Genomic DNA, 121,896 nt, shown 5'->3' with positions numbered 1-121,896 from the left:
TATGCGCATATATTTATATAATAAACATCATATCTTAGCTAACTTGGAGACGCGACGATATGTTGTGTGGTCCTCCCACTACGACTTGGGAACCCATGTAGTTTATTAGGCTACAGATGAAATAAGTTATGAACTTCACAGGGCGGTGAAACTGCATGTGATGAGCTTGATGCTTCCTTCCAAAACATTTTGATGGTCTTTTTCTGGTGACGTTTGGTACCATTTGACAAATAAAATAATATCGCTCTTATCCATAATAATAATAATCTCATGTAGGTAGCCTACCCGCACTGTATCTGTGAGCTGTTGGCTACAATGCACCGGACAAGAGGACGTTTTCTATTTCACACAACAGTTTTAAAAACCATTAGTAGAGTTGAAAATGCGATTGAAACCATTTTAACTTGTATTTTTCATTCGGTACATGGGAATTTAACAGCAAACGTTTATTTTTTTGTACACTACGTCAAAACGCAAAGCCTTTAATCCGCAATAAATCTGTTTGATGGAAACATTTCTGGTGGGAAAATGCGTATATAGTTTTATGCAGATTTTAGAATATTCACATAAAAATCTGTCGCAAATTGCATGGAAACGTAGGACGAAAAAAAACCTGATGTTCATTTTACAAATCCAATCAGTTTTCAACATTAATCAAACATTATCACGTTGATTTGTTTTGTTGAAATGACGTGGAAACAAAGTTTATTCAACCAGTGGGAGGCTTGTAAATGCCCCCAGGAAAGTAAAACAAAGAACTCTTCATTGAGACAATGATAAACAGCAATCCGTGGGAGAGTTGTGGTGGATATTATAAAATAAGGATCTGCTGGAGTCCAAGTCAAACCAAGATTCTTTATTTCTGAGCTCAGAGAGAATAACAGAGTTACACAGCGCAGTGTAGACAGTCTGAATTCTTGAAGCATTGGGTGATGAGCACATATCTTTATAGTTTCCTGTTCCTGGGAGGGACTTTATTCATACACAGGTGCAGCTGGTTTACAACACATAATGATTCTCCCAAGAACAGATTATAATAGGGCAGTTTCACAAGGTTAGTCACATGCTCAGTTATGTGGACACATACAATTAACATTTTCCATTACAGAGTCTGTGAACATTTTCATTTCATTAAATCATCAGTGGGCCAACAACGCAAATGTAAACAATGGAGCAAATCACATCCAAATATCACTTGATTATCTGTAGTGCTGGAGGAATGACACATGCATATAAACACACACATAGTCACAGTTTAAAAAAGGACCATTTAAACACATGGAATCTGATCGACTTTCTATTCAAACTGACATACTCCATATTCAATTCTTAATTTCTAATAAAAGCACACGAATATGTTTGAGTATACTTTGTACAATTCAATTTCATTTGGTAATAAGAAGTAAACACATTCTCAGTCAACAATATAAGACAACGGGAACACTGTGTATGTTCTCTGATGAATTTTAAGTCAATGTGATGTGAAATATCAATTTACACACTAAGAGAAGTAATGAAGTCAATGTGATGTGAAATATCAATTTACCCACTAGGAGAAGTAATGAAGTCAATGTGATGTGAAATATCAATTTACCCACTAGGAGAAGTAATGAAGTCAATGTGATGTGAAATATCAATTTACACACTAGAAGTAATTCTTCTCTCCTGTGTGGACTCTCACATGACATTTAAGTGACTGTGATAAGTAATATGTCTTCCCACAGTCTGAGCATTTGTAAGGCTTCTCCCCTGTGTGCAGTCTCATGTGTTCTTTCAGCATTCCTGACCCGTTAAAACTCTTTCCACACTGGGAGCAGTGGTAAGTCTTCTCCCCGTGTGTATTCGCTCATGAGCTTTCAAGTGTCCTAGCTGGCTAAAACGCTTTCCACAATGGGAGCATTGGTAAGGCTTCTCCCCTGTGTGTATTCGCTCATGAGCTTTCAGGTGTACTAAGTGGGCAAAACTCTTTCCACACTGGGAGCAGTGGTAAGGCTTCTCCCCTGTGTGTATTCGCTCATGAGCTTTCAGGTGTCCTAACTGGCTAAATCTCTTTCCACAATGGGAGCAGTGGTAAGGCTTCTCCCCTGTGTGGATTCGCTCATGAGCTTTCAGGTGTCCTATGTGGCTAAAACTCTTTCCACACTTGACGCAGTGGTAAGGCTTCTCCCCTGTGTGGATTCTCACATGACTTTTAAGTGACTGTGATGAGTAATATGTCTTCCCACAGTCTGAGCATTTGTAAGGATTCTCCCCTGTGTGCAGTCTCATGTGTTGTTTCAGCATTCCTGACCGGTTAAAACACTTTCCACACTGGGAGCAGTGGTAAGGCTTCTCCCCTGTGTGTATTCGCTCGTGAACTTTCAGGCTTCCTATCTGGCTAAAACTCGTTCCACACTGGGAGCAATGGTATGGCTTCTCCCCTGTGTGTATCCTCTCATGTCTTTTCAGGCTTCCTAACTGGTTAAAACTCTTTCCACACTGGCAGCAGAGGTGTCTTATTGCTGGTTTGGATGTCTTTGGTTCCTTCAAGTTTGGTTTTCCTCCTGCCAAAAACAGTGTTTATTTAAAGAGAGACCAGAATTCAATCTCCACAAAACTGCCTTGCTATGAGGTTTAATCCAAATCAGATCCCTCAATAACCTGAGGCCAGTTTTCAAACATTTTATAATTTTAAACAATCTTCGTGTGATTTAAATAAAAAAACTGTAGAGCATCCTGGTAATTACTGATATGTTTACATTACTTATTCATTCTGTTTTATAAGTCAGAACACAATACACAAGACAGTTCTACGACACTCAAGACACAGACATCACTGGATTGCTATCAAGCAGGTGGTTGTAAATATATAACCTTCATAGCTGTATGATACAGAATGGGACCTACACACTTCCTTAAAACCTAAAATAAGTAAAGAAGTCATTTTGTGTGGAAGTCCAAAACTTAGAGACAGACACAAAGCACAGTAGGATCTCCCCGTTGTCGATTTGGGTAGATGTTCCAAAAAATATAAATACAACATGTAAAGTGTTGGTCCCATGTTTCATGAGCTGAAATAAAAAATCCCAGAATTCTTCACTTGCGCACAAAATTTGGTGCACAAATTTGTTTACATCCCTGTTAGTGAACATTTCTCCTTTGCCAAGATAATCCATCCACTTGACAGGTGTGGCATATCAAGAAGCCGATTAAACAGCATGATCATTACACCTTGTGCTGGGGAGAATAAAAGGTCACTCTAAAATGTGTAGTTTTGTCACACAACACCACAGATGTCTCAAGTTGAGGGAGCGTGCAATTGGCATGCTGACTGCAGGTATATCCACTGGAGCTGTTGCCAGAAAATTGAATGTTAATTTCTCTACCATAAGCCGCCTCCAACATCGTTTTAGAGAATTTGGCAGTACATCCAACCGGCCTCACAACCACAGACCACATATAACAACGCCAGCCCAGGAGGTCCACATCGTCTGAGACCAGCCACCTGGACAGATGATGAAACTGAGGAGTATTTTTCTCTGTAATAAAGCTCTTTTGTGAGGAAAACTCATTCTCATTGGCTGGGCCTGGCTGCTCAGTGGGTGGGCTTATGCCCTCCCAAACCCACCCATGGCTGTGCCCCTGCCCAGTCATGTGAGGTACATAGATTAGGGCCTAATTAATTTATTTACATTGACTGATTTCCTTATATGAACTGTAAATCGTTGAAATTGTTGCGTTTATATTTTTGTTGTGTATATGATCGAGGCCCTTGTGTTTTTTGGGACCTGCAATGCTGCAGAAATGTTTTGGTACACTTCCCCCAATCTGTGCTGTCACTCAACCCTCTCTCAAGGACAACACCTCAGGGCTTGGTTTTTGCTCTGACATGCACTGTCGACTGTGGGACCTTATATAGACAGGTGTGTGCCTTTCCAAATCATGTCCAATCAATTCAATTTACCACAGGTGGACAGCAGTCAAGTTGTAGAAACAACATCTCAAGGATGATCAATGGAAACAGGATGCACCTCAGCTCAATTTTTCATTCACATGTCATGAATTCACTATGACATATTTGTATATATTTTAGCAGCAGAGTGAGGCCCGCATCCAGCAACATCACAAGTCACGTATTTGCAGCTGTTTCAGTACAGCACTACATGGAGAGAGAGGGGGAGAGGGGGCAAACTCCACTGGACTAGTTTCAATGTATGGAATCACTTAGGAGTTTCTGGATGTTGGGTAAACTTCTCCTTTAAAGCATCATCGAGAAATAATGAATTGAAGTTGGACATTTGTAGACTTGAGGTTAAGAATGTTGGGCTAGTAACCGAAAGGTCGCTGGTTCGAATCCGCAAGGTGTAAAAAGCTGCCGTTCTGCTCGAGCAAGGCAGTTAACCCCCAACAACTGCTCCCCGGGCGCCGATGACGTGGACGTCGATTAAGGCAGCCCCCACACCACTCTGATTCAGAGGGGTTGGGTTCAATGCGGAAGGTACATTTCAGTTGAATGCATTCAGTTGTGACTGACTAGGTATCCCCTTTCCTTTCCATCCCAGTCCTCCTTTAAGACTCCATTGTGTTTAATCATTAGATGCTACAGTCCTCCAACAATGGGTGTCATATGAATCTTTACCACTTGCTCTGTAATAGGAGTAGTATTTTTCCTTGACTAACCTGTACCGGTACCCCCTGTATACAGCCTCCACATTGACTCTGTACCGGTACATCCTGTATACAGCCTCCACATTGACTCTGTACCGGTACATCCTGTATACAGCCTCCACATTGACTCTGTACCAGTAATACCTGTATACAGCCTCGCTACTGTTATTTTACTGCTGCTCTTTAATTATTCTTTACTTCTCTTTTTTTCTTAAAACTGCAGTATTGGTTAAGGGCTTGTAAGTAAGCATTTCACAGTAAGGTCTACACCTGTTCTATTCAGCATTTCACAGTAAGGTTGTATTCATCGCATGTGACAAATGAAATACAATTTCATTTGTATTTTGATTTCGTTCAAACATTTCTTACAACAATTTATGAATATTGACAAATATATAGATTTTGTTTAACATAATATACTGTAATGCCAAGTCTAGACAGGATCATCCCTCTGAGGTCTGCCATAGAGCTCATATACTCTCCGAGGCCAAGTCTAGACAGGATCATCCCTCAGAGGTCCCCACTCTACTCACAGTATGTGTAGTGATGTCCAGTCAGTAGAACCTCATGAAGGTACATCACCACAACATGCTGCATTACAGATCTCTTGAACAGAGGTGCCTTCAAACAATGCCTATGATGTAGCCATACCTCTGGTGGATTGAGCCATCAAGCCCTCCGGAGGTGTCAGATCCTTGCTACTATAGAACCTCATGGAGGTATGGGGGTGGAACTCATTATAAGGATGTAATGGATAAAGTAAAGCGGTTTTAAACGAGAGAAATTTAATTTCTACTCTTTCCAGCCGCTCCAGCAGTGGAAATGGCCTGAAGCACAATAGAAAATTCCCAAAATGGGACGAGCTGTTTGGGTACTGGGCGTAGGTGACCCTTCATAAAACAACAGATCAGGGGGTGTTCCTCCATTGTATTGTTGTTGCAGCCTAAATGGCAGCTGTTGGGGAAAAATCCAGTTCTTTGGTAATTTTCCAGTACTCATGTTGGAGAGTCTCCAGTCACCTGGTGATTTTCCAGTACCTATACTATTTCCTTTGGAAGTAGGAAGAAGAAGCAATATAAGGTTTAACATTAGACATGTGTAAGCAGAATAAGGGTGGAAACCATGTGGATGTACAGGAATGGTCCAACATAGACTTATAACCACTAGACATGAAGAAACAGAACTAAGAGGTATCTATGTGAATAAGCTAAGCTAAGCCAACAAAGACCAGACTGTCTGGGGCAACAGAGTTATAACCACTAGACGTGAAGAAACAGAACTAAGAGGTATCTACCGTAATTTCCGGACTATTAAGCGCACCTGAATATAAGCCGCACCCACTGAATTTAAAAAAAAATATTATTTTGAACATAAATAAGTCGCACGTCTAAGCCGCAGGTGCCTACCGGTACATTGAAACAAATGAACTTTACACAGGTTTTAACGAAACACGGCTTGTAACAAAAATAAATAGGCTTTAACGAAACACGGCTTGTAACAAAAATAAATAGGCTTTAATGAAACACGGCTTGTAACAAAAAATTTGCAGTAAGCTTTAGTTGTTTTTTTGCACTGAGTCAATTCCTCACGCTGCTGTTTCCAACGTCTTATCATCGCCTCATTAAGACCAAGCTCCCGTGCAGCAGCTCTATTTCCTTTTCCAACACCCAGATCAATCGCCTTCAACTTGAAAGCTGCATCATATGCATTTCTCTGTGTCTTTGCCATGATGAGGGTGACAAAATGACTACTGTAATCAGAATGATGGGAAGTTTGAGAGCGCTCGATTTAATCTAAACAGCAAACAAAAAAGTTGTTTGACCTTAACCCATTCGGCAATTTCATTGGTCTAATGAAAGCTTCATGCCGCCAAAAAACTGAGCACGTCACAGAATGTGTTTTTTGGGAGAAAAAATTTTTGAAAGCGGGTAAAATCCATATACACTGCTCAAAAAAATAAAGGGAACACAAACAACACATCCTAGATCTGAATGAATGAAATAATCTTATTAAATACTTTTTTCTTTACATAGTTGAATGTGCCGACAACAAAATCACACAAAAATAATCAATGGAAATCCAATTTATCAACCCATGGAGGTCTGGATTTGGAGTCACACTCAAAATTAAAGTGGAAAACCACACTACAGGCTGATCCAACTTTGATGTAATGTAATGATGTAAAACAAGTCAAAATGAGGCTCAGTAGTGTGTGTGGCCTCCACGTGCCTGTATGGCCTCCCTACAACGCCTCGGCATGCTCCTGATGAGGTGGCGGATGGTCTCCTGAGGGATCTCCTCCCAGACCTGGACTAAAGCATCCGCCAACTCCTGGACAGTCTGTGGTGCAACGTGGCATTGGTGGATGGAGCGAGACATGATGTCCCAGATGTGCTCAATTGGATTCAGGTCTGGGGAACGGGCGGGCCAGTCCATAGCATCAATGCCTTCGTCTTGCAGGAACTGCTGACACACTCCAGCCACATGAGGTCTAGCATTGTCTTGCATTAGGAGGAACCCAGGGCCAACCGCACCAGCATATGGTCTCACAAGGGGTCTGAGGTACCTAATGGCAGTCAGGCTACCTCTGGCGAGCACATGGAGGGCTGTGCGGCCCCCCAAAGAAATGCCACCCCACACCATGACTGACCCACCGCCAAACCGGTCATGCTGGAGGATGTTGCAGGCAGCAGAACGTTCTCCACGGCGTCTCCAGACTCTGTCACGTCTGTCACGTGCTCAGTGTGAACCTGCTTTCATCTGTGAAGAGCACAGGGCACCAGTGGCGAATTTGCCAATCTTGGTGTTCTCTGGCAAATGCCAAACGTCCTGCACGGTGTTGGGCTGTAAGCACAACCCCCACCTGTGGACGTCGGGCCCTCATACCACCCTCATGGAGTCTGTTTCTGACCGTTTGAGCAAACACATGCACATTTGTGGCCTGCTGGAGGTCATTTTGCAGGGCTCTGGCAGTGCTCCTCCTGCTCCTCCTTGCACAAAGGCGGAGGTAGCGGTCCTGCTGCTGGGTTGTTGCCCTCCTACGGCCTCCTCCACGTCTCCTGATGTACTGGCCTGTCTCCTGGTAGCGCCTCCATGCTCTGGACACTACGCTGACAGACACAGCAAACCTTCTTGCCACAGCTCGCATTGATGTGCCATCCTGGATGAGCTGCACTACCTGAGCCACTTGTGTGGGTTGTAGACTCCGTCTCATGCTACCACTAGAGTGAAAGCACCGCCAGCATTCAAAAGTGACCAAAACATCAGCCAGGAAGCATAGGAACTGAGAAGTGGTCTGTGGTCCCCACCTGTAGAACCACTCCTTTATTGGGGGTGTCTTGCTAATTGCCTATAATTTCCACCTGTTGTCTCTTCCATTTGCACAACAGCATGTGAAATGTATTGTGAATCAGTGTTGCTTCCTAAGTGGACAGTTTGATTTCACAGAAGTGTGATTGACTTGGAGTTACATTGTGTTGTTTAAGTGTCCCCTTTATTTTTTTGAGCAGGGTATTAGCTGCGTCATTGTTTAAGCCGCGAGGTTCAAAGCCTGGGAAAAAAGTTGCGGCTTATAGTCCGGAATTTACAGTATGTGAATAAGCTAAGCCAACAAAGACCAGACTGTCTGGGGCAACAGAGTTATAACCACTAGACATGAAGAAACAGAACTAAGAGGTATATATGTGAATAAGCTGAGCCAACAAAGACCAGACTGTTCGGGGCCACATCGAATCTAGTCAAGGTTACTAGACAGGCACAAGGGTTAATCATTTCCAAGTGACACAGACCTGAACTGGTGTGGGACAATGACTATGCATTTTTACCAACCAATACAGGGGCCAAAAGCTATGTATATGTATTGGGAAGACATGGTTGTATTAATTGGAAATGGACTTATACTGGGAACATACATGTCATAAATGTATTATTTTTTATAGTGAACCTGTGGTTGCGCCACCAATATAATCTAAACTGAGTCAGATGTGGGCGTAAACAAGTCAGAATTAAAACAGAAAGATAATGGTGGCGCAAGGCCAAGGGGAGTTAATAATTTACATAGAAAGGAGGGAACATGTCTAGTGGAAATGTATAAATACTGATGTTTTGAACAAGACAAGTCAATCGTTCCATGGAATTGCTCGGCTTCTGTTACTTTTGTAATAAAGTCTATTTGAATTCACAAGCTCCGGTATCTGAGAAATATTGGATTCAATATTTCCACGACACAGACAAATACACCTTTATAGTTGAAAAGGCTTTCCCTTGTCAGAAAGCAGAGTAGCTCTGAAACAGAGCAAACAAAGGGACTGATTTGTTTCTGATCTCACCATCTGTTAAATACACACCACTTATTGTGCTATAGTGAGTGTGTGGCTCTAGCACTCTGAATAGAGTTAATTGTCAAGGAGAGTGGTGACGTGTGTTGAGAAGCAGAGGATCACTAGTTTGAGTCCAGTATGGGGACAGTGGAGGAAACTAAACTGTTAGCAGCACACTGGGGTCAGTTACATATTAAATCAATAAAGTTAGTCATTTCCAAATGAAACCATGTTCTTTAAGGTCTATATGTTGGAGTTCAGGCTTTATTTGACCTGTTAAAGTAGGAAATTAAATGAATTTTGTCCATTACAGAGACGGAGGCCAAGACCAAAAAAAAGAAGCTTTTCATTCAATCACATGTCATGGCTTTTAGAAAAAGCTTACGGAGCTTGTTATAAAAAATTATATTTGACATTTTTAACAAGTTGTGTAGATCAGATGTTAATGAAGCAATACAGACCACATTGAAGTGTCTGGAGTTTAGTTCTAGAGTCTTGAAAAGACAGGGGGTTGACTGGGACAGGCAATGTAACATACATCATTTGCTACCTGCCAACTTTAAGGTTTTTATTTTTTAATTACCGTTTATATTTTTAGTTTTCCCCCTCGCTCAACTTTTTTCATTCAACTTTTTGACCCCGGATGCTTTATCTGGACGTGGTTCGTCAGGACCTCCACCAGCCGAAGCTAAGTAGTAACATTAACATTAAGCCTTCTAATTACAGTCGCTGTACTCATAATATACAGGAGAACGACCGCCTTATGGCGAGGATAGCCGTGTTGCAAGTCCAGCTTCAGACGGAGCCGTTAGGCAAGGGTCATTTCAGTGTAGGAAAGGATGAAACAGCGTCTGTGCCAGCAGTAAGTACAGATAGTAGTATAAATCCCCTCACATGGTCCCCGCAGCCGGACAACTTTCTCATGGCTTCTGGAGGGAAATGCTGTAGGAATGCTCAACCGGTGTCGCTCATTCAGCCGACAGAAACTTTCAACTGGTTCTCCCCATTAAGCGAGTCGGAGTCGGAGGCCGAAACTTCTCTGGTCTCTGCTCCTCCCGTTATGGGGTCTGAGATGCCGAAGCCTCCCACCATTAGCTCTGACAAATTGAAAACCCTAGTCATTGGTGACTTCATTACCCGCAGTATTTGACTTAAAACGAATCATCCAGCTATCATACACTGTTTACCAGGGGGCAGGGCTACCGACGTAAAGGTTAATCTAAAGACGGTGCTGGCTAAAGCTAAAACTGGCGAGTGTAGAGAGTATAGAGATATTGTTATCCATGTCGGCACCAACGAGGTTAAGATGAAACAGTCAGAGGTCACCAAGCGCAACATAGCTTCAGCGCGTAAATCAGCTAGAAAGATGTGTCGGCATCGAGTAATTGTCTCTGGCCCCCTCCCAGTTAGGGGGAGTGATGAGCTCTACAGCAGAGTCTCACAACTCAATCGCTGGTTGAAAACTGTTTTCTGCCCCTCCCAAAAGATAGAATTTGTAGATAATTGGCCCTCTTTCTGGGACTCACCCACAAACAGGACCAAGCCTGGCCTGTTGAGGAGTGACGGACTCCATCCTAGCTGGAGGGGTGCTCTCATCTTATCTACGAACATAGACAGGGCTCTAACTCCTCTAGCTCCACAATGAGATAGGGTGAAGGCCAGGCAGCAGGCTGTTAGCCAGCCTGCCATCTTAGTGGAGTCTGCCACTAGCACAGTCAGTGTAGTCAGCTCAGCTATCCCCATTGAGACCGTGTCTGTGCCTTTACCTAGGTTGGGGAAAACTAAACATGGCGGTGTTCGCCTTAGCAATCTCACTGGAATAAAGACCTCCTCCATTCCTGCCATTATTGAAAGAGATTGTGATACCTCACATCTCAAAATAGGGCTACTTAATGTTAGATCCCTCACTTCCAAGGCAGTTATAGTCAATGAACTAATCACTGATCATAATCTTGATGTGATTGGCCTGACTGAAACATGGCTTAAGCCTGATGAATTTACTGTGTTAAATGGGGCCTCACCTCCTGGTTACACTAGTGACCATATCCCCCGCGCATCCCGCAAAGGCGGAGGTGTTGCTAAAATTTATGATAGCAAATTTCAATTTACCCCAAAAAATATGTTTTCGTCTTTTGAGCTTCTAGTCATGAAATCTATGCAGCCGACTCAATCACTTTTTATAGCTACTATTTACAGGCCTCCTGGGCCATATACAGCGTTCCTCACTGAGTTCCCTGAATTCCTAATCGGACCTTGTAGTCATGGCAGATAATATTAACATTTTTGGTGACTTTAACATTCACATGGAAAAGTCCACAGACCCCCTCCAAAAGGCTTTCGGAGCCATCATCGACTCAGTGGGTTTTGTCAAACATATCTCCGGACCTACTCACTGCCACAGTCATACTCTGGACCTAGTTTTGTCCCGTGGAATAAATGTTGTGGATCTTAATGTTTTTCCTCATAATCCTGGGCTATCGGACCACCATTTTATTACATTTGCAATCGCAACAAATAATCTGCTCAGACCCCAACCAAGGATCATCAAAAGTCGTGCAATAAATTCTCAGACAACCCAAAGATTCCTAGATGCCCTTCTAGACTCCCTCCGCCTACCCAAGGATGTCAGAGTACAAAAATCAATTAACCACCTAACTGAGGAACTCAATTTAACCTTGCGCAATACTCTAGATGCAGTCGCACCCCTAAAAACAAAAAACATTTGTCATAAGAAACTAGCTCCCTGGTATACAGAAAATACACGAGCTTTGAAGCAAGCTTCCAGAAAATTGTAACGGAAATGGCGCCACACCAAACTGGAAGTCTTCTCCGACTAGCTTGGAAAGACAGTACCGTGCAGTATCGAAGAGCCCTCACTGCTGCTCGATCATCCTATTTTTCCAACTTAATTTAGGAAAATAAGAACAATCCAAAATGTATTTTTGATACTGTCGCAAAGCTAACTAAAAAGCAGCATTCCCCAAGAGAGGATGGCTTTCACCTCAGCAGTGATAAATTCATGAACTTCTTCGAGGAAAAGATCATGATCATTAGAAAGCAAATTACGGACTCCTCTTTAAATCTGCGTATTCCTCCAAAGCTCAGTTGTCCTGAGTCTGCACAACCCTGCCAGGACCTAGGATCAAGGGAGACACTAAAGTGTTTTAGTACTATATCTCTTGACACATTGATTAAAATAATCATGGTCTCTAAACCTTCAAGCTGCATACTGGACCATATTCCAACTAAACTACTGAAAGAGCTGCTTCCTGTGCTTGGCCCTCCTATGTTGAACATAATAAACGGCTCTCTATCCACCGGATGTGTACCAAACTCACTAAAAGTGGGAGTAATAAAGCCTCTCTTGAAAAAGCCAAACCCTGACGCAGAAAAAATTCAAAACTATCGGCCTATATAGAATCTCCCACTCCTCTCAAAAAAAATTGAAAAAGCTGTTGCGCAGAAATTCACTGCCTTCCTGAAGACAAACAATGTATACGAAATGCTTCAGTCTGGTTTTAGACCCCATCATAGCACTGAGACCGCACTTGTGAAGGTGGTAAATGACCTTTTAATGGCGTCAGACTGAGGCTCTGCATCTGTCCTCGTGCTCCTAGACCTTAGTGCTGCTTTTGATACCATCAATCACCACATTCTTTTGGAGAGATTGGAAACCCAAATTGGTCTACACGGACAAGTTCTGGCCTGGTTTAGATCTTATCTGTCGGAAAGATATCCGTTTGTCTCTGTGGATGGTTTGTCCTCTGACAAATGAACTGTAAATTCCGGTGTTCCTCAAGGTTCCGTTTTAGGACCACTATTGTTTTCACTATACATTTTACCTCTTGGAGATGTCATTCGGAAACATAATGTTAAATTTCACTGCTATGCGGATGACACACAGCTGTACATTTCGATGAAACATGGTGAAGCCCCAAAATTGCCCTCCCTGGAAGCCTGTGTTTCAAACATAAGGAAGTGGATGGCTGCAAATGTTCTACTTTTAAACTCGGACAAAACAGAGATGCTTGTTCTAGGTCCCAAGAAACAAAGAGATCTTCTGTTGAATCCGACAATTAATCTTGATGGTTGTACAGTCGTCTCAAGTAAAACTGTGAAGGACCTCGGCGTTACTCTAGACCCTGATCTCTCTTTTGCCGAACATATCAAGACTGTTTCAAGGACAGCTTTTTTCCATCTACGTAACATTGCAAAAATCTGAAACTTTGTCAAAAATGATGCAGAAATATTAATCCATGCATTTGTCACTTCTAGGTTAGACTACTACAATGCTCTACTTTCCGGCTACCCGGATAAAGCACTAAATAAACTTCAGTTAGTGCTAAACACGGCTGCTAGAATCTTGACTAGAACCAAAACATTTGATCATATTACTCCAGTGCTAGCCTCTCCACACTGGCTTCCTGTTAAGGCAAGGTCTGATTTCAAGGTTTTACTGCTAACCTACAAAGCATTACATGGGCTTGCTCCTACCTATCTTTTCGATTTGGTCCTGCTGTACATACCTACACGTACGCTACGGTCACAAGACACAGGCCTCCTTACTGTCCCTAAAATTTCTAAGCAAACAGCTGGAGGCAGGGCTTTCTCCTATAGAGCTCCATTTTTATGGAATCGTCTGCCTACCCATGTGAGAGACACAGACTCGGTCTCAACATTTAAGTCTTTATTGAAGACTCATCTCTTCAGTAGGTCCTATGATTGAGCGTAGTCTGGCCCAGGAGTGTGAAAGTGAACGGAAAGGCACTGGAGCAACGCTCTTGCTGTCTTCTGCCTGGCCGGGTTCCCCTCTCTCCACTTGGATTCTCTGCCTCTAACCCTATTACAGGGACTGAGTCACTGGCTTACTGGTGCTCTTCCATGCCGTCCCTAGGAGGGGTGCGTCACTTGAGTGGGTTGAGTCACTGACGTGATCTTCCTGTCCGGGTTGGCGCCCCCCCTTGGGTTGTGCCGTGGCGGAGATCTTTGTGGGCTATACTCGGCCTTGTCTCAGGATGGTAAGTTGGTGGTTGGAGATATCCCTCTAGTGGTGTGGGGGCTGTGCTTTGGCAAAGTGGTTGGGGTTATATCCTGCCTGTTTGGACCTGTCAGGGGGTATCGTCGGATGAGGCCACAGTGTCTCCCGATCCCTCCTGTCTCTGCCTCCAGTATTTATGCTGCGGAAGTTTGTGTCGGGGGACTAGGGTCAGTCTGTTATATCTGCCGTATTTCTCCTGTCTTATCCGGTGTCCTGTGTGAATTTATGCTCTCTCTAATTCTCTCTCTCTCGGAGGACCTGAGCCCTAGGACCATGCCTCAGGACTACCTTGCCTGATGACTCCTTGCTGTCCCCCAGTCCACCTGGCCGTGCTGCTGCTCCAGTTTCAACTGTTCTGCCTGCGGCTATGGAACCCTGACCTGTTCACGGACGTGCTCCCTGTCCCAGACCTGCTGTTTTCAACTCTCTAGAGACAGCAGGAGCGGTAGAGATACTCTGAATGATCGGCAATGAAAAGCCAACTGCCATTTACTCCTGAAGTGCTGACCTGTTGAACCCTCGACAACCACTGTGATTATTATTATTTGACCCTGCTGGTCATCTATGAACATTTCAACATCTTGGCCATGTTCTGTTATAATCTCCACCCAGCACAGCCAGAAGACTGGCCACCCCTCATAGCCTGGTTCCTCTCTAGGTTTCTTCCTAGGTTCTGGCCTTTCTAGGGAGTTTTTCCTAGCCACTGTGCTTCTACACCTGCATTGCTTGCTGTTTGGGGTTTTAGGCTGGGTTTCTGTACAGTCGTAGCCAAAAGTTTTGAGAATGACACACATTTTAATTTCCACAAAGTTTGCTGCTTCAGTGTCTTTGGTTATTTTTGTCAGATGTTACTATGGAATACAGAAGTATAATTACAAGCATTTCATAAGTGTCAAAGGATTTTATTGACAATTACATGAAGTTGATGCAAAGAGTCAATATTTGCATTGTTGACCCTTTTTCAAAACCTACGCAATCCACCCTGGCATGCTGTCAATTAACTTCTGGGCCTCATCCTGTCTGATGGCAGCCCATTCTTGCATAACCAATGCTTGGAGTTTGTCAGAATTTCTGGGTTTTCGTTTGTCCACCCGCCTCTTGAGGATTGACCACAAGTTCTCAATGGTATTAAGGTCTGGGGAGTTTCCTGGCCATGGACCCAAAATATCGATGTTTTGTTCCCCGAGCGACTTAGTTATAACTTTTGACTTATGGCAAGTTGTTCCATCATGCTGGAAAAGGCATTGTTCGTCACCAAACTGTTCCTGGATGGTTGGGAGAAGTTGCTCTCGAAGGATGTGTTGGTACCATTCTTTATTCATGGCTGTGTTCTTAGGCAAAACTGTAAGTGAGCCCACTCCCTTGGCTGAGAAGCAACCCCTCACATGAATGGTCTCGGGATGCTTTACTGTTGGCATGACACAGGACTGATGGTAGCGCTCATCTTGTCTTCTCCGGACAAGCTTTTTTCCCGATGCCCGAAACAATCGGAAAGGGGATTCATCAGAGAAAATGACTTTACCCCAGTCCTCAGTAGTCCAATCCCTGTACCTTTTGCAGAATATCAGTCTGTCCCTGATGTTTTTCCTGGAGAGAAATGGCTTCTTTGCTGCCCTACTGAACACCAGGCCATCCTCCAAAAGTCTTCGCCTCACTGTGCGTGCAGATGCACTCACACCTGCCTGCTGCCATTCCTGAGCAAGCTCTGTACTGGTGGTGCCCCAATCCCGCAGCTGAATCAACTTTAGGAGACTTTCCTGGCGCTTGCTGGACTTTCTTGGGCGCCCTGAAGCCTTTTTCACAACAATTGAACCGCTCTCCTTTAAGTTCTTGATGATCCGATAAATTGTTGGTTTAGGTGCAATCTTACTGGCAGCAATATCCTTGCCTGTGAAGGGATTCAGTTCATTTGCATGGTAAAGAGGGACTTTGCAATTAATTGCAATTCATCTGATCACTCTTCATAACATTCTGGAGTATATGCAAATTGCCATCATACAAACTGAGGCAGCAAACTTTGTGAAAATTAATATTTGTGTCATTCTCAAAACTTTTGGCCACGACTGTACAGCACTTTGAGATATCAGCTGATGTAAGAAGGGCATTATAAATACATTTGATTGATTGATGTTTTTAGGAAACGTTTTTGTAAGCACCTTACATCAGATCATCTTGAAACTTTCTCTCTAAAGCTAACTTTCATCAAGGTTTTATAGTCTATTGGTTTCTCGCTTTTCATTGGCAGAATCCTTTTTCAGTGTTATGATATTCATATGATATCAATTTACACCAGTCTATATTCATGTTAACTAACAGAACTCTGCTGGTTGTCCTGGTAATAGATACTAGAGGGCAGATCTATTTTATTTGTTCAAACTACAGCACTTACTTTGATGAGTCAAATCTGATCCTTTCTTCTCTTCTCCTCCTCCCACAGTTCCACTCAGCCCCATTGTTTTCCTGCAGTCCACCAGCAGCACAGACAACCTCTTCATACCCAGCAGTAAGGTGCTACTGGGAGAGACATGACACGGGGACTCCAGGAGGGTGGAAGGGCTAGCATTGTCCTGGTAACCATAAAGAGAGGACAGACACATATCATTATGGATGCTGATGTCACTGTTGTCATAAAGTGCTTTACAGAAACCCAACCCAGACCCAGACGGAGCAAGCTGTATGCTAGACCAGACCAAGCTGTACCATCTGGTGTTCTGATCTGGAGAGACTCTTCTCTGTCTCGTCAGCATCAGGATGTTGTTGATGCTCCCCAGAGGATCCACAATAGTCATGTCTCTCTCCTGTGTTAATGAGAACATCAAACAGATGGTAAACTTATGACCGTCTCTTAAAATCATAGGGTCTTACAAGAGGCATTAATATATTTAAACAGGGCCAAATACGGGCACTTTCATCATCATGATTTCCTAAAATACTGTTTGTGTTGCAAATGTCAAGGGTTGCTCCACGAAATTTGTGCCTTTTGCATGATTTGAAATTTTAAGTCGAAATTACACACCAATATTGAATTTTAAAAGCATGTTATATTAAATGTGGTGAACTTTAATATAGACCATATTTAGAATTGAATAAATATATGTACCAATGGCAGATTGCATTAACAATTTATACAGTACTGAACAACATATTCAAGTGTAGAACTTCAGTAGAATGCCCCTTTAAAACCACACATTAGTTCAACAACGGCATTGTTTGTGCCCCTGTTTTTAAGACAGTACTCACTGGTGTTAATCAGATCTTCTGTCTCCTCTTTCACTCCCAAAACGTGTTCATTCTTCACCTTTATTGAGACAGCATCCTCTTCCTCCCTAAAAGGTTCTTTCTCTTTTTTCACGAAAACATACTCCTCTTCTTCTTTCACGACAATGTTCAGCGCCAGAGCGTCTTTCTCCATACAACAGACCTCTTCTTTAGCAGGGGATGAGTAGTTTATTGAGCTCATGGTCAGGGATGTTAGCTTGTTAGTTAGCATTAGCGACTAGCCTAGCGCTAGGCTCAGTATCAATCTTTAACACGTTTGCAAATTAGGTTAAAGGTAACCAGTTGATACGTCGACAGAAATGTGTTTACAACACTGAGATTAGCTAATGTACATTAACATGGTCTAACGCGTCAATCTTTCAGTTTAACGTTGGCCTGCAAGCTACCGAGCTGGTTGAAAGAGTAGGCGCCTTGTTGCTCCTGAATAACCGTCCTGTCCAGTAAATTACACGTCACGCAAGAAGCATCAGCCGAAAGACGCATATCGCCATCTGTTGACTGGAGTGGGTAACGCAGTTGTTTGGAAACAATAGTTAATACACTATATGTATTGGAAAGAACGTCATAATAATTTAACAATAAGCTGATATATTTTCTCTTAGGTCTTACAAATAATACTTTCCTGTACACAGACGTAGAAGCTTAATATGAATATGTAGATGATGAATAAATATGGCTATGAAGAGGTAGTGGACTATACATTTGCTCTGTTCATTTTTTCACATTTGTTTTTATCACATGCAAATAGCACTTGATTATCTGTGGTGCTATACACTGGGTAGACAAAACATTAAGAGCACCTGCTCCTTCCATGACATAAACTGACTAGGTGAATCCAGGTGAAAGCTATGATCCCTTATTGATGTCACTAGTTAAATCCACTTCAATCAGTGTAGATGAAGGGGGGAGACAGATTAAATAAGGATTTTTAAGCCGCGAGACAAATGAGACATGGATTGTGTATGTATGTCATTCAGAGGGTGAATAGGGAAGACAAAATATTTAAGTGCCTTTGAACGGGGTATGGTAATAGGTGCCAGGCGCACCGGTTTGTGTCAAGAACCTCAACGCTGCTGGGTTTTTCCAGCTCAACAGTTTCCCATGTTTACCAAGAATGGTCCACCACCCAAACAGTGGCGGTCAGTGTCGTTTAAGATGAGGCAAGACGATTTCTTTTTTCATGAGCATGCCGTTATTTCTATCACAGCATATTAGATGACTGTCATTCATATTCCATTCACCCTGTTCAATGTAACAGCAATAGGTTTAGGCTACTACATGATACTCTAATTGTCCCTATACCCATCATGAGATTGCTACAACCTAGCCTATGAATGAAAGTTTAAAATGTAGGTGCACACAGGTCGAGAGAAAAATTTGAGGTGACATACAGTGACACATTCAATACCACCTTGCATAGTCTTGCGTGCATCTAGCTGATATAGTGTGTAATCATTAGTACTACAGTTGCAAACGAGAGTTTCTATTGGTCAAATTGAGGTATGTTTATCCCCGTTTTGTTCCGTTTAAGAAACGTTTTTCAACATCAATTGGCGGAATGAATACACCCATGATCACACGTGAACACAGTTCACTTTCATAACAGCCACGTTGTTTTCCTTCTCACATCTATGCACTCTCCTCCTCTGACCTTTTCCCTTCGCTTGTGGACGTCAATGCACAACACATCATCTGTATGTGCCAGGCGAAAAAACCTTTCCAAGCCAAATCATATCATAACTGCTACACACAGCCTACATCGTTGTCACCATATTAGCTAAAGTAACTTCATAGTCAACACAGCTAATAGAATTAACACGTTAGTAGACCTGCTTCAATCATGCAGAAACCGTAGTGTACAGTAAGCAGTTTTAGCAATTACACCAACGGGACAGTGGCAATTAATTAGTAAAACCAAAAGCTTACCTTGACTTGGAAAAGTTCCAGTGTTGTGTTGGATAGTCATAGCCAGCTAGCTAACATAGCACCCCTCTGTTTGAGCCAGGTGTTTGAGTAGGCTAAACTAGCTAGCTGCATTTGCTAGCTAAGTAAGAGAAACTTAAAGTGGAAAAAATGATGAAATCTCTCCCTCTCACTTCTCCTTCTGTCTCTTAGATATTGTCTTTCTCTCTACTCAGCTACCCTACAGAGTGCTGTTGAGGCTACTGTAGACCTTCCTTGCAAAATAGTATGTTTTAATCAATTATATGGTGACATGATTATATTTAGTATACTTTTATCTAAAAAGGATTAAACGTTTTAAATGTTTTAACATTTTTATTTTTCTGAAAATCACTGAGGAGGATGGTCCTCCTCTGAGGAGCCTCCACTGAACCCAAAGGACATCCAGCCAACTTGACACAATTGTGGGAAGCATTGGAGTCAACATGGGCCAGCATCCCTGTGGAACGCTTTCGACACCTTGTAGAGTCCATGCACGATGAATTGAGGCTGTTCTGAGGAGAAAACGGGAGGGTCCAACTCCATATTAGGAAGTTGTTCCAAATGTTTGGTATAATCAGTGGATATATCTGCCGTTTAGCAAACACTTTTATCCAAAGGGACTTGCAGTCATGTGTGCACACACTTTACATATGGGTGGTCCCAGGAATCAAACCCACTACCCTGGTTTTACAAGCACCATACTCTACCAACGGAGCTACAGGAACACAAGGAATAATCAAGGAATGCCGCAGATAAACACACACAGCCTGAGTTTGAAAAATACAATTGAATCAAAAACCGTAACATTGAAACTGACATACTCCATATTCAGTTCAAATCAAATGTTATTTGTCACATGAATACAACAGGTGTAGACTTTACTGTGAAATGCTGAATACAACAGGTGTAGACTTTACCGTGAAATGCTCACTTACAAGCCCTTAACCAACAATGCAGTTTTGAGAAAAATAAGTGTTAAGAAAATATTTGCTAAATTAACTAAAGAAATAAGAAGTAACACAATAAAAGTAACACAATAAAAAATAAAATAACAATAACGAGGCTATATACAGGAGGCACCGGTACAGTGTCAATGTACTGAAGTACAGCTTAGGAGCAGGTGTTGAAATAATAAACATACAGCTTTATACAGTTTTCTAATTGAATAAAACAGAATTAAACAAATAAAATGTATTATGCACCTGAACAACTTCAACATGAACAATGTGGTTGGTTCTCTGTTCAACAACACTGACCACGTCAAACTTTGCTGTGTGTCTAGGGCTGTCACTTCTGTCATCAGCTGTCATCAAACACCAGTGCTCCCACCTTTGTCCTTGAGAGACTGGATGACGGCTGCCTGCTCCCTCTTCCATAGTGAGAACACTGCTGGCTCAACACAGCCTTCATCACCGTCCCTGGAGTCTCTTTACTTCAATCCACAATTTGATAAATGCTGACAATTTGTTTGTTTGATTTAACTACTCAGACATTCCAAATATCACTTGATTATCAGAGGGGTGTATTATGAAGCCGCAAGAACTACTCAGATATTCCAAATCAGGCTTCATCCATATCATGAAGGTGGATATTGATCCAACCATTTCAAAAGTAATGACCGGGCTGATGGAAACAGGATATGTCTGTACAATTTTATAAATGCCAACAGACGATTTGTTAGTTTGTTTGACATAGTGGGGTCTTTTTGTGTCAGTAAAAATGTATAAGTGAGAAATGGCAGTGAAAACTCCTTTATGCGCAAATATTTATATAATAACCATCATATTGAAGTTAACTTGGAGTCATGCGATGATATGTTGTGTGGTCCTCCCACTACGACTTAGGAACCCATGTAGTTTATTAGGCTACAGATGAAATAAATTATGAACTTCACAGGGTGGTGAAACTGCACGTGATGAGCTTGATGCTCCTTTCCCAATACATAGTGATGGTCTTATTCTGGTGACATGATGATTGATGCTTGGTTGCCATTTGACAAATAAAATAATATCTCTCTTATCCATAATAATCTCATCATGTAGGTAGCCTACCCACACTGTATCTGTGAGCTGCTGGCTACAGTACACGGACAAGAGCACGTTTTCTATTTCACGCAACAGTTTTTAAAACCATCAGTGGAGTTGAAAATTCCGAAAATCCAAATATCACTGGAGGAAAGACACCCAGATAAAGACAAACACAGTGTCAGAGTTTAACAGAGGACCATTTAAACACATGGAATCTGATCTACTCTATATTCAAACTGAAATACTCCATATTCACTTCAGGTTTTCTAATAAAAACATAAAAATATATGTTTGAGTATACTTTGTACAATTTATTTTCATACGGTATAAACAAGTAAACACATTCTCAGTCAACAATATAAGACAATGGGAGCACTGTGTATGTTCTCTGATGAATTTTAAGTCAATGTGAAGTGAAATATCAATTTACATGCTAGAAGTAATTATTATCTCCTGTGTGGATTCTCACATGACTTTTAAGTGACTGTGATGAGTAATATGTCTTCCCACATTCTGAGCATTTGTAAGGCTTCTCCCCTGTGTGCAGTCTCATGTGTTCTTTCAGCTTTCCTAACTGGTTAAAACGCTTTCCACGCTGGGAGTAGTGGTAAGGTTTCTCCCCTGTGTGTATTCACTCATGAGCTTTCAGGTGTCCTACATGGCTAGAAATCTTTCCACAGTGGGCGCAATGGTATGGCTTGTCCCCTGTGTGTATTCTGCTCATGAGCTTTGAGGGTTCGTAACAAGCTAAAACTCTCTCCACACTGGGAGCAATGGCTTGGCCTCTGTGTATATCCTCTCATGTCTTTCCATGTTAACTGGCTAAAACTCTTTCCACAATGGGAGCAGTAGTAAGGCTTCTCCCCTGTGTGTGTCCTCTAATTTCTTTTCAGGCTTACTAACTTGGTAAAACTCTTTCTAATCTGAGAGCAGAGGTGTCGTCTTGATGGTTTGGACGTCTTTGGTTCGCCCAAGTTTGGATTTCCTCCTGCCAAAGACAATGTTTATTTTATTAAGAGAGACCAGAATGAAATCTCCACAATGTTGTGAACAGAGTGCCCCATGGTGGTGGTGGGGTTCGGTATGGGCAGGCTAAGCTACAGACAACAAACACAATTTGATTTTATCGTTGGCAATTTGAATGCACAGAGATACTGCGATGAGATTGATGAGATCCTGAGGCCCATTGTCGTGCCATTCATCCGCCGCCATCACCTCATATTTCAGCATGATAACGCACAGCCCCATGTCGCAACGATCTGTATACAATTCCCGGAAGCTGAAAATGTCTCAGTTCTTCCATGGCCTGCATACACACCAGACATGTCACCCATTGAGCATGTTTGGGATGCTCTGCATTGACGTGTATGACAGCGTGTTCCAGTATCCGCTAATATCCAGCAACTTCGCACAGCCATTGAAGAGGAGTGGGACAACATTCCACAGGCCACAATCAACAGCCTGATCAACTCGAGGCAAATGGTTGTCACATCAGATGGTTTTCTGATCGTGCCCCTACCATTTTTTATGGTGTCGTTGACCAACAGATACATAACTGTATTCACAGTCTTGGTAAATGGATAGATTAGGGCCTAATTGAGTATAACTCAGTCAAATCTTTAAAATTGTTGCATTTTGTCTTCATATTTTTGTTCTGTAAGTATATATATATATATATATATATATATATGTTTATTTTAAGAGACCAGAATGAAATCTCCACAACGTTGTGAACAGAGTGCCCCATGGTGGTGGTGGTTCGGTATGGGCAGGCTAAGATATATATATATATATATATATATATATATATATATATATATATATATATATATTACTTACAAAATTATATATTTTATATGGGGGATTAGAAATGATGCAGACAATTACATAGATTGTAGATTCCATCAATGTTCAATATTAAAGCTGATCTTCCCCCTAAGACTGACATAACCCACTATAATACATGCAGTAGGGAAAACACTGGAAAGTCAAGACACATTCAGAGTCTCTGGGGACTACTGTCCCACCATGTATTGGGCCTGAACCTGTCCTATGTCCCACTATTCAGAGGCCTATATCTGTCCTATGTCCTACTGTTCAGCCCACATCTGTCCTATGTCTTACCGTTCAGCCTACATGTGTGCACTCTCCTGTGGCTTTTCAGGTGCCCTAACTGGGTAAAACTATTTCCACATTGAGAGCAGTGGTAAGGCTTCTCCCCTGTGTGTATTCTCTCCTGTGTTTTCGGGTTACATAAATGGGCAGAAATCTTTCCACACTGGGAGCAGTGGTAAGGCTTCTCCCCTGTGTGTATTCTCTCGTTTTTTCAGGTAGCTTTTCTGGTTAAAACTCTTTCCACACTGGGAGCAGTGGTAAGGCTTCTCCCCTGTGTGTATCCTCTCATGTTGGTCCAGGTGGGCTTTCTGGTTAAAACTCTTTCCACACTGGGAGCAGTGGTAAGGCTTCTCCCCTGTGTGTATCCTCTCATGCTGGTTCAGGTGGCCTTTCTGGTTAAAACTCTTTCCACACTGGGAGCAGTGGTAAGGCTTCTCCCCTGTGTGTATCCTCTCATGTTGGTCCAGGTGGGCTTTCTGGTTAAAACTCTTTCCACACTGGGAGCAGTGGTAAGGCTTGTCCCCTGTGTGTATCCTCTCATGTTGGTTCAGGTGGCCTTTCTGGTTAAAACTCTTTCCACACTGGGAGCAGTGGTAAGGCTTCTCCCGTGTGGATTCTCTCATGTTGTTTCAGGTCCCATAACTGGTTACAACCCTTTCCACAGTGGGAGCACTGGTGTCGTCTTGCTGGTTTGGACGTCTCTGGCTCTGGTTCCTCGGAGTCTGGTTTTTCTCCTGCCAAAGACAGTGTTGATTTAAATAGAGACCTGAACGAAACCTCCACATGATAAAACGGCCTTGCTTCGAGGGTAAATCCTAATCAGATCCCTCAATAACCTGAGGCCAGTTTTAACAATCTTGGTGTGATTTTAAAACAAATGTTGTAGAGCTTCCTGGTAATTACTGATATGTTTACATTAATTATTTTATTCATTCTGTTTTACAAGTCAGAACACAAAAAACTAAACAGTTCTAGGACACTGAAGACACAGACATCGCTGGATTCCAATCGAGCAGGTGGTTCTAAATATAGAATGTATATCATAGCTGTATGATACAGAATGTGACCTAAAATAAGTAAAGAACATAACATCTCCCCGTTGTTGAAAGGGTTCGACACGCTATTTAAAAATGGCCCAGTTTGTTATTTAGACGTTGACAAATTTTCAACATTTTGACCATCACTGATGTCATGACAGTTTGGGTAAAGTTAAAAAATACAGTGAGATATTTTGGGTAGATGTTCCTAAAACTGATAGTAACTATATATAGTAAGTTTATATACAGCCATATTATAAAGTCTGAAAAGGCTTGTTCATTCGCATGTGATGAATTCCATATGACATCATATGTTCCTAAAACTGATAGTAACTACACTGAACAAAAATATAAACGCAACATGTAAAGTGTTGGTTCCATGTTTCATTAGCTGAAATAAAAGAATGCAGAATTTTTCCATATGAACAAAAAGCTTATTTCTCTCAAATTGTGCACAAATTTTCACATCCCTGTTCATGAACATGTATACGTTGCCAAGATAATCCATCCATGTGTGGTATATCAAGAAGCTGATTAAACAGCATTATCATTTCACAGGTGCACCTTGTGCTGGGGACAATAAAAGGCCGCTACAATGTGCAGTTTTGTCACACAACAATGCCACAGATGTCTCAGAGAGAGCGTGCAAATGGTATGCTGACTGCAGGAATGTCCACTGGAGCTGTTGCCAGGGAATTTAATGTACAGTACCAGTCAAAAGTTCGGACTCACCTACTAATTCAAGGGTTTTTCTTTATTTTTTACTATTTTCTACATTGTAGAATAAAAGTGAAGACATCAAAACTATGAAAAAACACATGGAATCATGTAGTAACCAAAAAAGGGTTACACCAAAATATATATTAGATTCTTCAAAGTAGCCACCCTTTGCCTTGACAGCTTTGCACACTCTTGGCATTCTCTCAATCAGCAGTCTTGAAGGAGATCCCACATATGCTGAGAACTTGTTGGCTGCTTTTCCTTCACTCTACGGTCTAACTCATCCCAAACCATCTCAATTGGGTTGAGGTCGGGGGATTGTGAAGGCCAGGTCATCTGATGCAGCACCCCATCACCCTCCTTTTTGGTCAATTAGCCCTTACACCACCTGGAGGTGTGTTGGGTCATTGTCCTGTTGAAAAACAAATGATAGTCCCACCAACCACAAACCAGATGGGTTGACGTATCGCTGCAGAATGCTGTGGTAGACATGCTGGTTAAGTGTGCCTTGAATTCTAAATAAATCACTGACAGTGTTAACAGCAAAGCACCCACACACCATCACACCTCCTCCTCCATGCTTCGTGTTGGTTTCAAACTTTCCACCAGTCTAATGTACCTTGATCATGTCTCTTCTTATTATTGGTGTCCTTTAGTAGTGGTTTCTTTGCAGAAAGTAAACCATGAAGACCTGACTCACGCAGTCTCCTCTGAACAGTTGATGTTGAGATGTGTCTGTTACTTGAACTCTGTGAAGCATTTATTTGGGCTGCAATTTCTGAGGCTGGTAACTCTAATGAACTTATCCTCTGCAGTAGAAGTAACTCTGGGCCTTCCATTCCTGTGGTGGTCCTTAAAGTAATGATGGACTGTCGTTTCTCTTTGCTTATTTGAGCTGTTCTTGACATAATATGGACTTGGTCTTTTACCAAATAGGGCTATCTTCTGTATACCACCCCTACCTTGTCACAACACAACTGATTGGCTCAAAAGCATTAAGGAAAGAAATTCCAGAACTTAACTTCTAACAAGGCACACATGTTAATTGAAATGCATTCCAGGTGACTGCCTCATGAAGCTGGTTGAGAGAATGCCAAGAGTGTGCAAAGCTGTCATCAAGGCAAAGGGTGGCTACTTTATTTTGATTTGTTTAACACTGTTTTGGTTACTACATGATTCCATATGTGTTATATCATATTTGATGTCTTCATTATTATTCTACAATGTAGAAAATAGTAAAAAAATAAAAAAAGAGACCCTGGAATGTCAATTCCTGACTGGTACTGTAAATTCCTCTACCATAAGCCGCCTCCAACATTGTTTTAGAGAATTTGGCAGTACGTCCAACCGGCCTCACAACTGCAGACCACATGTAACCACGCCAGCCCAGTACATCCGGCTTTTTCACCTATGGGAAACTGAGACCAGCCACCCGGACAGCTGATGAAACTGAGGAGTACGTCGCTCTGTAATAAAGCCCTTTTGTGGCCAGGATCCCCAGTGGGTGGGCCTATGCCCTCCCAGGTCCACCAATGGCTGCGCCCCTGCCCAGTCATTTATGGGTTGACATTTTTTTTCTCCCTCAGACATAAGCAATCCAATCCAAAGGCCATAGCTTTAATAAAATAACAAATTAACTGGCAAAGCAGCAGAGTGAGGCCCGCATGCAGCAAAATCACGTATTTGCAGCTGTTTCAGTACAGCACTACATGGAGAGAGAGGGGGAGAGGGGACAAACTCCACTGGACTAGTTTCAATGTATGGAATCACTTAGGAGTTTCTGGATTATGGGTAAACAACTTCTTTAAAGCATCATTGAGGAATAATTAATTGAAGTTGGAACATTTGTAGACTAGCAGCTAAGAATGTTGGGCCAGTAACCGAAAGGTCCACGGTTCGAATCCCCACGCCCGCAAGTTGGAAAAATCTGCCGTCCTGAACTTGAGCAAGGCAGTTAACAACAACAACTGCTCCCCGGGCACCAATGACTTGGACGTCGATTAAGGCTCTGAATCAGAGGGGTTGGGTTCAATGCGGAAGACACATTTAGTTATACAACTGACTAGGTATCCCCTTTCCATCATTAGACTCCATAATGTTTCATCATTAGATGCTACAGTCCTCCTTTAAGACTCCATAATGTTTCATCATTAGATGCTACAGGCCTCCTTTAAGACTATAATATTTGAAGAATCTAGGTATTTCCTTTTTTAAGTTGTTTCCTTTTTTAAGTTGTGTAGATCAGATGTTAGGAAAAGGTTTTTGTAAAACATGCACCTTACATCAGATCATCTTGAAACTTTCTCTCCAAAGCTAACGTTCATCAAGGTTTTATATGGTCTATTGGCTTCTCTCTTTTCATTGGCAGAATCCTTTTTCAGTGTTATGATATTCATAACATCCATATCCACCAGTCTATCTTCATGTCAACTAACAGAACTCTGCTGGTTGTCCTGGTAACAGATACCAGTGGGCAGATCTATTGTATTTGTTCAAACTAAACTACAGCACTTACTTTGATGTGTCAAATCTGATCCTTTCTTCTCTTCTCCTCCTCTCACAGTTCCACTCAGCCCCATTGTTTTCGTGCAGTCCACCAGCAGCACAGACAACCTCTTCATACCCAGCAGTAAGGTGCTACCGGGAGAGGTATGACACGGGGACTCCGGAAGGGCGTAAGGGCTAGCGTTGTCCTGGTAACCATAAAGAGGGGACACAGACACATATCATTATGGATGCTGATGTCACTGTTGACATGAAGTGCTTTACAGAAACCCAGCCCAGACCCCGATAGAGCAAGCTGTATGCTAGACCAGACCAGTGGTAGGCTTGATTACCAACAACGACGAGACGGCCCACAGGGAGGAGGTGAGGGCCCTCGGAGTGTGGTGTCAGGAAAATAACCTCACACTCAATGTCAACAAAACAAAGGAGATGATCGTGGACTTCAGGAAACAGCAGAGGGAGCAGCCCCCTATCTACATTGACGGGACAGTAGTGGAGAGGGTGGTGAGTTTAAAGTTCCTCGGCGTACACATCACGGACAAACTGAAATGGTCCACCCACACAGACAGCGTGGTGAAGAAGGCGCAGCTGCGCCTCTTCAACCTCAGGAGGCTGAAGAAATTTGGCTCGTCACCAAAAACACTCACAAACTTTTACAGATGCACAATCGAGAGCATCCTGTCGGGCTGTATCACCGCCTGGTACGGCAGCTGCTCCGCCCATAACCGGAAGGCTCTCCAGAGGGTAGTGAGGTCTGCACAACGCATCACCGGGTGCAAACTACCTGCCCTCCAGGACACCTACACCACCCGATGTCACAGGAAGGCCAAAAAGATAATCAAGGACAACAACCACCCGAGCCACTGCCTGTTCACCCCGCTATCATCCAGAAGGCGAGGTCAGTACAGGTGCATCAAAGCGGGGACTGAGACTGAAAAATGGCTTTTATCTCAAGGCCATCAGACTGTTAAACAGCCATCACTAACATTGAGTGTCTGCTGCCAACATATTGACTCAACTCCAGCCACTTTAATAATGGAAAAATTTATGTAATCAATTTATCTCTAGCCACTTTATAATATATAATGTTTACTTACCCTACATTACTCATCTCATATGTATATACTGTATGCTATACCGTCTACTGCATCTTGCCATCTTGATGTAATGTATCACTAGCCACTTTAAACAATGCCACTTTATATAATGTTTTCATACCCTACATTACTCATCTCACATGTATATACTGTGATCTATACCATCTACTGCATCTTGCCTATGCCGTTCGGACATCACTCATTTATATATTTTTTTGTACATATTCATATTCATTCCTTTAAACTTGTGTGTATAAGGTAGTTGTTGTGAAATTGTTAGGTTATATTACTTGTTAGATATTACTGCATGGTCAGAACTACAAGCACAAGCATTTCCCTATACTTGCATTAACACCTGCTAACCATGTGTATGTGACAAATAAAATTTGATTTGACCAAGCTGTACCAACTGGTGTTCTTATCTGAAGAGACTCTTCTCTGACTCGTCAGCATCAGGATGTTGTTGAGGCTCCCCAGAGGATCCACGATAGTCATGTCTCTCTCCTGTGTGAATGAGAACATAAACAGATTGTAAACTTATGACCGTCTCTTAAAATCACAGAGTCTTACAAGAGGCATTAATATCTGAAAACGCCTAAAATGGCCACTTTCATCATGATTTCCTAAAATATTGTTTGTGATGTAAAATTATATTGCAATCAATGAAATGGGTGCCTTTTGCGTCCCTTTGATATTTTAAGTAGAAATTATGCACCTATATTGAATTTTAAAAGCCTGTTATATTAGATGATGTGCACTTTAATATAGACCACATGGAGAATTCAATAAATGTAATTTAAAAGTCCCAAAAATATATGTACCAATGACGGATTGCACCTTTAACAATTTATACAGTACTTTACAACATATTCAAGTGTAGAACTTCAGTAGAATGCCCCTTTAAAACTTTTAGTTAAAGAAATGCATAGTTTGTGCCTGTTTTTAAGATAGTACTCACTGGTCTTAATCGGATCTTCAGTCTCCTCCTCCTTCTTCACTCCCAAAACGTCTTCCTCCTCCTCTTTTATTGAGATAACCTCCTCTTCCTCTTTTACTCCAAAAGGTTCTTCCTCTTCTTTCACTACATTCTCTTCTTTCAACGTTATGGCATCTTCCTCCATTTTGATTCTGAAAGCTTCTACCTCCTCCTCTTCCACTCTGACAACTTCTTTCCCATCTTCCTCTTTCACTGTAATATCATCATCTTCTTCATTCAATGTGATAGCCTCCTCTTCCTCCTTTTCCATTCTGAAAGCTTCTTCCTCTCCTTTCACCAGAGCTTCTGTCTGTCTAGCTTAGTGGCCTCAAGGTCCTGGCGATTAGCCTAGTACATTATCAATTTAACACATTCGCTAAATTAACAAGCAAATTACGTTTAAATGAACTAGTAGATAAGTAAACATAATTATGTTCAAAACACTAAGATGAATTTACACAAGATTGGTCTAAAGCCCTTCAATGTTTTGGGTTTAAATTCACTTGCAAGCTTCCGCGTTGTTGAATCAGTAGTCTGTTGACGCTGTTGAAGAAGCCTCCCGTTCCGTCCACTAGATTATACGTCACGCAAGAAGCATCAACTGAAAGACTCACATCGCCATCTGCTGACTGGAGTGGGTAACGCAGATTGGAAAAATATTAATTACAATGTTTATTCTGGCAAGCAATGTCATAAGAACTCATTTAAAAACAACCAGATGTTATGTTTTCTCTTACTTCTTACAGCCAATACTTTACTCCAGGGCTGACCTGCCCATTCGGCAGGATTAGGTGACAGATTGAAGACGGTGGCATATTCCTAGCTAAATTGGCCGAGGCTCATCACTAACAACACATAATAACACCTGCTAATGCTGCCCAAATACAATAAAAACTTCTCTCACCCAGTGGCATATGGGCTATTTAGGTGAGTGTTGGTGTTGCCACATGAAGCAGTGCCCACTTTGCAAAAGGCAACATGGACAGATAGGCCTCTACCTGTGTAGAGCACGTGCTCCTTTTTCCATTCCTGTCTCTGAAGTGGCCTTTTGGGTGGTGGTATAATTTGTATTCATTTTTTGTCATAGCTCTTCTGAACCCACTGCCTGCAAGTTGTTGTTAAATTTGCCTAAGTGATTTGTATTTTCCCTCAACTTTCTGAAGAGGAAACAGCCCAGAAATGCCCCTGTCTGAGTGCATTTGTCTACCACTATGTGTAGCTGTTAGCGATGAAGCTAATGACAACCATCTTCTCGTTGATAGAAAAGCTTTCCCAAAAAACTTGTAAATTAAATGTTAACTGCAAAGTAGTCTATGTTTACCTGGCAGAATGATACCATGACTATTTGCATCAATCCAGTAGTGATTTGTTCAGCAAACTCTGCAATCACAGAGCCACCACTTAAATTAAAGGGTATCTACACCCATCCTCTTCGGATGTTCTCACCATATTTAGTCTGTGATTATGAAACTTTATAGAGCAGCTGTTTCTATTAAGTAAAAGAAGTAAAACACGGTGGAAGTAAATAGTAATGTCCTGGTGATTGATTTGGCGTGTAGTGAACTTGTTGAACTGAAAGAAATGTGGTTGAAGTAAAATATGTTTGAAGGAAAACGTTTTTTCCAGGGAGGCCTGAGTTTGATCTATTTGAACAGTTCAAACAGTTGGTAAGTTTTGTAGTGAACTTGTGGATCTGCTGTGTAGTGAACTTGTGGAACTGCTGTGTAGTGAACTTTTGGAACTGCTGTGTAGTGAACTTGTGGAACTGCTGTGTAGTGAGCTTGTGGAACTGCTGTGTAGTGAACTTGTGGAACTGCTGTGTAGTGAACTTGTGGAACTGCTGTTTAGTGAACTTGTGGAACTGCTGTGTAGTGAACTTGCGGAACTGCTGTGTAGTGAACTTTTGGAAATGCTGTGTAGTGAACTTGTGGAACTGCTGTGTAGTGAGCTTGTGGAACTGCTGTGTAGTGAACTTGTGGAACTGCTGTGTAGTGAGCTTGTGGAACTGCTGTGTAGTGAACTTGTGGAACTGCTGTGTAATGAGCTTGTGGAACTGCTGTGTAGTGAGCTTGTGATCCCTTATAGAATGAACAGGATCAAGTCCTTTCCAGGTAGGTCTGCCTGAGTATAAGTAAGGCTTGTCCTGTGAACACTAGGAGAGAGAAGAAACCTCAAGAGAGATGAACAACAGACAACTCGTGGGGGTTACAGGCAAACAAGGGCCATGCTCATTCTACTTTTTTCGAAGAAAGTAATTAAAAACACTTTCCAAAAAAAAGAAAACATGTCTTGTGTAGTATTGTGTAGTAATGTGTAGTATTGTGTAGTAATAACATGTATGATCTATATAAAGGTCTTTAGTAATAAAACATTAGTGACATAGTTTAGTATTTAATATTACATAGTACATTTTAATAATTGTAGTATGTATTTTTAAATGTCTGTACTAAAGTTTTTGGATAAAATAAAAGGTTTGAAAGAAAATGTAATTTACCTTCAATGAAATAAATCTCTTTCTCCCAACTTCTCTCCCTCTGTCTCTCCCCTTGGGTGGGAATGTTAAGAATCAAGAAGTTGTGAATCTAGGGGGGCCCTTGCACACAGGGGAACTATATGTACACAAAATGATTAACAACATGGACCCCCAGGTGTCTTTGAAAACATGTGTTTTACTAACGACCTAAACAGATAATTTTACCCCCCATAAAAGAGTGTCTGAGGGATGTCTCAGTCTTTGAAAGGGGTCATTGTAATATTTAAGATGTCCCCTTTACTGATGACCAAAACAGATACATTTTACCCCCCATAAAAGAGTGTCTGAGGGATGTCTCAGTCAACCCCCCAAAAAAGCCCCAGAGGCCTCACACCATCCTCTTTAACTATGCTTCCTTTACTGACGACCTGAACAGATCATTTAACCTTTTAAAAAGAGTTGTCAGCTATCCAGATTTAATGGTCAAAAGGTTGTGAACCTAGAGGGGCCCTTGCAGACATGTTGTGTTTAGGTACACATGTTTTCTGTTTATGTAAGAATAAATGATTGAGAAGATATAGACCACAAAACAAAAATAAAAGATAACTGTATTGTTAACGATGTGTCCTTTACTAATGACTTAAACAGATCATTTTACCCCATGAATAACCTTTTACTGCAGGGGGCTAAATCAGATCATTTTATCCCATGAATAACCTTTTACTGCAGGGAGCTAAATCAGATCATTTTACCCCATGAATAACCTTTTACTGCAGGGGGCTAAATCAGATCATTTTACCCCATGAATAACCTTTTACTGCAGGGGGCTAAATCAGATCATTTTACCCCATGAATAACCTTTTACTGCAGGGGGCTAAATCAGATCATATTACCCCATGAGTAACCTTTTACTGCAGGGGGCTAAATCAGATCATATTACCCCATGAATAACCTTTTACTGCAGGGGGCTAAATCAGATCATTTTACCCCATGAATAACCTTTTACTGCAGGGGGCTAAATCAGATCATTTTACCCCATGAATAACCTTTTACTGCAGGGGGCTAAATCAGGGGCCTTCAACGCTGCAAAAATATTTTACCCTTCCCCAGATCTGTGCCTCAACACAATCCTGTCTCGGAGCTCTACGGACAATTCCTTCCACCTCATGGCTAGGTTTTTGCTCTGACATGCACTGTCAACTGTGGGACCTTATATAGACAGGAGTGTGCCTTTCCAAATCATGTCCAATCATTTGAATTTACCACAGGTGGACTCCAGTCTAGTTGTAGAAACATCTCAAGGATGATCAATGGAAAAAGGATGCACCTGAGCTCAATTACTTTCTGACGGCACTGTAAGTGATTGAGGAGCATAATTGCTATATTCTGAATTAAAATCATTGACACATAAGGGAACACCTGACCAAAGCAAGGCGTGACCCATATAGAATTAAAACAACATTATTCTTAATGAGAAATATAATCGAATTAACAAATGTTTGCATAACCAAAGACATGAAAACTGGTGGGAACATTGTATTTAGCTAGGATTTCACAAGGCCAGGAAGGTTACTGAGAATAACAATAGACAATAGTTATTGTTGCTAGTTCAGGGATGAAGATAGTGAAGGTTCATGAATGTTAAAGATGTGTTCACAGTGTGGATTTTGACAGAGGGGGATAAGAACCCCAAAGTCATAATGGTACAAAAGATCATAAAGGTCATTTAACATTCTGGTTTAGGGGGGTATTAACTTTTTGGAAACCCCTTTTCACACTATGTACAGACATAGAAAACCATCACATCAAGGAGGTGTAACAGTGATGAATGTCTATTCAATGTACAAAAGTAGTCCTCTGTAACAAGCAATACGTGGTAAATATGTTTACATACATCCATGACAGAATGGTTTCATGAACTCCTTTAAAGGTTTTGTAAGTAAGTTGTAACAGGTCCTCATTCAGCAGACTGAATTAACCTAGAGGCACCAAAACAAACTTTTAGAGAAGTTTTGAGATTATTCCACAAGTAAATGCAAAGAGCTGATTTACCTAACTCTGTACAGACCAAAGCAATTTCCAGAGCTAGCCATCCCCTGAGACTGCGCATGATAACGCCAACTCTTACCTCTAATGGTTATTGTAGATGTTAGCTACAGAGAGAGTTACTGTCAAAGAGCTTTATAAATGCAAAGAGAGCAATGAATGGACCTACGTGACCACAAAGAGGGTCAGCCTACTTCCTGATAGAGAATGCAGGGATGTGTACTGAACCTGTGACCATAATAATACAAAGTACACTATGGTCAAATGCATCTAATGGCTTTAATGAAGTGGCAGCTGCATTCATATAGATGATGTCGCCATAGTCTAGGACCAGTAAGAACATCGATTGAATGATCTGCTTTGTACTATTAAGCAAGAGGCCTGACCTATTTCTATAGAAGAAGACCCTTTTAATACTCAGCATCTTAATTAACTAACTCATCAATATGTTTTTTAAAAGACAGCTTAACATCTTGTGGTATCCCAGGAGGTCTACCCCGGGGGATGGTAATAGAGGGGAGGTACATGAGGCGACGTTGGCTCCCTCTGCTGGGAATACGGGAGCTGGGCACCTCGACACGGACAGCTAAGTGGAGGTAATTAGAGGAAAGTGCCATTATGAGTTCAATCTCGCACGCCGTGCACAACTGGTCCACGACTGGGCCTTTGACCTCACCCTGTCCCCCCATGCGCAGATGAGCAACTTGGTGCGGCTGACCAAGGGCTGGCTACTGACGGAAGTATCATCCCTCCCGATGCTCGACAAACTCGTCCTGGATAAATACCTTCGAGCCATGCCCTACGAGATGAAGAAGACGGTGAGCATGCAGAACCCCCAGAGCCTGGAGGAATTGCTGACAGCGGTGGAAATTCACCAGAACACCCAGGACCTGCTGAGAGGGGCCCGAGCGGAGAGAAAGAGAGGCGAAGAGCTGAAGGGGGCCCGGACGGAACCAGCCGAGGCTGTGAAGCGGGAGGATGACCCAAACCGACGACGCCGGCTGCTGCTGGACCCCGATCAGAGACACTGCTATGAGTGCGGTGAGCCGGGGAACCTCGCGTGGTGCTCTCCTGACCCAGGAGGAGGCCATGCCCTCCGCACCCCCCAGCGCTGGGATAACCCGGATGGCGAATTATGTCACCTCCTGTTAAACGCACACCGAGACGGCCCCTCCGATGGTTCCAGTACGAATCGATGGCATCGACACCAGCGCTTTGCTGGACTCCGGCAGCATGGTGACCCTGGCCCACCCGCAGTGGCTCACACGACAGGGGAAGGAGGAACTGGGGGACGAGGAGGTGACAGTGTCCTGTGTACACGGGGACATGAAGAGGTACCCTACGGTGCCCGTGAGGATAACCACCCCCAAAGGGGGAGTGCCAGATGCGCGTGGGAGCTGTGCCTAACCTACCCGTGTCCATTCTCCATGGTCGAGACTGCCCTCTCTTCCAGGCACTGTGGAGGAGGGACCTGGGGAGGCGAGCACGGGAGGTAGGAAGAAAAGGAAAAAAGACAGTGGCCTGTGCCACCCAATCCCCGCCACAAGAGGTGTCCACTGGGCCCGAGTCGGACCCGGAGGAGGGAGACGACCCCGCTCCGGCAAGCGAGCCACCATGCAAGGAAGACCTCAGGCTCCCCTTTATGGAGGTGGAGGCCCTAGACGGACCTCCCGACACGGGAATCCTCACGGGTCAGTTCGGGACGGCCCAATTAGAAGACCCAAATCTCCAGAACGCTAGGGCCCAGGTGATGGCGGTGGATGGTGTACTGTTACCTGGGGTAAGTGATTGGCACTACCCCCACTTCACAATTAAGCATAATTTATTGTATCAGGTAGTAAAGCATAATGGGGAGACAAGACTTGTTACTCATACCCAGCCAGTATGTTAGGACTGTGTTGCAGCTTGCCCACACCCACCTGCTTGGGGCACACTTGGGGGTGGAGAAAACCAGGGAGCGGATCGGGAACCAGTTCCACTGGCCCGGAGTCAAGCGCGCCGTGGAGGACTACTGCTGTAGTTGCCCGGAGTTCCAGATCACAGCTCAGAGGGTGCAGTATCGAAACCCTTTGGTTCCCTTGCCCATTATAGGAGTGCCATTCGAGTGGGTGGCAATGGATCTGGTGGGTCCGTTGGTGAAGACCGCGCAGGGACACCAATACATCCTGGTAATCATGGATTACGCCACCCGGTACCCTGAGGCAATCCCGCTACGCACGGCGGCATCAAAAGGTATCGCACGGGAGCTCTTCCATTTACTCAGCCGGGTAGGTATTCTGCAGGAAATCCTGACGGACCAGGGCACCGTGTTCATGTCTCATGTGATGAAGGATGTCTGCATTATGTTACGAATCAAACAGGTGAGGACCAGTGTGTACCACCGACGGGCTGGTGGAACGCTTCAGTAAGACCCTGAAACAGATGCTGAAGAAGGTCATCGAGAGAGACAGGAGGAACTGGGACCAGCTGCTGCCCACCTGATGTTTTCAGTGCGCGAGGTAACCAAGCATCCACAGGGTTCTCCCCCTTTGAGCTCCTGTATGGCTGTCGGCCCCGCGGGCTGCTGGACCTAGCCAAGGAGGTCTGGGAAGAGCAGCCGACCCCCACTGGCGATTTGGCCAGTGGTGAGAGAGCACATGGCCCAGGCGCAACGTGCCCAGGAGCGTGTCTACAACCGGGGGGCCCAACCACGAGAGTTCCAACCCGGTGAGAAGGTCTTGGTGCTGATCCCTACCATGGAGAGTAAATTCCTGGCTACGTGGCATGGGTCCTATGACATCGTTGAGCGGGTAGGCGACGTCAACTATAAGGTCCGCCAACCGGGGCGGAGAAAACCCCTCCAGCTTTACCATGTGAATTTACTGAAGAAATGGTATGCACGCGAGGCGCTGTGCATAACGTGGACCCGGCAACAGCAGGGCCCGCCCTCGGTCGAAGTGGCAATGGGGAAGATCTCAGCCCGACCCAACGACAGGAGCTCAGAGAGTTGGTCCAGTGGAATACGGCCGTGTTCTCCAAGGTGCCGGGGCGCACGGACCTCGTGGAACATCAGATCAACACCCTTCCGGGAGAAAAAGTGCGTTGAAAGGCCATACCGGATACCAGAAGCCCGGAGGGTGCCGGTCCAGCGGGAAGTGACAACAATGTTAGAAATGGGGGTACTGGATGAGTCACACAGTGAGTTGTCTAGCCCCATAGTGCTGGTTCCGAAACCGGACGGAACCGTCCGCTTCTGTAATGACTTCCGGGGCCTGAACGAGGTCAGTAAGTTTGATGCCTACCCCATGCCCCGGGTGGATGAACTGATCGACCGCTTGGGGACGGCGAGATACGTCAGCACCTTGGACCTGACGAAGGGGTACTGGCAGGTGCCACTGGCAGCAGCCTCCCGGGAGAAGACTGCCTGCTCCACCCCGGGGGGGGCTATACCACTACCGGGTTCTGCCTTTCGGGCTCCACGGGGCACCAGCGACATTTCAACGATTCATGGACCGAGTCCTTCGGCCGCACAGTGAGTACGCAGCGGCTTATCTAGATGACATAATTGTGCACAGTAACAATTGGGAGTCACATCTGTGTAAGTTACAGGCCGTGGTTGATGCGCTAAGGGATGCAGGTCTGACCGCGAACCCCCACAAGTGCAAGCTGGGCTACGCCAAAGTGGAGTACCTGGGATATCAGATCGGGAGGGGAAATGTGAAACCCCAAGAAAAAAAATCGCTGCCATTAGGGGATGGCCGGTCCCCCGAACCAAGAGGCAGGTAAAGTCATTCCTGGGGTTAGCAGGCTACTACAGTAGATTTGTACCTAACTTTGCCGCAATAGCTTCTCCCCTCACAGATTTAACAAAGGCACAACTACCCCAGACGGTGCGATGGACGGAGGACAGAGGCGGCGTTCCAGGCCCTGAAGGATGCGCTATGTTCGCACCCGGTACTCGTCACCCCGGACTTCTCAAAAAACCTCCTGGTCCAGACAGACGCGTCTGACACCGGGGTAGGGGCAGTTTTGTCCCAAGAGCAGGAAGGCGAGGAGCACCCCATCATGTATGTCAGCAGGAAGCTCCTCCCGAGGGCAAAGAAATACTCAATTGTCGAGAAGGAGTATCTCGCCGTGAAGTGGGCCCTCGACACCCTCAAGTATTACCTCCTCGGGAGGAAGTTCACCCTGATTACTGACCATGCCCCGCTCATGTGGATGGCACGAGGTCAGGACACGAATGACCGTGTCAACCGCTGGTTCCTGTCCTTACAGCGATTCTCTTTCTCTGTCATCCACAGGTCGGGGGCCCAGCACGGCAAGGCGGATGCCCTATCCAGGAGGGATGCAAACCTAGCCCTGAGCATGCCTCCCTCCCAGTCAGGGCTAAGGGGGAGGGGGGGGGGGTTATCCCAGGAGGTCTACCCCGGGGGGTGGTAAGAGAGGGGAGGTACGTGAGGTGACGTTGGCTCCCTCTGCTGGGAATATGGGAGCTGGGTACCCTGACACGGACAGCTAAGTGGAGGTAATTAGAGGAAAGTGCCAAACAGCCGTGGAGGCTAAATAAAAGGAGCACGATTGCACACCGCGGGGGAGAAGGGAGAGAGGTTTTGCTCGGTCTTCCTTCTAAGTTATTTCTTTGATATATTTATTTTCCGTCTTAAGTAAAGTTGTTTTTCGGACTAAAGCCTCCCTGTGTCTGTGTCAATCTCTGCAAGCTCAACCCAACACCCCACGGTTTACCACAGTCTATACAGAAACCCAGCCCAAAACCCCAACTCAGCATCTTAATTAACTAACTCATCAATATGTATTTTAAAAGACAGCTCAACGTCAGATACACCATACTAGGTACATACACTTTAATCATTGGAATCATTTTTGTGCACTCTAGAAAACAGCATATACTTAGTTTTACACAGATTCAATAATAATTTAAGGTCAATAAAGGTTTTCTGTAAAATAATGGCAGCATACTGTAGTTCAGATAGAGCCTGATCAGCAGGGCGGGCAATATAGTACACAACTGTATCGTCTACAAACAGAAGCAGGTAGCAAAACAATTTTGTTAATGTATACAATATAGTTGTTTATTAGACATTTTAACATATAACCCAAAGCCTAGGTACTAAAGATTTTATATGCATCATTTAAACATCAATTTTTGTATCGAAACAGTGCTGTAATATCTAACAATACTGTCACGACTTCCGCCGAAGTCGGTGCCTCTTCTTGTTTGGGCGGTGTTCAGCGGTCGACGTCGCCGACCTTCTAGCCATCACTGATCCATTTTTCATTTTCCATTTTGTCTTGTCTTACATCACACCTGGTTCCAATTTCATCAATTACATGTTGTGTATTTAACCCTCTGTTTCCCCTCATGTCCTTGTCGGTGATTGTTTGTTTGTATGTGATGTGCAAGTTATGTTCAGGTGCGCGACGGGTTTTGTACCCACTTTTATTATTTTGTATATTTTGGTTTCGGAGTTTTGTGAGCACTTATTAAACGACTCAGTTTATACCAAGTTCGTTCTCCTGCCCTGACTTTCCTGCCACCAACACGCACCCATTACAGAATCACCGACCCAAACTATGGAGTCAGCAGGAGAAGGTACCCCGGCCATTGAGGTGGAGGAGCGCGTCCAGGAGCATGCAGTACTACTTCACCATCTTGGTACCGCCATGGATCGCGTTGTCCGGACAATGGACCGCTGGGAGAGACAGGGAGTTCTTCCAGCACCTCCACCAGCACAACCGGGGTCTCTCTTGAGCACCCCTTTCCCGCCTGAACCCAGTGGGATCCGTCTCTCCTTGCCCCAGGAGTACGACGGGGGGGGGGCTGCGAACTGCCAGGGGTTCTTATTACAATTAGACCTCTATCTGGCAACCGTTCACCCGGCTCCATCGGACCGGGAGAGGGTGTCCGCCCTCGTTTCGTGCCTCACCGGGAGAGCCCTGGAGTGGGCCACCGCCGTGTGGAGAGAGGGAGATGCGGCGTTGGACCAGTTTGAGGAGTTCACCTGCCATTTCCGGGCGGTCTTCGACCACCCGCCCGAGGGTAGAGCGGCGGGTGAGCGCCTCTACCATCTGAGGCAGGAGACGAGGAGCGCCCAGGAGTTCGTCCTGGATTTTAGGACCCTGGCTGCCGGCGCAGGATGGAACAACAGGGCCCTGATCGACCATTACCGCTGCAGTCTGCGTGAGGATGTCTGTCGGGAGCTGGCCTGCAGAGACACCACCCTCACGTTGGACCAGCTGGTGGACCTGTCCATCCGGCTGGACAACCTGCTGGCTACTCGCAGACGTTCAGATTGGGGTCTGGTAGTTCCATCCTCCCGCACCCCCTCTCCGATACCCATGCAAAACATGACTTAGTACTTGGTGGCAAAACCCTTGTTGGCAATCACAGAGGTCAGACATTTCTTGTAGTTGGCCACCAGGTTTGCACACATCTCAGGAGGGATTTTGTCCCTTTCCTCTTTGCAGATCTTCTCCAAGTCATTAAGGTTTCGAGGCTGATGTTTGGCAACTCGAATCTTCAGCTCCCTCCACAGATTTTCTATGGGATTAAGGTCTGGAGACTGGCTAGGCCACTCCAGGACCTTAATGTGCTTCTTCTTAAGCCACTCCTTTGTTGCCTTGGCCGTGTGTTTTGGGTCATTGTCATGCTGGAATACCCATCCACAAACCATTTTCAATGCCCTGGCTGAGGGAAGGAGGTTCTCACCCAGGATTTGACAGTACATGGCCCCGTCCATTGTCCCTTTGATGCGGTGAAGTTGTCCTGTCCCCTTAGCAGAAAAACACCCCCAAAGCATAATGTTTCCACCTCCATGTTTGACGGTGGGGATGGTGTTCTTGGGGTCATAGGCAGCATTCCTCCTCCTCCAAACACGGCGAGTTGATGCCAAAGAGCTACATTTTGGTCTCATCTGACCACAACACTTACACCCAGTTGTCCTCTGAATCATTCAGATGTTCATTGGCAAACTTCAGACGGGCATGTATATGTGCTTTCTTGAGCAGGGGGACCTTGCGGGCGCTGCAGGATTTCAGTCCTTCACGGTGTAGTGTGTTACCAATTGTTTTCTTGGTGACTATGGTCCCAGCTGCCTTGAGAACATTGACAAGATCCTCCCGTGTAGTTCTGGGCTGATTCCTCACCGTTCTCATGATCATTGCAACTCCATGAGGTGAGATCTTGCATGGAGCCCCAGGCCAAGGGAGATTGACAGTTCTATTGTGTTTCTTCTATTTGTGAATAATCGCACCAACTGTTGTCACCTTCTCACCAAGCTGCTTGGCGATGGTCTTGTAGCCCATTCCAGCCTTGTCTACAATCTTGTCCCTGACATCCTTGGAGAGCTCTTTGGTCTTGGCCATGGTGGAGAGTTTGGAATCTGATTGATTGCTTCTGTGGACAGGTGTCTTTTATACAGGTAACAAGCTGAGATTAGGAGCACTCCCTTTAATAGTGTGCTCCTAATCTCAGCTCGTTACCTGTGTAAAAGACACCTGGGAGCCAGAAATCTTTCTGATTGAGAGGGGGTCAAATACTTATTTCCCTCATTAAAATGCAAATCAATTTATATCATTTTTGACATGCGTTTTTCTGGATTTTGTTGTTGTTATTCTGTCTCTCACTGTTCAAATAAATCTACCATTAAAATTATAGACTGATAATTTCTTTGTCAGTGGGCAAACGTACAAAATCAGCAGAGGATCAAATACTTCTTTCCCTCACTGTACCTCACTGCTGAAGGGGGGCCTGGAGCGCTTGCAGTGGTCAGCTGAGGCAGACAGAGCTTTTAGTCACCTGAGGGCTCTGTTTACCTCGGCTCCCGTGTTTGCCCATCCGGATCCCTCTTTGGCGTTCATAGTGGAGGTGGACGCATCCGAGGCTGGGATAGGAGCTGTGCTCTCTCAGCGCTCGGGTACGCCACTGAAGCTCCGCCCCTGTGCCTTCTTCTCGAAGAAGCTCAGCCTGGAAGAGCGAAACTATGATGTGGGGGACCGGGAGCTGTTGGCTGTCGTAAAGGCCTTTAAGGCGTGGAGACATTGGCTTGAGGGGGCTAGACACCCTTTTCTCATCTGGACTGCCCACCGCAATCTGGAGTACATCCGGGGGGCGAGGTGACTGAACCCTCGCCAGGCAAGGTGGGCCATGTTTTTCACTCGTTTTGTGTTTACCCTTTCCTACAGACCAGGCTCCCAGAACGTTAACCTGTTTAGGATAGGGGGCAGTATTTTCACGGCCGGATAAAAAACGTACCCGATTTAATCTGGTTATTACTCCTGCCCAGAAACTAGAATATGCATATTATTTTATTTTATTTGGATAGAAAACACCCTAAAGTTTCTAAAACTGTTTGAATGGTGTCTGTGAGTATAACAGAACTCATATGGCAGGCCAAAACCTGAGAAGATTCCATACAGGAAGTGCCCTCTCTGACCATTTCTTGGCCTTCTATAGCCTCTTTATGGAAATAGAGGATCTCTGCTGTACCGTGACATTTTCTAAGGCTCCCATAGGCTCTCAGAAGGCGCCAGAATGGGGAATGATGACTCTGCAGTCCCTGGTCGAAAAACAGTAGGGGATTTGGAAAGTGGTCGATCTGAGAACAATGACACGGGTGCGCGCGTGCATGTGACGACTCCATTTTACTTCTTTCAGTCTTTGAACGGATACAACGTTTCCCGGTCGGAATATTATCGCTATTTTACGAGAAAAATCGCATAAAAATTGATTTTAAACAGCGTTTGACATGCTTCGAAGTACGGTAATGGAATATTTTGAATTTTTTTGTCACGATATGCGCCGGCGCGTCACCCTTCGGATAGTGTCTTGAACGCAAGAACAGAACGCAGCTATTTGGATATAACTATGGATTATTTGGAACCAAAACAACATTGGGTGTTGAAGTAGAAGTCCTGGGAGTGAATTCTGACGAAGAACAGCAAAGGTAATCCAATTTTTCTTATAGTAAATCTGAGTTTGGTGAGTGCCAAACTTGGTGGGTGTCAAAATAGCTAGCCATGATTGCCGGGCTATCTACTCAGAATATTGCAAAATGTGCTTTCACCGAAAAGCTATTTTAAAATCGGACACCGCGATTGCATAAAGGAGTTCTGTATCTATAATTTTTTAAATAATTGTTATGTTTTTATGAACGTTTATCATGAGTAATTTAGTAAATTCACCGGAAGTTTTCGGTGGGTATGCTAGTTCTGAACGTCACATGCTAATGTAAAAAGATGGTTTTTGATATAAATATGAACTTGATTGAACAAAACATGCATGTATTGTATAACATAATGTCCTAGGAGTGTCATCTGATGAAGATCATCAAAGGTTAGTGCTGCATTTAGCTGTGGTTTTGGTTTTTGTAACATTATATGCTAGCTTGAAAAATGGGTGTCTGATTATTTCTGGCTGGGTACTCTCCTGACATAATCTAATGTTTTTCTTTCGTTGTAAAGCCTTTTTGAAATCGGACAATGTGGTTAGATAAAGGAGAGTCTTGTCTTTAAAATGGTGTAAAATAGTCATATGTTTGAAAAATGGACGTTTTTGGATTTTTGAGGAGTTTGTAATTCGCGCTACGCTCTATCATTGGATATTGGCGAGGCTTCCGCTAGCGGAACATCTAGATGTAAGAGGTAAGGCAGATGCATTGTCCCAGCTGTAAGACACAGAGGAGCGGCCCATGGATCCCACTCCCATACTCCCAGCCTCTTGCCTGGTGGCGCAGGTAGTGTGGGAGCTGGACGCAGACATTGAGCAGGCATTACGTGCAGAGCCTGCTCCCCTCCGGTGTCCAGCTAGGCGTCTGTATGTTCCGTCTGCTGTCCGCGACCGGCTGATCTATTGGGCCCACACGTCACCCTCCTCTGGTCATCCTGGGATTGGTCGGACGGTGCCCTGTCTTAGTGGGAAGTACTGGTGGCCCACTTTGGCCAAGGATGTGAGGGTTTATCTTTCCTCCTGCTCGGTGTGCACCCAGTGTAAGGCTCCTAGGCACCTGCCCAGAGGTAAGTTACAACCCCTACCCGTTCCACAACGGCCGTGGTTGCACCTGTCGGTAGATTTCCTGACCGATCTTCCTCCATCACAGGGTAACACCACGATCCTGGTCGTTGTGGATCGTTTTTGTAAGTCCTGTCGTCTCCTCCCTTTGCCCGGTCTCCCAACGGCCCTACAGACTGCGGAGGCCCTGTCTTCCGGCACTACGGGGTGCCTGAGGATTTAGTGTCTGATCGAGGTCCCCAGTTCACGTCGAGGGTCTGGAGGGCGTTCATGGAACGTCTGGGGGTCTCGGTCAGCCTTACCTCAGGTTTTCACCCCGAGAGTAACGGGCAGGTGGAGAGAGTTATTAACCAGGATGTGGGTAGGTTTCTGAGGTCTTATTGCCAGGCCCGGCCGGGGGAGTGGGCAGCATTCGTGCCCTGGGCAGAGATGGCCCAGAACTCGCTCCGCCACTCCTCCACTAACCTCTCTCCCTTCCAGTGTGTATTGGGGTATCAGCCGGTTCTGGCTTCTTGGCATCAGAGTCAGACCGAGGCTCCTGCGGTGGATGACTGGTTCCGGTGCGGGGAGGAAACATGGGACGCCGCCCATGTCCACCTTCAGCGCGCCATGCTGCGCCAAAAAGTTGGCGCAGACCGTTACCGTAGTGAGGCCCCGGTGTTCGCACCGGGGGACCGGATCTGGCTCTCGACCCGAAACTTGCCCCTCCGCCTGCCCTGTCGGAAGCTGGGTCCGCGGTTTGTGGGGCCATTTAAAGTCCTGAGGAGAGTGAAGGAGGTTTGTTATAGGTTACGGCTTCCCCCCGATTACCGTATTAATCCCTCTTTCCATGTGTCTCTCCTCAGGCCGGTGGTGGCTGGCCCGCTCCAGGAGTCTGACGTGCGGGAGGTTCCTCCGCCCCCTCTGGACATTGAGGGGGCCCCGGCGTACTCCGTTCGTTCCATACAGGATTCGAGACGTCGGGCGAGGGGCCTTCAGTACCTCGTGGACTGGGAGGGGTATGGTCCGGAGGAGAGATGCTGGGTTCCGGTGTTGGATCCTTCAATGCTGCAAGAGTTCCACCGTGTCCATCCGGGTCGTCCCCGAGGTCGGTGTCGATGTGCAGCTGGAGCCGCGCGTTGGGGGGGGGTACTGTCACGACTTCTGCCGAAGTCGGTCCCTCTCCTTGTTCGGGCGGTGTTCGGCGGTCGACGTCACCGACCTTCTAGCCATCGCTGATCCATTTTTCATTTTCCATTGGTTTTGTCTCGTCTTACATCACACCTGGTTCCAATCTCAATTACATGTTGTGTATTTAACCCTCTGTTTCCCCTCATGTCCTTGTCGGTGATTGTTTGTTTGTATGTGATGTGCAAGTTATGTTCTGGTGCGCGACGGGTTTTGTACCCACTTATATTATTTTGTATATTTTGGTTTTCGGAGTTTTGTGAGCACTTATTAAACGACTCCGTTTATACCAAGTTCGTTCTCCTGCGCCTGACTTCCCTGCTACCAGCATGCACCCATTACAAATAGAAAACAATACATGCAAATCCCCACAATCCCCACATGCAAATCCCCACAAGGATGAAGAAATATAGAAATAGTAGAACGAGCCATGTCAGAGTCCGGAATATAAATATATACAGTTTGTTTACAATGTATATGGTGGTGTGTATAGACATTATGGACTGTATATGAATATAAAATGTGTGCACAGCAGTAGTTATATAGGATGAGCCTTGACTAGAATCCAGGGTGGAGTTCTGGGTGGTAGACGGCTAGTAACAGTGACTAAAGTTCAGGGCAGGGTACTGGGCGGAGGCTGGGTAGTGGTGACTATTTAATAGTCTGATGACCTGGAGATAGACCACACATTAACCACACAATAAGTATTGTGGTGGCAGCATCATGTTATGGGTATGCTTGTCCCCGGCAGGGACTGGGGAGTTCATAAGGATCAAAAGAAATATGAAAGGAGCAAAGTTAGAGGAAAACCCACCTCAGTCTTCTGAAAACCTGTTTCCATCACATAGTGAGTTTTCTATACGTTATGACTTTATTCACATAAAAACTTTGGATGGAAACGTGGTTAATCAAGTAATATATGCAGCCTAATTACTTCCCCCTCAGGAAGCTCCGGTAAACAGTGGTTGTAGTGCACTGCTGCCACCACCAGGCCTGGAGGGCTGGGACAGGGTTAGTTTTTTCTACAATCACACAATTTTTTTATGCAAAAGACACACCAGAATGGCTTTCCAAGACTTGTTGAGTGTTCCTAAGTGGTCTCATCTCAGTCCTGACTTAAATGTACTGAAAAAAAAACATCTGGTTTAAAAATCGCTGTCCACCAATGAGCAGTTTTGACCAAAAATATGGATGTATTTTGCACAAAGTTTGTAGAATCTTAATGAAACTGAAATGGCTTCCACCAAGTATTAACTTGGATGGGGGATGGACTTATCCAATTATGATATAAAACCAAGAAAATGGTTGAACATGTTCTATAAAATCTAATTTAATCCCTTTTTAGTTTTAATTTTAAGGCAGCAAAATGTGGAAAAAAAGTTAAAGGGGGTGTAGATGTTCGATAGTCACTGTTCAGCTTTAACTATGGAGTGACCCCATGAAAAGGGATATCAGCCAACTCAGGGACAACCACAGAACACTGTACAGCCTTAACTATGGAGTGACCCCATGAAATGGGATATCAGCCAACTCAGGGACAAACATAGAACACATATATATAGTTTACACAAATATTAGCATCTTAGCTCTTATTGCAGGACTTTGACTGTGGTACATCACCTCCCCAGTCAACCTATTGTGTGTATTGAACATTCATATTGGACTGTAGCAGCTACCCAACTGGCTACCGATCAACCTATTGTGTGTATTGAACATTCATATTGGACAGCCTTACCTATAGAGTAGCACCACCATCCATCAGCCCATTCTCTTCTTGATGTTAAAGCTGCAGTGTATTGTTGCTATAGGAGTTTATGATTAATAATCCTATTTATTTCAAGCAACACTAAGATGTCACCATACTATTCCTTTAAAGCCCCTCTGTCAGATATAAATCATCAGAGTGGGAAACCAACTGAAATGGAAACAATGGAGCAAATGGATCACTATCAGAGGGGTGTATTATGACATCATATAGAACTACTCAGACATTCCAAATATCACTTGATTATCAGAGGGGTGTATTATGACATCATATAGAACTACTCAGACATTCCAAATCAGGCTTCATCCATATAATGAAGGTGGATATTGATCCAACCATTTCAAAAGTAATGACCAGGCTGATGGAAACAGGATATGCCTGAACACTTTTATAAATGCCGACAAACAATTTGTTACTTTGTTTTACATGGTGGGGTCTTTTTGTGTCAGTGAAAATGTATGAGCGCGAAATGGCGGTGGAAACTCCTTTATGAGCAAATATTGATTTAATAACGATCATATCTTAGTTAACTTGGAGTCAAGCGATTATATGTTGATTGGTCCTCCCAGTACGACTTGGGAACCCGTGCAGTTTATTAGGCTAATGATGAAATAAATTATGAACTTCACAGGGTGGTGAAAGTGCATGTGATGAGATTGATGCTCCTTTCCAATACACTTTGAGGGTCTTATTCTGGTGACATGATGATCGATGATTGGTTGCCATTTGACAAATAAAATAATGTCGCTCTTATCCATAGTAATCTCATCATGTAGGTAGCCTACCAGCACTGTATCTGTGAGCTGCTGGCTACATGCCAAGAGCATGTTTGCTATATAACGCAACAGTTTTTTAAAACCATCAGAGTTGAAAGTGCGATGGAAACCCATGTATTTTTCATTCGGTACATGGGAATTTAACAGTAAACGTTATTTTTTTGTGCACTATGTCATCACGCAAACCCTTTTATCCACAATAAGTCTGTTTGATGGAAACATTTCTGGTGGGAAAATGTGTATATTGTTTTAAGCCGATTTGAGAATGTTCACATGAAAATCTGTCGCAAATTACATGGAACCTTAGCTACTGAGTTGGATATTGATCCATAAATAAAAATACCTGATGTTGATGGCTTTTCACATATTCCAATCAGTTTTCTACATTGATCTATCATCATCACATGTTTTTGTTTTGTTGAAATGATGTGGACCTCTTCATTGAGACAATGATGAAACAGCAATCTGTGGGAGAGTTGTGGTGGATATTATAAAATAAGGATCTGCTGTAAGTCAAACCAAGATTCTTTATTTCTGAGCTCAGAGAGAATAACAGAGTTACACAGCGCAGTGTAGACAGTCTGAATTCTTGAAGCATTGGGTGATGAGCACATATCTTTATAGTTTCCTGTTCCTGGGAGGGACTTTATTCATACAAGGACACAGGTGCAGCTGGTTGGCAACACATGATAATACTCCCAAGAACAGGAGATTATAATAGAACAGTTTCACAAGGTTAGTCACATACTCAGTTATGTGGACTCATACAAATATTATGTTCCATTACGGAGTCTGTAAACATTTTAATTTCATTAAATCATCAGTGGGCCACTAATGGAAATGTCAACAATAGAACAAATGCGTCACATCCAAATATCACTTGATTATCTGTAGTACTGGAGGAATGACACACCCAGATAAACACACACATAGTCAGAGTTTAAAAAAGGACAATTTAAACACATGGAATCTGATCTACTCTATATTCAAACGGACATACTCCATATTTAATTCCTGTCTTCTAATAAAAACATTAAAATATATGTTTGAGTATACTTAGTACAATTCAATATGGTATAAACAGTAAACACATTCTCAGTCAACAAATATAAGTCAATAGGAGCACCATGTATGTTCTCTGTGATGTGAAATAAGTTCACACACTAGGAGAAGTAATTATTCTCTCCTGTGTGGATTCTCACATGTTTTTTAAATGACTGTGATGAGTAATATGTCTTCCCACAGTCTGAACAATTGTAAGATTTCTCCCCTGTGTGCAGTCTCATGTGTTCTTTCAGCTTTCTTAACTGGTTAAGATGCTTTCCACACTGGGAGCAGTGGTATGGCTTCTCCCCTGTGTGCAATCGCTCATGAGCTTTGAGGGTGTCTAACCGCTTAAAACTCTTTCCACACTGGGAGCAATGGAAAGGTTTCTCCCCTGTGTGCATTCGCTCATGAGCTTTCAGGTTTCCTAACTGAATAAAACTCTTTCCACACCGGGCGCAATGGTATGGCTTCTCCCCTGTGTGTATTTGCTCATGAACTTTGAGGTTGTCTAACCGCTTGAAACTCTTTCCACACTGGAAGCAATGGAAAGGCTTCTCCGGTGTGTGTATTCGCTCATGAGCTTTCAGCTTTCCTAAGTGGCTAAAACTCTTTCCACATTGGGAGCAGTGGAAAGGCTTCTCGCCTGTATGGATTCTCACATGACTTTTAAGTGACTGGGATGAGTAATATGTCTTCCCACAGTCTAAGCATTTGTAGTAAGGCTTCTCCCCTGTGTGCAGTCTCATGTGTTCTTTTAGGCTTCCTAATTGGGTAAAACACTGTGCACACTGGGAGCAGCGGTAAGGCTTCTCCCCTGCATGTATTCGCTCGTGGGCTTTCAGGCTTCCTGACTGGTTAAAACTCTTTCCACACTGGGAGCAGTGGTAAGGCTTCTCCCCTGTGTGCAGTCTCGTGTGTTCTTTCAGACTTCCTGACCGACTAAAACTTTTCCCACACTGGGCGCAATGGAAAGGCTTCTCCCCTGTGTGTATTCGCTCATGTCTTTTCAGGCTTCCTAACTTGGTAAAACTCCTTCCCATCTGGGAGCTGAGGTGTCGTCTTGCTGGTTTGGACGTCTCTGGTTCCTCCGAGTTTGGTTTTTCTCCTGCCAAAGACAGTGTTAATTTAAAGAGAGACCAGAATGAAACCTCTACATGATAAAACTGCCTTGCTTTGAGGTGTAATCCAAATCAGATCCCTCAATAACCCGAGGCCACTTTTCAAACATTTAATAATTTAAAACAATCTTTGTGTGATTTTAAAACAAATGATGTTGTAGAGCTTTCTGGTAGTAACTGATATGTTTCCATTACTTATTACTTATTATTACTGTTTATTATTACTGAACTAGACAGTTCTATGACACTCAAGACACAGATGTCGCTGGATTCCTATCAACAGGTGGTTCTATATATACTGCTCAAAAAAATAAAGGGAACACTTAAACAACACAATGTAACTCCAAGTCAATCACACTTCTGTGAAATCAAACTGTCCACTTAGGAAGCAACACTGATTCACAATACATTTCACATGCTGTTGTGCAAATGGAATAGACAACATGTGGAAATTATAGGCAATTAGCAAGACACCCCCAATAAAGGAGTGGTTCTGCAGGTGGTGACCACAGACCACTTCTCAGTTCCTATGCTTCCTGGCTGATGTTTTGGTCACTTTTGAATGCTGGCGGTGCTTTCACTCTCGTGGTAGCATGAGACGGAGTCTACAACCCACACAAGTGGCTCAGGTAGTGCAGCTCATCCAGGATGGCACATCAATGCGAGCTGTGGCAAGAAGGTTTGCTGTGTCTGTCAGCGTAGTGTCCAGAGCATGGAGGCGCTACCAGGAGACAAGCCAGTACATCAGGAGACGTGGAGGAGGCCATAGGAGGGCAACAACCCAGCAGCAGGACCGCTACCTCCGCCTTTGTGCAAGGAGGAGCAGGAGGAGCACTGCCAGAGCCCCGCAAAATGACCTCCAGCAGGCCACAAATGTGCATTTGTCTGCTCAAACGGTCAGAAACAGACTCCATGAGGGTGGTATGAGGGCCCGACGTCCACAGGTGGGGGTTGTGCTTACAGCCCAACACCGTGCAGGACGTTTGGCATTTGCCAGAGAACACCAAGATTGGACATTCGCCACTGGCGCCCTGTGCTCTTCACAGATGAAAGCAGGTTCACACTGAGCACATGTGACAGACGTGACAGAGTCTGGAGACGCCGTGGAGAACGTTCTGCTGCCTGCAACATCCTCCAGCATGACCGGTTTGGCGTTGGGTCAGTCATGGTGTGGGGTGGCATTTCTTTGGGGGGGCCGCACAGCCCTCCATGTGCTCGCCAGAGGTAGCCTGACTGCCATTAGGTACCTCAGACCCCTTGTGAGACCATATGCTGGTGCGGTTGGCCCTGGGTTCCTCCTAATGCAAGACAATGCTAGACCTCATGTGGCTGGAGTGTGTCAGCAGTTCCTGCAAGAGGAAGGCATTGATGCTATGGACTGGCACGCCCGTTCCCCAGACCTGAATCCAATTGAGCACATCTGGGACATCTGGGACATCATGTCTCGCTCCATCCACCAACGCCATCCACCAACGCCACGTTTCACCACAGACTGTCCAGGAGTTGGCGGATGCTTTAGTCCAGGTCTGGGAGGAGATCCCTCAGGAGACCATCCGCCACCTCATCAGGAGCATGCCCAGGCGTTGTAGGGAGGTCATACAGGCACGTGGAGGCCACACACACTACTGAGCCTCATTTTGACTTGTTTTAAGGACATTACATCAAAGTTGGATCAGCCTGTAGTGTGGTTTTCCACTTTAATTTTGAGTGTGACTCCAAATCCAGACCTCCATGGGTTGATAAATTGGATTTCCATTGATTATTTTTGTGTGATTTTGTTGTCAGCACATTCAACTATGTAAAGAAAAAAGTATTTAATAAGATTATTTCATTCATTCAGATCTAGGATGTGTTATTTTAGTGTTCCCTTTATTTTTTTGAGCAGTGTATATAACCTGCATAGCTGTATGATACAGAATGTGATCTACGCACTTCCTTAATCCTAAAATAAGTAAAGGAGTAATTTTGTGTGGAAGACCAAAACTGTTGTTTTTTTTTCATTGGAGATAAAGCACATCAGAGATTGTCGAAAGGGTCGACACAACAGCATTTTGTATTTATTTATCCTTAATGTCACAATATTTTGGGTAAAGTAAAAAATAATGAAATATTTTGGATAGATGCTCCTAAAAATATAAACGCAACATGTGAAACATGGGTTTGGTCCCATGTTTCATGAGCTGAAATAAAAGATACCAGAATTCTTCCATATGCACAAAAGCTTATTTCTCTCAAATTTGGTGTACAAATATGTTTACATCCCTGTTAGTTAAAATGTCTCCTTTGCCAAGATAATCCATTCACCTGACAGGTGTGGTTTATCAAGAAGCTGATTAAACAGCATGATCATTACACCTTGTGCTGGGGACAATAAAAAGGCCACTCCAAAATGTGCAGTTTTGTCACACAACACAATGCCACAGATGTCTCAGAGGGAGTGTGCAATTGGTATGCTGACTGCAGGAATATCCACTGGAGCTGTTGCCAGGTAATTTAATGTTAATTTCTCTACCATAAGCTGCCTCCAATGTCGTTTTAGAGAATTTGGCAGTACATCCAACCGGCCTCACAACCGCAGACCACGTATAACAACACCAGCCCAGGACGCCGACATTGTCTGAGACCAGCCACCCGGACAGATGACGAAACTGAGGAGTATTTTTCTCTATAATAAAGCCCTTTTGTGGGGAAAAACTCATTCTGATTGGCTGGGCCTAGCTCACCAATGGTTGTGCCCCTGCCCAGTCATGTGAAGTCCATAGATTAGGGCCTAATTTATTTATTTACATTGACTGGTTTCCTAATATGAACTGTAAATCATTGAAATTGTTGCATTTATATTTCTGTTCAGTATATATATATATACACACACACACACACACACACACACACACACACACATACATACATACATACATACATACATACATACATACATACATACATACATACATACATACATACATACATACATACATACATACATACATACATAGTACCAGTCAAAGGTTTGGACACACCTACTCATTCCCTGTGGCTCATTTGGTAGAGCATGGTGTGTGCAACGCCAGGGTTGTGGGTTCGATGCCCATGGGGGGGCCAGTACAAAAATAATGTACAAATACAAAAAATTCACAAAATGAAATGTATGCATTCACTACTGTAAGTCGCTCTGGATAAGAGCGTCTGCTAAATAACTAAAATGTAAATGTAAGGGTTTTTCTTTATTTTTACTATTTTCTACATGACAGCTTTGCACACTCTTGCCATTTCACCCCTCCCCTGCTGTTTCTGACAGAGGACCAGGTGGCTGACATGGTAGAGGAGAGCAGTCGCTATGCCTTGGAGCTACAGGAGAAGAGAGAGCCAGGAGTGAGATGGAAACTTGTTAAATGGGTGACAACCACAATTAGTGAAATGTCCACCTTCCTGGTGACAGTCCTTCTCATGCGAAAAGTAGAGAATAACTCCCTAAGAGAATGCTGGAGCACAGATCCTATGTCTGCAACTCCCTTCTTTGCTATCCTCTTTTCCCCAAGAACGCTTCTTAGTCCTGCTGCGATGCCTGCATTTCGTCAACACAAAGACCCAACCAGAATTTGTGCCATACAAGGACCTATGCATTGATGAGTCGCTGATGTTATGGAAGGGTAGACTGGCGTTCTGTCAATATATTCCCTCCAAAAGGCACAGGTTTGGGGTCAAGTTCTTTGTCATGAAGACAGGATTTGTCCAGGACATTATAGTTTACACAGCGTCCACCACTGACATCAAACATTGAGGGGCGGGTCCACGGTGATGACCATGCTGGCTCCTCATCTCGGCAAGGGACACACTTTGTATGTGGACAGTTGGTACAACACGTCAATTAAGGCAGCCCCCGTACCTCTCTGGGTTGGGTTCAATGCGGAAGACACATTTAGGGTGAATGCATTCAGTTGTGACTGACTAGATATCCCCTTTCCTTCCATCCCAGTTTTCCTTCCATCCCAGTCCTCCTTTAAGACTTCATTATCACAACTCCATAATGTTTCATCATTAGATGCTACAGTCCTCCAACAATGGGTATCATATGAATATTTACCACTTGCTCCGTAATAGGAGTAGTATTTTTCCATGACTCGCATTACAACCGTAAAACTGACTATCCTACGGATCCTTGACTTCGGCGATGTCATTTACAAAATAGCCTTCAACACTCTACTCAGCAAATTGGATGCAGTCTATCACAGTGCCATCCGTTTTGTCAACAAAGCCCCATATACTACCCACCACTGCGACCTGTATGCTCTCGTTGGCTGGTCCTCGCTACATATTCGCCGCCAAACCCACAGGCTCCAGGTCATCTATAAGTCTTTGCTAGGTAAAGCTCACGGGTCACTATAGCAACACCCACCCGTAGTACACGCTCCAGCAGGTATATTTCACTGGTCATCCCCAAAGCCAACACCTCCTTTGGCTGCCTTTCCTTCCAGTTCTCTGCTGCTAATGACTGGAACGAATTGCAAAAATCACTTAAGTTGGAGACATATCTCCCTCACTAACTTTAAGCACCAGCTGTCTGAGCAGCTTACCGATCGCTGCAGCTGTACACAGCACATCTGTAAATAGCCGATCCAACTACCTACCTCATCCCCATATTTGTTTTTCTGCTCTTTTAAACACCAGTATTTCTACTTGCACATCCTCATCTGCACATCTATCACTCCAGTGTTAATTGCTAAATTGTAATTACTTTGCCACTATGGCCTATTTATTGCCTTACCTCCTTACTTCATTTGCACACACTGTATACAGATTTTTCTATTGACTGTATGTTTGTTTATCCCATGTGTAACTCTGGGTTGTTGTTTTTGTCGCACTGCTTATCTTGGCCAGGTCGCAGTTGTAAACTGGCCTACCTGGTTAAATAAATCTGAAATAATGGTGTTTTTTTTTTAAACGTTGACTCTGTACCAGTACCCCCTGTATATAGCCTCCACATTGACTCTGTACTGGCACCCCCTGTATATAGCCTGCACATTGACTCTGTACTGGTACCTCCCTGTATACAGCTTCACTAATGTTATTTTACTGCTGCTCTTTAATTATTATATACATTTTTTTAACTTATCACTTATTTTTTTGGAAACCGCATTGTTGGTTAAAACCTCTTAGGGACAGGGGGACCTATTTTCACGTTCGGATGAAAAGCGTGCCCAAACTTAACAGCCTGCTACTCAGCCCCAGAAACTAGGATATGCATGTAAATGGTAGATTTGGATAGAAAACACTCTAAAGTTTCCAAAACTGTTAACATAATGTCTGCGAGTATAACATAACTCATATGGCAGGCAAAAACCTGAGGAAAATCCAACCAGGAAGAGGGAGATTTTGAGGGTTGTAGTTTTCAAGTCTTTTCCTATCCAAACTACAGTGTTAACGGGGTCATGTTGCACTTCCTAAGGCTTCCACTAGATGTCAACAGTCTTTAGAACGTTATTTCATGCCTCTACTTTGGATATTGATAGAATAAGAGCTGTCTAAACTAGGGTACCAGCTGAGGCCAGTTACTTGTTGACTGCGCATTCACACTGCCGCGCTATTCCTTCTTTTTCCTCTGTAATGAATACGCCATTGTCCGGTTGGAATATTATCGAAGATTTATGTTAAAAACATCCTAAAGATGGATGCTATACATCGTTTGACATTTGTTGCGCGCTTCCTGAATGTGGAGTAAGTGGACTCAACGTGTGAACTAAAGGAAGGATTTGGACATAAATTATGGACTTTATCGAACAAAACAAAAATTGCGGGACGGACTGGTGCACTTCACAAAATAGATGGCATCATGAGGGAGTAAAATTATGTAGATATATTGAAGCAACATCTCAAGACATCAGTCAGGAAATTAAAGCTTGGTCGCAAATGGGTCTTCCAAATGGACAATGACCCCAAGGATACTTCCAAGGTTGTAGCAAAATGGCTTAAGGACAACAATGTCAAGGTACTGGAGTGGCCATCACAAAGCCCTAACCTCAATCCTATAGACAATTTGTGGGCAGCACTGAAAGAGTGTGTGAGCAAGGAGGCCTACAAACCTAACTCAGTTACACCAGCTCTGTCAGGAGGAATGGGCCAAAATTCACCCAACGTATTGAGGGAAGCTTGTGGATGGCTACCCAAAACGTTTGACCCAAGTTCAACAATTTAAAGGTAATGCTATCAAATACTAATTGAGTGTATGTAAACTTCTGACCCACTGGGAATGTGATGAAAGAAATAAAAGCTGAAATTAATCACTCTACTATTATTCTGAGATTTCACATTATTAAAATAAAGTGGTTATCCTAACTGACCTAAGACAACGAATTTTTACAAAGATTAAATGTCAGGAATTGTGAAACAACTGAGTTTAAAATGTATTTGGCTAAGGTGTATGTAAACTTCCGACTTCAACTGTACTTTGATGACTCAAATCTGATCCTTTCTTCTCTTCTCCTCCTCTCACAGTTCCACTCAGCCCCGTTGTTTTCCTGCAGTCCACCAGCAGCACAGACAACCTCTTCATACCCAACAGTAAGGTACTACTGGGAGAGGCACGACACGGGGACTCCAGGAGTGCGGAAGGGCTAGCGTTGTCCTGGTAACCATAAAGAGGGGGGCACAGACACATATCATTATGGATGCTGATGTCACTGTTGTCATAAAGTGCTTTACAGAACTCCAGCTCAAACACTAATAGAGCAAGCTGTATACTAGACCAGACCAAGCTGTACCATCTGGTGTTCTGATCTGGAGAGACTCTTCTCTGCCTCGTCAGCATCAGGATGTTGTTGAGGCTCCCCAGAGGATCCACCATAGTCATGTCTCTCTCCTGTGTGAATGACAACATCAGACAGACAGTCAACTTGTGATCTTTTATTACAATCATAGGGTCTTACAAGAGGCATGAATATGTCTAAAAAGGGCCTAAAATGGCCACTTTCATGATGCTTTCAAAAATATTGTTTGTGACGCAAATGAAAAAGGTTCCTTCCACGAAATGGGTGCTTTTGCATCCCTTTGATATTTTCAGTAAAAATTATTCACCATTACTGCATTTTAAAAGCATGTTATATTAGAAGTGCACTTTAAATATAGACCACATGGAGAAATCAATAAATCAAATTTCCAAACATATGAAACAACATATTCAAGTGTAGAACTTCAGTAGAATGCCCCTTTAAAACCCCACATTAGTTCAACAACGGCATAGTTTGTGTCCCTGTTTTTAAGACAGTACTCACTGGTGGTAATCTGATATTCTGTCTCCTCCTCTTTCACTCCCAAAACGTCTTCCTTCTTCACCTTTATTGAGAAATAACCGTTCAGAGAGGAAGACGATGCTTTCTCTTCTTTCACTATAACGTCCCCCTCTCCCTCCTTTTTCAGTCTGAAAGGTTCTTTCTCTTCTTTTACTATAACAGCCTCCTCTTCTTCTTCCACGACAATGTTCAGTCCCAGAGCTTCTTTCTCCGTCCAGCAGATATCCTCTTCTTTAGCAGGGGATGAGTAGTTTTGTGAACTCATGGTCGGGGATGCTAGCTAGCTAGTTAAAATTAGCGGCTAGGCTCAGTATCAATCTTTAACAAGTTTGCAAATTGAACAAGAAAATTGGGTTATAGTAAACCAGTTAATAGGCAGAAATGTGTTTAAAACACCGAGATTAACTAATGTACATTAACATGGTCTAAAGCGTCAATCTTTCAGTTTTATGTTGGCTAGCAAGCTACCGAGGTGGTTGAAAGAGTAACCGTGTTGTTGTTCCTGAAGAAACATCCCGTCCAGTCCATTATACGTCACACAAGAAGCATCACCTGAAAGACGCACATCGTCATCTGATGACTGGAGTGGGTAACGCAGTTTGGAAACAATAGTTACTACACTTTTTGTATTGGAAAGAACGTCATAATAATTTAACAGTAAGCTGATATATTTTCTCTTACGTCTTACAAATAATACTTTCCTGTACACAGACGTAGAAGCTTAATATGAATATGTGCTAATCTCTCTCTCTCCAGATGAAATCTCGCGTCTTGTGACGGCCGGCCGCCCAACAACCTGCCCACTTGACCCTATCCCCTCCTCTCTTCTCCAGACCATTTCCGGAGACCTTCTCCCCTTCCTCACCTCGCTCATCAACTCATCCTTGACCGCTGGCTACGTCCCTTCCGTCTTCAAGAGAGCGAGAGTTGCACCCCTTCTGAAAAAACCTACACTCGATCCCTCCGATGTCAACAACTACAGACCAGTATCCCTTCTTTCTTTTCTCTCCAAAACTCTTGAACGTGCCGTCCTTGGCCAGCTCTCCTGCTATCTCTCTCAGAATGACCTTCTTGATCCTAATCAGTCAGGTTTCAAGACTGGGCATTCAACTGAGACTGCTCTTCTCTGTGTCACGGAGGCTCTCCGCACTGCTAAAGCTAACTCTCTCTCCTCTGCTCTCATCCTTCTAGACCTATCTGCTGCCTTTGATACTGTGAACCATCAGATCCTCCTCTCCACCCTCTCCGAGTTGGGCATCTCCGGCGCGGCCCACGCTTGGATTGCATCCTACCTGACAGGTCGCTCCTACCAGGTGGCGTGGCGAGAATCTGTCTCCGCACCAACTGGTGTCCCCCAGGGCTCTGTTCTAGGCCCTCTCCTATTCTCGCTATACACCAAGTCACTTGGCTCTGTCATATCCTCACATGGTCTCTCCTATCATTGCTATGCAGACGACACACAATTAATCTTCTCCTTTCCCCCTTCTGATAACCAGGCGGCGAATCGCATCTCTGCATGTCTGTCAGACATATCAGTGTGGATGACGGATCACCAGCTCAAGCTGAACCTCGGCAAGACGGAGCTGCTCTTCCTCCCGGGGAAGGACTGCCCCTTCCATGATCTCGCCATCACGGTTGACAACTCCCTTGTGTCCTCCTCCCAGAGTGCTAAGAACCTTGGCGTGATCCTGGACAACACCCTGTCGTTCTCCACTAACATCAAGGCGGTGACCCGATCCTGTAGGTTCATGCTCTACAACATTCGCAGAGTACGACCCTGCCTCACACAGGAAGCGGCGCAGGTCCTAATCCAGGCACTTGTCATCTCCCGTCTGGATTACTGCAACTCGCTGTTGGCTGGGCTCCCTGCCTGTGCCATTAAACCCCTACAACTCATCCAGAACGCCGCAGCCCGTCTGGTGTTCAACCTTCCCAAGTTCTCTCACGTCACCCCGCTCCTCCGCTCTCTCCACTGGCTTCCAGTTGAAGCTCGCATCCGCTACAAGACCATGGTGATTGCCTACGGAGCTGTGAAGGGAACGGCACCTCCATACCTTCAGGCTCTGATCAGGCCCTACACCCAAACAAGGGCACTGCGTTCATCCACCACTGGCCTGCTGGCCCCCCTACCTCTGAGGAAGCACAGTTCCCGCTCAGCCCAGTCAAAACTGTTCGCTGCTCTGGCACCCCAATGGTGGAACAAGCTCCCTCACGACGCCAGGACAGCGGAGTCAATCACCACCTTCCGGAGACACCTGAAACCCCACCTCTTTAAGGAATACCTAGGATAGGATAAAGTAATCCTTCTAACCCCCCCCCTTAAAAGATTTAGATGCACTATTGTAAAGTGGTTGTTCCACTGGATATCATAAGGTGAATGCACCATTTTGTAAGTCGCTCTGGATAAGAGCGTCTGCTAAATGACTTAAATGTAAATGTAATGTAATGCTAATACACATTTGCTCTGTTCATTTTTCGAATTCGTTTTTATCTAGATGTGACCATACAATTCCCTTAAAGCCACGCTCTATAAGATACAAATCATCCTGTAAACAATAGAGCAAATGCATCACATGCAAATAGCACTTGATTATCTGTAGTGGTATGCACTGAGTAGACAAAACATTAAGAACACCTACTTCCATGACATAGACTGACTAGGTGAATCCAGGCTAAAGCTATGATCCCTAATTGATGTCACAAGTTAAATCCACTTCAATCAGTGTAGATGAAGGGGAGGAGACAGGTTAAATAAGGATTTTTAAGCCGTGAGACATGGATTGTGCATGTGTGCCATTCAGATGGTGAATGGGGAAGACAAAATACGTAAGTGTTTTTGAACAGGGTATGGTAGTAGGTGCCAGGCGCACCAGTTTGAGTCAAGAACTGCAACGCTACAGTTTTTCAGCTCAACTGTTTCCCATGTGTACCAAGAATGGTCCACCACTCTAACAGTGGCTGTCAGTGCCGTTTAAGATGGAGGACCATTTTGTTTTTCATGAGCATGGCCTTTATACCTCACCATATTAGATGACTGTCATTCATATTACATTCACCCTGTTCAATGTAACAGCGATAGTTTTAGACCACTACATGATTCTCAAATTGTACTTATTATTTGGTGACGTGATTATATTTAGTATAGATTTATCTAAAAAGGATTAAACGTTTTAAAATTTGTATTTTTCTGAAGATAAAATAAAATATAATTAAAAAAAACAAACAAACACTGAGGAGCATGGTCCTCCCCTTCCTCCTCTGAGGAGCCTCCACTGAACCCGAAGGACATCCAGCCAACTTGACACAATTGTGGGAAGCATTGAAGACAATGGGCCAGCATACCTGTGGAACGCTTCGACACCTTGTAGAGTCCATGCACGATGAATTGAGGCTGTTCTGAGGAGAAAACGGGAGGGTCCAACTCCATATTAGGAAGTTGTTTCAAATGTTTGGTATAATCAGTGGATATATCTGCCGTTTAGTAGACACTTTTATTCAAAGGGTTTTGCAGTCATGCGTGCAAACACTTTACATATGGGTGGTCCCAGGAATCAAACCCACTACCCTGGTTTTACAAGCACCATACTCTACCAACGGAGCTACAGGAACACAAGGAATGATCAAGGAATGACGCAGATAAACACACAGCTTGAGTTTGAAAAATACAATTTAATCAAAGAGCGTAACATTGAAAATGATATACTCCATATTCAGTTCAAATCAAATGTTATTTGGCACATGTACCGAATACAACAGGTGCAGATCTTACCGTGAAATGCTCACTTTCAAGCCCTTAACCAACAATGCAGTGGAGAAGAATTTGTTAAATATTTACTAAATAAATAACAAAAAAAAGTAACATAATAACAATAACGAGGCTATATACAGAGGGTACCGGTACAGAGTCAATGTACTGAGGTACAGCTTAGGAGCAAGTGTTGAAATAATAAACATACAGCTTTATACAGTTTGATTTAATGTGGTATGACCAAAAGCACAATTCTATTTTTATAAAAGAATATGAGACAAGTGTACGAGCAGAATCTGTGTTCTCTCATGAACTTTAAGTAGCCTATATTTGATGTGATATATTCCTTTCGAGACAGGATTGTAATACGACACAGATCTGGGGAATTGTACCAAAACATTTCCGCCGCATTGAAGGTCCCCATCATTCTTAAATGGAAGAAGTTTGAAACCACAAAGACCCTTCCTAGTGCTGGCTGCCCGGCCAAACTGAACAATCGGGGGAGAAGGGACTTGGTTAGGGAGGTGACCAAGAACCCAATGGTGACAGAGCTCCAGAGTTCCTCTGTGGAGATGGGAGAACCTTCCAGAAGGACAACCATCTCTGCAGCACTCCACCAATCAGGCCTTTATGGCAGAGTGGCCAGACGGAAGCCACTCCTCAGTAAAAGGCACATGACAGCCCGGTTGGAGTTTACCAAAAGGCACCTAAAGGACTGTCAGACCATGAGAAACAAAATTCTCTGGTCTGATGAAACCAAAACTGAACTCTTTGGCCTGAATGCCAAGCGTCACGTCTGGAGGAAACCTGGCACCATCCCTACGGTGAAGCATGGTGGTGACAACATGCTGTGGGGATGTTTTTCAGCGGCAGGGACTTGGAGACTAGTCAGGATCGAGGGAAAGATGAAGAGCAAATTTATTTTTAGTCCCCACAGGAGGCCCTTTGCCTTTTAGTAGCCCGACATTGTAAATAAGAATTTGTTCTTAACTGACTTGCCTAGTTAAATAAAAGGTTAAATAAAAAATGTATAAAATGGAAACAAAAGTACAGCGAAATCATTGATGAAAACCTGCTCCAGAGCACTGGGGCAAAGGTTCACCTTGGGGCAAAGGTTCACCTTCCAACAGGACAACAACCCTGAGCACACAGCCAAGACAAGCAGAAGTGGCTTTGGGACAAGTCTCTGAATGTCCTTGAGTGGCCCAGCCGGAGACCAGATTTGAACATCTCTGGAGAGACCTGAAAATAGGTGTGCAGCGACGCTCCCCATCCAACCTGAGAGAGCTTGAGAGGATCTGTGGAGAAGAATGGGAGAAACTCCCCAAATACAGGTGTGCCAAGCTTGTAGCGTCATACCCAAGAATACTCGAGGCTGTAATCGCTGCCAAGGTTGCTTCAAAAAAAGTACTGAGTAAAGGGTCTGAATACTTATGTAAATGTTTATATTTCAGTTTTTCATTTAAAAATAAATTAATCACCGTCCCTGGAGTGTCTTGACTGTCTGATCTTCATTCCCACAACCTTCATCACCATCCCTGGAGTGTCTTCACTGTCTGATCTTCATTCATACAGCTTTCATCACCGTCCCTGGAGTGTCTTCGCTGCACACCAGACAAGTTCTGAAGAGTTGCAGAAGCTGTGATTGAAACACTATGTACTTCATCTCCTTGTTAGGAGCAGCGTTTGAGACTCTCTGAAATTATCAAGGTAAGACCCAGGTGCAGACAGTTTCGAAATTACGTTTATTATTCGAACATGGGCAGGCAAAAGGACAGGTCCAGGGCAGGCAGAGGTCAGTACTCCAGATAGGTGGGGCAAAGGTACAGGACGGCAGGCAGGCTCAAGGGTCAGGCAGAATGGTCAACGCCGGGGAAATTAGGAAACAGGAACAATCGAGAGACAGGAGCAGAGGGAAAAACACTGGTAGACTTGATGAAACAAAACAAACTGGCAAAAGACAGAACACAGGTATGAATACATAGGGGATAATGGGCGACACCTGGAGAGGGGTGGAGACAACCACAAAGACAGGTGAAACAGATCAGGGTGTGACAGCAATACATCAACAGCACAAAGTTAGTGTTACTATGTCCAGTAATGTGTAACCAATAAGACACCTGTCCCATTCTACTTGTCTATTATCTTTGTTTAGAAATAGTCATTTGTGATGACTTACTGATGCTTCTATTGTGCCGTCTCAATGAAGAGAGCTGTGTGACCATGTGACACCATCCTTGATGTGGGAAAGAGGGTTGGACAGGCACATCCTGTTCCTGTTAAAACCTGTTATGGACAGGAGTTCCGCTAGCGGACCTAGCCAACAGCCAATGGAATAGCAGGGCGCGAAATACAAAACAACAAAAATATCATAATTGAATTCTCAAACAGTCAACTATTTTACACCATTTTAAAAGAAAAACTTCTCGTTAATCCAACCACATTGTCCGATTTCAAAAAGGCTTTACGGCGAAAGCATAACATTAGATTATGTTAGGACATCAACTTGACAAGAAAACCACACAGCCATTTTCCAAGCAAGGAGAGGCATCACAAAAACCAGAAATACAGCTAAAATGAATCACTAACCTTTAACGATCTTCATCAGATGACACTCCCAGCACTCAATGTTTCACAATACATGTATGTTTTGTTCGATAAAGTTCATATTTATATAAAAAAACATTTTAAGTTGGGGCGTTATGTTCAGAAAATGTATTGCCTCCAAAACTTCCGGTGAATGAGCACATCAATTTACAAAAATACTCATCATTAACTTTGATAAACTTTATAACAGTTATTGAAAGAATTATAGATACACTTTTCCTTAATGCAACCGCTGTGTCAGATTTCAAAATAGCTTTACAGTGAAAGCACATTGTTCAATATTCTGAGTACAGAGCTCAGCCATCAAAGCAAGTTATACAGTTACGCACCAAGTTCTGGAGTCAACTAAACTCAGAAATAGTATTATAAATCTTCACTTACCTTTGCTGATCTTCATCGGAATGCACTCCCAGGACTCCCACTCCACAAGAAATGTTAGTTTTGTTCGATAAACTCCATATTTATGTCCAAATACCTCCTTTTGTTCGCACGTTCCGATCACTATCCAAAGGCAAAATGCGTGAGCGCAAAACCAGAGACGAAAAGTCAAAATGTTCCATTACCGTTTGTAGAAACATGTCAAACGATGTTTACAATCAATCCTTAGTCTTTTTAACATAAATTTTCGATAATATTCCAACCAGACAATAGCGTATTCATTACAGAGGAAAAAGAAGGAACGGTGCGCCTGCGTACTTGCGCAGTAAACAACTCCTTGATCTCAGGCAGTCCACTGGTTGACTGGGCTCTTATTCTCTGCCCAGTAACAGTAGAAGCATGAAACAAGGTTCTAAAGACTGTTGACATCTAGTGGAAGCCTTAGGAAGTGCAATATGACCCAACAGACACTAGTTTGGATAGGGATTCAAATGATAAACTACAACCCTCAGATTTCCCACTTCCTGGTTGGATTGTTCTCAGGTTTTTGCCTGCCATACGAGTCTGTTATACTCACAGACATCATTCAAACAGTTTTAGAAACTTCAGAGTGTTTTCTATCCAAATCTACTAATAATATGCACATATTTGACTCCGGGCCCCGAGTAGCAGGCAGTATACTCAGGGCATGCTTTTCATCCGAACGTGAAAATACTGCCCCCTATCCCTAACAGGTTTTAAGACACCTGACCAGCTGAGTGCAGGTGGGCTCTCCTGTCAACCTAAGGCTCCTACCATTGACAGATTTTTCACCTAGTGTTACGTACGCGTCTTGGAAGAGGGAACGCAACCCCCTGCTACAACGCAACTCCCCGTGGAGTGAAAGAGGTATGGGATTGTAGGTGCAAATAAGGTTGACAAAGGCAGAGAATTTACTGGTTACTGAGAATGTATTGCTTCCTTCAAACGGCAATTTGGGGAAAAGGGGCTGAATGGAACCAAAGCAAAGAAAGTAAATGTCAAAGCCCCCTCTCCTACCTTACCTGCCTACCCACTACTTACCTAACTTAGCACCACCTGGTGCACTGTCCAAATTACAAGGGGTGGTCCGCCCAGGTCTTACCTAGTGTGCATAGACACTAAATACAACGGGTTATGTATGCCCACAGGCCTCTTGCCTAAGCACACCCTAGGTGCCTTCCCCTTCCCCCCTGGGAACAAATGAAACAGAATAATACAAACGTAATTAAACAATTTCAAGAATCAAAAACACTGCATCCTATTGGCACACGCATACCTCAGGTCAGCGGCTACAAAATACTTAACAAAAACCTGTCTCTGAGCAACAACCAACACAGGACATATGAATCAGCTCTCTTCTAACAAAGGAACACTTGCTTTTCTAGCTTCAGAAGGAGTCGGTAATTGAAGACAGCTGTTTCTGACGAGAGGGCGGGGTCAGCTCCAATCATCAATCGGGCCGACCAATCAGCTGCTTAGAGGAATCCAGGAAGCCATTTCCTGAAATACAAACCCATAACACAGAAACTGGGGAATGTAACACCAAGTCGTCTCTGGGATTGAAACCAGAGACCTTTCGGTTACTGGCCCAACACTCTTAACTGCTAGGCTACCTGCAGCAGGAGCCCCATGTTGACAGGAGAGCCCACTTTTATTTTTCCCTCATTATGTACATTCATATTGGTCAACAGTCAACCTATTGTGTGTATTGAACATTCATATTGGACAGCCTTACCTATAGAGTAGCACCACCACCCATCAGCCCATTCTCTTCTTGATGTCAAAGCTGCAGTGTATTGTTGGTATAGGAGTTTTTGATTAATAATCCTATTTAATTCAAGCCACACTAAGATGTCACCATAGTATTCCTTTAAAGCCCCTCTGTCAGATATAAATCATCAGAGTGGGAAACCAACTGAAATGGAAACAATGGAGCAAATGTATCACTATCAGAGGGGTTATTATGACATCAGATAGAACTACTCAGACATTCCAAATATCACTTGATTATCAGAGGGGTGTATTATGACATCAGATAGAACGACTCAGACATTCCAAATATCACTTGATTATCAGAGGGGTGTATTATGACATCAGATAGAACTTCTCAGACATTCCAAATCAGGCTTCATCCATATCATGAAGGTGGATATTGATCCAACCATTTCAAAAGTAATGACCAGGCTGATGGAAACAGGATTTGCCTGAACACTTTTATAAATGCAGACAGACGATTTGTTAGTTCGTTTGACGTGGTGGGGTCTTTTTGTGTCAGTAAACATGTATAAAGCGAGAAACAGAGGTGGAAACTCCTTTATGCGCAAATATTTATATAATAACCATCACATCGAAGTTAACTTTGAGTCACACGATGATATGTTGATTGGTCCTCCCACTACGACTTGGGAACCCATGCAGTTTATTAGGCTACAGATGAAATAAATTATGAACTTCACAGGGTGGTGAAAGTGCACGTGATGAGCTTGATGCTCCTTTTCAATACATTTTGATGGTCTTATTCTGGTGACATGATGATCTTGGTTGCCATTTTGACAAATAAAATAATATCTCTCTTATCCATAATAATCTCATCATATAGGTAGCCTACCAGCACTGTATCTGTGAGCTGTTGGCTACATTCCAAGAGCATGTTTGCTATTTCACGCAACAGTTTTTTAAAACCATCAGAGTTGAAAATGTGATGGAAACCTATTTAACTCGTTTTTTTTCATTCGGTACATGGGAATTTAACAGCAAACGTAATTTTTTTGTGCACCACGTCAGCCTTTTATCCACAATAAGTTTGATGGAAACATTTCGGGTGGGAAAATGTGTATATTGTTTTAAGCAGATTTGAGAATATTCACATGAAAATCTGTCGCAAATTGCATTTAAACTTAGCTACTGAGGTGAATATTGATCCATAAATAAAAATACCTGATTTTTTAAATGTATTTTTTATTTCACCTTTATTTAAACAGGTAGGCTAGTTGAGAACAAGTTCTCATTTACAACTGCGACCTAGCCAAGATAAAGCACAGCAGTTCGACACATACAACAACACAGTTACACATGGAATAAACAAACATAGAGTTAATAATACAGTAGGAAAAAAAGCCTATATACAGTGTGTGCAAATGAGGTAAGTTAAGGGAGGTAAGGCAATAAATAGGCCATGGTAGCAAAGTAATTACAATATAGTAATTAAACACTGGATGAATGTGCAAGTAGAGATACTGGGGTGCAAAGGAGCAAGATAAATAAATAAATATAGTATGGGATGAGGTAGTTGGATGGGCTGTTTACAGATGGGCTATGTACAGGTGCAGTGATCTGTGAGCTGCTCTGATAGCTGGTGCTTAAAGCTAGTGAGGGAGATATAAGTCGCAGTGGTGGGTAGTATACGGGGCTTTGGTGACAAATGTTGATGTCTTTTCACAAATCCAATCAGTTTTGTACATTGATCTATCATCATCACATGGATTTGTTTTGTTGAAATTATGTGGACCTCTTCATTGAGACAATGATGAAACAGCAATCCGTGATCGAGTTGTGGTGGATATTATAAAATAAGGATCTGCTGGAGTCCAAGTCAAACCAAGATTATTTATTTCTGAGCTCAGAGAGAATAACAGAGTTACACAGCGCAGTGTAGACAGTCTGAATTCCTGAAGCATTGGGTGATGAGCACATATCTTTATAGTTGCCTGTTCCTGGGAGGGACTTTATTCATACAAGGACACAGGTTTGCAACGCAGGATGATACTCCCAAGAACAGGAGATTATAATAGGACAGTTTCACAAGGTTAGTCACATACTCAGTTATGTGGACACATACAACTAACATTTTCCAATACAGAGTCTGTGAACATTTTCATTTAATTAAATTATCAGTGGGCCAACAATGGGAATGTCAACAATGGAGAAAATGCATCACATCCAAGTATCACTTGATTATCTGTAGTGCTGGAGGAATGACACTCAGATAAACACACACAGAGATTAAAAAAGGACAATTTAAACCCAAGGAATCTGATCTACTCTATATTCAAACTGACATACTCAATATTCAATTCATGTTTTATAATAAAAACTTTAAATATATGTTTAAGAATACTTTGTACAATTCAATATGGTATAAACAGTAAACACATTCTCAGTCAACAAGTAAATAGGAGCACCGTGTATGTTCTCTGTGATGGGAAATAAGTTCACACACTAGGAGAAGTAATTGTTCTCCCCTGTGTGCAGTCTCATGTGTTGTTTCAGCTTTCTGAACTGGTTAAAACGCTTTCCACACTGGGAGCAGTGGTAAGGCATCTCCCCTGTGTGCATTCGCTCATGAACTTTCAGGTTTCCTAACTGAATGAAACGCTTTCCACACTGGGCGCAATGGTATGGCTTCTCCCTTGTGTGTATTTGCTCATGAACTTTGAGGGTGTCTAACCGCTTGAAACTCTTTCCACACTGGAAGCAATGGAAAGGCTTCTCCCCTGTGTGCAGTCTCATGTGTTCTTTTAGGCTTCCTAATTGGGTAAAACGCTTTGCACACTGGGAGCAGTGGTAAGGCTTTTCCCCTGTGTGTATTCTCTCATGTCGTTTCAGGTCCCCTAAATGGTTAAAACTCTTTCCACACTGGGAGCAGTGGTAAGGCTTTTCCCCTGTGTGTATTCTCTCATGTCGTTTCAGGTCCCCTAACTGGTTAAAACACTTTCCACACTGGGAGCAATGGTAAGGCTTCTCCCCTGTGTGTATTCTCTTGTGCCGGTTCAGGTGTCCTTTCTGGGTAAAACACTTTCCACACTGGGAGCAGTGGTAAGGCTTCTCCCCTGTGTGTATTTTCACGTGTTGGTTCAGGTGTCCTTTCTGGTTAAAACTCTTACCACACTGGGAGCACTGGTGTCGTCTTGCTGGTCTGGAAGTTCCTGGCTCTGGTTCCTCTGAGTCTGGTCTTTCTCCTGCCAAAGACAGTGTGTTTTTTAAAATAGAGACCTGAATGAAACCTCTACGTGATAAAACGACCTTGCTACGAGGGTTAATCCTAATCAGATCCCTCAATAACCTGAGGCCAGTTTTAACAATTTTGGTGTGATTTTAAAACAAATGTTGTGGAGCTTCCGCCTTATCTCAACTCACAGGTTACCATAGCAGCACCCACCCATAGCACGCGCTCCAGCAGGTATATCTCACTGGTCACCCCCAAAGCCAATTCTTCCTTCGGCCACCTCTCCTTCCAGTTCTCTGCTGCCAAAGACTGGAACGAACTGCAAAAAAATCACTAAAGCTGGAGACTCTTACCTCCCTCACTAGCTTTAAGCACCAGCTGTTAGAGCAGCTCACAGATCACTGCACCTGTACATAGCTCATCTGTAAATAGCCCATCCAATCTACCTCATCCCCATACTGTATTATTTATTTATCTTGCTTCTTTGCACCCCAGTATCCCTACTTGCACATTCATCTTCTGCACATTCTACCATGCCAGTGTTTAATTGCTATATTGAAATTACTTCGCCACCATGGCCTATTTATTGCCTTACCGCTCTTATCCTACCTCATTTGCACGTGCTGAATATAGATTTTTCTACTGTATTATTGATTGTATGTTTGTTTATTCCATGTGTAACTGTGTTGTTGTATGTGTCGAACTGCTTTGCTTTATCTTGGTCAGGTCGCAGTTGCAAATGAGAACTTTCCTGAGGGGGAATAGGCTTTGTCGTGCCCTCTTCACAACTGTCTTGGTTTGTTTGGACCATTCAAGTTTGTTGTTGATGTGAACGCAGCAGCTCTACCCTTTAGCTCAGTGCGAATGTTGCTTGTAATTCATGGCTTCTGGTTGGGGTATGTACGTACAGTCACTGTGGGGACGACGTCCTCGATGCACTTATTGATAAAGCCAGTGACTGATGTGGTGTACTCCTCAATGCCATTGGAAGAATCCCGGAACATGTTCCAGTCTGTGATAGCAAAACAGTCCTGTAGTTTAGCATCTGCTTCATCTGACCACTTTTTTATAGAACGAGTCACTGGTGCTTCCTGCTTTAATTTTTGCTTGTAAGCAGTAATCAGGAGGATAGAGTTGTGGTCGGATTTACCAAACGGAGGGCGAGGGAGAACTTTGTACGCGTCTCTGTGTGTGGAGTACAGGTGATCTAGAATATTTTTCCCTCTGGTTGCAGATTTAACATGTTGATAGAAATTTGGTAGAACTGATTTAAGTTTCCCTGTATTAAAGTCTCCGGCCACAAGGAGTGCCACCTCTGGGTGAGTGGTTTCCTGTTTGCTTATTTCCTTATACAGCTGAGTGAGTGCGGTCTTAGAGTCAGCATCTGTCTGTGGTGGTAAATAAACAGCCAGGAAAAGTATAGCTGAGAACTCTCTAGGCAAGTAGTGTGGCTTGCAATTTATCACAATATACTCTACTTCAGGCGAGCAAAATCTAGACACTTCCTTAGATTTCATGCACTAGCTGTTGTTTACAAATATGCACAGACCGCCCCCCTCGTCTTACCGGAGTGTGCTGTTCTATCCTGCCGGTGCATCGTGTATCCCGCTAGCTGAATATCCATGTCGTCATTCAGCCACGATTCCGTGAAACATAGGATATTACAGTTTTTGATGTCCCGTTGGTAGGATATTCGTTATCATAACTCGTCTAATTTATTGTTCAATGATTGCACATTGGCGAGTAGTATTGACAGTAACGGCAGCTTTCCCAGTCGCTTTCTCCGGGTCCTGACCAGTAATCCGGCTCTTTGTCCTCTATACCTGCATCACTTCCTCTTGCAAATAACAGGGATGTCGGCCCTGTGGGGTGTTAGGAGAACGTCTTGTGCGTCGCCCTTGTTGTAGAAAAAAACGTTGTCTAATCCGAGGTGAGTGATCGCTGTCCTGATATCCACAAGCTCTTTTTTGCCGTAAGATACGGTTTGCCCTAAGATACAGTTGCAAAAATATATCTGTAGATCAGATGTTAATGAAGCAATATATACAAATTGTCTTGAGTTATGTTTGCCTGTTCTAGAGTCTTGTAAAGATAGGGGGATGACTGGTATAGGCAATGTAACATCCATAATGTTTTGAGAAAATGTTTTTGTAATCGGATCATCTTGAAACTCTCCCTCTAAACCTAACTTTCATCAAGGTTTTATATGGTCTATTGGTTTCTCTCTTTTCATTGGCAGAATCCTTTTTCAGTGTTATGATATTCATAACATCCATATCCACCAGTCTATCTTCCTGTCAACTAACAGAACTCTGCTGGTGTCCTGGTAACAGATACCAGATCTATTGTATTTGTTCTAACTAACCTACAGCACTTACTTTGATGAGTTAAATCTGACCCTTTCGTCTCTTCTCCAACTCTCACAGTTCCACTCAGCCCCGTTGTTTTCCTGCAGTCCACCAGCAGCACAGACAACCTCTTCATACCCAGCAGTAAGGCGCTACCGGGAGAGGCATGACACAGGAACTCCGGGAGGGAGGAAGGGCTAGCGTTGTCCTGGTAACCATAAAGAGGGGGCACAGACACATATCATTATGGATGCTGATGCCACTGTTGTCATAAAGTGCTTTACAGAAACCCAGCCCAGACCCAGATAGAGCAAGCTGAATGCTAGACCAGACCAAGCTGTACCATCTGGTGTTCTGATCTGGAGAGACTCTTCTCTGCCTCGTCAGCATCAGGATGTTGTTGAGGCTCCCCAGAGGATCCACAATAGTCATGTCTCTCTCCTGTGTGAATGAGAACATCAAACAGATGGTAAACTTATGATCTTCTATTGCAATCAGAGGGTCTTACAGGAGGCCAGGTATAAAAAGGGCCTAAAAAGGCCACTTTCATCATGATTTTATAAAATATTGTTTGTGATGCAAATGCGAAAGGGTCATTCCATAAAATGGGTTCCTTTTTGCATCCCTTTGATATTTTAAGTATCAATTATTTACCATTACTGAAATTTAAAATCATGTTGTATTAGAAGAAGTGCACTTTAAATATAGACAACATGGAGAATTCAATAAATCACATTTAAAAGTCCCAAACATATGAAACAACATATTCAAGTGTAGAACTTAAGTAGAATGCCCCTCAAAAACCCCACAATAGTTCAACAACTGCATAGTTTGTGCCCCTGTTTTTAAGACAGTACTCACTGGTGTTAATCTGATATTCTGTCTCCTCCTCTTTCACTCCCAAAACGTCTTCCTTCTTCACCTTTACTGAGAAATAACCGTTGAGAGAGGAAGAGGATGCTTTCTCTCCTTTCACTATAACAGCCTCCTCTTCCTCCTTTTTCAGTCTGAAAGGTTCTTTCTCTTCTTTTACTATAACAGCCTCCTCTTCTTCTTCCACGACAACGTTCAGCGCCAGAGCTTCTTTCTCCGTCCAGCAGATATCCTCTTCTTTAGCAGGGGATGAATAGTTTTGTGAGCTCATGGTAAGGGATGCTAGCTAGCTAGTTAGCATTAGCGACTAGCCTAGTTCTAGGCTCAGTATCAATCTTTAACAAGTTTGCAAATTGAACAAGCAAATTAGGTTAAACAGTTGATACGTCAACAGAAATGTGCTTAAAACACTGAGATTAGCTAATGTACACAAACATGGTCTAAAGCATCAATCTTTCAGTTTTATGTTGGCTAGCAAGCTACCGAGGTGGTTGAAAGAGTAGGCGCCTTGTTGTTCCTGAAGAAGCGTCCCGTCCAGTCCATTATACGTCACGCAAGAAGCATCACATGAAAGACGCACATCGCCATCTGTTGACTGGAGTGGGTAACGCAGTTTGGAAACAACAGTTCCTACACTTTTTGTATCGAAAGAACGTCATAATAACTTAACGATAAGCTGATATATTTTCTATTACGTCTTACAAATAATACTTTCCTGTACACAGACGTAGAAGCTTAATATGAATATGTAGATGATGAATAAATACTTCCATGAATAGGTAGTGTGTTAATACACATTTGCTCTGTTCATTTTTCACGTTCGTTTTTATCTAGATGTGACCATACTATTCCCTTAAAGCCACGCTCTATAAGATACGAATCATCCTGTAAACAATAGAGCAAATGCATCACATGCAAATAGCACTTGATTATCTGTAGTGCCATACACTGAGTCTACAAAACATTAAGAACACCTGCTCCTTCCATGACATAAACTGACTAGGTGAATCCAGGTGAAAGCTATGATCCCTTATTGATGTCACTAGTTAAATCCAATTCAATCAGTGTAGATGAAGGGGGAGAGACAGGTTAAATAAGGATTTTTAAGCCTCGAGACAATTGAGGCATGGATTGTGCATGTGTGCCATTCAGAGGGTGAATGGGGAAGACAAAATATTTAAGTATTTTTGAACAGGGTATGGTAGTAGGTGCAAGGCGCGCCAGTTTGTGTCAAGAACGGCAACGCTACAGTTTTTCAGCTCAACAGTTTCCCATGTGTACCAAGAATGGTCCACCACCCAAACAGTGGCGGTCAGTGGTGTTTAAGATGAGGCAGGATGATTTGTTTTTTCATGAGCATGGCCTTATTTCTATTACAGCATATTGGATGACTGTCATTCATATTCCATTTACCCTGTTCAATGTAACAGCAATAGGTTCAGACTACTACATGATTCTCAAATGTAAATTATTATTTGGTGACGTGATTATATTTAGTATAGATTTATCTAAAAAGGATTAAAGGTTTTAAATGTTTTAACATTTTTATGAAAATCACTGAGGAGGATGGTCCTCCTCTGAGGAGCCTCCACTGAACCCAAACGACATCCAGCCAACTTGACACAATTGTGGGAAGCATTGGAGTCAACATGGGCCAGCATCCCTGTGGAACGCTTCGACACCTTGTAGAGTCCATGCCCCGACAAATTGAGGCTGTTCTGAGGGGAAAAAGGGGAGGGTGCAACTACATATTAGGAAGGTGTTCCAAATGTTTGGTATAATCAGTGGATACAGTTGAAGTCGGAAGTTTACATACACCTTACCCAAATACATTTAAACTCAGTTTTTCACAATTCCTGACATTTAATCCTAGTAACAATTCCCTGTCTTAGGTCAGTTGGATCACCACTTTATTTCAAGAATGTGAAATGTCAGAATAATACCAGAGAGAATTATTTATTTCAGCTTTTATTTCTTTCATCACATTCCCAGTGGGTCAGAAGTTTACATACACTCAATTAGTATTTGGTAGCATTGCCTTTAAATTGTTTAACTTGGGTCAAACGTTTCGGGTAGCCTTCCACAAGCTTCCCATAATAAGTTGGGTGAATTTTGGCCTATTCCTCCTGACAGAGCTGGTGTAACTGAGTCAGGTTTGTTGGCCTCCTTGCTCGCACACGCTTTTTCAGTTCTGCCCACAAATTTTCTATAGGATTGAGGTCAGGGCTTTGTGATGGCCACTCCAATACCTTGACTTTGTTGTCTTTAAGCCATTTTGCCACAACTTTGGAAGTATGCTTGGAGTCATTGTCCATTTGGAAGACCCATTTGCGACCAAGCTTTAACTTCCTGACTGATGTCTTGAGATGTTGCTTCAATATATCCACATAATTTTACTCCCTCATGATGCGACCTATTTTGTGAAGTGCACCAGTCCCTCCCGCAGCGAAGCACCCCCACAACATGATGCCGCCACCCCCGTGCTTCACGGTTGGGATGGTGTTCTTTGGGGGAGGCTTGCGAGGGGGAGGCTTGCGAGCCTCCCCCTTTTTCCTCCAAACATAACAATGGTCATTATGGCCAAACAGTTCTACTTTTGTTTCATCAGACCAGATGACATTTCTCCAAAAAGTACAACCTTTGTTCCCATGTGCAGTTGCAAACCGTTGTCTGGCTTTTTTATAGCGGTTTTGGAGCAGTGGCTTCTTCCTTGCTGAGCGGCCTTTCAGGTTATGTCGATAGACTCGTTTTACTGGGATATAGATACTTTTGTACCCGTTTCCTCCAGCATCTTCACAAGGTCCTTTGCTGTTGTTCTGGGATTGATTTGGACTTTTCGCACCAAAGTACGTTAATCTCTAGAAGACAGAATGAGTCTCCTTCCTGATTTGTATGACGGCTGCATGGTCCCATGGTGTTTATACTTGCGCACTATTTTTGTACAGATGAACGTGGTACCTTCAGGCATTTGGAAATTGCTCCCAAGGATGAACCAGACTTGTGGAGGTCTACAATTATTTTCATAGGTCTTAGCTGATTTCTTTTGATTTTCTCATGATGTCAAGCAAAGAGGCAGGTAGGTTTGAAGGTAGGCCTTGAAATACATCCACAGGTACACCTCCAATTGACTCAAATGATGTCAATTAGCCTATCAGAAGCTTCTAAAGCCATGAAAAATAAAAATACCTTATGTGATGGCTTTTTACAAATCCAATCAGCTTTCTACATTGATCTAACATCATCACATGGATTTATTTTGTTGAAATGTGGAAACAACGTTTATTTAACAAGCTTCTAAATGCCCCCAGGAAAGTCGAACAAGGAACTCTTCATTGAGACAATGATAAACAGCAATCTGTGGGCGAGTTGTGGTGGATATTATAAAATAAGGATCTGCTGGAGTCCAAGTAAAACCAAGATTCTTTATTTATTTAATTTAATCCGTGGGCGAGTCAGTGAACATTTTCATTTCATTAAATCATCAGTGGGAAAACAATGCAAATGTAAACAATGGAGCAAATGCATTACATCCAAATATCACTGTATTATCTGTAGTGCTGGAGGAATGGCAAGCAGATAAACACACACATAGTCAGAGTTTAAAAAAAGGACCATTGGACACATGGAATCTGATCTACTCTATATTCAAACTGACATACTCCATATTCATATTTCATATTTTCTAACAAAGATATACAAATGTATTTTAGAGTATACTTTGTACAATTCAATTTCATATGGTATAAACAAGTAAACACATTCTCAGTCAACAATATAAGACAATGGGAGCACTGTGTATGTTCTCTGATGAATTTTAAGTCAATGTGATGTGAAATATCAGTTTACACACTATAAGTTATTTTTCTCTCCTATGTGGATTCTCACATGCCTTTTAAGTGGCATTTGTAAGGCTTCTCCCTGTGTGTATTCGCTCATGAGCTTTCAGCTTTCCTAACTGCATAAAACTTTTTCCACACTGAGCGCGATGGTATGGCTTCTCCCCTGTGTGTATTTCGCTCATGATATTTCATGTTTCCTAACTGGTTAAAACTCTTTCCACAATGGGTGCAATGGTATGGCTTCTCCCCTGTGTGAATTCGCTCATGAGATTGTAGATTTCCTAACAAGCTAAAACTCTTTCCACACTGGGCGCAATGGAAAGGCTTCTCCCCTGTGTGTATTCTCTCATGTCTTTTCAGGTTTCCTAAATGGTTAAAACTCGTTCCACACAGGGCGCAATGGAAAGGCTTTGCTTCGGTGTGTGTCCTCTCATGTCTTTTCAGGCTTCCTAACTTGGTAAACTTAGTTCCACACTGGGAGCAGTGGTAAGGCTTATCCCCTGTGTGTATTTGCTCATGAGATTTCATGTTATCTAACTTGTTAAAACTCTTTCCACACTGGTCGCAATGGTATGGTTTCTCTCCTGTGTGTATTCGCTCATGAGCAATTAGGCTTCCTAACCGGTTAAAACGCTTTCCACAATGTGAGCAGTGGTAAGGCTTCTCCCCTGTGTGTATTCGGCCATGAGCTTTCAGGCTTCCTAACTGGCTAAAACTCTTTCCACAATGGGAGCAATGGTAAGGCTTCTCCCCGGTGTGTATTCGCTTATGAGCTTTCAGGCTTCCTAACTTACTAAAACTCTTTCCACACTGAGAACAGAGGTGTCGTCTTGCTGGTTTGGACATCTCTGGTTCCTCCGAGTTTGGTTTTTCTCCTGCCGAAGACAGTGTTTATTTAAAGAGAGACCTGAATGAAACCATCACATGATAAAACCGCCTTGCTATGAGGTTTAATCCAAATCAGATCCCTCAACCTGAGGCCAGTTTTCAAACATTTCATAATTTAAAACAATCTTTGTGTGATTTTAAATCAAATGATGTTGTAGAGCTTGCTGGTAATATAGTTACATTACTTATTCATTCTGTTTTAGAAGTCAGAACACAAAACACTAGACATTTCTATCACACTCAAGACACAGACATCGCTGGATTCCTATCAAGCAGGTGGTTCTTAATTTATAACCTTCATAGCTGTATGATACAGAATGCGACCTACACACTTCCTTAAACCTAAAATAAGTAAAAAAGTAATTTTGTGTTGAAGTCAAACACTGTACATCTGGCAACCGTGTCAGCATGCATGCGTCCAGCCCGCCACAGGAGTCACCAGAGCGCGATGGGACAAGGACATCCCGACCGGCCAAAACCTCCCCCAACTCGGATGAAGCTGGGACAATTGTGCGTCGCCTCATGGCTCTCCCAGGTGTGGCCGGCTGCGTCACAGCTGGGTATCGAACCAGAATCGGTAGTAACGCAGCTAGCACTGCGATGCAGTGCCTTAGAATGCTGCGCCACTCGGGAGGCTGTATTTATATTTCTGTTCAGTCAAAAATTTTAGAACACCTACTCATTCAAGGGTTTTTCTTTCTTTTTGCTATTTTCCACATTGTAGAATAATAGATGAAGACATCAAAACCATGGAATAACACGTATAGAATCATGTAGAAACCAAAAAAGTGTGAAATAAATCAAAATACATTTTATTTTTGAGATTCTTCAAAGTAGCCACCCTTTGCCTTGATGACAGCTTTGCACGCTCTTGGCATTCTGTCAACCAGCTTCACTTGAAATGCTTTTTTCAACAGTCTTGAAGGAGTTCCAACATATGCTGAGCACTTACTGGTTGCTTTCTTTCACTCTGTGGTCCAACTCATCCCAAACCATCTCAATTGGGTTGAGGTCGGGTGATTGTGGAGGCCAGGTCATCTGATGCAGCATTCAATCACTCTCCTTGGTCAAATCGCCCTTACACAGGCATGGAGGTGTGTTTTGGGTCATTGTCCTGTTGAAAAACAAATGATAGTCCCACTAAGCCCAAACCAGATGGGATGGCGTATCACTGCAGAATGCTGTGGTAGCCAACCTGGTTAAGTGTGCCTTGAATTCTAAATAAATCACTGACAGTGTCACCAGCAAAGCACCATCGCACCTCCTCCTCCATGCTTCACGTGGGAACCACACATGTGGAGATCCTCTAATTCACCTACTCTGCGTCTCACAAAGACACGGCGGTTGGAACCAAAAATTTCAAATTTGGATTCATCAGACCAAAGGACAGATTTCCACCGGTCTAATGTTCATAGCTCGTGTTTCTTGGCCCAAGCAAGTCTCTTGTTATTATTATTGGTGTCCTTTAGAAGTGGTTTCTTTGCATCAATTCCAACATGAAGGTCTGATTCACGCAGTCTCCTCTGAACAGTTGATGTTGAGGTGTGTCTGTGAAGCATTTATTTGGGCTGCAATTTCTGAGGCTGGTAACTCTAATGAACTTATCCTCTGCAGCAGAGGTAACTCTGGGTCTTCCTTTCCTGTGGCGGTCCTCATGAGAGCCAGTTTCATCATAGCGCTTGATGGTTTTTGCGACTGCACTTGAAGAAACTTTAAAAGTTCTTGACATTTTCCGGATTGACTGACCTTCGTGTCTTAAAGTTATGATGGACTGTCGTTTCTCTTTGCTTATTTGAGCTGTTCTTGCCATAATATGGACTTGGTATTTTACAACATAGGGCTATCTTCTGTATACCACCCCTACCTTGTAACAACACAACCGATTGGCTCAAACGCATAAAGAAGGAAATAAATTCCACAAATTAACTTTTAACAGGGCACATACGTTAATTGAAATGCATTCCAAGTGACCTCCCCATGAAGCTGGTTGAGAGAATGCCAAGAGTGTGCAAGGCAAAGGGTGGCTACTTTGAAGAATTTGTTTAACACTTTTTTGGCTACTATATGATTCCATTTGTGATATTTCATAGTTTTGATGTCTTCACCATTATTCTACAATGTAGAAAATAGTAAAAATAAAGAAAAACCCTTGAATGAGTAGTTGTGTCCTAACTTTTGACTGGTACTGTATATGGTCGATTCTGTGGGAAAGTCAACCTGAACAAGTGTAATGGAGGTAAGAACGTGCTGTGAGATCACTCCACAGCGAGCTTGAAACGTCACAGATGGAGCTATCCAACTGGTACCTTTTGTAAAGCTCAATCGGTTCATTGTCAAGGAGAGCAGTCACGCATGTTGAGAAGCAGAGGATCACTAGTTTGAGTCCAGTATGGGGACAGTGGAGGAAACTAAACTGTTAGCAGCACACTGGCATCAGTTACACATGAAATCAATAAAGTTAGTCATTTCCAAATGAAACCATGTTCTTTAAGGTCTATATGTTGGAGTTCAGGCTTTATTTGACCTGTTAAAGTAGGAAATTAAATGAATTTTTGTCCATTACAGAGACGGAGGCCAAGTCTCACAAGAAATGCTTTTCATTCAATCATATTGCATAGCTTTTAGAAAAGGCTTACGGAGCTTGTTTTAAATATATATTTGACATTTTTAACAAGTTCTGTAGATCAGATGTAAATGAAGCAATACAGACCACATTGAAGTGTCTGGAGTTTAGTTTGCCTGTTCTACAGTCTTGTAAAGATAGGGGGGGTTGACTGGGACAGGCAATGTAACATCCATAATGTTTTCAGAAAATGTTTTTGTAAAACATGCACCTTACATTGGATCATCTTGAAACTTTCTGTCTAAAGCTAACTTTCATCAAGGTTTTATATGGTCTATTGGTTTCTCTCTTTTCATTGGCAGAATCCTTTTTCAGTGTTATGATATTCATAACATCCATATCCACCAGTCTATCTTCATGTCAACTAACAGAACTCTGTCTACTGTGGTGGAAATATACCAGTCTATCTTCATGTCAACTGATGGGTTTTGACCTATGTGGTAGCAAAACTCATGACTCCAATATTAGCAGGCAGTATTTAGACTGTCCACTTTGAAGTGGTAAGACAGAATGACTATATAAGGAATGGAACATATATGACCAGGGCCCCGCTACCTTTATAACATAGACAGCTGTCAGATGTGGGCGTTAACAAGTAAGAACTGAGATGGAAAGATAATGGTAAAGAAAGGTCAAGAGGAGTTATTTTCATAGGGGATTCCATACGTTAAGTAGAGACAGAATACTATAAAGGCAGGGCTCCGGGATTAGAGAATTTAGCTGTTCCGTGGAATTGCTTCGCTTTGTTATGATTGTGATAAAGTCTAATTGAATCTACAAGTTCCGGTATCTGTGCAATTATTTGACTCAATGTTTTTCCACAACACCAATAAACTTCAAACATCCTTAAATCATGTCACGGAGGGAGAGAGAGGAAGGCAGGACGTGTAAATACTGTCAGAACATGCTATTGTTAGACATCAGGGATCCTATGGAAAGGAGGGGTGGGACACAGACTGGTACAATTCAACAGGACAGCTCTGAGTTAGGGAGGATTAAGGAATTCGGGCTGAGGTCAGATGAAGTGAGAAAGAACAGTCATCATTACAGTTCTGCCTAGCAACAGAGCGGTATTGTCTGACCAGGAGGAGACTCCGTCTAGGAAGAGTTAAATACCAGTGCTGGTGTGAATATGTTTCTTGTCTAATGCAGCTGTATGACCAAATGGGTGAATAAACTTGATTTAAGCTTTACTAATCGTCCCTGAGTTTTTTACTCTGTTTACTTAGAACCTAACACAACTAACATAACTGTCTAATGTGGTGGAAATATACCAGTCTATCGTCATGTCAACTAACAGAACTCTGCTGGTTGTCCTGGTAACAGATACCAGTGGGCAGATCTATTGTATTTGTTCAAACTAAACTACAGCACTTACTTTGATGTGTCAAATCTGATCCTTTCTTCTCTTCTCCTCCTCCCACAGTTCCACTCAGCCCCGTTGTTTTCCTGCAGTCCACCAGCAGCACAGACAACCTCTTCATACCCAGCAGTAAGGCGCTACCGGGAGAGGCATGACACAGGAACTCCAGGAGGGAGGAAGGGCTAGCGTTGTCCTGGTAACCGTAAAGAGGAGACACAGACACATATCATTATGGATGCTGATGTCACTGTTGACATAAAGTGCTTTACAGAAACCCAGCCCAGACCCTGATAGAGCAAGCTGTATGCTAGACCAGACCAAGCTGTACCATCTGGTGTTCTGATCTGGAGAGACTCTTCTCTGCCTCGTCAGCATCAGGATGTTGTTGAGGCTCCCCAGAGGATCCACAATAGTCATGTCTCTCTCCTGTGTGAACGAGAACATCAAACAGATGGTAAACTTACGACCGTCTATTACAATCATAGGCATTCATATCTAAAAATGCCTCTTAAATGTAAATGTAAAAGGGTCGTTCCACGAAATGGGTGCCTTTTACGTCCCTTTGATATTTTAAGTAGAAATTATGCAGCAATATTGAATTTTAAAAGCCTGTTGGCGCAGGTAGCCTAGTGGTTAGAGCGTTGGACTAGTAACTGAAAGGTTGCAAGATCGAATCCCCGAGCTGACAAGGTAAAAATCTGTCGTTTTGCCCCTGAACAAGGCAGTTAACCCACTGTTCCTAGGCTGTCATTGAAAATAAGAATTTGTTCTTAACTGACTTGCCTGGTAAAATAAAGGTTAAATAAAATAAAAGATGAGGGAACTTTAATGTAGACCACATTGAGAATTCAATAAATGTAATTTAAAAGACCCCAAAAACATATGTACCAATGGAAGATTGACCCTTTAACAATTCCTACATTACTGAACAACATATTCAAGTGTAGAACTTCAGTAGAATGCCCCTTTAAAACCACACATTAGTTCAACAACTGCATAGTTTGTGCCCCTGTATTTAAGACAGTACTCACGGGTGGTAATCGGATCTTCTGTCTCCTCCTCTTTCACTCTCAAAACGTCTTCCTCCTTCACCTTTACTGAGATATAATCTTTTAGAGAGGAAGAGGATGCTTTCTCTTCTTTTACTTTAACAGCCCCCTCTTCTTCTTCCACGAAAATGTTCAGTCCCAGATCTTCTTTCTCCATACAGCAGATCTCCTCTCTCTTCACCGTTATTGAGATAGAATCTTTCAGAGAGGAAGAGGATGCGTTCTCTTCTTTCACTATAACAGCCTCCTCGTCCTCCTTCACTATAACAATCTCTTCTCCCTCATTTTTCATTCTGAAAGGTTCTTTCTCTCCTTTCACTATAACACCCTGCTCTTCTTCTTCCAAGACAACGTTCAGCGCCAGAGCTTCTTTCTCCATACATCAGACCTCTTCTTCTTTAGCAGGGGAGGAGTAGTTTAGTGAGCTCAGGGTCAGGAATGTTAGCTAGCTAGTTAGCATTAGTGACTAGCCTAGTGCTAACCTCAGTATATTTAACACGTAAAAATGAACACGCAAATTAGGTTAAAGTTAACCAGTTGATACGTCAACAGAGAAGTGTTTAAAACACTGAGATTAGCTAATGTACACAAACATGGTCTAAAGCATCAATCTTTTAGTTTTATGTTGGCTAGCAAGCTACCGAGGTGGTTGAAAGAGTAGGCGCCTTGTTGTTCCTGAAGAAGCGTCCCGTCCAGTCCATTATACGTCATGCAAGAAGCATCACATGAAAGACGCACATCGCCATCTGTTGACTGGAGTGGGTAACGCAGTTTGGAAACAATAGTTACTACACTTTTTGTATTGGAAAGAACGTCATAATAATTTAACAATAAGCTGATATATTTTCTCTTACATCTTACAAATAATACGTTCCTGTACACAGACGTTGAAGCTTAATATGAATATGTGGATGATGAATAAATACTTCTATGAATAGGTAGTGTGTTAATACACATTTGCTCTGTTCATTTTTCACGTTCATTTTTATCTAGATGTGACCATACTATTCCCTTAAAGCCATGCTCTATAAGATACGAATCATCCTGTAAACAATAGAGCAAATGCATCACATTCAAATAGCACTTGATTATCTGTAGTGGTATACACTGAGTAGACAAAACATTAAGAACACCTGCTTCTTCCATGACATAAACTGACTAGGTGAATCCAGATGAAAGCTATGATCCCTTATTGATGTCACTAGTTAAATCCAATTCAATCAGTGTAGATGAAGGGGGGAAGACAGGTTAAATAAGGATTTTTAAGCCTCGAGACAATTGAGGCATGGATTGTGTATGTGTGCCATTCAGAGGGTAAATAGGGAAGACAAAATATGTAAGTGTTTTTGAACGGGGTATGGTAGTAGGTGCCAGGCGCACCGGTTTGTGTCAAGAACTGCAACAGTGCTGTTTTTTTTAGCTCAACAGTTTCCCATGTGTTCCAAGAATGGTCCACCACCCAAACAGTGGCAGTCGGTGCTGTTTACTATCAGGGAGGACCATTTTGTTTTTCATGAGCATGGCCTTATTTCTACTACAGCATGTTGGATGACTGTCATTCATATTCCATTCACCCTGTTCAATGTATGGACATAGTCATGGTAGGATACATGAATCAAATCAAATCAAAATCAAATCAAATGTTATTTGTCACATACACATGGTTGTGTAGTGAAATGCTTGTGCTTCTAGTTTCCGACCATGCAGTAATATTTAACAAATAATCTAACCTAACAATTTCACAACAACTACCTTATACACACAAGTGTAAAGGAATGAATAAGAATATGTACATAAAAATATATGAATGAGCGATGGCCGAACGGCATAGGCAAGATGCAGTAGATGGTATAGAGTACAGTATATACATATGAGATGAGTAATGTAGTATGTAAACATTATATAAAGCGGCATTGTTTAAAGTGACTAGTGATACATTTATTACATCAATTTTTCCATTATTAAAGTGGCTAGAGTTGAGTCAGTATGTTGGCAGCAGCCACTCAATGTTAGTGAGGACTGTTGAAAACCTCTTAGGGATAGGGGGCAGTATTTTCACGGCTGGATGAAAAACGTACCCAAATTAAACTGGTTACTACTCTTGCCCAGAAACTAGAATATGCATATTATTAGTAGATTTGGATAGAAAACACTCTGAAGTTTCTAAAACTGTTTGAATGGTGTCTGTGAGTATAACAGAACTCATATGGCAGGCAAAAACCTGAGAAAAATTAAACCAGGAAGTGGAAGGTCTGAGAATTGTAGTTCTTCTTTTGAATGCCTATCGAAACTACAGTGTCGGTGGGGTCACATTGCACTTCCTAAGGCTTCCATTGGCTGTCAAAAGCCTTCAGAAAGTTGTTTCATACGTATCCAGTAACTGGGCAGAATATAGGAGCTGTCACTGAGTGGACTGCCTGGAAACAAAGGGATTGGATATGCGCAGTCCCGCGAGCGTGCCTTTCCTTATTTTTCTTCTGGAATGAATACGCTATTGTCCGATTGGAATTTTATCGCATTTCTACGTTACAAACACCATAAAGATTGATCGTAAACAACGTTTGACATGCTTCTAAGAACGGTAATGGAACATTTTGACTTTTTGTGTCTCAAATTACGCTCGCGCGTTATGCATTTGGATAGTGACCTGAACGCACGAACAAAACTGAGGTATTTGGACATAAATATGGATTATTTCGAACAAAAACAACATTTCTTGTGGAAGTAGCAGTCCTGGGAGTGCATTCTGACGAAGATCAGCAAAGGTAAGAGAATATTTATAATACTAATTCTGAGTTTAGATGACCCCAGAACTTGGTGGGTGTCTGTATAGCTTGCTTTGATGGCGAGCTATGTACTCAGAATATTGAAAAATGTGCTTTCGCCGAAAAGCTATTTTAAAATCTGACACAGTGGTTGCATAAAGGAATACTGTATCTATAATTCTTAAAATAATTGTTATGTATTTTGTCAACGTTTATGATGAGTATTTCTGTAATATGTGTGCTCATTGTGCTTATTCACCGGAAGTTTTGGAGGCTAAACATTTTCTGACCATCATGCGCCAATGTAAAATGCTGTTTTTGAATATAAATATGAACTTTATCGAACAAAACTTACATGTATTGTGTAACATGATGTCCTAGGAGTGTCATCTGATGAAGATCGTCAAAGGTTAGTGCTTCATTTAGCTGTGTTTTGGGTTTTTGTGACATATCTCCTTGCTTGGAAAATGGCTGTGTGGTTATTTTTGTCTATGTACTCTCCTAACATAATCTAATGTGTTGCTTTCGCTGTAAAGCCTTTTTGAAATCGGACAATGTGGTTACATTAAGGAGAAGTGTATCTTTAAAACGGTGTAAAATAGTCGTATGTTTGAGAAATTGAAATTATGATATTTTTGCTGTTTTGAATTTGCGCCATGCTATTTTGTCAAACGATCCCATTAACGGGATCCTGTCTCGAAGGGGTCACTAAGAGGTTAACAGTCTGATGGCCTTGAGATAGAAGCTGTTTTTCCATCTCTTGGTTCCAGCTTAGATGCACCTGTACCGACTTTGCCTTCTGGATGATAGCGGGGTGAACAGGCAGTGGCTCGGGTGGTTGTTGTCCTTAATGATCTTTTTGGCCTTCCTGTGACATCGGGTGGTGTAGGTGTCCTGGAGGGCAGGTAGTTTGCCCCGGGTGATGTGTTGTGCAGACCTCACTACCCTCTGGAGAGCCTTACGGTTATGGGCGGAGCAGTTGCCGTACCAGGTGGTGATACAGCCCGACAGGATGCTCTCGATTGTGCATCTGTAAAAGTTTGTGAGTGTTTTTGGTGACAAGCCGAATTTCTTCAGCCTCCTGAGGTTGAAGAGGCGCTGCTGCGCCTTCTTCACCACGCTCTCTGTGTGGGTGGACCATTTCAGTTTGTCTGTGATGTGTACGCCGAGGAACTTATAACTTTCCACCCTCTCCACTACTGTCCCGTCAATGTGGATAGGGGCTGCTCCCTCTGCTGTTTCCTGAAGTCCACGATCATCTCCTTTGTTTTGTTGACATTGAGTGTGAGGTTATTTTCCTGACACCACACTCTGAGGGCCCTCACCTCCTCCCTGTAGGCCGTCTCGTCATTGTTGGTAATCAAGCCTGATAGAGGCAACACATGGAGTTGGGTTGGATATAGTCAAGGTAGGATACATGATAGTGGAAACACATGGATTTGGGTTGGATATAGTCATGGTAGGATACATGATAGTGGAAACACATGGAGTAGGGTTTGATATAATCATGATAGGATACATGATAGTGGAAACACATGGAGTTGGGTTGGATATAGTCATGGTAGGATACATGATAGTGGAAACACATGGAGTAGGGTTTGATATAATCATGATAGGATACATGATAGTGGAAACACATGGAGTTGGGTTGGATATAGTCATTGTAAGTTATAGTATTCCATTTTAACTACAATTGTGTTACTAAGTGCAGCATTTATTCCAGTTCAAATAGTTTATCAAAATACAAATTAATTACTTAAAAATCATACAATGTGATTTTCTGGATTTTCTTTTAGATTCCGTCTCTCACAGTTGAAGTGTACCTATGATAAAAATTACAGACCTCTACATGCTTTGTAAGTAGGAAAACCTGCAAAATCGGCAGTGTATCAAATACTTGTTCTCCGCACTATATATAGAATGTAATCAGAGAGGTGATGGAGTCCAGGTGAGTCTGATGATGAGCAGGTGTGCGTAACGATGGTGACAGGTGTGCGCCATAATGAGCAGCCAGACGACCAAGAGGCCGGAGAGAGAGCACACGTGACAACACGTTTTCTGTTTATTTAGGAATAAATGATTGACAGGATGTGGACCACAAAACAAAAAAAAGGTCATTTTACCCCATTAATAACCTTTTACTGCAGGGGGCTAAATCAGGGGCACACCGAGTGTTTTCTTGGTAGTCTTAAACAAATCTACTGTGAAACAAAAGTATCCACATCACACACATGGTTATGGGCTTAAAAAAAGAAGACAGCAGTACTGGGTCAGATATAGTTTTCATGTATTTATATTTGAGTTTGCATCTCAATATGACACTTTAAATAAACTCAGCAAAAAAAAGAAACGTCCCTTTTTCAGGACCCTGTCTTTCAAAGATAATTCGTGAAAATCCAAATAACTTCATTTTGACAAAACAATATTGTTCATGTATATAATAGTTGTTTAATAGACATTCTAACATATAACACAATGCCTAGGTACTAAAGATTTTATATGCAACATTTGAACAACAATTTTGACCACCCTTGGGTTATGATGTATATGACATGACAAGATACATTGGCTACTTTAGTAATCTTTTTTTATTGACATGTTTATAATCCAAAAGTATGTTTTTAGAGGGGAGGGAAATACTGTTTATGTTAAACTGTAGAGAACAAGAACCTCTGGTGAATCAAGGAGTCCCTGATATTTTATATAGTACACATGTCCAGAAGGCTGGTTATGACAAACACATTTCAAAGTTTAAAACAAGGTTGTCAAGATTTTACATTTCTTTGAGTCGTCAACTAAAGTGAATTCAACACAAAATGTCACCTGTCATTGGATTTAGGTTGCAAGTTGGGTGAAAAATATTTTTAAAAATACCTGATGTTGATGGCTTTATACAAGTCCAATTAGTTTTCTACATTGATCTAACATCATCACATGGATTTGTTTAGTGAAATGATGTGGAAACAACATTTATTCAACCAGTGGGAGGCTTGCACATTCCCCCAGGAAAGTGGAACAAGGAACTCTTCATTGAGACAATGATAAACAGCAATCCGTGGGCGAGTTGTGGTGGATATTATAAAATAAGGATCTGCTGGAGTCCAAGTCAAACCAAGATTCTTGATTTCTGAGCTCAGAGAGAATAACAGAGTTACACAGCACAGTGTACAGTCTGAATTCCGAAGCATTGGGTGATGGGCACATATCTTCATAGTTTCCTGTTCCTGGGAGGGACCTCCTCTATACAAGGACGCAGGTGCAGCTGGTTTGCAACACAGGACGAGACTCCCAAGAACAGGATATTATAATGACAGTTTCACAAGGTTAGTCACATACTCAGTTATGTGGAGACATACAATTAACATTTTCCATTACAGAGTCAGTGATAACTTTCATTTCATTAAATCTTCAGTGAGCCACCAATACAAATGTCAACAATGGAGCAAATGCATCACATCCAAATATCACTTGATTATCTGTAGTGCTGGAGGAATGACACACCCAGATAAACACACAGTCAGAGTTTAAAAATGGACCATTTAAACACATGGAATCTGATCTACTCTTTATTCAAACTGACATACTCCATATTCAATTCATGTTGTTTTCTCCCCTGTGTGGATTCTCACATGTCTTTTAAGTGATTGTGATGAGTAATATGTCTTCCCACAGTCTGAGCATTTGTAAGGCTTCTCCCCTGTGTGTATTCGCTCATGAGCTATCAGGCTTCCTAACTCGCTAAATCTCTTTCCACACTGGGAGCAGTGGTAAGGCTTCTCCCCTGTGTGTATTCTCTCATGTTTTTTCTGGTTACTTAAGTGGGTAAAACTCTTTCCACACTTGGAGCAGTGGTACGGCTTTTCTCCTGTATGCATTCTCTCGTGTATTTTCAGGCTCCATAATGTTGTAAAACTCTTTCCACACTGGGAGCAGTGGTATGGCTTTTCTCCTGTATGTATTCTCTCATGTATTTTCAGTGTCCCTATCGTCGTAAAACTCTTTCCACACTGGGAGCAGTGGTAAGGCTTCTCACCTTTGTGTATTCTCTCATGTCTTTTCAGGTCCCTTAGCTGATTACAACCTGTTCCAAACTGGGAGCAGTGGTAAGGCTTCTCCCATGTGTGTATTCTCCCATGTTGCTTCAGGTGTCCTTTCTGGTTAAACCGCTTTCCACACTGAGAGCAGTGGTAAGGCTTCTCCCCTGTATGTATTCTCTCATGTGTTTTCAGGTTACATAACAGGGTAAAACTCTTTCCACACTGAGAGCAGAGGTAAGGCTTCTCCCCTGTGTGTATTCTCTCATGTTGTTTCAGGTCCCTTAACCCGTTACAACCCGTTCCACACTGGGAGCAGTGGTAAGGCTTCTCCCCTGTGTGTATTTTCTCATGTTGGTTCAGGTGTCCTTTCTGGTTAAAACTCTTTCCACACTGGGAGCACTGGTGTCGTCTTGCTGGTTTGGAAGTCCCTGGCTCTGGTTCCTCCGAGTCTGGTCTTTCTCCTACCAAAGACAGATTGTTTATTTAAATAGAGACCTGAATGAAACCTCCTCATGATAAAACAGCCTTGCAACGAGGATAAATCCTAATCAGATCCCTCAATCTATGGCCAGTTTTAACAATCTTGGTGTAATTTTAAAACATATTATGTTGTGGAGCTTCCTGGTAATTACAAACAATGTTTACATTACTTATTTTATACATTCTGTTTTACAAGTCAGGACACAAAAAACTAAACAGTTCTAGGACAATCAAGACACAGACATCGCTGGATTCCTATCAAGCAGGTGGTTGTAAATATATAACCTTCATAGCTGTATGATACAGAATGATATAGCCATATTATAAAGTCTGAAAAGGCTTGGTCATTCACATGTCATGAATTCGCTCTACTGAACAAAAATATAAACGCAATATGTAAAGTAGAGGTCGACCGATTATGATTTTTCAATGCCGATACCGATTATTGGAGGACCAAAAAAAAAGCCTATACCGATTAATTGGCCGATTTTTATATATTTGTAATAATGACAATTACAACAATACTGAATGAGCACTTTTATTTAACTTAATATAATACATCAATTAAATCAATTTAGTCTCAAATAAATAATGAAACAAGTTAAATTTGGTTTAAATAATGCAAAAACACAGTGTTGGAGAAGAAAGTAAAAGTGCAATATGTGCCATGTAAAAAAGCTAACGTTTAAGTTCCTTGCACAGAACATGAGAACATATGAAAGCTGGTGGTTCCTTTTAACATGAGTCTTCAATATTCCCAGGTAAGAAGTTTTAGGTTGTAGTTATTATAAGAATTATAGGACTATTTCTCTCTATACGATTTGTATTTCATATACCTTTGACTATTGGATGTTCTTATAGGCACTTTAGTATTGCCAGCCTAATCTCGGGAGTTGATAGGCTTGAGGTCATAAACAGCGCTGTGCTTCAAGCATTGCGAAGAGCTGCTGGCAAACGCAGAAAAGTGCTGTTTGAATGAATGCTAACAAGCCTGCTGCTGCCTACCACCCCTCAATCAGACTGCTCTATCAAATCATAGACTTAACTATAATATAATAAACACACAGAAATACAAGCCTTAGGTCATTAATATGGTCAAATCCGGAAACTATCATTTCGAAAACAAAACGTTTATTCTTTCAGTGAAATACGGAACCGTTCCGTATTTTATCAAACGGGTGGCAACCCTAAGTCTAAATATTGCTGTTACATTGCACAACCTTCAATGTTATTTTATAATTATGTAACATTTTGGCAAATTAATTACGGTCTTTGTTAGGAAGAAATGGTCTTCACACAGTTCGCAACGAGCCAGGCGGCCCAAACTTCTGCATATACCCTGACGCGAATGCGCTTTTGTTAAATCATCACCCGTTTGGCGAAGTAGGCTGTGATTCGATGATAAATTAACAGGCACCGCATTGATTATATGCAACGCAGGACAACTATGTGTAGTTAACTAGTGATTGTTAATATTTATATTCTGGGTTTTGGGTAAACTTCTCCTTTAAAGCATCATTGAGAAATAATGAATTGAAGTTGGAACATCTGTAACATTTGTAGACTAGCGGTTAAGAACGTTGGGCCAGTAACTGAAATGTCTCCGATTCGAATCCCCACGACGGCAAGTAGGAAAAATCCTCATTTAAGACTCTATAATGTTTCACCATTAGATGCTACAGGCCTCCTATAAGACTCTATAATATTTGAAGAATCTAGGTATAGTGTAGTGTAGCTATTATTATATATAGATAGAAATGCTTTTCATTTAATCATATTTCATGGCTTTTAGAAAAGGCTTACAGAGCTTGTTTTAAATATATATATTTGCAATTTTTAACAAGTTCTGTAGAGCAGATGTTAATTTTTATTTTATTTTTTTATTTCACCTTTATTTAACCAGGTAGGCTAGTTGAGAACAAGTTCTCATTTACAACTGCGACCTGGCCAAGAAAGCAAAGCAGTTCGACACATACAACAACACAGAGTTACACATGGAGTAAACAAACATACAGTCAATAATACAGTAGAAAAACAAGTCTATATACAATGTGTGCAAATGAGGTGAGATCAGGGAGGTAAGGCAATAAATAGGCCATGGTGGCGAAGTAAATGCAATATAGCAATTCAACACTGGAATGGTAGATGTGCAGTAGATGAATGTGCAAAGTAGAAATACTGGGGTGCAAATACAGTAGGGAATGAGGTAGTTGTTTGGGCTATATACAGACGGGCTATGTACAGGTGCAGTGATCTGTGAGCTGCTCTGACAGCTGGTGCTTAAAGCTAGTGAGGGAGATATAAGTCTCCAACTTCAGTGATTTTTATAATTCGTTCCAGTCATTGGCAGCAGAGAACTGGAAGGAGAGGCGGCCAAAGGAGGAATTGGCTTTCGGTGAGATATACCTGCTGGAGCGCGTGCTACGTGTGGGTGCTGCTATGGTGACCAGCGAGCTGAGATAAGGCAGGGCTTTACCTAGCAGGGTCTTGTAGATGACCTGTAGCCAGTGGGTTTGGCGACGAGTATGAAGCGAGGGCCAGCCAACGAGAGCATACAGGTCGCAGAGGTCGGTAGTATATGGGGCTATGGTGGCAAAACGGATGGCACTGTGATAGACTGCATCCAATTTGTTGAGTAGAGTGTTGGAGGCTATTTTGTAAATGACATTGCCGAAGTCGAGGATCGGTAGGATGGTCAGTTTTACGAGGGTATGTTTGGCAGCACGAGTGAAGGAGGCTTTGTTGCGAAATAGGAAGCCAATTCTAGTTTTAATTTTGGATTGGAGATGTTTGATGTGAGTCTGGACGGAGAGTTTACAGTCTAACCAGACACCTAGGTATTTGTAGTTGTCCACATATTCTAAGTCAGAACCGTCCAGAGCAGTGATGCTGGACGGGCGGGCAGGTGCGGGCAGCGATCGGTTGAAGAGCATGCATTTAGTTTTACTTGTATTTAAGAGCAGTCGGAGGCCACAGAAGGATAGTTGTATGGCATTGAAGCTCGTCTGGAGAGTTGTTAACACAGTGTCCAAAAAAGGGCCAGAAGTATACAGAATGGTGTCATCTGCGTAGAGGTGGATCAGAGAATCACCAGAAGCAAGAATGCAGACCACATTGAAGTGTCTGCAGTTTTGTTTGCCTATTCTAGAGTCTTGTAAAGATAGGGGGGGTTGACTGGGACAGGCAATGTAACATCCATAATGTTTTCAGGAAAATGTTTTTGTAAAACATGCACCTTACATCAGATCATCTTGAAACTTTCTCTCTAAAGCTAACTTTCAACAAGGTTTTATATGGTCTATTGGTTTCTCTCTTTTCATTGGCAGAACCCTTTTTCAGTGTTATGATATTCATAACATCCATATCCACCAGTCTATCTTCATGTCAACTAACAGAACTCTGCTGGTTGTCCTGGTAACAGATACCAGTGGGCAGATCTATTTTATTTGTTCAAACTAAACTACAGCACTTACTTTGATGAGTCAAATCTGATCCTTTCTTCTCTTCTCCTCCTCTCACAGTTCCACTCAGCCCCGTTGTTTTCCTGCAGTCCACCAGCAGCACAGACAACCTCTTCATACCCAGCAGTAAGGTGGAAGGGGGCAGGCTAACATTCTCCTGGTAACCATAAAGAGGGGACACAGACACATATCATTATGGATGCTGATGTCACTGTTGTCATGAAGTGCTTTACAGAAACCCAGCCCAGACCCTGATAGAGCAAGCTGTATGCTAGACCAGACCAAGCTGTACCATCTGGTGTTCTGATCTGGAAAGACTCTTCTCTGCCTCGTCAGCATCAGGATGTTGTTGAGGCTCCCCAGAGGATCCACAATAGTCATGTTTCTCTCCTGTGTTAACGAGAACATCAAACAAATGGTAAACTTATGATCTCCTATTGCAATCACATAGTCTTATAAGAGGCATGAATATGTCTAAAAAGGGCCTAAAATGGCCACTTTTATCATGATTTTATCAAATACTGTGTGATGCAATTGTAAATGGGTGCCGTTTGTGTCGCTTTGATATTTTAAGTAGAAATTACACACCAGTATTACATTTTATATTAGATGAAGTGCACTTTAACAAATCTAATTCAATAAATCTAATTTAAATCTCCCAAAAATATATGTACCAATGGCAGATTGAACTAACAATTTATACAGTACTGAACAACATATTCAAGTGTAGAACCTTTAAAACCACACATAAGTTCAACAACGACATAGTTTGTGCCCCTGTTTAAGACAGTACTCACTGGTGGTAATCTGATATTCTGTCTCCTCCTCTTTCACTCCCAAAACGTCTTCCTCCTTCACCTCTACTGAGATAGCATCCTCTTCCTCTCGAAAAGGTTCTTTCTCTTCTTTCACTATAACAGCCTCCTCTTCCTCCTTTATCATTCTGAAAGCTTCTTCGCCTCCTTTTACTGTAATATCCTCCTCTTCTTTTATCATTCTGAAAGCTTCTTCCTCTCTTTTCACTGTAACACCCTCCTTTTCAACTTCCACGACAATGTTCAGCCCCAGAGCTTCTTTCTCCGTCCAGCAGACACCCTCTTCCTTAACAGGGGAGGAGTAGTTTAGTGCGCTCATGGTCAGGAACGCTAGCTAGTTAGTTAGCTGGTAAGCTAGCTGGTTAGCTAACTGGTTAGCATTAGCCTAGTGCTAGGCTCAGTATCAGTCTTTAACACGTTTGCAAATTAAGTTAACCAGTTGATACGTCAACAGAAATGTGTTTAAAACACAGATTAGCTAATGTACACAAACATGGTCTAAAGCGTCAATCTTTCGGTTGTATGTCGGCTAGCAAGCTACCGAGGTGGTTGAAAGACTAGGCGCCTTGTTGTTCCTGAAGAAACATCACGTCCAGTCCATTATACGTCACGCAAGAAGCAACACATGAAAGACGCACATCGCCATCTGCTGGCTGGAGTGAGTACCGCAGTTTGGAAACAATAGTTAAAACACTTTTTGTATTGGAAAGAACGTCATAATAATTTAACAATAAGCTGATATATTTTCACTTACATCTTACAACTAATACGATTTGATTTAAGAATGTCCTGTACACAGACGTAGATCTTAATATGAATATGTAGATGATGAATAAATTCGTCTATGAATAGGTAGTGTTAATACACATTTGCTCTGTTCATTTTTCACATTCGTTTTTATCTAGATACTAGTGACAATATTATTCCCTTAAAGCCACGCTCTATAAGATACAAATCATCCTGTAAACAATAGAGCAAATGCATCACATGCAAATAGCACTTGATTATCTGTAGTGCTATACACTGGGTAGACAAAACATTAAGAACACCTGCTCCTTCCATGACATAGACTCACTAGATGAATTCAGGCTAAAGCTATGGGCCCTTATTGATGTCACTAGTTAAATCCAATTCAATCAGTGTAGATGAATGGGGGAGACGGGTTAAATAAGGATTTTTAAGCCTTGAGACAAATGAGACATGGATTGTGTATGTGTGCCATTCAGAGGGTGAGTTGGGAAGACAAAATATTTAAGTTACTTTGAACGGGGTATGGCAGTAGGTGCCAGGCGCACCGGTTTGTGTCAAGAACTGCAACACTGCTGGGTTTTTCAGCTCAACAGTTTCCCATGTGTACAAAGAATGGTCCACCACCCAAACTGTGGCGGTCAGTGCCGTTTAAGATGAGGGAGGACCATTTTGTTTTTCATGAGCATGGCCATATTTCTACTACAGCATGTTGGATGACTGTCATTCAACTGTCATTCATATTCCATTCACCCTGTTCAATGTAACAGCGATAGGTTTAGACTACTACATGATTCTCAAATGTTCCCTTTACCAATCATGAGGTTGCTACAACCTAGCCTATGAATGAGGTTTACAACCTAGGAGCACACAGGTCAGTGACAGTGACACATTCAATACCACCTTGCATACTCTTGCCTGCATCTAGCTGATGTTGCAAACAAGAGTTTCTATTGGACAAATTCAGGTATGTTTATCCCCGTTTTGTTCTGTTTCAGAAAGGTTTTTCAACAACAATCGGCAACATGAATACACCCTTGATCACGTGTAAATAAAGTTCACTTTCGTAACAGCCACGTTGGTTTCCTTCTCACATCTATGCACTCTCCTCCTCTCACCTTTTCCCTTCGTTTGTGGACGTCAATGCACAACCCGTTAGCTGTATGTGACCAGGCGAAATAAACTTTCCAAGCGAAACCATATCTTAGCCTGTTAGGGCTAGGGGGCAGTATTTACACGGCCGGATAAAAAACGTACCCGATTTAATCTGGTTATTACTACTGCCCAGAAACTAGAATATGCATATAATTACTGGCTTTGGATAGAAAACACCCTAAAGTTTCTAAAACTGTTTGAATGGTGTCTGTGAGTATAACAGAACTCATATGGCAGGCAAAAACCTGAGAAGATTCCTTACAGGAAGTGGCCTGTCTGACAAGTTCTTGTTCTTCTTGACTCTCTTTATTGAAAACTGAGGATCTTTGCTGTAACGCGACACTTCCTACGGCTCCCATAGGCTCTCAGAACCCGGGAAAAAGCTGAATGATGTAATTCCAGCCCCTGGCTGAAAAACATTAGCGCCTTTGGTAAGTGGTCTATCAGAGGACAATGAGACTGAGGCGTGTGCACGAGGCGACTCCATGTTTTTATTTTCTCTCTCTTTGTACTAAAACACAGATTCCCGGTCGGAATATTATCGCTTTTTTACGAGAAAAATGGCATAAAAATTGATTTTAAACAGCGGTTGACATGCTTCGAAGTACGGTAATGGAATATTTAGAATTTTTTTGTCACGAAACACGTCGGGCGCATCACCCTTCTTTACCATTTCGGATAGTGTCTTGAACGCACGAACAAAACGCCGCTATTTGGATATAACTATGGATTATTTTGAACTAAACCAACATTTGTTATTGAAGTAGAAGTCCTGGGAGGGCATTCTGACGAAGAACATCAAAGGTAATAACATTTTTCTTATAGTAAATCTGACTTTGGTGAGGGCTAAACTTGGTGGGTGTCTAAATAGCTAGCCCTGTGATGCCGGGCTATCTACTTAGAATATTGCAAAATGTGCTTTCACCGAAAAGCTATTTTAAAATCGGACATAGCGAGTGCATAGAGGAGTTCTGTATCTATAATTCTTAAAATAATTGTTATGTTTTTTGTGAACGTTTAGCGTGAGTAATTTAGTAAATTCACCGGAAGTTTGCGGGGATATGCTAGTTCTGAACGTCACATGCTAATGTAAAAAGCTGGTTTTTGATATAAATATGAACTTGATTGAACAAAACATGCATGTATTGTATAACATAATGTCCTAAGATTGTCATCTGATGAAGATCATCAAAGGTTAGTGCTGCATTTAGATGTGGTTTGGGTTTATGTGACATTATATGCTAGCTTGAAAAATGGGTGTCTGATTATTTCTGTCTGGGTACTCTGCTGACATAATCTAATGTTTTGCTTTCGTTGTAAAGCCTTTTTGAAATCGGACAGTGTGGTTAGATTAACGAGAGTCTTGTCTTTAAAATGGTGTAAAATAGTCATATGTTTGAGAAATTGAAGTAATAGCATTTCTAAGGTATTTGAATAACGCGCCACGGGATTCCACTGGCTGTTACGTAGGTGGGACGAAATCGTCCCACTGGCCCTAGAGAAGTTAACTGCTACACACAGCTTACATCGTTGTCACCATATTAGCTAAAGTAACGTCATAGTCAACACAGCTAATAGAACTAATGCATTAGTAAACCTGCTACAATCATGCAGTAAGGTTACAGTGTACAGTCAAAGCTCGGACCGAGAGACTGAAAAACAGCTTCTATCTCGAGGCCATCAGACTGTTAAATAGCCATCACTAGCACATTAGAGGCTGCTGCCCTATACACATAGACTATTAATATCTGGCCACATTAATAAATGGAACTCTAGTCACTTTAATAATGTTTACATATCCTGCATTACTCATCTCATATGCAGTGTACAGTAAGCAGTTTTAGCAATTACACCGAAGGGCCCCGGTGGCAATTAATTTGTCAAACCAAAAGCTTACCTTGACTTGGAAGAGTTAGAGTGTTGTGTTGGATAGTCATAGCCAGCTAGCTAACATAGCATCCCTCTGTTTGAGCAGGGTGTTTGAGTAGGCTAAACTAGCTAGCTGCATTTGCTAACTAATTAAGAGAAACTGAATGTGGAAAAAAATGACAAAATCAGTGAGAGACAGAATAACAACAAAAAAATCCAGAAAAACGCATGTCAAAAATGTTATAAAACGATTTGCATTTTAATGAGGGAAATAAGTATTTGACCCCTCTGCAAAACATGACTTAGTACTTGGTGGCAAAACCCTTGTTGGCAATCAGAGGTCAGACGTTTCTTTTAGTTGGCCACCAGGTTTGCACACATCTCAGGAGGGATTTTGTCACACTCCTCTTTGCAGATCTTCTCCAAGTCATTAAGATTTCGAGGCTGACGTTTGACAACTTGAACCTTCAGCTCCCTCCACAGATTTTCTATGGGATTAAGTTCTGGAGACTGGCTAGGCCACTCCAGGACCTTAATGTGCTTCTTCTTGAGCCACTCCTTTGTTGCCTTGGCCGTGTGTTTTGGGTCATTGTCATGCTGGAATACCCATCCACAAACCATTTTCAATGCCCTGGCTGAGGGAAGGAGGTTCTCACCCAAGATTTGACAGTACATGGTCCCGTCAAATGATGCGGTGAAGTTGTCCTGTCCCCTTAGCAGAAAAACACCCCCAAAGCATAATGTTTCCACCTCCATGTTTGACGGTGGAGATGGTGTTCTTGGGGTCATAGGCAGCATTCCTCCTCCTCCAAACACGGCGAGTTGAGTTGATGCCAAAGAGCTCCATTTTGGTCTCATCTGACCACAACACTTTCACCAGTTGTCCTCTGAATCATTCAGATGTTCATTGGCAAACTTCAGACGGGCATGTATATGTATTCTTGAGCAGGGGGACCTTGCGTGCGCTGCAGGATTTCAGTCCTTCACGGCATAGTGTGTTACCAATTGTTTTCTTGGTGACTATGGTCCCAGCTGCCTTGAGATCATTGACAAGATCCTCCCGTGTAGTTCTGGGCTGATTCCTCACCGTTATCATTATCATTGCAACCCCACAAGGTGAGATCTTGCATGGAGCCCCAGGCCGAGGGATATTGACAGTTCTTTTGTGTTTCTTCCACTTGCGAATAATCGCACCAACTGTTGTCACCTTCTCACCAAGCTGCTTGGCGGTGGTCTTGTAGCCCATTCCAGCCTTGTGTAGGTCTGCAATCTTGTCCCTGACATCATTGGAGAGCTCTTTGGTCTTGGCCATGGTGGAGAGTTTGGAATCAGATTGTTTGATTGCTTCTGTGGACAGGTGTCTTGTATACAGGTAACAAACTGAGATTAGGAGCACTCCCTTTAAGAGTGTGCTCCTAATCTCAGCTCGTTACCTGTATAAAAGACACCTGGGAGCCAGAAATCTTTCTGATTGAGAGGGGGTCAGATACTTATTTCCCTCATTAAAATGCAAATCATTTTATAACATTTTTGACATGCATTTTTCTGGATTTTGTTGTTGTTATTCTGTCTCTCACTGTTCAAATAAACCTACCATTAAAATTATAGACTGATCCTTTCTCTATCAGTGGGCAAACGTACAAAATCAGCAGGGGATAAAATACTTTTTTCCCCCACTGTATATTTCTTTGAGTCGTCAACTAAAGTGAATTCAACATGAAATCAACACAAAATGTCACCTGTCATTGGATTTAGATTGCAAGTTGGGTGAAAAATAAATAAAAATACCTGATGTTGATGGCTTTTTACAAATCCAATCCATTTTTTCACATTGATCTAACATCACATGGATTTGTTTTGTTGAAATGATGTGGAAACAACGTTTATTCAACCAGTGGGAGGCTTGCACATTCCCCCAGGAAAGTGGAACAAGGAACTCTTCATTGAGACAATGATAAACAGCAATCCGTGGGCGAGTTGTGGTGGATATTATAAAATAAGGATCTGCTGGAGTCCAAGTCAAACCAAGAGTCTTTATTTCTGAGCTCAGAGAGAATAACAGAGTTGCACAGCACAGTGTACAGTCTGAATTCCTGAAGCATTGGGTGATGAGCACATAACTTTATAGTTTCCTTTTCCTGGGAGGGACTTCATTCATACAAGGACACAGGTGCAAACTGGTTTGCAACACAGGATGATACTGCCAAGAAAAGGAGATTATAATATGACAGTTTCACAAGGTTAGTCACATACTCAGTTATGTGGACACATACAATTAACATTTTCCATTACAGAGTCTGAACATTTTCATTTCATTAAATCATCAGTGGGCCAACAACGCAAATGTAAACAATGGAGAAAATGTATCACATCCAAATATCACTGTATTATCTGTAGTGCTGGAGGAAAGACACCCAGATAAACACACACACAGTCAGAGTAAAAAAAAAAAGACAATTTAAACATGTGAAATCTGACCTAATCTATATTAAAACGGAAATACTCCATATTCAATTCAAGTTTTCTAATAAAAACATACAAATATATGTTTGAGTATACTTAGCACAATTCAATATGGTATAAACAAGTAAACACATTCTCAGGAACAACATAAGACAACGATGCATTTTAAGTCAATGTGATGTGAAATACAAGGTTACACACTAGGAGAAGTAATGAAGTCAATGTGATGTGAAATATCAATTTACACACTAGAAGAAGTAATGAAGTCAATGTGATGTGAAATATCAATTTACACACTAGGAGAAGTAATTCTTCTCTCCTGTGTGGATTCTCACATGACGTTTAAGTGACGATGATGAGTAATATGTCTTCCCACAGTCTGGGCATTTGTAAGGCTTCTCCCCTGTGTGCAGTCTCATGTGTTCTTTCAGCTTTCCTAACAGGTTAAAACTCTTTCCACACTGGGAGCAATTGTAAGGCTTCGCCCGTGTGTATTCGCTCATGAGCTTTCAGGTGTCCTAACTGGTTAAAACTCTTTCCACACTGGGAGCAATGGTGTGGCTTCGCTCCTGTGTGTATTTTCTCATGTTTTTTCATGTTAGCTAACTGGTTAAAACTCTTTCCACAGTGGGCACAATGATATGGCATCTCCCCTGTGTGTATTTGCTCATGAGATTTCAGGTGTCCTAAGCGGCTACAACTCTTTCCACACTGGCCGCAATGGTGTGGCTTCGCTCCTGTGTGTGTCAACTCATGTCTTTTCAGGGTTCCTAATGTGGCAAAAAATTTTCCACACTGGGAGCAGAGGTGTCATCTTGCTGGTTTGGATGTCTCTGGTTCTTCCGTATTTCCTCCTGCCAAAGACAGTGTTTATTTAAAGAGAGACCTGAATGAAACCTCTACATCAGGTATTCCCAAACTGGGGCAATGCCATCGGGGTACGCCAAATACAAATGTGATTGACATTTCAAAAAATTATTTTTTTATAAATAATAAATCATTTCACCATCTAGTGTTCGCTAAATTACAACACAATGTCAAATACAGGTAGCCTAGTCAAATAATTATGTAGCCAAACGTAGCTGCTGCTCATTCCGTTTGCTCTAAAATGGAAATATGGTTAAAAAAAGTAAGGCCCGCGTCCATAGACACACATACCAGCTCTACTGGCAGTACTGCTACTACCAGCAGTACAACACTTGCAACTGTTGACGACACAAGTTGTTCTGCTTCCATGAACACATCCAATGCTAGCATCAGTAATTCTACATTTGTTGTTAGCCCAGCTAGCATGGACACTGACAGTTGTAACTGACAATTATCCTGTAAGTCTATGTCGTTGTTTTTTGTTTGATTTGTTTACGTGTTCGCTATGCGGGGGGAATGATAAGACAAGCGGAACTACGTGGCTAATAACTGTTGTAACGGGACTCATTATCGTAGCAAGACACCTTTGGAGTGAAGGCAATCCCGCGCTGTGTTAGCTAAATTTTCATGTCATCGGGTGTAGTTCGTAAAGGTTGAAGTGTGTATGTTAGGATGGTAACGTGATAATAACTAAGGATGAAGCGTGAATTCATGGCAGGAATAATAATTTCCTCCCTTCTGTAATAAGCAGCCAATGAGGTATTTTTCCTTCATTCATGTGTTTAATCTGATACTGTTATAGCTCCGGCTAAACTGTTTATGTATGTAAGCACTTCAGAGTTATACCAAGTGTCACGTTGCGTCAATTCGAATCTGGTATTAGGATATAAACAACCCATGCAACTTAGTTTTGCAATGATTATTTAATTCATAAATAGAATGATAGTACAAATGGAAAATGTGATGTTCGTATACGGTCTCGCTGTGACACCACGCAGGGCAGACAGAGAAGAGCGCGTCACATTCTATTGTTCTCTCTTTTTATACTCTGACGGTGATAGTTCCCGCCCAATGCTGGCCTGTCAGAGGGAGGAGGAGCGTGGTTTAAACTTGCTCCTCCTGTCGTCGGCGTGCAGGCTGATCCCAGCGTCGTGACGCACTTCCTGTTGCCGGTTGTAGTTCTTCTTGTCTTCAACAGTTAATTTACCCGTAGTTTATATACTTAATATTGTAGCATAGCTTCCCCGGTATATTATTTAAGTTATGCATACAAATAGCCAGTTCAACCCTAACACAAGCTAATAAGTCACTCATAAGACAAGAAGGTTGTAAGAGTGTGCTGTATTTTCATTTACTTTATAGTGATAGGTGATAATTCTGACTAAAGCTACAGAATAAAGCCGCAGGTTAAAATCAAGGAACGGTTGTGCTCGTGGTTACTGGAGGGAGCTACAACAGTTGTGAATCTGATGCAGCCGAAGAGCTACTGCCCCTTTACCCGGGAAAGCACCGAACAACAGACATGAACGTTAGACCATCGAAGAGGCGCAAATATGATGAGAACTACATTGATTTTGGGTTCACTTATATTGGGAGTAGTGCCTTTCCTCAGTCACAGTGTTATGTGCAAAAGTACCATCTCACAACTCGATCACACCTTCTCTCTTGCGCAGACATTTAGAAACAAAACAACAACAACAACAAAACAGCAATTGGCATGCTGACTGCAGGAATATCCACCGGACCTGTTGCCAGAGAACTGAATATTAATTTATCTACCATAAGTCGCCTCCAACGTTGTGTTAGAGAATTTGGCAGTACATCCAACCGCAGACCACTTATAACAATGTCAGCCCAGGAGGTCCACATCGTCTGAGACCAGCCACCTGGACAGCTGATGAAACTGAGGAGTATTTCTCTCTATAATAAAGCCATTTTGTGGGGAAAAATGAATTATGATTGGCTGGGCTGGGTAATGCCCTCCCAGGACCACCAATGGCTGCCCCCCTGTCAAGTCAAGTGAAGTCCATAGATTAGGGCCTAATGAATTTATTTACATTGACTTATTTTCTTATTTGAACTGTAAATCGTAGAAATTGTTGCATGTTGCGTTTATATTTGTGTTCAATATATATACAGTGCCTTCGGAAAGTATTCAGACTCTTTGACTTTGTCCAAATTTTGTTAGGTTACAGCCTTATTCTAAAATTGATTAAATCATTTTTTCCCCCTCATCAGTCTACACACAGGACCCCATAATGACAAAGCAAAAACATAAGACATTTTTGCTAATTTACTAAAAATAACAAACTGAAATATCACATTTACATAAGTATTCAGACCCTTTACTCAGTACTTTGCTGAATCACCTTTAGCAGCGATTACAGCCTAGTCGTCTTGGGTATTTGCGGAGTTTCTCCCATTCTTCTCTGCAGATCCCCTCAAGCTGTCAGGTTGGATGGGGAGCGTCGCTACACAGGATAATCAATGGAAGCATGATGAACAGGTTGGATGGGGAGCGTCGCTACACAGGATAAGCAATGGAAGCATGATGAACAGGTTGGATGGGGAGCGTCGCCACACAGGATAATCAATGGAAGCATGATGAACAGGTTGGATGGGGAGCATCGCTACACAGGATAATCAATGGAAGCATGATGAACAGGTTGGATGGGGAGCATCGCTACACAGGATAATCAATGGAAGCATGATGAACAGGTTGGATGGGGAGCATCGCTACACAGGATAATCAATGGAAGCATGATGAACAGCTCAGTTTCGAGTCTCATAGCAAAGGATCTGAATACTTTCTATTTTTTAATACATTTGCAAATGTAACCGATGTGAAATGGCTAGTTAGTTAGCGGTGGTGCGTGCTAATAGCGTTTCAATCAGTGACGTCACTCGCTCTGAGACTTGAAGTGGTTGTTCCCCTTGCGTTGTAAGGGCCGCGGCTTTTGTGGCGCGATGGGTAACGTTGCTTCGTGGGTGTCAGTTGTTGATGTGTGCAAGGGTCCCTGGTTCGAGCCCGGGTTGGGACGAAGAGAGGGACGGAACCTACACTGTTACACAAACATTTCTAAAATCCTGTTTGCTTTATCATTAAGGAATATTGTGTGTAGATTGATGAGCAATATTATTTTTTTTAATCCATTTTAGAATCAGGCTGTAACTTAACATAATACGGAAAAAGTCAAGGGTTCTGAATACTTTCCGAAGGCGCCATATATAGTGTATATAATAATGTATATAGTGTATATAATAATGTGTATAGTGTATATAATAATGTATATAGTGCATATAATGTGTATAGTGTATATAATAATGTATATAGTGTATATAATAATGTGTATATAAGTGTATATAATAATGTATATAGTGTATGTAATAATGTGTAATAATGTATATAGTGTATATAATAATGTATATAGTGTATGTAATAATGTGTATAGTGTATATAATAATGTATATAGTGTATATAATAATGTATATAGTGTATATAATAATGTATATAGTGTATATAATAATGTGTATAGTGTATATAATAATGTATATAGTGTATATAATAATGTGTATAGTGTATATAATAATGTGTATAGTGTATATAATAATGTATATAATGTATATAATAATGTATATAGTGTATATAATAATGTGTATAGTGTATATAATAATGTATATAGTGTATATAATAATGTGTATAGTGTATATAATAATGTGTATATAATAATGTGTATAGTGTATATAATAATGTATATAGTGTATATAATCATGTATATAGCCATGTTATAAAGTATGAAAAGGCTTGTGGAAGACACGTTTAGGATGAATGGGTTCGGTTGTGACTGACTAGATATTCCATAATGTTTCATCATTAGATGCTACAGTCCTCCTTTAAGACTCCATCATGTTTCATCATTAGATGCTACATATCCTTTAAGACTCCATCATGTTTCATCATTAGATGCTACAGTCCTCTTTTAAGACTCCATAATGTTTCATCATTAGATGCTACAGTCCTCCTTTAAGACTCCATCATGTTTCATCATTAGATGCTACAGTCCTCTTTTAAGACTCCATAATGTTTCATCATTAGATGCTACAGTCCTCCTTTAAGACTCCATAATGTTTCATCATTAGATGCTACAGTCCTCCTTTAAGACTCCATAATGTTTCATCATTAGATGCTACAGTCCTCCAACAATGGGTGTCATATGAATCTTTACCACTTGCTCTGTAATAGGAGTAGCATTTTTCCTTGACTACCCTGTGCCCCCACACATTGACTCTGTACCGGTACCTCCTGTATACAGCTTCGATACTGTTATTTTACTGCTGCTCTTTAAATATTTGTTATTTTTCTTTTTTTTTACTTATCTGTTTTTTACTTAACACTTATTTTTCTTAAAACTGCATTGTTGGTTAAGGGCTTGTAAGTAAGCATTTCAATGTAAGGTCTACAGCTGTTGTATTTATCGCATGTGACAAATCAAATTTTATTTGTATTTTGATTTCATTCAAACCAGTGGGCAGATCTATTTTATTTCTTCAAACTAAACTACAGCACTTACTTTGATGAGTTAAATCTGATCCTTTCTTCTCTTCTCCTCCTCTCACAGTTCCACTCAGCCCCGTTGTTTTCCTGCAGTCCACCAGCAGCACAGACAACCTCTTCATACCCAGCATTAAGGTGCTACCGCGAGAGGCACGACACGAGGACTCTGGGAGGGCAGAAGGGCTAGCGTTGTCCTGGTAACGATAAAGAGGGGACAAAGACACAAATCATTATGGATGCAGATGTCACAGTTGACATAAAGTGCTTTACAGAAACGCAGCCCAGCCCCCGATAGAGCAAGCTGTATGCTAGACCGGACCAAGCTGTACAATCTGGTGTTCTGATCTGGAGAGACACTTCTCTGTCTAGTCAGCATCAGGATGTTGTTGATGCTCCCCAGAAGATCCACAATAGTCATGTCTCTCTCCTGTGTGAATGAGAACATCATAGATAGTAAACTTATGATCTTTTATTGCAATCACAGGGTCTTACAGAAGGTATTAATATGTCTAAAAAGGACATAAATTGACCACTTTAATTAAGCTTTTTTTTACATTGTTTGTGATTGATTCAATGTAAAAGGGTCGTTCCACTAAATGGGTTTCTTCTACGTCCCTTTGATATTTTAAGTAGAAATGATGCACCAATATTGAATTTTAAAAGCCTGTTATACTAGATCAAGTGCACTTTAATATAGATCACGTGGGGAATTCAATAAAAAATAATTTAAAAGTCCTAAAAATATGTACCAATGGCAGATTGGCCCTTAAACAATTCCGACAGTGTAGAACTGAGGTAGAATGCCCCTTTAAAACAACACATTATTTCAAGAACTGCATAGTGCCCCTGTTATTAAGACAGTACTCACTGGTGGTAATCCGATCTTCAGCCTCCTCCTCCTTTTTCACTTCCAAAACGTCTTCCTCCTCTTTTATTGAGATAACCTCCTCTTCCTCTTTTACTCCAAAAGGTTCTTCCTCTTCTTTCAATGTTACCGCATCTTCCTCCTTTTTGATTCTGAAAGCTTCTACCTCCTCCTTTTCCACTCTGACAACCTCTTTCCCATCTTTCTCTTTCACTGTAATATCATCCTCTTCTTCTTTTAATGTGATAGCCTCCTCTTCCTCCTTTTTCATTCTGAAAGCTTCTTCCTCTCCTTTCACCAGAGTTTATTTCTCCGTCGAGTTTAGTGAGCTCATGTTCCAGGCGATTGGCCTAGTGCAGTATCAATGTAACACATATGCTAATTTAACAAACAAATTACGTTTAAATTAACTAGATGATAGGTAAACAAAATTATGTTCAAAACACAAAGAGTAATATACACAAGGCTGGTCTTAAACGCTTCAATGTTTCGGTTTTATTTTCGATTGCAAGCTACCGCGTAGTTGAATCTGTTGTCGTTGTTGAAGAAACCTCCCGTCCATTAGATTACACGTCACGCAAGAAGCATCACCTGAAGTACTCACATCACCATCTCAGGGGAGCCAAGATGGGGTCGCTGTGAGAGGGAGTGTTTTCTCGCTCGTCTAAGCAACATTGAGGGTTAGGTGGTTAACAGTCTAATATTGGCTATCAATTTTGAAATAAACTAACCATAACTTGTTTTAGCAACATAGGATAAGTTTAGAGTTCGTTTTTGTAAAGTTGAATGGGAAGAACACGACAGAAAGACAATAGTAGACGGAATATCCAAGTCTCACAGAAGACGGCAGACATGCTAGCTAGCCACAACGAGAACCAGATCAGCATGGATACTCAATAAGCCTCGACCTCAAGCAAGAGAAAGAACAAAACTGACCAGGATGAAATCCTTGCAACCTCTTTACCCCAGACCCCAATTAAAAATCCACCGGTGAAAAAAGTAAGAGGCCATTTCCATGTCTGAACTTTTCTCTGCAATCCAGTCCCTGTCTACTAAAATAGACGCCACGCTCTCCAAAGTGTCCACCATAGAGCGGGCTACCGAAGAAACTTCAAATCTGATCGATAATTTGGAAAAGATAACGTTCCTAGAGAATGAGTTGAAGAAACTGCAATCCCAAAATAATGAGCTGTGTGAGAATGTAGCTGAACGTCAAAGGTACTGTCGCAGGTGGAATCTGAAAATCCAAGGTGTAAAAGAGGTAGAGGGAGAGGATATTAGGGAAGCGGTCATTCATATCCTGGGAAAGGTGGCTTCGTGCATCAAATACAGGCTAAGAGATGTGATTGTGGTACATCGACTTGGGAAACGAAGATCTGATGGACCCCCTCGCAATATCATATTGCGCTTAACTCTGCGCCATTACAGGGACATCATCTGGAGAATGGCCAAAGGGAACACGTTTCTGGACGAGAAGTAGCTCCGCATCAAAGCAGCTCTGATACCGCAGGATCAGACTGCCAGGGAGAAACTGTGGCCTCTTATACAGAAGGCACGACAAGAGGGAAAGAAGGCTGGGTACAAGGGCCCACACACGTTTATCGAAGGAAGAATGATTACTGGGTAACTCTGTTGACATTAACCAAACTGGAACTGTGAGTACTGCCAAGAGTCCAGTTAATTTACCGACACAAGTAAATGTACCGTTCGAACTACAACTGATGAACACTTGCCAACTGGAAAAAAAAGGAAGTAAATAGATTTGTTATACTGTTAACCACCGCTACCTCAGCTGAGCGTAGTTTTCCGTCAGAGTAATCCTCTGAAGGTTCACTGTTTGTTTTATTGTTCACATTACTACTTCTGTTATCTAGTTTGTGTTCTTTCTTTTTTAACGCAGGAGTTCGTTTTCAACTCACTCAATATCGTTAGTCTGAATGCTAGGGATTTGAGAGATCTTACAAAAAGGAAAGCTTTATTTTTATATTGTAAACGCAGTAACGCAGATTTTGTCCTTCTTCAGGAATCTCATTCGGGTGAAAGTGATTTGAAATTTTGGAAATCACAATGGGGAGATATGGCCTATTTCAGTCATGGATCAAGTCATTCTGCTGGTGTTTTGACACTTATTCACAAGTTTAAAGGTGACGTTCGAGAATCCACATCTTCACAAGATGGGAGATGGGTCATAGTAACTGTTAAACTTGACTGCTATTTTCATAATTTGTAATGTGTATGGACATAACTCACATTCTCCAAATAAAACCCTTTTTACCCAATTTACCAGGAAAGTACAGGATTTAAGCAACAAATACTCAGAGGCTTTTCTAATTATTTCAGGGGATTTTAATGAAAGACCTGATGCATCTGCTGATCATTTTCCTCCTAGAACGAGTCAAAGCCCTCAAAATAGCAATATTATCACTACATTATGCAAGGATCTCTGTGTTGAGGATGCCTGGCGTTATTTCAATCCAGATGCAAAGGGTTATACCTGGACCAACAAAACTATGTCACGTAAATCTAGAATAGATTTATTCCTAATTTCCCCCTTTTTGTTACAATTTGTTATAGATGTAGATCATCAGTTGGCTCCCTTTTCTGATCATCATTTGATTTCCCTGAATTTACAAGCTACTAAAAAATCAAAAGGTACTCGAGGATATTGGAAATTAAACAAAACACTTCTTAAAGATACAACTCTTATTGAAAACATCAAATCGTTAGCTAAAGATATTTTTGCAAGAAAAGACTTGGAAGTAGTTTGGAATTTTTCAAATATAAAGTCAGTGGTAGCCATTAAACGCGCCAAAGAGCTGATGCAATTAAAGAACCTTAAAGAAAAGGAGATGATGAGCAAGCCAGACAGATTATCTTTCTTTAGAAAACTATCTGAAGAAGAGGAGTCTGTATTCAAGTCTTTAGAACAGCTTTACACGGATCTGGCAAAGGGTGTCTTCGTAAGGTCAAGAGCAAAATGGATTGAAGAGGAGGAAAGAAACACTAGTTACTTTTTTGCACTTGAAAAGAGAAACTACAAAAGAAAATCTATAACTGCACTCAAAATTAATGATGTTTTATGCAAAGAACCCATTACAATATCATAATTTGTCAATTCCTTTTATGAATACCTTTACAGCTCTCAATTTCAGGAAGATGGTTGTCAAAGCTACATTTGCCACATTCAGAATTATGTCCCTGTAATTGAGGATGATTTCCACTCCGTTTGCGAATCACCTGTGTCAATTGAAGAAATTAGAGAGGCTCTGAATTCAATGAAAAAAGGGAAATCCCAAGCTAACAAAGTTGGTGCCAGATGAGTTTTGCAATGGAGCCCTCTTTGTCTGGAGAAATAAATGAAGGGTTCCAGCGCTGTAGGAGCTGTATCTATTACGCTTTGTTTCAGGACAAACCGGATCACTCGGAGTTCCAATGTGCCAATTGTTTACTTGCTGAGGATTATAGGTTTGCTTCCATGATCACGCAGATCGTCAGCCTACGAAAGAAACTGGGGAAAACGCAGAATGGAATGTTTACATTTTCTACGCCAGTGGCTGGACGGTGTTTGCGGCAGCTCCATGGTAAGGAATGTGACCGTTCCTGCTGCAAAAAAATCTGAGAGTTGATGACATTACTAAGCTGCTCCCGAATGTCAGGACATGGACATCGATTCTATCGTAGTCCATGTGGGTTTTATTGACATTATGCATGGCAGCACTGAACAGTTGAATCTGGATTATAACCCTTGTGTAGTCTTAACAACAGTCTTCTGTATACTCCCCTTTGTCCTAAGGGTAAAAAATGACTCGCCTTCACTAAATCCCTAAAATAAAGCAGCTTAATTGAATTTTAAACTCCAAATCTATTTTGCATGAAGAAACAACCTGTCATTCATCACAAACTTTGTGAATATCTGGGTTTTCCGTCTTCACAATGCAGAAAGACTGCATTTAATCAGTGGACACCACTCGTTTTTATTACAACACACCTGTCAAAATTGTTTTCTTTACTAAAGTAGAGATATATTATTATTATTATTATTGCTAAAGGTACTGCATAGGTGTAAACATACATTTTTAGCAAGTGATAGCACTTGTATAGCCTAAGAAAGTAGCATAAATGTGCAGAAAGTAGTTTTGAATGCATTTTAGCACATGTAGGACAGTATGCAAGTGTGTGTGCATGGACTTTGCAGATGTATTTCTCACATGTGCAGCACATAGTATTTGTTTTAAAGTCCTTCTTTGGGGGGCAGAATTGGCATCTCCTCCTCTTGCCTGCCCCAGCTGCAGCCTCAGGTGGATCAGGACAAGATTCAGCCCCCTGAACAGCTTTCACAAGCCCTGCAGAGGCTGCTGTGCGGCGGAGGCGCTCCCTTCTTTCAATGTGTATGGTTACAAGTGCCTTTCCCAGCTGCTCCAGGAACACCCTCCTCTTGTTCCGCTTTTCAGGCATCCAGGTAGGGTTGAGCTTGTTCCGTATCACGAAGGCATTGTATGGGGCAGCAGCGTAGCCTAGTGGTTAGAGGTTGCGAGTTCGAATCCCCGAGCTGACAAGGTACAAATCTGTCGTTCTGCCCCTGAACAAGGCAGTTAACCCACTGTTCCTAGGCCGTCATTGAAAATAAGAATTTGTTCTTAACTGACTTGCCTAGTTAAATAAAGGTAAAATAAATTAAAACAAATTTAAAAATGAGGACACATCAATGATGTTATGGAAGATGACCAGGGGACAGCGGGCAGTCATCCTCCTGCAGCTGTAAGTTCCAATCACCTTGTCCAGGTTGTCAATGCCTCCTTTGTTGTGGTTGTAGTCCAGGATGATGTCCGGCTTCCTGTCCTCATGATCACTGATCTCAGCCGTTTTGTGCAGTGTGCTCAGGAAGACCACATTCTTGTTCCTCTTTGGGAGGTAAGAAACTAGAGTGGTGGTGGGGGCGAAGGCAAACTTTGATGAGAAGGCCTCATCCCCCTTGTTGCGAGGAGTGCAGGGGGAGCTCAGGCTTGTTCTTTCTAACTGTGCCAACCATGGTGATCTTCCTCTTCAGGAGCTGCTGGCTGAGTTCAATCAGTAGCACACATAATCTCAATTTCTCATTGTGTGTGTATGTGTTTTTGTGGTGTGTAAATGATTTTATAACTGCCGGGTCAAAAATGAACCTAAGACAATCATTGTACCCTGATGGTGTACAGCTTTCATGGAAACATGAACAAGGTGATGTTTCACTTTTTCTAATGTTGGGGTCACTCTAGGAAAAGTCATAAAATTTCAAGTTGAATAAATATAATTGTGGGTATTTTCTCTGCTGTTAAACAGAGTGGTGGGTCATTTTTGACCTTTAAGACAAGACAAGGGTTAAAGAGCTGATTGACTCTCTGCTAGACACAAACAAAAAGTCCCATCATATCTGGCCCTGTGGCTTCTCTGAATCGTGGCATTGAACGCTTCAGTAGGGTTCTTTCTCGTCAAAGCTGGCTATGTGATTATTGCAGCTCAATGGGTGTAACTTTTGTTGACAATTTCGATACCTTTTGGAAACAAAACAAGTTTTATAAGGAGGATGGGATCCACCCAAATCATTTGGTTTCCTGGATCCTTTCACGGCATTATATTAGGCTGCGATGAGACAATGACTTATCAATAACCCAAGCCCAGCTCAGCTAATCCCTACCATTGGGACGCAGCATAGTCATAATGCTTCAGCAAATGTACATTACACCAGTGGTGTCGGTAGACAGTATATGTAACCTAATTTATGTCCCTCTAACTGCTATGAATGCCTCTACTGATCCTACAGATATTGTATGTAGTAATCATGTGCCTACGAACCCGATTTATACTGTTAGCACTGAGCCAGTGTGCCCTAGGAGGAAGTCCACTGTGTGCAGCTCACCCTGTACTAGTATAAATAACATGAGCATGTCTACTGCTAAGCTTCCCAGTAAAGCAATAAAAACATGTAAGCATCCCAGAAGAAAAGTGCGCAAAATAGCCCACGTTAACATATATAGCTTAAGAAACTAGGTTCACGAAATCAATAATTTGCTCGTAACAGATGACATTCATATTCTGAAACTCACTTAAGGATACCCTAGGATAGGGGGCGCCACAGCGCATTTTGAAAAAAATTCGTTCCCATTTTCAACGGCCTACTAATCAAACTCAGAAGCTAGGACATGCATATACTTATTATATATGGATAGAAAACACCCTAAGGTTTCTAAAACTGTTTGAATGGTGTCTGTGAGTATAACAGAACTCATATGGCAGTCAAAACCCCGAGACCGATTGAAACAGGAAGTGTAATTCTGAATTGTGGACTCGACTTAATCACTTTGCCTATTAATCACACCGTGAGCAATGGTTCACTGAGCACTTCCTATTGCTTCCACTAGATGTCCCCAGTCTTTTCACAGTGGTTTGAGCCTTATACAGTCGAAACTCAGTGAATGAGACGCATTGGAAATTGGTCACAGGGGATGGGCCATCACCATTATGACGCCGGCGGCCCTGTCTACCCCCACCTTTGGAAACGTTTCAAAACACTCTGCAATCGTCCCCGTCGAATCTTATTGGCTCTCTTGGTGTTACAGGCCCTGAAGATTAATGTTTTACAACGTTTGACATGTTTGAACGAACCTAGAGGAGAAAAAAAAAGATTTTCCGAAACTACTGTCCCGCGCACGTCGGAGCATTGGGAGAGAGCCCTAGGACACGCTACCAACAGCAGGCTAATGGAACATGAATGATGGACTTTTTCGACCGAAAATACATCTGTTGTGGACCTGGGATTCCTGGAAGTGTTTTCTGATGAAGACAACTAAAGGTAGGCGATTATTGACAATATTATACAAGATCAGATGTGACTTGCGATTGTTCCAAGATGGCGCGGCGCTAGTTTTCCAGGCTCATTTTCTGAGTATCGCATCTCCTTTTATCGCAAAGTGTGATTACCCAGTAAAGTTAATTTAAAATCTGGTATGACAGGTGTTCTCAAGGGATATTCATCTATAAATGTTAGATTGACAATATAAATTTAAAAAATTGTTTTCGAATAGTAATAAAGGGAATTATGCACTGTTTCCCGGGACGCATTTGAGGGGAAAATAGTTAGTCAACGTCAGACGCCGATGTAAAATGCTGTTTTTATATATAAATATGACCTTTATTGAACAAAAGAATGCATGCTGTGTGTAACATGATGTCCTAGGTGTGTCATCTGATGAAGTTTGTAAAAGGTTAGTGCTGCATTTAGCTGTCTTCTGGGTTTATGTGACATTATATGCTAGCTTGAAAAATGGGTGTCTGATTATTTCTGGCTTGGTACTCTGCTGACATTATCTAATGTTTTGCTTTCGCTGTAAAGCCTTTTTGAAATCGGACAACGTGGTTAGATTAAGGAGATGTTTATCTTTCAAAGAGTGTATGTTTGAAAAATTTGAATTTTGACATTTATTTGGTTTCAAATTTGCCGCTCTTGAAATGCACCTGCTGTTGATAGGGTGCACCACGGGTGGCACGCTAGCGTCCCACATAGCCCCAAGAGGTTTTAAGCCATTAAGCCATTTTGCCACAACTTTGGAAGTATGCTTGGGGTCATTATCCATTTGGAAGACCCATTTGCGACAAAGCTTTAACTTCCTGACTGATGTCTTGATGTTACTTCAATATAACCACATCATTTTCCTCCCTCATGATGCCATCTATTTTGTGAAGTGCATCAGTCCCTCCTGCAGCAAAGCACCCCACAACATGATGCTGCCACCCCCGTGCTTTACGGTTGGAATGGTGTTCTTCGGCTTGCAAGCCTCCCCCTTTTTCCTCCAAACATTACTCCAGACATTATGGCCAAACAGTTTCATCAGACCAGAGGACATTTCTCCAAAAAGTACGATCTTTGTCCCCATGTCCAGTTGCAAACCGTAGTGTGGCTTTTTTATGGCGGTTTTGGAGCAGTGGCTTCTTCCTTGCTGAGCGGCCTTTCAGGTTATGTCGATATAGGACTTGTTTTACTGTGGATATAGATACTTTTGTACCTGTTTCCTCCAGCATCTTCACAAGGTCCTTTGCTGTTGTTCTGGGATTGATTTAAACTTTTCGCACCAAAGTACGTTCATCTCTAGGAGACAGAACTAATCTCCTCCCTGAGCGGTATGATGGCTGTGTGGTCCCATGGTGTTTATACTTGTGTACTATTGTTTGTACAGATGAACGTGGTACCTTCAGGCGTTTGGAAATTGCTCCCAAGGATGAACCAGACTTGTGGAGGTCTACAATTTTTTTTCCTGTGGTCTTGGCTGATTTCTTTTGATTTTCCCATGATGTCAAGCAAAGAGGCACTGAGTTTGAAGGTAGGCCTTGAAATACATCCACAGGTACACCTCCAATTGACTCAAATTATGTCAATTAGCCTATCAGAAGCTTCTAAAGCCATGACATCATTTTCTGGAATTTCCCAAGCTGTTTAAAGGCACAGTCAATTCAGTGTATGTAAACTTCTGACTCACTGGAATTGTGATACAGTGAATTATAAGTGAAATAATCTGTCTGTAAGCAATTGTTGTAAAAATTACTTGTCATGCACAAAGTAGATATCCTAACCGACTTGCCAAAACTATAGTTTGTTCATTATATACATCTACATTATGTATTGTTACACCATGTAGGAGCAGTATAGATATCGCTGCTTATTGTGATATTATCTGTTTGTTTGACTGATTTCCAAAATTGGTATTATTGTTTTATTATTTATTTAACTATGCAAGTCAGTTAAGAACAAATTCTTGTTTTACAATGACAGCCTACCCCAGCCAAACCCTGCCCTGACCTGGGCCAATCGTGCGCCGCCCTATGGGACTCCTGATCATGGCCGGTTGTGATACAGCCAGGGATCGAACCAGGAACTAGAGACGCCTCTGGCACTCGGGAGCCCTCACTCAATATATGCACCTATTAACACATGCTTCTGTTTGTACGTTTCCATTTAACATTACTCTTTAATTAAATAAATGACAAATGCATTTTATTTTCAGACCAAAATTGTATCGTATTTTCCTAAACCGCGTTACCCATTCTAGTCAGCAGATAGCGAATGACGTATTTCAGGCAATGCTGCCATTGTGACGTCTAATCTAATGGACGGGAAGTTTATTCAACAACCACAACTGCGACCTCGGTAGCTTTGCTAGCCAATGTAGCAGGAACATGTAAGCTCTTTATACGCTTTCGGTGATTATTAGCCACTGTTTTAAACACACTTCTGTCGTACCTACTAGTTACCCCTTTTAATAGCACATTTATATTGGTGTTAGTCAGCTAGCTGTCTGGTTAAGGTAGCAGTAGCTTTAGGTTAGTCGCTAATGCTAACATCCCCGACAATGACTTCAAAAAGCTACCACCCCTCTGCTGAAGAGGAGGACTGCTGGACGGAGAGAATTGCTCTCGTGAAAGAGGAGAAGGAAGAGGAGGCTGTCACAGTTAAACAAGAAATAAAGGACGAGGCTGTTACAGTGAAAGAGGAAGATGTTTCAGTGAAAGAGGGGGAAGATAAACAAGAGGGTGCAGTTTTTACAGTGAAAGAGGAGACGACTGTCACGGTGAAAGAGGAGGAAGACGTTTTCGGAGTGGAGGAGGGGGAGATTACTGTCACATTGGAGGAGGAAGAAGAGCAGAATGGAGATCTGATTAACACCAGTAAGTACTGTCTTTAAAAAAAGGTGTACACACTCCAGTTGTTGAACTGATGTCCCTGAATATCTCTTTCTGTTGAACTGATGATATTTTAAAGGGTCATTCTCCTGAAGTTATGGGCAATTCCAGCGTTATGGACATTACATTTGCACGCAAAATCACTGCTTTTGGCAATGAGGCCCTTTATCTACTTTCCCAGAGTCAGATGAACTCGTTGCTATAATTTGTATGTCTCTGCGAGTAGTTTGAAGGAAGTTGCTTACCAGGAATAAAATGACCGGAAGTCTACGAGAACCAATAAAATAGGCCTAATTGACCCCACGGGTCTATTGTCGGATTTTGGCTCGGCTAATTTGAAGCAAAGACGGCCTTCATAATATGAAGTAAAAAGTTCGGGTTTCAAACAATTAAGTATATGTTTTCAAAATGCATACTGCCTCCAACTCACATTGCAAGTCTGCCTATGCACTTAAATGGCGAATGGGAAGTGCGCTTCAAATTACCAGCTGAGAAAAACAAATTGAAGATCTTTTTTATTATTATTATTATTTTATATGTGATTGCATTTAGAATTGTTGCGCAGTGTCTGGGCTTATTAAAGCAGATTGCTAGCCGTTTCTTCTTGTTTTTAGCTGATAGGAATGGAACCTAGTGTGATTGTCTGCTGCAATAGTCTATCCATGACAAGGATTGACCAGTTGTGCATCCTGAGATGCCGTTCTTTGTCGCCCGCCTATTAACTTGCACGATTCTTGCCGTTCTCCTTTGACCTCATCAACGAGGCAAGTCAGTTAAGGACAAACTCTTATTTACAATGACGGCCTACCGGGGAACAGTAGGTTAACTGCCTTGTTCAGGGGCAGAATGACAGATTTTTACCTTGTCGCCTCTGGGATTCGATCTTCCAACCTTTCGGTTACTAGTCCAACGCTCTAACCACTAGGCTACCTGCCGCCATCTTACACCTGGGTTACTAGTCCAACGCTCTAACCACTAGGCTACCTGCCGCCCACTTACACCTGGGTTACTAGTCCAACCCTCTAACCACTAGGCTACCTGCCGCCCTTTGACCTCATCAACAAGCTCTTTTCGCCCACAAAGGACTGCCACTGACTGGATTTTGTTTTTGTTTGTCACACCATTCTATTGTAAACCCTAGATACTGTCATGCGTGAAAAACCCAGGAGGGCGGCTGTTTCTGATACACTGGATCCGGCCCGCCTGGCACTGACGACCATACCACGCTCAGTCTCTTAGGTCATTCGTTATCCCATCCTAACGTTCAATCGAACAATAACTGAATTCATCGATGCCTGTCTGCCTGCTTTATATCGCAAGCCACGTGACACACTGTCTGTAGGAGCGATTCATTTTCGTGAACAAGGTGGTGTACCTAATAAACTGGATATAATAAAACACCCATAAGTTAAATGTTTTTTTAATGTGATTTTTTAGGCCATATAGCCCAGCCCTACCTGTAATTATGCAAACCTATGGTACTACTACTTAACATTCCAAATGTAAACAAATGTGTTATGATAGATTTTAATCAAGAAATATTTAAGATCTGAACGTCCATAACGAAGGGCGTAGCGTCCATAACGAAGGGCGTAGCGTCCATAACGAAGGGCGTAGCGTCCATAACGATTGTTTTCCTCTTTGAATTAATAATGGTATCACAATCTTAAAAAATGTATAGTTTTTGTGTTCAACCAAGCCTTTCCTTCGATATGCCTATCCATGTTATAACTAACACTGGGGGACAGCTGTGAGTGGAGAAACAAGTTCTGTGAGCTCTTTCAAATAGACATGAAATATGATCGACTGAAAAGCCTTTTTTGAGACTTTCCCTCCTACTCTGTAATGGCCAAAATACATGTAATTTCCGACTTAAACTTTTAAAATGAACCCTGAATTCCAATATATATACCTTAAGGATAATTGTGAACGTGGCATTGTTTCAGTTAGGAAAATGTGGCGCCGGACAACGTGACCGTGAATATTTTTAACTTACTGGTCATTTGAGAAATTTTGCTGACCCATATGCATTGGGTGGTGTAACCAATTAGAGCATCCACCCACGATGCTCAGAATGACAGAAATCATATTTAGATTAGGATTATGGTAATTCATATTAACAGAACATGCAACTCCTGTAATGAAGCAGCCAATAAAAGGATATTTTCAAACATTTGCCAAAATGCAATTAGCGGAAAAACACAATTTTAAACAGCTCACTTGATGCTAGCGGTTCTAAATGTGACAGATATTTTTTTAATCTCCGTCAGGATCTTAGAAAGAGAGGGAATTCTAAAGATGCATGGGTTGCTAATATGACTAGGATTGTGCCTTTGGCTTCTGGACAATGAAAGACAGGAGAACAGGAGACAAATGCTGACCAATGAGAACCAATAAAATAGGCCTAATTGACCCCAGGTATCTATTGTCGGATTTTGGCTCGGCTAATTTGAAGCAAAGTAAGACAGCCTTCATAATATGAAGTAAAAAGTTTGGTTTCAAACAATTAGGTATATGTTTTCAAAATGCATACTGCCTCCAGCTCACATTGCAAGCCTGACTACCGTTGGCTATGCACTTAGCCTGTTAGGGCTAGGGGGCAGCATTTGCACGTCTGGATAAAAAAAATGTACCCGATTTAATCTGGTTACTAATCCTACCCAGTAACTAGAATATGCATATACTTATTATATATGGATAGAAAACACTCTAAAGTTTCTAAAACTGTTTGAATGGTGTCTGTGAGTATAACAGAACTCATTTGGCAGGCAAAACCCTGAGACATTTTCTGACAGGAAGTGGATACCTGATGTGTTGTATTACCTTTAAACCTATCCCATTGAAAAACACAGGGGCTGAGGAATATTTTGGCACTTCCTATTGCTTCCACTAGATGTCACCAGCCTTTACAAAGTGTTTTGAGTCTTCTGGAGGGAGATCTGACCGAACAAGAGCCATGGAACGATGATGTCCCATTAGACACCTGGCGCGCGAGTTCATGTTGGGTACCCTCGTTCCATGGGAGTATGCATTCGTCCACCTTGAATATTATTCATGTTCTGGTTAAAAAAAGGCCCTAATGATTTATGCTATACAACGTTTGACATGTTTGAACGAACGTAAATATATTTTTTCCCCTCGTTCATGACGAGAAGTCCGGCTGGCTTAGATCATGTGCTAACAAGACGGAGATTTTTGGACATAAATGATGAGCTTTTTTGAACAAAACTACATTCGTTATGGACCTGTGATACCTGGAAGTGACATCTGATGAAGAGAATCAAAGGTAATGGATTATTTACATAGTATTTTAGATCTCCCCAACATGACGTCTAGTCTGTATCGCAACGCGTATTTTTCTGGGCGCAGTGCTCAGATTATTGCAAAGTGTGATTTCCCAGTAAGGTTATTTTTAAATCTGGCAAGTTGATTGCGTTCAAGAGATGTAAATCTATAATTCTTTAAATGACAATATAATATTTTACCAATGTTTTCTAATTTTAATTATTTAATTTGTGACGCTGACTTGACTGCCGGTTATTGGAGGGAAACGATTTCCTCAACATCAATGCCATAGTAAAACGCTGTTTTTGGATATAAATATGAACTTGATAGAACTAAAAATGCATGCATTGTCTAACATAATGTCCTAGGAGTGTCATCTGATGGAGATTGTAAAAGGTTAGTGCATCATTTTAGCTGGTTTTATGGTTTTGGTGACCCTGTCTTTGAATCGACAAAACATTACACACAACTCTTGTAAATGTACTGTCCTAACATACTCTAAATTTATGCTTTCGCCGTAAAACCTTTTTGAAATCGTAAAACGTGGTTAGATTAAGGAGATGTTTATCTTTCAAAGGGTGTAAAATAGTTGTATGTTTGAAAAATTTGAATTTTGACATTTATTTGGATTCAAATTTGCCGCTCTTGAAATGCACCTGCTGTTGATGGAGTGCACCACGGGTGGCACGCTAGCGTCCCACCTAGCCCATAGAGGTTAATCTAACCACATTGTCCGATTTCAAAAAGGCTTTACGGCGAAAGCATAAAATTTGATTATGTTAGGACATAAACTTAACAAGAAAAACCACACAGCCATTTTCCAAGCAAGGACATGCATCACAAAAAACAAAAATACAGCTAAAATATTCACTAACCTATGATAATCTTCATCAGATGGCACTCATAGGACTTCATGTTACACAATACATGTATGTTTTGCTCGATAAAGTTCATATTTATATCCAAAAATCCCATTTTACATTGGCGCGTGATGTTCAGAAAATGTATTCCCACCAAAACGTCCGGTGAATGTGCACATCAATTTACAAAAATACTCATCATAAACGTTGATAAAATTTACAACAGTCATTGAAAGAATTATAGATATACTTCTCCTTAATGCAACCGCTGTGTCAGATTTTAAAATAGCTTTACGGAGAAAGCACATTGTTCAATATTCAATATAGTACATAGCTCAACCATCAAAGCAAGCTATACAGATACCCGCCAAGTTCTGGGGTCAACTAAACTCAGAATTAGTATTATAAATGGTCTCTTACCTTTGCTGATCTTCGTCAGAATGCACTCCCAGGACTCCTACTTCCACAAGAAATGTTCTTTTTGTTCAATAAACTCCATATTTATGTCCAAATACCTCCTTTTTGTTCGTGCGTTCAGATCACTATCCAAAGGCATAACGCGCGAGCGTAAATCCAGACACGAAAAGTAAAATGTTCCATTACTGTTCGTAGAAACATGTCAAACGTTGTTTACAATCAATCCTTAGGGTCTTTTTAACATAAAACGTCCATAATATTCCAACCGGACAATGGCGTATTCATTACAGAGGAAAAAGGAGGGGCGCGCTGGCGGGCTCGTGCATCACCAAGTCCTTTGTCCTCAGGCAGTCCACTCATTGACTGAGCTCCTATTTTCTGCCCAGTAACAGGAGAAGGATGAAACACGTTTCTAAAGGCTGTTGGAAGCCTTAGGAAGTGCAACGTGACCCCACAGACACTGTAGTTTCGATAGGGATTCAAATGAAGAACTACAATTCTCAGATTTCCCACTTCCTGGTTGGATTTTTCTCAGGTTTTTGCCTGCCGTATGAGTTCTGTTATACTCACAGACATCATTCAAACAGTTTTAGAAACTTCAGTGTTTTCTATCCAATAATAATAATATGCCAATATTTGACTCTGGGCTAGAGTATTAGGCAGTTTACTCTGGGCACGCTTTTCATCCGAAAATGAAAATACTGCCCCCTATACCGTAAGTTAAAGCTACAAAGAGTGTGGGGGGCGGGTTACTTTTCTAGATGAGACTTGGTTTCCAGCTGTTATACTGCTTGTCTTTGTCCTAGTGATTAACTTGGCCTCAGGTTATTGAGGGATCTAATATTCAACCTCACAGGAATACAGTTTTATCATGTGGAGGTTTCATTCAGGGCCGTATTCATTTGTGCACACTGTAGCAAAATGTTTTGCAATGGAAAGCAGAAACAAGCGTTTTTTTATTGGACAAGTTCCGCTAGTTGTCCCTCCCCATTTCGGCCTGTTTGCTTGCGTTTAGTTTCTAGTGAATACGACCCTGATCTCTCTATTAAAATAAACACTCTGTCTTTGGCAGGAGAGAGACCAGACTCAGAGGAACCAGAGACGTCTGAACCAGCAAGACGACACCACTGCTCCCAGTGTGGAAAAAGTTTTACCCAATTACGGACACTGAAGGTGCATGAAAGAATACACACTGGAGAGAGGCCCTACCAATGTTCCCAATGTGGAAAGAGTTTTGCCCTGTTAGAGAGCATGAAAATACATAATAGAATACACACAGGAGAGAAGCCTTACCAATGCTCCCAGTGTGGAAAGAGATTTTCACAGTTAAGTTGCCTGAAATCACATGAGATAATACACACAGGAGATAAGCCTCACAAATGCCCTCTATGTGGTAATACTTTTAAGCGGCTAAGTAACCTGAAGGACCATCAAAGAGTACACACAGGCGAAAAGCCTTACCACTGTTTCCATTGTG

The 121,896-nt window shown here is 42.2% G+C and overlaps 4 protein-coding genes, 1 long non-coding RNA gene and 2 pseudogenes across 6 annotated transcripts in view; 1 reads left to right on the top strand and 6 right to left on the bottom strand.

The window, feature by feature from the left end:
- Positions 1–841: 841 nt before the first annotated feature.
- LOC106564054 (zinc finger protein 260-like) lies at positions 842–17,736 on the bottom strand (annotated as a pseudogene).
- A 5,366-nt stretch (positions 17,737–23,102) lies between these two features.
- LOC106564043 (gastrula zinc finger protein XlCGF7.1-like) lies at positions 23,103–47,294 on the bottom strand (annotated as a pseudogene).
- Positions 47,295–48,450: 1,156 nt separating this feature from the next.
- On the bottom strand, positions 48,451–58,056 carry LOC106564050 (zinc finger protein 501-like). Its single transcript, XM_045713132.1, has 4 exons — positions 57,371–58,056; positions 56,861–56,958; positions 56,547–56,724; positions 48,451–50,089 (listed from the first exon to the last, which is right to left on the bottom strand). The coding sequence occupies exons 1-4, from the start codon at positions 57,651–57,653 to the stop codon at positions 49,101–49,103; spliced, it is 1,548 nt and encodes a 515-aa protein (XP_045569088.1). The 5' UTR covers positions 57,654–58,056; the 3' UTR covers positions 48,451–49,100.
- A 4,811-nt stretch (positions 58,057–62,867) lies between these two features.
- Positions 62,868–63,489, bottom strand: LOC106564055 (uncharacterized). Its single transcript, XR_001319394.2, has 2 exons — positions 63,316–63,489; positions 62,868–63,138 (listed from the first exon to the last, which is right to left on the bottom strand). It is a non-coding gene; the product is annotated as an uncharacterized lncRNA (long non-coding RNA).
- A 4,245-nt stretch (positions 63,490–67,734) lies between these two features.
- LOC106564056 (zinc finger protein 271) lies at positions 67,735–82,754 on the bottom strand. The gene is given in 9 exon segments (XM_045713361.1): positions 67,735–69,100; positions 71,466–71,643; positions 71,779–71,876; positions 72,297–72,594; positions 76,210–76,320; positions 76,322–77,022; positions 81,037–81,214; positions 81,350–81,447; positions 82,053–82,754. Coding segments are annotated over 9 exon segments (2,799 nt in total). The 5' UTR covers positions 82,450–82,754; the 3' UTR covers positions 67,735–68,360.
- Positions 82,755–87,112: 4,358 nt separating this feature from the next.
- LOC106564044 (zinc finger protein 239) lies at positions 87,113–106,923 on the bottom strand. Of its 2 annotated transcripts, none has more exons than XM_014130021.2 (4): positions 106,153–106,923; positions 105,604–105,711; positions 105,301–105,478; positions 87,113–89,333 (listed from the first exon to the last, which is right to left on the bottom strand). In XM_014130021.2, the coding sequence occupies exons 2-4, from the start codon at positions 105,700–105,702 to the stop codon at positions 88,432–88,434; spliced, it is 1,179 nt and encodes a 392-aa protein (XP_013985496.1). In that variant the 5' UTR covers positions 105,703–105,711; positions 106,153–106,923; the 3' UTR covers positions 87,113–88,431. The 2 variants fall into 2 exon arrangements, with proteins under 2 accessions (XP_013985496.1, XP_045569092.1); XM_045713136.1 differs by lacking the exons at positions 105,301–105,478; positions 105,604–105,711; positions 106,153–106,923 and adding exons at positions 92,826–92,970; positions 93,106–93,203; positions 93,611–94,221.
- An 8,368-nt stretch (positions 106,924–115,291) lies between these two features.
- LOC106590947 (zinc finger protein 501) overlaps positions 115,292–121,896 on the top strand; it is a 7,650-nt gene continuing 1,045 nt past the window's right edge. The window contains exons 1-2 of the mRNA XM_045713173.1: positions 115,292–115,842; positions 121,492–121,896. The exon at positions 121,492–121,896 is cut by the window's right edge and continues 1,045 nt beyond it. Of these exons, the coding sequence (XP_045569129.1) occupies positions 115,509–115,842; positions 121,492–121,896 (739 nt within the window). The 5' untranslated portion in view covers positions 115,292–115,508. The remainder of the gene's footprint in view (positions 115,843–121,491) is intronic.

This window comes from Salmo salar, chromosome ssa02 (assembly GCF_905237065.1).
Source record: "Salmo salar chromosome ssa02, Ssal_v3.1, whole genome shotgun sequence".
Lineage (NCBI taxonomy): Eukaryota > Metazoa > Chordata > Actinopteri > Salmoniformes > Salmonidae > Salmo > Salmo salar.
The sequence above is the reverse complement of the archived record's forward strand: the minus strand, read 5'-3'. Positions and strand labels throughout refer to the sequence as shown.

Excerpts from the sequence above, each read along its gene's own strand:
- LOC106564044 (XM_045713136.1), bottom strand. The coding sequence starts at position 93,947 with ATGAGCGCACTAAACTACTCCTCCCCTGTTAAGGAAGAGGGTGTCTGC. Across the intron at positions 92,971-93,105 it reads CCAGATCAGAACACCAGATG|GAGAATGTTAGCCTGCCCCC; the intron begins GTACAGCTTGGT and ends TATGGTTACCAG. Across the intron at positions 89,334-92,825 it reads ATCAGATTTGACTCATCAAA|GAGAAAGACCAGACTCGGAG; the intron begins GTAAGTGCTGTA and ends TGTCTTTGGTAG.
- LOC106564050 (XM_045713132.1), bottom strand. The coding sequence starts at position 57,653 with ATGAGTTCACAAAACTACTCATCCCCTGCTAAAGAAGAGGATATCTGC. Across the intron at positions 56,725-56,860 it reads CCAGATCAGAACACCAGATG|GACAACGCTAGCCCTTCCGC; the intron begins GTACAGCTTGGT and ends TATGGTTACCAG. Across the intron at positions 50,090-56,546 it reads ATCAGATTTGAGTCATCAAA|GAGAAAAACCAAACTCGGAG; the intron begins GTACAGTTGAAG and ends TGTCTTTGGCAG.